The following is a 121,896-nucleotide window of genomic DNA, read 5'->3' on the forward strand; positions in this document are numbered from 1 at the left end:
TTTCGTGGCTAACACGGCCTCGGGGGGATCTGACCTCCCATTGTCCGTGCTCCAATGGCTGGGGATGGCTGACCGCTGCTCAGCCTGTTCTTAAGATGAAATGCTGCATTCCTCCTTTGTTAGCAGGGCGGATTGAGGCCGGGGCATGCTCTGACTCTGTTACCTATTGCTTTTGTAAGGGAAAAATAGGCTGTGTTTTCGAGCCAGAGTATTTTTTATGTTAGTACACTTAATTGCATTTGACTATGGTTATCTCCTTTGACACCTAGCTATTCCCAGACCTGGAGCACTCAAAACGTGGTTGCAGCATGCATACAGCCTCCTCCGTACACTCGGATTCCAACAGCTGAGGTAGTGGGAACACCAATGGGCAAAGAAAGTAAATGGATTAGGTAGTTAAACTCCACCTCGATGATTTAGTGATAATTACATATTGAAAAGCAAAACGAGCGGGTGTTTGCATAGCAACTGAAATATAACTACACCCTAATTACAGTCCTGTCACAGGAAGAGACAGCCATTTAAAAAGCTCGCGTCCTACTTCTCTGTCTTCCCCTCCGTGCTCCATTCCCAGATTGTGGACCAGGGGACGTGTGGCACCAGTGAACTGACAGGTGAGCCTACCTCAGGAGGACAGGAAGGTACAGGAGGAGGTGACTGGAAACCCATAAGAGATGGACAAGAGCATGCTCCAGAGTCACTAGGGAGTATGTACTGAAGCCTGAGAAAAGGTGGTACCTGGTGGTCTAGCAAAATCCATACAATAGATTACAACCTGCGGTGGATTTATAAAAACTAATTACCACAGAATTTTACATGCATGAGTTTGGACCTATGGCCCATTTAGAGCCAAGCACATTACTGATATTTTTCCTTCCACAAAATGATGCAACTTCCTCTCCCTTGAACTTTGCCAAATGATATGATTTGAATGTCAACCTGAAAGTGGCCAGGATATTGCAAAGCTTTTCCTGGGGTCCCAGCACAGAATGAAGCACCAAAGCATTTAAGCAAGAGCCTCACCTTGGCCTAAAGAGGATTAAGACCTAGTGGGGATAGGCAGGTAAATACCTCCCTCTATCAACTCTGAACATAATCTTGACCATCTTGGAGAACTCATGACCGAGATCAGGTGATAACCAAACCTCAGAGATTTTAGGGGTCACAACCTTAGTAGGGCCAAAACAAGAAGCCATGCAAGGTCCTTGTTTTTCAGGGCAGATTTACAGCCCTTTGGAAATTTGGTCTCCTTAGAGACAGATGGCCAAATCTGCAGTTATATGTGAAAGTTTAGGCTCTGAGAGTGAGGCTTGTCAGACTACAGATAGATGTAGACAGAGCAGACATCTAGTTTTCCGGGGTCTTTCACAGTCTCTAGAGATTTAGGAAGGGATTCAGCTGTGTGAGTCCCTCAGAGGTGTCCATCACCCTCTCAGACCACTCACATACCAGAGGTGTCCACGTAACAGGGTGATGCCAGATCTGGGGAGGATCCACACAGGAGCAGCAGCTGGAGGCAGGGGTACCTGAGACATTTCTGAGGACAGCAGACAGTATTTGGGGGCAACTGGACAGGGCCCTAGTTGTGCAGGTATTGGAGTCCTGGGTGCAGTTCATCACATCCCGGCACAGATGTCTAAAATAGGGCAGATAAGTCATGCCCTGAAAGTGGCTGTTTCTCTCTGCTGACTATAAAAGGAACCTGGGGCGACCAGCTCTGCTGGTAATGTCTGCATTGTGGATCTATGAAGCCAGGTGAGAGAAATCCCACATCTCCCACTGCTCTGTCTCTTTTTCTTACCTGGTAGAGTCACCTTTCAAGATAACAGGATGTCCCAGGCTCCAGGGCCACTTAATCCTGTATTCAGCTGCTCAAATAAATGCCAGCAGTCTGCTGGGTAGAAATTTCCACAGACTTCCTTGAAAAGTGAAAGTCAATTCTGAAGCGAGGCTATTTCACTTTAGTGCAGTGGACAAGAATTCAGCAGACATTTCAGAGCTAAATTAAAGGTTTTTAGTGCAGCCAACAGGAAAATGAGTGATGCAATCAACCCACTCTTCCTGGTCTTGCTTATTTTGAGATTAAATTAAAACTATTGTATTCCATCCCATCAGTTTGCACTTCCCACAAATTCTTGTGCTGACTACACAGAGTTCCCTTGTAAGAATTATTGCAGGGGGAATGGGAGGAATTTGGGCTCTTATCTCTCCCCCACCCCAATTAATCCACTTCTGTGCCTTCCAAGGAGCAAGTAACTCATCTGAAGGTCTTCCATTAAGTTGAAGCCCATGCAAATTGTTGATAAAAATGATGGGTTTAAATGTCATCATTAGATTTCATTGTTATCAGCCTGCTAAGATTAGCAGCATCACTCACATTAGGATTTGCAAATGGAAGAAGACATCACTGAATTGGTTTCCTAAGTTTTCTGTGCAACCGTAAGGGTCAGAATTTATACTGAGATAATTTAAATTAAAGGTGGATAGTGGAATTTTTTTTTTTTTCCTGGAGGAGGGAGGGGGTTGAAAGAGGAAGGAGAAGAAACTGCAGAAATAGCAGCAGCCAAGGCCTGTTTGACCACGCAGGCTTGACGGAACACGGGTTGTGATGTATACACTTGTGCAGTAGGAAATGGACTGGAGCCATAACGGAGCAGCTGTCAGATGATAACTTGCAGTCATTTGCAATCTGTGCTGGAGGCAGACCAAAGGCCCGAGCCAATGCTTCGAGTTATCCAGGCCTTCTCTCTGGGTCTTAACTCCATCTTCTTTACATCCCATAGAATAAGTCTTTTCTGCTGCTCTACTGTAGCACAGCAGTGACATCCAGGGGCCATTTCATTTGCTGTTGAGATCAGCCTACTGATACCTGTGCCAAAACCCCACTGAAGTCGCTTGGAAAGATCCCCATTGATGTCAACAAGCTTTCGATCCATCTGTTTTACTCTATGTTTTTTAACAGTTAGCAAAAAAAGAGCTTTTGTGCCCAATTACCTTGGTTGCTACCTTTTTGGCTGAGTAATCTAAGAAAAGCACCCCTCAGTCAGCCTTCTGTTCAATGCGCAAAACGACTGTGTGTGCTATGATTCACCCAGTCCCTCCATGTCTCCCAAGAACGATGACCTACGGCACTAACACTTGCATTTACCTGGGACGGTGGTGACAGACTGGTTCCTGCATCTCCTGATGATGCCAGTAGCACAGGCTCAGGCTTTGCACCAGACTCGCACCAAAACCCAGCTCCACTGACTCCTCTAAGTGAGTGGTCGGCAAGCTGCTGAGTTAAAGGCAGTCAGACGTGGTCTTAGTCACCTTGCTCCACGGTGAGCAGTTGATGCCCAACCCTGGCAAGCTTTAGTTGTGTTGGATGAGGGGTCATCTGGACTTGGTGGGGGAAACCTGACCTCTGTACGACAGGTTCTGTTGTGTGGCCTGACACTGAGCCCAGATCCTTCCCCACTCCTTGGAAGGGTCTTTGGATGGGTGCAAAGCACCAAATAGTGACTAAGGACTGGATGCAAGTTGTTTAACATGCTCTGTGTGGAATGCAAAAGTTTTTTATTGTAAATTAGTGCTTTGTCCAGCTCTCATCAAGAACCACCATTCTGGGAGTGACTAGCAGTGATCATTACAACCATTTATATGAATCCTGAGACCCTCCATTGCCATCTCTTAACCACTGCTTCAAGTCTGTAACTTCTGTTTGAATAGAGAAAACAGTTTTAAAAGACGTCCAGTCTTGTTTTAAAGGCTGCAGCCTGTCAGAGAATCTACCATCTCCCTCAATAAATTTGTTCAGTGATTAAATATTCTCACTGGCACAGATCTCTCACCTAGATTTAATCTGAGTTTCTCGTGACTGCATCTCATTACACCTTTCCTTGATGTAGTTTCCAGCATTTGTACCTGGGTAGATGTTGGTAACCTAGAATTAAGTCACTTCATTTTTTCTTGGAGGTATTTTTTCATTCTAAAGCAGGTTTTCAAAGCTTGAAATCATTCTGGCAGGATTTCTCCAGATCTCTTCTGTTTTTTTAACATCTTTTTTTGGACATGTGGACATCGGAACTAGACATAACTTTTCAGAAATGGTCTCACTACTGCTGTTTACAGAGATAATATCTCTTCAGCACTCCCATTTCATCTTTGCCGGTCAAGCAGCCAAGGATTACTCTAACCTTCTTGGCTAAGGCATCGCTGGGAGTTGATACTCGAGTGATTATCTACCAGGGCCATTCAATTCTGTTTTGAGTCACTGGTTTCCAGGATGTATCCCCCCATTTTGTGGTGTGACCTACATTCCTTGTTCCAAAATGTCTGACTTTTCATTTGGCTGCATTAAAATAAGTTATTCATACATATCCTCTTCAGCAATCAGCACCTGCCTGCACAGCTAGGCTGTGTCCATTGTTACTTATCATGAATCTTGTTTTTATACTGCTTGCAAATTTTACCAGCTCTCTGTTTTCTTGCCATTCATAAATAAGGGGCTGCTGCTTTGTGGTTATCTTAGCATTCGCTAGCTATTCGCTCTTCACATTTTTCTTACTCCCACTTTCTCTCAGCTTATATTTCAGCACCCTTGCTTTTTCTCCTTTTCACTAACCTCAGTTGGGTCTGCTGTTATTTTCTAAAGGCTACTCGTTTGGCTTGAATCACTGGACACAATGGTAAATGTTTCTGTTTTAAGGCAGGTGAAATGAAAGAGATTCGCACTGAGAACATGCCCTCTGTGCCTCTGTTGTGTGAAGGCCTGGAAATGGGCTATATGGTCCAATGCAATGATCATTCTGTATTCAAAATGAGGATCTGAAAATATTTCTCAAAAGAGAAGAAATGCATAAAGCTACTGGAGGTGGTTCTCCAGAATCTTTTATTCTCAGGAAAAAAAAAAAAAAAGTTTTATCATGGCCCAGCAACAGCTTTTTAAAACCATTTACCTGGTATACCAGAAGACTGATAAATAGGTAGCAAAGGAAATATGTGGCTACAGGCATAACTACAGTGTGGCAAGCCCTTGTTCCATGGCATCTCACCTTACAGATGTGTTTTGGTTTTCCCCAGGCTGGACTCAAAGGCAGGCTGAAGAAATTAAAGGACAAGGGGAGGTTTCTGCTTTTGTATCCTTAAACCATGGTTAGGATACTGGGCAATGAGAAGGAGGAACTAGGAAAAATAGATAAGAAAATCTCTCTATAAATAACAGGCAGGGTATTCCCAGCGTGAATGGAAAAGGGAAACAAGAAGCCTCTCACAAGAGCCTTGTTAAATGCACAAACAGAGCCCAGGGTATAGGAGTTTAGTTTTTGTCATGAAAAAGTTATCTGCATTCTTCTATTTCATCCATTTATAGAACTTCTTCCCCACGGTACTGGAGAAGCTCATCATCTTTTAGTGGTTTTAAAATCATAATGTCTGTGCAAATTGCTCTTTTTCCCATTTTGATGCTGGAGAATCAACACAGGTCAAATTAAGTACCTTGCCCGGCATCACACCGGCAGCCAATGGCAGGAGGATACATGATCAAAAGTTGCCGCTGCAGCTGCTGCTCCATCTAGTCCCTTTGCCTGATGGACCCTCGAGCTGTTCATAACAGGGGACTGGCTATCACGGGGGTGAGATGCCACAGATGCTGTCTGATGGCATCACCCAACCAAACCTTCAAAAAGAAATAGTCTTCTGTGTGAAACCAGCACTTGCTTGAATCTCCTATGCAAAGAATAAAAGCTTTTCAAAATAGCCAGCATGATTATTCATGACTACTCGTTTGCAGCAGTGCTTGTTTTCCATGACAGCACCGATGAGCTCACCTGAACGAAGATTTATGTGGGAGCATCAATGGCTGAAGGTTTTGCACTGGCAAAGACGTGGGCCAGCGCGGTCTGTCTGCCCCACAGGGGCACGGAGGGTGAGGGTTGGACCCGAAACCAACACCCATCCCAGCCCCATTTACTGGTAGAGACATAGGTGAAGGGTTGGGGGTCTCTGGTTCTCCTGAAGAAGCTCAGCCTGTTTTTTCATGAACAGTCACAGCTGATGCGTGGAAATGGTTGGTACCAACTTTCCTTGAGAAGAGATGCCCAAGGCTGTACGGGGAGTATGTGGCAGAGCTGGGGAGGGAGCCCAGATGATTTGCTGGAGCCAGAGGAGCGTTTCACAGGAAGGGCCCTGTCCTGTCCCCCTCCTTTCCCACCACTGCCTGCCTCCCTACCCGCCTCCCTCCATGTGCTCTAACTGCTGGGACTGGAATTTCCTGCCTGCTGAGACCTCGACTGTGCTGCCTTAACACCCACTGAAAGTCTCATTTTTTTTCCCCTCGATTTTGTTTGTCTGTGGTTTTGCGCAGGGAAAAACCAAAGCAGCCAGAGGTTTCCAGGAGACCATATTCTGCACCACCCATCAGAGAGCAGACAATAATATTTAGCCGCTTTGATCAGTTTATTGTTACAGTATATTTAGATGGCTAGCTGCAAATTCCCAAGCAGCAGCAGCAGCAGCTGTGAGCAATGTGGTGTGTGTGGCAGAGCCCAAAAATAAAGGCAGGATTTGTCAGTGCAGCGTAGTGCCGGTTGGGCTGTCTGCTGCTGCTCCGCCAAGCAGCGTGATGTAAACCCCTCCTTTAATTTGTTTTCCAGAAAATTCATTTTGAAAAGTGCTCTGCGAATTGCTTGGCAGCAGCTGGAGGAAATGGGCTTGTTAGGACATCAGCTGTCAGACTCGGCAGCCCCTGCTGCCAAGCTCCGGCCGGCAGGATGGCGTGGGGCAGCTTGGAGGGCTGTCTGTCCTGCTGGGGATGAGTCCGCAGGGAGTTATTCTCGGTCAGCCCATGCTGAAAGCTCAAGTGCCTGGACCATATTTGTTTGTATGCTTGCACAGCGCCCAGCATAGAGCAGTCTGCACCTGTAGATGCTACACTAAAGCAAACGATAAATAATAAGCCAAGAAGGAGTCAATGCACTTTAATCCATGCAAGTGAATGGCTTCAATTAACCGGGAAGGATGCTCCGGGTGGCTAAGCCCTGCTGCACTGGGTGCTTTCCCCACATTGTTACACACATTTGGGGAAAGTGGCCAGGCAAGACTGACAAAGAGAGGAAGAGGAAGTGCGAGGAGAGGGGGATGAGGCAGAAGTGGTTTCTCTGGGACTCGAGAGCTGGAAACAGGTGTCCTCACAAGTCTTGTCTTTCTGCCCACAGGAAGCTGGAAAGTGCTTCCTTTTTCTTTCCCAAGCAGTGCAGTGTCTCTTTTATTTATTTATTTATTTCATTACTACGGCAAACACAATCTTTTTCCTCCTTCTCTTGGAAGGCAGGGAAAGATAGGTTGCTTGTTCCCATAAAATCAGAGCTGTGAGGGACCTCAAAGGCCATCACATACACCCATGGCTTAAAACCAGACCAGATCGAAGAGATGTTGCTATGGAAGAAGCAACTTCTAATGCTTGCTCTAAAAGACCTCCACAACATCCTGGCAATATGTCATGGTAACTGGATACACTTTCCATTATAAAGTATTGCCTGATGTGTATTGCCCTAGTGCCCTCAACAGCTTTCAGAAGTGGACCTTGGCCTGTGTGTTGTGCCCTGATCAGGATGGTGAAGTCAGACTGCATTTCTAGATAGTGAATAAATGATGGAGGCGCCTTTCTTTCTGGAAAAAAGGTTCATCCTTCTTTTCTTTACTTCTGCCAACCCATACTTCTCACCAGGGCCCCTCAGGGTAGACCACTGCTGGGGATAAGGCCATTGGAAATCAGCTCCCTAACTTCATCCATGGCTTCTGACCATCAGGCCAGACTTGGTCTCTGTGCAGCAAAAATGGGTATGCATGATAATCTTACTGGCTTTATTGGAATTAACCAAGTGATTTACTTACACACATGCCTATAGGTGCTTTCCTGGAGAAGGTCTTAGGCATCTATAGTGGGTCACTGAGAGAAGTAGTCTCTTTTGTGAAGGTACCAGTACTATCGTTCACCACTTTCTTTCCAGATCTCATAGCGCTCCCCCACTCTGTAAGCACCATCTCCCAGGGGTGCAAGTCCACACTCAGTCAGCCACATTTGGAAACCCTGGGTTTTCTCTCCCTGTCTCTCCTTTAGCAGAGCGGGATGAGTAACACCTACATCCTGTAGAGGCTGTCACCTGTGCTCTCCCCAAAGCAGCGATAGAGGCTCCTCACCTTGACAGCCTTCAGCTGCCCTTCCTGGAGAAAGAGAACCAGCCAGAATTAGCCAGCCTGACTTTTTGTTCAGTCTGGTGGTTACTTCAAGTCCCAGTTTGAGGTGTTTAACATGCTCCTGAATATGAAGATACCTAATACAGGGTTTAGTCAAAGTTCCTGCTTTTTTCCAGCTACTTCAAATAGTCTACTTGGAGATAATCCCACTCCCTATTTCATTAAACCGTCCCTGCTCAGGGAGCTAAAGACAAAACTCAGGATCCCACTTACGGGACCAGGCAGCTAAAACATCTTCCACTAAACTCTGTCCAAAGTGCTGTGAGCTCTTCAGCTCTGAGCCAAGAGGAGGCCCCAGTCCAGAGAGCAGTGAATTTGATGAGAGAGCGCCTGATGACTTCTCTGGCCTTTGAAGCATGACAATTGCTGAGCATTATGGCTTAATGCTGTAGGTGAGTGGAAGGGCAGTGCAAACTCCCTTGCTACCTTGCTGCGAGTCACCTACTCCATAACTCACTCGAGTCATTTCTTCCCGCAAAGAAGGGCGAGCTGAAGAATTTTGCTGGCCAAATTAGGGGTTATTTTTGTCCTTTTGGAAAAACAACAGCAGAGAAATCCTTTCCCATTGCCCTCTCCTGTGCTGCACCAGTAGCTGCACTGAAGCTGATTGATTAGTTTAATAACAGGCAGTTGATATGCAGCCATAAAATTATGCACTTTTACTCATCAGCCTGATTGAACTCCTCTGCTGACTGTACAGGAGCAGAATGGCAGAGTTATAATAATGAGGGAAACAGCCAAGGGAAAAGCAAGCACTGTGGTGTTATTGTTGTTGTTTTAAAGCTGAGGAAGAAAATGACTCCAGGGAGGAGCCTTTCCAAAATAAATACCAAAATACAGAGGGAAAATGTTAAGATGCAGTTAGCGCTGGTGTAAGTGCCGTTAAATGTCCACTGGGGTTGGAGATATCAGTGGAGCTTCTTTTATACACACCTGGCCTCTGCTGTGGTTTCAGGATGTCGGGGCCCGAGTGGGATGGGCCCCATCGGATAGCCGCAGTCCCCAAATCTTCAGAAAGTGTGAGAGGGGCTGAGCCCTTTGAAGGACGAGCCAGCCTGATGAGAAGGTGGCAGGTATTCCCAGCTTCATTTCTTGCTGATTCCTGCCAAGGAGGGAAGGATAGGAGAGGACAGAGCTGGGAAGAACATGTCTAGGAAGCGTTGTCCTCTCCAACCCCATGCTAATGGCACATGTGGAGAGAAGATAGAGTGACAGAGACCTGGGAAGCTGCTCCATGGGTCTAATCACCCAGGGTCTTGCAGTCTGGCTCTCTTTGGGTTACACTGCGGGGCTGTTGGTTATGTTCCTACAGCTCTGAGCTCTGCTCTCTGCCCCCCTCCAGGTGGGCACTGGCGGACCTGAAATCAGACTCTGTCCTGGAGGATGTCAATCACACGCTCTGAGGCAGCCAAAGGGAATTGAAAGTTCCCATTCAGCCATGAATCAATATGCAGGAGCAGGCAGAGAGGAGGGCAAACAGGCAAGAGTTTTCTGATGAAAAGCCACACTGCCCCCATCCATGCATAGAGAATGGCATTTAAGACTTTATTTCCCCATAAAATATTTCCCAGTGCTGCTCAGCACTCAAGCATGGGTTGCCTGGTTGACAGGCTCGGTGTTTGTCCTGCACACATTCATTTTATTTATAAGACTAATTTGTCTGCGAATAGGTCAGCCTGTTTCTTGTGCCTCTGATCCCTGTTGGTCTCACTGCTGTGAAACATTTTAATTGAATCTAGCCACACGCTGCATCCCCAGCACAGACATCAAGCAGAGTGCTTGCTGCCTTGCAGCTAGGTCTGGTGTCCCTCCAGAAGGCCCAGTCCAAAGCTACCAGAGTTTTTCTTGGGAGCAGATTTCCCAGAGGGAGGGGATGGGAACAGGGTAGAGAACAAGCACTGCTTGGCGTTTACGTTCTCCCAGAGAAAGGTTTGGCAGATTTAGCACAACCTTTCTTGCCCTTCCCATTGATTGCACCCTATTCAGGTTGTTCTGGGAGCAACTCTCTCCCTATTTGCTCCAACAGGCTTTGGGTCAGGCCAAGCGTGGCTTGTACAATGCTGTTGGCTGCACTGACGTGTCTAAGGGTGCTGCTTCTCCAGTCACCCCCTTGCCTGGGGGTGCCTCGGGTGGGTTTGTATCCTGGGCTCCTCCTGTGCCACTTCCTGGTTCCTCATCTCCCTCTGGACAGTAGCAACTGGATTGCTGTCTGTGCGTATTATCTCGTCTAGGTTCTCTCTCCAAGAGCTATAGGTCAGGAAACTCCTGCACAGCTGCTGTCAGCTGAGTGATGACTGAAATATTCACCCTGTCTGGTTGAGATGAGTGACCCCTGAGGCCAGTGGGGTACAATTTAGTGTCATTATTAAATCAGACGCTTGAGCAGACTTGCTGAGCCTAAGAAGATTCAAATTTGGAGGCTGTTTGTAAGTTGGTAGAGTCCCATGGCTTCCAGAATTCCTGTAAATAGTCACTCCTTCCTCAGCTAGCATGGACTAAACACTCCAGTTAAGTTTAAGCAAGATTAAGACACCCAAATGTAGGTATCCACCTGGGAGCCAGGTGCCCCAGATCCTAGTGTAGTCTATGAGGATCTAGCTGCTACAATCAATGGGGTCTAGAGAGGTATTCAGCTGACCAGATATGGGTGAGATAAATAGCTCTGTAGGCTGTTTTAATAGGGAATCCATTCAGCTGTTCACAGGTAGGCATCTAGTACTTTTAGACAACATGAGGAGACATTTAGCAGACACAAGACCTGTGTCCTCAGGATCCCCGAGAGCAGCGGAGGATCAGCCCGCGATGCCTTTGCATGTGTCCTTGTGGTGACTCCAGTGCTTCACCACACTCATCCTCAGAGGTGGAGTTCTTCTGCTTGTCACAGATATCTGGTATCACTTTAGGCACAGTGGGATACCTTTCCTGTCCTCCAGCTGTTTCAATCCTGTTTTCTATGAGTGCATGAGATTTCTGTGAAACCACAGCCTAAGTAACCTCCCAGTGAGAGGAAAGTTAGGGTTTCAAAAGCTGGAGCCATTGTATAGCTATCTCCAACTCCTTTACGTTCAGGGAGTAATTTAATGAACTCCGCTTCCCTCAAGGCAATGGCCATAATCATCTGGTAGCTCCTGGAAGGTTTCCAGTGCCAGCTGCAGCACATTTCTCCCAGCCTGCTATTTCTTGTAGTTAGCTATAGAGCTGGTCCAGTGTCTGCTGAAACTAGTAGAAGTCTTTCTGTTTACAGCACAGAGATGGGTCAGATTTTGGGAAGAGCATCCTTCCACAAGCCCAAGAAGCAGAGGAGTGAGGTCCTAGGCTGCAGCCTTGGAAGACCTGGACCCTACTTTCTCTCTCTGCTGGTGTGTGGCTTCCAGAGAAAGGATGCAAGAAAGGCAAAGAGTGAACATCAGTGTGAAAGGTCATTACTAAGGCTATTTAGCAATTATTAATCAATATTTATATACCTCTATAGCTTTCTTTGATTTTTTACAGACATAAATACCGTCTTCCTTCCCAGCAGCCTGCAGTCTTCGTTAGACTTAGCAAAGGAAGATGTGGAGTATGGACCTGAATTCGGAGTAACACTGGTGCTAAAGCAATACCTTGTTCTATTGCTAAGAAACAGGCCTGTGCATGGCTTCTTGTCCTCTGAGCTGTCACAGCCTGTAACGGAAGCGATACACACACTGTGCTCTAGCAGAGGTTTTCTATTCTTCTTCATCTAAAGTGAAAACAGACCCTGAAGATCACATACAACCTCCCCTTCTGAAAGTGAAAAAGCTAGTAAAACATTGTTTCTTTATACAACAAAGCTGGAAAACAAAACTTCACTGCTTCTTCAGGCTTTCCTTCCTCTTCTTTTTTCTGAAAAAAAAGAAAAAGAGTTAATGGGATGGAAAGCTTCAGTATTGAGATTTGTCATTAAAGTTTTAAAGGGCAACAACAACTATAAACCTTTCCAAACACTTTGGAGGAAAAAAAAAGTATATCAAAAGGAGAAAGCATAAGAGAAGGCAAAGGAAGAGGAAGGTAACATGGACAGAGGCCGCAACAACAAAAGATATTCTGAATCAAAGGATTTTGCAAACAGATCATATATACTTGGAGGTATTTTAAAACTATTTTTAAATCAGGTAGCACAGAATAGAAGGAGGAAAATGCATAGTTTGAGTTAGGAGTTTAAGAGAAAGAATAAATATTAGCCTTGAGGAGGAAGCTTTAAGGCAGAGGTAGTGAGGTTGGGAAAGCTGACCCATTGAACAGGCTGGTATGTGACATGGAAAGTCACAAGCAGCCTGAAATGCCTCCTTCTAGGTAGTCCAGAGAGGCCTTGGTGGAGTTTCTGGCCCTGTTTCCCCCTCGTTGTCCTGACTGCGAACTGGACAGATTAGACAAGCAGCTGTGGATATCTCCTGCCTTTTTAATCTCCCAGTTCCTCATTCATCTCCTTGCTCACTTGTTACTTAGGGTGGAGCCCTAGGTAGCCTACGTCTATGTCTGTAGAGGTCTAGAGTCTCTTCTTTGTCAACAGTTGGGAAGATATGTCCATGGTCAGACGAACCCTGCCCTGGAAGTACTTCTTTCTCCCCAGTGACTCTGAAGGAGATTGAGGGTGGTGTTTTTAGTTGAAGATATCTCCACTCCAGATGTCTGAAGTTAGGTGATGTGGATGTCACGCCCACACTCTTAAGGGCTGACTTTCAGCAACAGCCACTCAGTAAAGGGCTCTGTTCCCCCCATATTTCTGGCTGAGGCATACACAGCGGGTTTTGATTCTCTTTGACTTAAAGGAGCTTATCCTTTCTGCTCGAACAGCAGGGATTGTTCTGGTTAGATGCAAGAATGACTCATGATATACCCTGTCTTGAAGTCACCCAGGTGTGCAACATGTGACAGTAGACTGCAAGGTGTCAGGACCAGGGTCTGTCTGTACAGGTCTAGGTACAGCAGCCTTGGGCTGAAACCACAGATACAATTGTTAATAGAAAGAACACCCATACGTTAGTTCTTGCCAGCTGAGAGGGGAAACCTACCCAACAACGAGTCCCTGGTGATGTCCTGCTTTGAGCAGAAGGCTGTACTAGATGGCCTCCTGAGGTCCTTTCCAATCTGATTTATCCTGTGATCCCACGAGTACAAGTAAATTCACCAAGGTGGTTGTACGCATTACATTAAGGATCATGAAAAGGGTGGAGCAAGCAAAGACCGGAATGATTTCAGTAGACAGTGAATATCTTTCTCCACACTTTTAATACAAGCCCAAGTGTCCTACAACAAGGTCTCAGTCCTCCTTACAGTGTTAGGTTTTTACAAACAGTTCCAGCAGAATTTGGTTTCTTTTTGCAATGTCCCAGATTGTCTCCATAGATTTTCCTCCCCTCCTCAGAGCATTACAATTCCCTTGGCTTGAGAAAAGGGGACTTTACAGCCAGCCAGGAGAGAAACAGATGCACAAGAGATTTCATCCCTGCTGCACCTCTCCGAACTGCTTTGCCATTCTGGTTTCCTTCACACATGCACCCCCACCCCCACCCCCAGCCCTTTCCCAGAAATGCCTCTTCCCCTCCTTGCTCTAACACAAGGATTGATGGAAAGAAGAGGAGAAGGGGGAAGGGAAGGGAAGGGAAGGGAAGGGAAGGGAAGGGAAGGGAAGGGAAGGGAAGGGAAGGGAAGGGAAGGGAAGGGAAGGGAAGGGAAGGGAAGGGAAGGGAAGGGAAGGGAAGGGAAGGGAAGGGAAGGGAAGGGAAGGGAAAGGAAGATTTGCCAGTGATTTTAAAAGATATTATACAGAAAGTAGAAGGAAAATATTCTGAAGCAAATTGTAGGTCTTAAATGTGCTGCCTGTGTTTTTCTCTCTGCAGAGAAGCTGTGTGGGCCGCTGCGTACTTTAGGATGGTCGTTGCCTTTGTTTTCTTCTGGCTGTGTGACCTCCCAGTCATTAAAAATATCATAACAGCAGCAGAGCCTCCAGCTCCCCCGAAGCAGCCCCTTCCGGCCGGGGATATGCTCCATCGGCTGAAGAGAAACTAAGCTTGAAACACCAGAGAGCAATCTGGTGTTAGAAACAACAGAGCAACTCGGGATAAGAGGGAGAGGAGGGCGCAAATTTGGGGACCTTGGGCTGACTGATCCTATTATGTCCCATTACATATATCCCACTACTTATTAGTATATCCAATACTAATGCTCCATGGACCGCAACAGCAGCCACAGTGGGCCAAAATGCCCCAAACTCCCCTCAAATATCAGCCTCTACCATGCTTTCTCTGATTCCCTTGGAAAGAGAGGGTTTCTTTGTGTCCCCCTCTCTGCGATACTGTCACTGTGGGACCATGAGGCTGACATAATGCAAAAACCTCCAACTACACAAGCAACATGTGTCAGAGAGCAGGGTCTTTCCCAGATGGTGTTGCTCTATTTTGTAGTTGACATTTAGCTGTCACTGAGACGGGCACATTAAAAACATGATAAGACAAATATTTGCCCAGCATCCAAAGTTGTAGATAAGTAAATTGCTCAGTGCTTCCAGCATTTCTCACACAACATGAGTAGAGATGCACAAAGCCCGGAGCCAGGAAAATCCCTAGCTAGTCTGATCATGCACAGGCTATTAAAGATATCCTGTCACCCATCTGGGAAGCCTATCTGCTGGCCTAAAGGTCTACTTCCCAGGTGGACAACCTTGTTTTGAAAGTAGGCATCTGTCCTTCAGAGTGTGTCCTAATCATTTGTCACCATCCCTGTTAAACTCTGCCTCATTTCTACGGCAAATTCATCTGGACCCTTCGCTCTTGTTAGTTTTTTCTCTGCTAGATTAGGCAGCCCTGTGTCCTCTCCCCTTACAAGCAATCCTATGCTGTAATCAAGTCCATTCCCAATTTTAGCTTGTGTTCGTTATGCCTCTCCCTGTGATGAGTTAGCTCCAGCTCTCAGATTATTTTTGTGACTCACCATTCCCAGCTTCCCAGCCTTAATTTTAACTGGAACTTTGCAGTACCTGTTTCACTAACACCCTGCATGGAATAACCTTACCTCTGCATCCTCTTATATTGACTCATCTCTCCATTTCCAACAAGAAAACAGTCCTTTCTGACCCTCCTCTTGGGTGAGTTCATGGCCTGCTGTTTGCCACTTTATTGTTTTTTTCAGAATCATTGCTCTCCCCATGACCAGATGGGACTGTCCTTTCTTTGAATGTCATTAGCTAGTAAACACCGATCCCGAGGCAACCATTAATTTTCAGTCCAGTGTTGAATTCATCCGCATCCACTATACTGAGGTCCTAAACTGAGTGATTTCATTTTCAATGCACAACATCGTGTTTTCAGAAATTACCAGCTGTGTATTTAGAAACGCTAATGTTATTCTACTACTAGAGTGCAGGTTTCAGACTGAAATCTCTGTTAACCGTCTTTTCACTTCTGCATATTAAAGATTGGAGCTCTTCTCCACTTGAATTCAATGGCTCATAACAGATCCCTACCACTACCCACTCTTGGGTAATGATAGCACAAAGATGCAAAGGCATGAAAGACGCTCTGGCTCTGAACTATCAATAAATCTTGAATGGAAAGTATTTTTTTTATTAATAGCTGTCCTCATTCCCTTTCCTCCCTTCCTTCTCCCTAAACATATAATGGTCCATTATTGTAACACCCCACTCATGTGAATTCCTCGTTTGTTATTCCAGACTCCCAGCAGTACTATATAAACTACTGAATAAGCTCATCTTATTCTTTGTCACATCAGTTCAATCTGATCAGGTCATATAAAATCTGGCTTTGTTTTGCATCTGCCTACTTTATTCCTGCCCATTTTGTTGTCAGTTTAACACACTTCTGCTTGCATTTTCTAGTATCCAGCCGAAAAAAGTGTTAGCTTTCCAGCCCTGGAGCTTTTGTCTTTCTTTGTCATCTGGCCATCTTTTTCTTCTCCCACAAAATGAAAACTTTCAGAGGAGGCAATTCACTTGAGTATTTTTAGCTTTCTTTCTCCATCTCAGAAAAATCTCCCAAAAGCCCTCATTGAACTTATTTCTTCCTCAGACTATCAGGGGCTCTGAAGTCTTCTCTGACCTGCATAACTCCATGTGATGCTCCATCTGTTGTTGGCTTCCATGTGTTTACTTAATAAGGGGAAATTTGAAAAAATGACTTCAAGATCTGGCCAATGTCACTGTCATTGCTCAAAACAAGGTCTGCTGTGGACTGAGCTCTGGCTCTGATTTGCTCAAGCCTGCTCTAGTTCAGTCCTAGGGATACTGACTGAGTGAGGGACCTGTGAAATGCTTCCTATGCAGCACTTCACCAAGCGTGGAGCTATCTTAGCTTGTGGCAGAATGAGGGATGTGAACCAGGAAGGGACAACGTTGGCCAACCGAGCTTCCAAAGATAGCAGCAGTGAAATTATGGCTATTAAGCTCAGAAGAGGTCTGCAGAGTATCTGTTCTGTACTTGCCTCTCCACCATGAGATGCAAAATCCCTCCCAGCACCTGGTAATAAAAGATGTGTTATTCAGAAGACTTCAAGTCATAAACTATTGTATGCCTCAGAAGAACAAGCGAAAGTGAAAGCATCACAAAGTCCTAGGTCCATGACATAGGAGTGAAAAAACTATCCCAAACAGTCCCTGTTTGTTTGCTCTGGGGAAATACTCTGTGACCTCCCTAAACCATGCCTACAAGCCCAAGAGCAGAATGACTGAAGAAATACGCTGAAGGCTGAACAGTGCCATTTGCTTGGTGACTGCAGGGCAGAGTGACGTGGCAAAGGACAGCACAGCGGATCCCCTCCTGAAGGACAGCCAGGCAGAAGCTGCTCTCCAGAAGAGCTGGCAACCCCACCAATTTGAGCTCTGGAGCCAGTGAAGCTGAAGCCACTACACACAAACCCGTTCTAATGAGAGGCAGTATCAGCATAACCCAGACTCTGAATTCAGATGTAGACTGGACAGAAGGTGTGTCGGGGTTTATATATACATAATTCCCTCTCTGTTTCTGTCTCTGTATGGGAAAACATGATGCCAACAGCTGGACCTGCAGGTCGAGTATATTTATACATACGTGTATATGTGTATGGCCAACGAGGGGTATTAAAAACAGTTTATTTCAGAAATAGCATCATTTTTCCTGGCGAAGGAGAACAGCTTCTCTTATTTTCTGTGCAACTTGTATTTTTGGGCTTAGCGAGGCAAAATGCCAAGGAACGACAGCGTATTTACCTAAGAGCAGCTAAAAGAGCTGTGTAGCAATCAAGGTATTGAGTGGGTAGGGCTGAAAATAGATCAGCCTGGAAAGACTTTGATCAAAAATTTTCAGCAGGGGCCTGGATGGCTGTGAGCACTGGCAACCAACTACAGAGACTTTCACTCTTTGGAAATATATCCTCATCTTGCATGAGCTAATTAGGTGCAATGCATTTGTGCAATGCATCCACGGTCTCCCTTGCTGACTCACTGGGCCATAGCTACCCCCAGCTGTGGGGGCTCAGTTTGTCCTCTTTCATCCTTTGAGGTTTATCTTTCTAGGTCAACATGAGCAAGGTGCACACTCCTTTAGTTACTCCTGATCCTGAACCTTATCATGAAATGATATCATCACTGGGAATACCATATTTGGGGAATGAGAAATTGTTGTCTGGGAAAACCTTTTTTGAAAATGTGTTTGTGGACTCATTGGGACATCAGTGAGGCCATCATCTCAATCTTTCTGGGACATTTATCTGAGTCCAATCCCTTGAAGCCCTCCTGAGCTCTCATTAAGAAGAGCTCCAACCCTTCTACAAGCTGATAAAGCTTTGCCCGTTCCTTTCTTGATGAGCAGACAGTCTCTGCTCTCTGCCAAGCCCAACCTGCCTGTGTGATTACTGAGCTATTTGCCTAAGGCTTCATATATCTCACTTCATATAAAACCTCGTGCCAGCTCTCCTTTCTGGGCATGTCTACATTGCTATTTTGGCTGAGGGTCTAGGTCTGGCATGTCTCTTGGCATCCTGACAGTCATGACAGATTATATGAGAAGAAAGTATTCAGATTTCTTCAGCAGGTCCAGGAAAGCTCTCACCGTGTGATAGGAGAGGCCTTCCAGGCCTCCTGGAAAATAGTCACACAGCCCAGGCTCTGGCTTTGAAGGTGTGGATATACAGCAGATCTAGTCATAGGCCCTGGGCTCAGGTCCAGGCAAAACGAACAATATCGTCATGTCTTTGTAGCGCTTTGTTTGGAACAGTTTCCGTTTCTTAATTGCCTTATTTTGTTGTAAAAGACTTAGGATGTTTCACTCTGAGGCTCTTTTTGCAATTGCCCAACTGCTGGGACTGTGATCAGGGAGAACAGATCACCACCTAGGGCTGTGAGAGGTTTATCCACCTGATACGGTATTGCAGAACCAGGGGCTCTCGTCAAAACATCAGCTGTGGAGCTCATTACGCACTGGGGCATTTACTGTTATCAAGGAAACCATGGTCAGTTCAGTCTGTACATTTTCAGGGCTGCCAGACCTGTAGCTCTGCAAACCATGAGGGGGAAGAAGTAAAAGTAACATCTCAGGCTTGTTTGAGCATGGCCCTGCAGCTCCCCACCAGCTGCAGAGCACACTGAGTCTGCTGCTGTTCTGGATGATGCAGCTGAGATCTGTCCCCTCCAGCCCCGTGGATGTTTACGACTGTACCAGACTCCATAGGAAATGGCTTGAACATGGTCCAAGTGATTACCTGAGGTTTTCCAGCTCCCTACATCACATCTGGCACAAGCAAGCCGAGAGTGGCAGAATTGCTGGCTCCAGGTCTCCTCCATGTCATAAATCCTAGGTCCTTTGATGACTCGGGTAGAATTTTAGCACCATATAGGAGGTTTAGATACCCAATTACTATTTGAACACGATGGTACTGGCCATGCAATTCTCCTCGCAGATATTGAAAAATCTCTGCCGTGTTATCCACATCAGTCCTCTCCTGGATTAATTAACAGCACAAACCCCATCGATTCCTGTACAAACTGCTGCATGCCTACTACTTTGAAAAACTCATGGAGGGAGGGGGAAAAAAAAAAAAAGCTGTCAGAGCTTTTGATTTTAGAAAGAGGAAATTAGAATAAAAAATTTAAAAAAGTCAGACCTTTTCAGTGCCACTATTTTTGTTCTGGGCTCAAGACACTGTGCTGGTTTCCTGCTCTCCAGTAAAGCTGAATAGATCTTCAAATGCACAAACTGTACAAGTGTCAGCAGCTTGCCAGATGACTTTTCTTCATCAGACAAACCTGCAGATGGCAGCGAGTTTGCAACATCTTCTAAGTGAGCCTAGAGGGGCTGGTTCAACAGCCTTGGAAAGCAAAGGGTTGCAGTTTTGCAGAAAGAAAGATAGCAATGAAATATATGACCTTCCAACTTCAATCTGAAGGTCCTTCCTGCCTTATAGAGAAGAGGGTAATGGGACTTTTCTGTTCAGCAGCAACCCTAGACAGGGATGTGTGCTCTCTCTTGCATGCTGCAGCTAGAAGTGAATGTGAAAGAAAACATCAAACTTGTTATGAAGACCAAACTTAGCTTTTTAGCTCATGCACAAATATTACAAGTTCCTGTGCAGTGATAATACCATCCTTCTCCCTCAGTGCTCCATCACCAGGAGAAGGAGTTTGGAGGAATCCATGTTGCCCTGTGGGACAACTATTTGCAATCTTGAAAAGATATCAAGCCCCATCTAAAAGGCAACAGAACTTGGTGATGTGATCTCTGTTATTATGGATGGCTTTTTATTTGGGGGCTGTCTGCTGCAGTTTGAGAGTTACTAGTTTAGGAGAAGTGATTTAGGAAACTAAGACAGAAATTTAGGAGAAACTGCATTACTCTGATTTTCTTGTGTGAACTTGGTCACTTACTATGGATCAGCTGACACATCTCAATTTGTTAAACCAGGGTAACCTGATCTTAAGTCTAAGCCCATAGACACAACCAGGGAAAGAGCATTTCCAGGTATAGGCTATTTATACCAAACAATAGCGTTTTTCAGTTTCCCGTGGATACTGTTTCTGAGGTCAACCTTTCACTCTGTGAAAGGAACACATAGCCAACAAAAGCTGTTGAAGGCCAAGGTCTTTCAACACATCTCCAGTTCAGGCCAACAATTGGGAAGGTGGTTAAAATAGATATTACGTGCTCCTTTTACCTTGGTGACAGGTGGGTCAGGATGCTTTGATGCTGATATCAATGCCATTCTGTTCTAGAGGGCTCTTCTGCTGTACTCAGCACTTTGCTACCTAAGATTTTCCAGGAATTCTTTAATGAACATCTGTCACTGTGTGGGTTCTCTCCCCAGAGGTAGAAGTGTATTCAGGGGAGTGTTTTATATATGCTGCTCTCTGTTTATCTTGGAGAGGGCAAGATCAAAGAAACATGCCGCGCAACTGGAGCAGAAGGTGGGGAAGTGTGTGGTGACCCTTTGTTTCTGGAGGAGCTAATACCACCACCGTCAGCAGGCCCTTGTGAAAGTTTTGTCACCCACACAGATGGACTCCCCCACGCCTGTAGGAAACTCCGCATGCTACAGGAAAGCAGGGAATAACTCAGTGGCTGCACCCTCCATTACACCAGCATGCCCAAGGCTGGGACCGAGGCTCCTCGAGAAGCCCCATGAGAAGACACTGGGTCTGGCATGTTCAGGATGGCGAGTTGCACTGCACTGTCTGTTCCCAGAGGGACTCTCCTAAAATCAAGAAGATAGGACACCACAATCTAAGAGCTGCCAGAAAAGTTATTGCTCTGCCATCCCTTTTGAGCACAGCAATAACTTTGAAGGACCAGGCAGTGTCGTGGGTTGCCTTTGGGGTGGCTGGCACCGAGCAGTAAAGATCAGTGGGCAGGGAGGCCTGCTTGCCTCCTTCGGCAGGGCTCAATGAGATGACTGTGGTGTGGCCCAGGTCCATGTGAGGCAGCAGTACCACCATCCTCAAGCACCCAGCTGTCATGAGCCAGATGTCTGAGAAGTAAAAATAAATTAATAACTCGAGGATGTGTTTTATTTACCTCTGTTTTTTGTGCGTTTTGGGTGCTCAAATGAAGGCTTTTTTTTTTTTTTTTTTAACGCTAACATTGGTGCTCCCCTACTTGCTGGACTCCAAGATCTTTGGCTTTAGAATGGAGAAAACTCATGAAACTGGAGATAAAGTAGTGCTGTTTCAGTCCTAAAGGTACCTGCCAGCTTCCTAGCCCCAGTTTGTTTATATCACCCAAATTTTAGTTCCTGTCTCAGCATGTGGACGGTGCAGACAGGCTGTTCATCAATATGGGTGAAGGCACAGTACGTAGCATTTTGAGTAGGAAAAACAGGTGACACTGTGGTACAGCCAACTGGCAGTCAGCACAACATGGTGGTTGTCAGTGGCTCTGAACGATGGACCCAGTTGCTCTTCCCTGAAGACCTGGAGAGTTTACATCGAATCCACCCAGTTGATTGCCTCTTCTGGCCCCCGGCAGTGTGCACCAGCACATGGACCACATTGCTAGGCCAAGACATCTGTCTAATAGGAAGTTCCCTGCTTGTGGAGGGAACTTTTGGGAGCTCATGACTCTGGACAGAAAAAATGCATTTGAACTGCTTGTGCATTGTGGGACCGAGTCAGCAAATTGAAGAGGACTTACATAACAATCTCCATCTTTCCCGCAGAGAAGATGAGAGATGGTTCATTTTAGCTTGTGATGGGAAAAAAGTAGCACTCTGTTGCATACCCGGAGTTCAGGGGCTTGATCCTGCTCACAGCAAAGATCCCCAAAGGTGTTTAGTATCTGGGAAGACTGCATTTATTCATAGTAATGTAGAGCCACAGAAAATCCCATGTGCCCAATAACCCGTGTAGAGGCAAGCACAGACATCAGGCAGCTCCATCCTTGTTTGTATTCAATGCACATTCAGAAGCATACAAAAAAATACCATGGCTGGATAACACTCTCTTGGAGACCACTTGTACTTCATATCACCTCAGCCTAGTGCCACAGCTAAAACTCATTTGCAAACCTAGGAAAATTATTTGCAGGGCTATCGAAGCTCAAAGAACAGCTCCAGTCAGGGGCCCTTCTACTCCTTGAGTTTTTCCGGTAGGGTTTATGTAATCAACATAAGGATCTGGGTATCTCTGAGGGAAGAATTTCAGGGAGGAAAATCAGTGAATACTGCAAGGAGCAGTTCTGTGTCCTGCCACTAGCACCTATGCATCATAGATGCGTTTTCCCCTGGGTCCTTGTGAATACCTGTCTGAAAACTACCAGGAGCCCGCTGAGCATATATGATTACAGACAAAGTCAGGGGTGAGGCTAGCATGGAAGCTGGTACAGATTACAAATAACATAACTTGGAGACTGCAGGCTTTTTACATGCACCCACTGTTCTGTACGTGAGGGCCTGGGGGACTGTTTGAGGACTAGAAAAAGCTGAGCTGCAGACTCACTCCAAAATCCCGCTGAAGAGAATGTCTCAATCAAGCTGGCTGTGTGTGTCTCTCCACTCTTAGGATCCTACCGAAGTGGCCTGATGCCAAGATGCTGTTTGAAGCTTCACTGGTCCGTCAGCAGGGAAGCTTGCAAAGTCAGACCGTCACAGTTGCATGTCCCCGGGGCTGTGGGTCGGCTGTGGTGCTGTGAGCGTTACAGATCAGGTCGTAATGGTAAAATGAGAGTCAATGCAGGAATATGCCTTGCATTGTGGCCAGCTGACTTGCTCACAGCTGACTGTCGGTTTAAGACTTCTGTCAGTTCCAGCTGTAAATTTGATGGTGGCTTCCACATTTCATGGCTGCTGGTGTGTTGAGGTCAGCAAATATTGTATGAGCAGGGTGAGTTATGATTTAATGTAAGAAGGGCCTGGAATCTGTGGGGGGATGAAAAGTAATCCTAGCGAAGGCTGTTTGTGTGGCTATAGTGTGTGCGTGGGCTTGGATGCCTTCTCCTACAGCAAGCCCTGTCACAGAGGCCAGGACTCCTCTCTCCTTCCTTCCAGCTCCCATAGTAGGTCTCTACCCCTGGGTTAGTCACCCCACACTCCCTTTACAGACAGTGGAGGCCCTTCCAGGGCACAACCCATCTCATCCTAAAGGAGTCAGCTGAAACAGGTCAAATGATTCCCATCAACCCATCTTGTAAGCTGCTCCCTCCTCCAAGAATATTAAACTTTCTTCTCTAGCCACATGTGAGACACCTGTCCCTGAGTCACAGGATAGAGGATGGGGTTCAAGGAGAGGAGCAGGACTTCTCTGCTTGGCCCTAGCTGGGCATTGACAATATGTTAGATTCCCTGCTAATGCCATACTTGCCTGTTCCCCTCTTCAGTTTTGCCCTAAGTGATTGGAAAACCCCAAGTGATTTCTTTCAGAACTACTAGTGAAATTTATTGCTCCCTGTAATTCCAGCAGAGAGACCAGGGGTGGAAGAAGGCATCTGCACAGCCCTTCTGTGCATTTACATCCATCAAACCTGCAAGTGCAATACTTGCAGCTCTCTCACACGTGGGTTTTTTTTCGTTTTTTTTCTTTTTCTTTTTCTTGGTGACAATGCCTTTTCTTCTGTAATAGGCATTTGGCTACATTCCAGGCTGCTCTTCTTGAGTGGCTCCAGCTGATGTAGGGGTGAATGTAAGACATAGCCCGGCTTTTCATTTCTTTTATGTGAAGCTAGAAGCAGGGATGTGAAGACCTAGAACAGTCTCCGGGGCCTTCTGTGATCTGTGAGGCTGCTTTGGGGTTGCTCTGTAGTTCAGCATCCCCCTCACTATGCCACTAGCAGCATCTCTCCTCTCTTCTTTATTCCCAGCCTCCAGGCAAGGGCTTATGTCAGTCTTACACTACCCTTACACCCGTGAAAACTTTCCTTAAGCTCCTCTATAGTCCATACATTGTCTATCAGACCAAGAGCAGGAAGAAATGTCCACCACCTACTTTTCCAATGTATATCTCTCCAGGTTAAGAGTCAACAATTAAAATCATGTCTTTTATTCATGTTCACTTTCTAGCTGCATCCACAGTTTCCATGTGGGTATAGAAGCATGGAAAATTGTGGGTCTGCCATAGGTTGTCATAGCTAATGTACCCCAGGTATTCATCACTGTAGGGGAGTGCTGGCTTTTTAAAATCTAACCCAGTAGTCCCTGGTATTTTTGGCAAGGAAACAGGCAGATATGATCATGCTATTTCTCTCCTGGCCTTCCCTCTACTGCTTGTGGGCCAGGAAATCAGTTCCAACCACTTCTGAGGTACCTTTGTAGTCCTGGGGACCTGAAGTCTACAAGGTTTGTGAAACTAGCCAGTCAGGTGTGTGTGTGTGGGGGGGAGAGAGAGAGAGAGAGAGAGAGAGGGAGAGAGAGAAAGGAGACCTTATAATTTTATTTGACGTGAGAGAACCTACCCAGGAGTTCAGCCTTGAGTCTTGCATCCAGGGAAGACCAGCTTACTTAGGGTCACTTGTTCCTTTAAACACCAGTCATGTGGATTCACAAGAAGCAAGAGGATCTGTTACCTACCCTAGTGTCTCCAGTCACTGCACCATGTCAGGCTGGTTTGAACTGGGGATAAAGCCTGGAGAAGAGCATCTCTGCTCCCCGTGGTACAGCAAAGCTACACTGCAATTCCTGGTGTGGTCCTGCCCTTGTTCATGCCTTCACGCATCTCCCTCTGGGCTTTTGCCATTTATCACGGAGGGCACCAAGGAGGCCTATTGTGATCCTGCTCATTTCCCTGCCTGAAACCTGGCATTCAGCTATGTAATCAGGAAAAGGTAGGTCCCCCCACGCCCATTTCCTGCACTTTGATGCCCACACTTTTGCTGCAAACAGGTCTGAGCATTGCTGCAGCTCCACAGTTCTCACTCTAGCCGACAGCAGTTTGAGCACTGGAGGAGCTGAGCTTGCTGTTCAGCATCATCAGTTGATGACATTAACTCCTTGATCTGCCCCGTCTCTGGCTGCTCTCCTTGCGACCCCTCTGGAGCTGCAGCTACTTGCTGGAAAGGTGTTTTATCTGCAGTCATCTCAGTATCTGCTGGAGGAAGCTCAGCCTTTACGACTAAGTCTGTCACTGACAGATAGTTTCCTTGGTCTCCCATATGTGTCCAAACCTCATCTGTCATCTCTTGGCAGCTCTGCATACATCACAGCAGGGACTTGGTCCTTGCTTTCCCCAACCCAGAGGGTGCTGGTTGACCATGGTGATTTCCAGGTGCTGATGCAACAGAAATGGCAACTAACAGTGCCGTTCTGCTGGCACGTGGGGCTGAACCGGGTGACCAGCAGCATCCCTGCAGGATAAACGTGAATAGCAGTCATGCTCCTGCATGGACAAGACAACTGAAACTTGAGGAGCCACAGGCAGGGACCTGAAGTCTGATGACTACAACTATCGGAAAATGTGTGTGCACATGCGTGTGTGTAGGTGTTGGTGGGCACATGAGCTGTTTCACAACCGAGCCCTGTCCACGACACGTCTGTCTTCAAGTTGTGTTTTGTTTTAATGTAGATCCACTCATCCATCCAGGCTAGAGCATGGTTAGGTGCAGAGCTAGGCTGCAAGTGCTGAGGGGCACAGGAAGGAGCAGCCATGGGTAAACAGTAAGTGTTTAACCTAGATCATCTGCTGCTGTTGGATTAATTTCTAACCTGTGCTTTCAGCTGGCCATCAGGAACTTGTTAGACTGAATTTATATCTCTAGTTTCAGTTTACAGTCTGACGCTTTAAAATAAACCTATACAGACTTTCAGTTACCTTAAAATGCTGGGCTGAAGATTAGAGACAGAGAAAAAAAGAAATTTTCTCTGATCACTAGTCGGAGTCCTGAGAAGGAGGCAGCCCTAAGCTACAGACAGCTAGAGTGCAGCAAGAGACCTCCTTGAGAGAAAAGGAAGGGATGGAGGGCCACAGGGCAAGGAACAGCTGAAAGAGGCTTGGACCTGTGAGCAAGGGAGCTCTCCTTCTGCTTGATCTGACTCTGGACCAACTTGCTGTGCAATCTTTGTGAAGAAACAAGTTTGAATCATTGTCTCTCTTGTTTTCTCTTGTATACCATCCTATAGCAGTCCTGAACACTTGGGAGCGTTGTGGAGGAAGGGGGGATTTTGAGAATTTTTTTAATCTGATTCTCTTGCAAACTGGGCTGGCAGTCTCAAAGAATAGCTTCAGGTAACATCTGACCGAGACTCCAAACTCATCTGCGTGTGGATTTGGGTCTGTTTAAACCAAGCTAAATCTGCCAGTCATTTAAAGTTTGCTTATATATACTTACACCAAAGAGAGCTCAGCTGGTTGGGCTGAGTGTTATAAAGCCTCTTTCTAGGAAAAAAGCTTTGCGCAACAGAAGGGAAAACAGGTCATTGTCAAGGTTTAGGGCATCTGCAAAAGAAAGTAAACAAGTGGTGTGGTGTTGCTGGGTGAAATGGAAGGGCAGCTCAGCGCAGGTCCCAGGCATGCTCTGCACTCTGCAGGATCTGCCCTGTGCAAGGCCATATGTGCAAGAAGACTCAGCTTTTCCTGGGAGGAAAGTCAGCCTCGTGTTTAAAGCAGTGGGGTTCAGGTTTTTACCCTGCCTGGATTATTTGTGTAATCTCAAGTAAATCATTTAATCCCAGTGCCCCATCTGGATAATGGGAGAAATCACGGCCCCTTAATGCCCAACACTTTGTAGAAGCTCTTTGGGGCAGAGATTGCCTCAAGGCACGATGCATCCAGAGCAAAGGGGCCCAGGTGTGCCCCACAGCCCACTGGCATCGCTGCAGAGCTGCTGAGAAGAGCAGGAAGAGGAGGCAGGGGCTGGAGTAGTTTGTTGGCATAGGCAGAAGGCTGCAAGACCAGGTCCTGCAGCCCCTGAGGTCAGTGGGTTTCACTGACTGGGATGCATTATGCTGGAGCAGTCCCTAGCCATTTCTGCCAGGGATCCGCAAGACCTACAGGCCTGGTAACCCACAGATTCAGCATGTTTGCAGGCAGTTTAAGGGTCTGCGTCAACTCCTGGAGACCCTTTCCAGAGCATCTCCTGCCGTCTTCACCCTCTGGATGGCTGCCTCACTGGACTGCATCAGCCACAGCCAAGACAGACCCAGGACTGAATCTGTCCCAGAGAGAGCAACGTGTAAAAGGAAACAAAAATAAAACAAAAAATAACAACCACCAACCAACTGAAAAAGCACCGGAGGTCATTAAAAATGCCCTCAGACATTTGCCAGCAAAATCCTTGGAGAAACTCAGCTTTCTCCCCGGATGATATTAAAATACCAGCATGTTACCATCCCGCCGCCCCCCCCCCACCCCGCTCCTCATCTCTCCTTTCTCCCCAGAGAGCCGGTGGGGAGAGGCACCAGCAGGAGGTGGGCGCAGCAGATGGCGAAGAGGGACCGCTCACGCCGGCGCGCGTACGCGGGGAGGACGGGGCGCGCGCCCGCGCGCTGGCTTGCTGGGGAAAAAGAGGAACGCGCTGTTCTCGCAGCGAGCGCTGTGGTTTCATCGTCCGCGGGAGGGGCCGGGCTGCGCCTGGAAGGAGCTGCAAAGCCTCGGGGGCTGCGCGCGGGCTACTCTTACTATAAAGCACATCTGCCAGCCGCCCGGCTCTGCCGTCAGCCAGCGAGTACATCTTGTTTGTGTTTTTCTGCGAGCACACTCCCAGCGGGTTATGTCAGAGGTGAGGAATGCGGGCCACCCTGTGTCATGAGATCAGACGCGCATTTTTAGGCCGAACGCTTTACCGTATTTTCTGGGAAGCAGCACGCACTCGGCACGTGGGGCCGCGCAGGGGTGGGAGATGCCCCTTCGCCTCGCTCCCTCTTTTCCACCCCGTGCTCCAGCGAACGGGGCTTGTAGGCTGGAACAAGCTCTCCTTCTGTTCCTCGCCAGGAGCATGGAAGGAAACGCAGTGAATTAAAGCAAATGAAGAGAGAGCAGTGAACGGTTCTCAGGCGCGATGCCAAATGCCTGGGAAACGCTTATGGAGAGAGCCGGCGGAGAGCTGCTCCCTGGCTCTGGGGAAGGCATCGGCACCCTGAAATGGCCCTTGGGGGAAACTCATTCAGGCTCTACTACCCACAAGATACCACCACCACAGGGGTGGAAAACATCAGGACGGACAGTGACCCGTCAAGAGCCATCAGGGAGGCTGGGAAAGCTGGGCTTGGAGCTCTTCACGTGAAGTCTCAGAGTCTGACCAAAAGCACTGCACCTGGTCAGTGACTTCCCCCCGGTTTTATCGCTGGGAAACAACCTCTATATCCAACCTTTCTAAAATTTCATGACTCTGCTCCGCAGGAGTCCTTCTGCTCAAGGAAAATTGGTGCAAAATAACACTGCTGGTCTCTTACAGGCTTGCTGCATTGGTCTTTTCCAGGTTTTGTTGCTTAAGACCTGATGCCTGATTCTCAGCTCTGTTTCCCACTTTGGGCAGAAGTGGAGCAGAGGGGAGCTGGTTTGATCTCAGCACTGTAGCACAGGAAACACCGAGGAGGAAAGGAGGACTCCAACAGTGCTCAAAATCTGTTTGGACTCTGGTGGAGTGAAAGGCTCTCATCTGTTCTGATGTGGATTTTGTTTCTTTTCTTTTTTTTTAACTGCAATAGTAGCAGTTATTCTGAGACTGAAAAGCCAAAAGCTTCTACCGATCATGCCCAGACTGAACACCACTCTTTTTTTGTTCTGTTTTGCCTTATGGTGGGGGTTGACATGGTTGTGTTTTGTTCTGTGTCAGAAGGAAAACAAACTCTGAAATACCAAATTCTTTCACACAATGGACTTTCCTTTCTCTAAACATCCCTGTGAGATGGGCCTCTTACAGCTCTCTCCTCTTCCCAGAAAAAGAGAACAAATACTAGGAAATCGGGAGAGATGAACTGCACTGAGTTTGGCTGCCGCGGCGGAGTACAGAGACCAGCCCCATGTTACTCACTGTCTCCACTTCTGGCTGATCCCCACCCAGAGAGGGTAGGTGAACCTTCAGCAAGCACTGATGGTCTCTGTGATGGTGGTAGTTTTCTGCTGTGCACCTCAGACTCCTTTTTGTGTCTCTGCAAGTCATGATAGGGGATAATTTCAGGTTCGCCTCTCTCATCCCAGTCCTTCCGTCACTTAATACCCTGTTTGTCGTGTCACATCCATGGGCAGGCCCTGGCGCTCTGCCCGGACTCCTCCTGTTACTCTACCCTGAAGCACTGCTGTCACAAGAGTCTCTCTGGGAAATTTCCCCTTTCGTGGCAAATCCTGCTTTTGGGTCCCCTCTATACTTGTGGTCCTACAGAGAAGTGGAAGGCACCAGGGGGTGTCCTGTGGGGATGAGAGATGTGGCTAGCAGGGCCAAGAGCAGACTGAGCAGAGAGGTGAACCAGATGCTTAGAGGAGTGGAGGAGCAGGCTGCAAGGTTCATCGAGCGGCTAGCAAACAGCACACGTGGCAAGTCAGAGGGACCTCTCAGGAGACCCTGGACCCTGCACTGGGCAAGGGGGTGGAGGTCCCACCACCACTTGAAGGTGGTGTGTTGATAGGAAGAGGGTGACGGCTGGCTCACAAAAATGAGGAGAGTTATGCTATTGCATGGGATCCCTGAGAACATGGGGCTTGTTTAGCTACCTTCTTTTTCTTACCACTCTGCCTTCCTTTCCTTTCAGAAAGTTGTGCTTTGATAAGATTCTCTGTTTTATCATTTGAGGCAGAAGAAGCCACTGGATTGTCTGAGACTGGGTTTCATTTTTCCTAGATTTGGGGAGGAAGGAAAAGGGTGCTTGAGACAGCATTTAGCAGCAGACCTAGACACTGAACCAGGGCCTTATAACTGCCAGACAATGCCTGAAGAAGAGGTTGATGGTCTATCTCTGCTGATCCAGAAGTCTTCCACTATAAACGACATGAAGGAAAGATCCTGGCTTTCATTATACCTTTCAGGTGCCCAGCACGTTTAGAGGAACAGGAATTATCATTAGTAATGATTAAGCATATTTGTGCTTGATATAAGTTCAGCTCAACTACTGTGAACTCATTCATTATGTTATGCTCTTTCAATTTAAGGGAAATACACTGACATTGCTTAGCAACCTTTAATCATTTTGACAGAGAAGAGTAATCCAGGAAGGCCGAAATTTATGTTACTCTGCCCCAGATGGATACTTGCTCTCCCAAATAATAAGTATCTGGCCTTGACCATTTGCTTCTAATGAGCATTATTTTCTGAATTGCAAATGAATGCCTTGAAATGCATATTTCTTGTCTTTAATGTTGCCATCTTGGATTATTATTCATTCTGTAGTGTGACAGTGCAAACTCGCACCATGATATCTCAGGCAGATCCAAGAATATAACGCACTAATATCTCTGTGTCTGACCCAGGCAGGCATTTTCTGGTTTCATTAGGCAGTGCTCAGCAGTGATATGTACTGTGCCTGCCAAAGCAGATACTGTAGGTTCTTTATTTCCTAATTGTCACTTTTTCTATGACTGCTTCAAACAGATACAAGGAGCGTAGAAAGAACAGTGCTTCCCCTGTCAGGGATAGGACTGAAAAGACAGGAAAAGACTATAAGAAGAATGCAGTGAAAGGCACCACCAAATCCCGGGGCCTAATTCTCACCTCTCTTAAAGCAGTGTAAATAAGCAGGTTACAAAAGCTATGAGATCTGACTTAGACCCTGGATCTCTAAAGCCAGTAGAACCAGAAATACATATTTTAGACCAATTACACTGTAGAATATACATGAGATATTCAAAACACCTAAGGCCATCATCAGACAGTGCATTAATTCAAATTTTAGGGCCAGATATAAATACTAGGGCCAAAGGAACCAGATCTTTAACCTAGTATAAAGTGACTCTGTTGGATCACTTTTGTTCAAAAGATTTTCCACCATAAAATCTCTGGGCTGCTCTGTTAACCTACCTGCTGGGATGTCCTGCAGCCAGCCCAGACACATTCCCACCAAGCCCTCTGGCTATCTTTCTGCTCTGTATACCCTGAGTCTTTAGATATCTCTGTCATTCCCTATCAGCTGGCTTGTGTTTTGCCTGTTCTGCTGGATACTCACTTACTGCCATTTTTTCCACGCTTTTCATAACCACCATATATGACTGGTCATTCTCTCTGCTCAGATTCACAGTAAGGTTGCCCTTGCCCATACTCTTTCCTACGAAACTCACTGGATGAGCATCCCACACACTTTAACTCTTAAGCAACTTGACGCACCCGCACAGAAAAACAATGAGGTAGAGCTGGAAAGTCTAAGCAAAGGCCTAGGCCAGCCCCTGCGGAGCAACAGGACAAGACTTGCAAGGAGATCTTGTTCCTTGATATCTGCAAGTTTCCCATTAGGAATCAGGCAGAGATACCTGGCTTGCTTGGATTCAGCTAGCTGTCCCTCCTGGCCACCTCTCCACTTGGTCACTAGTCAACCCTGTTGGCTAGGAATGGGGTTGCTGTTTCACCTCTACTCATATCCTCCAGGGTAGATCTAGAGATTTGGCAGAGCATGGGGCCATGATTAGTCTACCTGAAAGCCAAGGACATTAGTGGGTATTCTGGCACCACTGGGGTGTCTTGCCCCTACTACAGAGAGGTGTCTTGAGCACTATTCTAGGATAGATGCATCATTGCAGAGTATGGCCAGGGATTCCCTGAAACATCACTGTATTCAGGGGGATCAGGTATCCCACAGTTCTGTGAGCAAGCTGTTTGTCATGCCTCAAAGTTAATCATTCCTGGTTCCCACAGAGCAGTGAGAGAGCTCTCTCAGTGAGAGAGGTGGTTTTGGTTCTCCTCCATTGTGATTCATTCCTCCAGTTCTTGCTCTTACAAGCATCTTGCAGGGCAAAACAAAAAGAAAGATCCTGGTACAGAAAAGATGGTCATCATAATGCTTCATCTTCCTTTACGCTAACCAAGTGCACACACCATTGCTGTCCTGTAGCTGTTCGGGAGGAATCAGAAGACATCTGGGAGATGATGGTGCTGGTGAATCGTTGCATAAGCCAGTGCACAAAGGGGTATAGGAAAGGTTTCAGGCAGCAACTGTTGCATGGTGATCTAAACAACTTCAACAGGCTCTTTGCCAGGCATATCCTGTCCAGCTTGTGTTGGACTGACTGGCAATGAGATGAGTCTGTGGTTGCCAACTTCAAATGACCAAGACTAGCCTCGTTTCAGTGCTCAGTGGCTGATTCATGTTTTGGTCTTCTGCCTCGCCCAGTCTAGGGTTAGCTCAGCACACGTCTCCCTCAGCATCACCTTCCTGCCTTCAAGTCTCTCCCTCTTCCAGTGATCATTCCACATTTGCAGCCCAAACCTCTGCCACAAGTCCTCTTTGTTCTCTTGGACTGGACACCGAGCAAGGCAAGAGCCAGCAGTTTGTCAGCTTTGATTCATCATCATCTAGGAAAAGCTCTGGCCGGTTCTGCCAGTTATACTTCCTCTTGCGCTGCCATTCATGATAGCCATTCCCAATCCAAAGAATCAGCGTTTATCTCCATCACCCTGACTCCTGGGGAAAGGCCACTTCTGGGGTCATTGTTGCTATATGGCACTGCTGAAGATGGCATCCACGAAATGAAGCTGTGGAAATGGTGCTGCACCCTGACAGCACAATGGCTTCCTGGCAGTGGCTTGTTACTTTTTTTTGAGGCTTTTGCTGAGGCAATGGCTGACCTCAGAAACATCAGCCTATCCTCAAAGGAAATGCCCTCCACAGACTTTCCCACTGTGCAAGAGCACTCACGTGTCCTGGCACACCAGGAAACGCTGCAGTGCCAGATGTGATGGCTTGTAGCATGAGTAGACTGCTGGTCACCACGAACACGACAGCATGTGCTCTTGATTTGGCAGAAAAGCCTGGCCATGGAATTATGGGAACACATCAGATCTCTACCAGCTTTGTACCACCAAGTAATGCTCAAGTTTGGTCTCAATGACTTACCTGAGTATGGTGTGAGTTAAGAATCAAAACTCGGTTTCCTATGGGACTCAGACCCCCAAATGATGTAAGCACGTGTGGTCCCTTTCCTTAAACAACTATGGAGTGGAGACAAATGGGTTTTCTCTCCAACAGGTGGGCTTCAGACAGGTGCTGTTAGAGGCTGAGGGATAGAAAAATCAAAGAAAATGCCCTGATGTGGCCTGCCACTAGTTTGAAGAGAAAAAAGCAAGTGAGATCTGGCTTCTTTATTCTACCTGGCCATTCAGATGCACTAGCAGTGCCATAACAGAAGTATTTATTAACTTGTCCTCTCTACTCTGGTGGGTCAGAAAAGCATTTTTACCTTGTCTTAAAGACAGGAGACTGGGATATGCCTTAAAGATGGGAGACTGGGATAAGTCCTTTAGGACAACAAGGATCTGTTTACGTAGCACAGGTCCCAGAAGAAGCAGAGTTGTGTTAAAATGGCATTCTGTAAAATAACAGAAGACAAAAGCTGTTCTTTCTCCCTAAATAAATCAGTTCTGTGTTTCCTTTGTGGTTCACTTTTAAAGGCTTACTCGACTCACAGAATCACAGAATCACAGAATTGCTGAGGTTGGAAGGGACCTCTGGAGATCATCTAGTTCAACCCCCCTGCTCAAGCAGGGTCACCTAGAGCACTCTGCCAAGGACCCTGTCCAGACGGCTTTTGAATATCTCCAAGGAAGGAGACTCCACTACCTCTCTGGGCAACCTGTTCCAGTGCTCTGTCACCCTCACAGTGAAGAAGTTTTTCCTCATGTTCAGATGGAAGTGTCTGTGTTTCAGTTTGTGCCCGTTGCCTCGCGTCCTGTCGCTGGGCACCACTGAAAAGAGTCTGGTCCCATCCTCTTGACGCCCTCCCTTAAGATACTTGTACACATTGATAAGATCTCCCCTCAGCCTTCTCTTCTCCAGGCTGAACAGGCCCAGCTCTCTCAGCCTTTCGTCATAAGAGAGAGTCAAGGAGGATGTGGTCATACTCATTGGAAATTCCAGATGCTACAACAGATAAACACAAATCTGCATTAAATTCACATTTTTGATGAGTTATATCTCAATGTTTTCACTCCATTTTTCTCACAGAGTGATGGCAGGCTGCTACAGTTATCATGTCCCTTGGAGAACATTTGCCCAATACTTTTGATATCTCCTCCTTGATTTCTTCCACAGGATCCAAAGTCTTTTTATTTATTGATGTTGCTGTAGCCTAGGAGAGAAATCAACACGGTAATGAATTATAGACTGTGATGGTTGGACATTTCATTCTGATTGTTTGATTTTAGTGTGAACAATCTCCAGATCATTAAAGATGAGTTCAAGTTACAGCATTCACTTCTGGCTTCTGAATTGCCCTAAGCGGTGGGGAGTGTCTGGATTGAGTATTTTCTCTCGGGTCATTAGGATGGCGAGATTCTTTAGTAAAATGTGGTTTTGCGTGCAGGTTTGAGTTCTGAAGGAACCAACTTTATAACAATACAGCCTATCCACTCAGAAAACTTTCACTAGACATTAAAAAAATCTTAAAATCAATATGAGGAAAAGATCATTTTTTGTTGCATGCTGTTTGTCAGTGTTAGGCCCTGGCATTCTGCAGACTGGTCCAACCCTTCACCTGCAGGACATTTGCATCCAGCCCACCAGCTTTTCTGCTGTGGACTGAAAGAGCTGAGGGCTGCTCTTAAGACAGAAAGTGAAGCCAGTCAATCACTCCTTGGACTGGCAGTAACCAGCAAGCCACTGCTGCAAGATCTGCGAGGGAGACATTCTCAAACTGCCATCTAGTCACTACCAAAGAGAAGACCAGACTGTTGTGGTTCATACCACGACCTTTCCCTCAACATTTTCCTCCAACATTTCCATTAGTGGTAACAGCTAGGGGAACACAGTGAAGGACAGGAAGAGAGAATTACTCTGAGCAGAATTAAAACACCCCATCTGTTTGCACCATTGCTGGCCCCTGTGCTTCACCTCCCTCACCTCTGCAGTGAGAATAAAGCCACTTGCTTCCTTTGTGAGATAACTTGAGATCTATAGGTGGAAAGAGCTCTAGGAGGGCTAGGTGATTCAGCTGCCTGTAGCATGAGCTACGTTCTCTGCAACATAGAGGAGCTTGGGGAATTCTACTGGAAAAGCCCCATATCATCAGCAAATGAATGTACAGCTCCACTACCGCTAGCATAAAGAGACACTAAAAAAATGGCATCTCCTGGATGCCAAGGAAGAGCATCTTCTTTCTGTGTAGCTTACCTGTCACACCTAGCCTGGATTCCCCACTTCTCTAGAAAGCCCTTCTAAGCCTGTGATCAAGATGCTGGCAAGAGTTGCACAAGGTAGGTCCTACGGGAAATCCCGATGGGATATTGGGCTGACCTCACACCCATCTTTCCCACCATGTATGGACTAAAGCATCTGGACCCTGCTCAGGTTCAGCTGCTGGGTTGCATGGAAGTTTGCCTAGTGCCTGGTTTGTGCCACAGCTCTGAGAAGATACCAACACCTTCACTTCAAATATTAGCTGAATCCTTATATACCGGGAGCTTCCTTCCTAGAATGGCTGTGGGGGGCACGTGCCATGAGACATTACCCGCTCCTTCCCTTCTTGCTCTGAGATGCGCGTAAATGCCCCACAATTTTCCTAGTGTAGGGGGCAGGATCCACCAAGCCATTTGGGCAGTTTTGTGTGCTGCCCTGACTCCTGGCTATTGCAGGAGCGGGCAGAAACATTCAAACGGTGGCAGAGAGCTTTGGTTTTGATGCTGGGGACACATCCCTAACAGGAAGAGGGCATGCAGCACACTGGCCCGTGGGTGTGCATTTCTGAGAGGGGAGGTGATCAGAGCGCTGACCACTGGAGCGGCTACCCTGAAAGTGGTGAACAGCCCTTGCCCAGGGCTAGAGACAGCAGCTCTAACAAAGCCTCTCCTCCAGCCAAGCCAGGCTTAAAAGAGAAGCAGTACTAATGAGCTGACCGTCACGTCCCTCCCTCCCTAAGCATCCTGTTGAGCTGTAGAAGATTAAATGCATGACAGGTACATAACACACACTGTCTCTGCAAAGGTTAACACTAGCATCTTCAATTCCTGTGCAGAAGAGCAACTCCGAATGTCACCTAAAAAAAAAAAAAAAAAAAAAAAAAGCCAGAGTCTTGCTTTCTCCTTGAACAGGAAAACTCTTTGACTCACTTCAAGCAAAACCAAATGAAACCGCTAAACTTCAGTAGTGCTGTGAAGATGATGTATTGTGCTGTGGTAAAGTACTGAGTGGGAAGGTGTCCCCAGTCACACAGCCACCCTTGGACGCGATTAGAGGAGTAACTTAGACTTTTCCCTCCGAACGCTCCATTTATTATAAATAACCAACATCTTTAATCATAACTTATTGCCAGCGGAAAGCCTTGCAGTAATGCTGTTGTCATGTGTAAGCACTGGAGCCTGGGAAGGAGAGCAGGCTGGGATACGTTTAGTTATTCGATGGGCTCTTTCGTGAGGGCTGCATTCAGATCTACCTGCGTGCATGAAGCACAGCTATTTGGAAAGTCTGGGCAGTCTCCAGCAGTCTCCTCTTTGGGTATATCAGAACTATAGTACAGCACACTCTCCTGAAGATATTCAAAACACACATGAATACACTCTTGCCTAACCTTGGAGATTATAGCTCATACAGTTAGTTAAAAAGTCAAGAGAATTAGGCATATATGTGCACATCGGGCCTGGAAGATGCCTTGGATTGGGCTTTGAAGATTTAAGGTACACCCTGTTTTTGATTTTCAACTTCCATGGGCAAATATTCTCTCTTCTGTCTAAGGAAAACCATATTTTTCAGCCAAGCATGTGACCTGAAGAGTGAAGCCAATTATTGTGTGACTCACAAGGTAAAATCGACAAAAAAAGCCTTGGGAACACAGCCTGATTCAATTGCCCTGTAAAATGCCACTACGGCACAAGCAGGTATGGAGCAGTATTTTTACCATCTTGGAGGAAAAGAGGCATGGACCCTCCTGGGAAGTGAAATGAAACCAGTGCTTATTTCTAACAGCTTCAGATATGGCTCTGAAGATAAAATTGCAGTATATTTTCTCTTTAAATCCTTCTGTGGGGATAAAGTTACTCACTAGTTCTGTGGCTCCTGACAGGATCAGGACCTCCAATGTACTAAGCACTGCTGTATTGCACACACGATGGCCTGGACTTGTCAACTCCGTACCTGGGGAAGTGTAGGGTGACTCTGGTGGCACTGATGAAACCTACAGGAAAGCTACTTGGGGAGGAGAGAAACACTTTAGATCCCAGCTGGTTTAAGTTTTCAGTGCAGTTGTAAAAAATCAAATGGTCGCTTAGCATGCAATCAATGGATTTAGGAAAGCCTTTTTTAACCAAAATTGACTGTGGGCTTCTCTAACGCTCACAGTCAGAGGTGTCCCCTTCGATGCATGTGGTGGCTCTCTTCTGTTCTGCTAGAGTCACTGCAGTCCTTTGGGGTGGCTTGGAGGGAAAGCTCATTCTGTGCTGACTCAGCACAGCAGGGCGTCGTGCAAGAGCCTGGAAATCCCTATGGTCTTCAAGTCCCCTGTGCCTGACTCCATGCCCACTTGCAGTGGTGAAGGCACTGACTGACATACAATGGCCTGCACTGTCCTGGATGGAAAATATCGATTTGCTTTAAGTGCTCAGGAAAGGTGCCAGATTAGCAGATGCCATTGTCTCTTTGTTGGCAAAACAATGAGAGTGAAGACTGCCACGCTGCAAGGTTTCCACATGTACGTTGACCCTGGTGGGCTGAGCATTGGATCAGACATTGTACCACCCACCTGGGGTCTAGGGCTTATGACGGCCTGACCTTTCCTTGGAGACAAAGGGACTGCAAAGACAACCTTTGTTTGCCGTGCTGGAGGCTACGTTCCTGCAGCAGAAGGGTAGCAGTTAAACAAGTCTCCATAACCCGCAAGATCTTGTGCTTTTCCACCAAACTGCAGTGCAGATTTCAGTCTGCTGCACAGGCCACCGCAGAGCCAGAAAATATTAAATAAGCTGCAGTCTCAACCAAGCTGCGCCATGTTCACTCTGGTGGCCTCGAGGTACCATCTCCTGCTGCTAGCTCTCTAAAATGCTTTGTACTCTGTTTTCAAGCTGAGTTGCCCTTTCTGACCAGGTCTTCAAGGCTAGGAACAAGCCAGCTGGGATCAGATGTCGAGGCAGAAGAAAACACGACTAGGGAGGCATGAGGCGTACAACGCGGTAGACAACAATAATTGGCTCATACTATTTGGGTCATATATATGTATTGAAGCTGTCAGGTGTAGAAGTGGAGTGTAAGAATGTCACAGATGCAGATATGTCACCATTTTCTGAGTGCTGTGTGAGGGGTAAAGCTACCGCCCCACTGAGGGAGTCTATTAAACTTTTCCATGCGGTTGCCTTGAACTGTGTTAGGCTGGAGCAGCAAAACGTTCATTATGAGTCAAAAGAAATGGCTTCTCAGAGGAGAAGGTACGAGCACCCACTTGAAGGACAATGGCTCCTTTCCAGGCTCCAGCTGGAGTGCCACAGCTGCTTTGCCAATTTGGGAAGCTTGAGATCGAAAGGTGAAAGGTGATGGTGCAGACAAAGCAGGATGCATCCCAGGGTCTGCCCGTGAGCTTGTCGGTGGACTCCGATGGTGAAGGTGACCCAGAGGATCCCTCTGTGGAGTACTTCAGTGGGCTTAAATACCTCCCTGTGAGGTGTTTGAACACCTCATTGGTGCAATTGCACTTTCACTGAGACCTCTTTTTTCTAGGTGAGGATACATCCTGTTGGACAGCCAGGTGATATTGGCTTGGCCACCGCTGTCCAGGAAGGAAGAGAGAACCAGTTTCTTGTGGTTGTCACAGTGCTGCCGGGTGAGAGAGGACACTGCTCGGCTCCACAGTTTCACACGAGATGAGGCCAAAGCTGCAGTTGCCTGTGGGGTTGTAACAGCTGGCATGCGAGACTGCAAAGAGATTTCTACAGGGCATGATTTATCCCCATGCTTCAAACCTAAAGGAGCAACTGGGTAGGCCTTGCTTCAATTCCCACTCTTGCAATTACCCCTGGGCACCGTTCCTATGTGGTGCACACCTGAAAGGGCACTTCATCTTTTCTGGCTGAAGGAATTTGTCTTAACTGAAGCGTTTCAATTAAAAGTCAAATCTGAGTCGCTGGAAAGTGCCGGAGACAAGAGTCATTAATACTGGAATGCAAGTTTTAAATTATTTTTAATATGCTCTGCAAGGTATCCATAAAAGGCCCTTAATCAATATGCATTTGAATTCCCTGCATTAGGGCTTGCAGAATTTAAATTCATGACAGAGGAGGGCTCGGGAAACCAACAAGCATTTCTATCAGAAATTTCTATCTTGCACAGCCAAACCTGGGAGACTGCCTGGATCCAAGCTACAGACCCTATTGACTGTAGGTCGTGTGACTGAAGGACTCAGACTTCTTTGGTGCCAAAATGAGCTATTGGTCTCTTCCCAGTTCCTAGAAAATGGGTATTGGGGATAAATTGACACTGAGGCAAGTCTTTGAGTGCCCGATGGCGATGGAAACCAGCTTTTTTCTCAGCCATCTCAGCCAGTATAAAATATTCATTGGCACCCTCGGCAATTTAAGTATTGCCTGACCATCCTCTGGCAAGGAGAGCAGAGAGGCTGAAGCAGGACCGAGCCACTGCTGCTAGCTCACCCTGTGGGCAGCGAGGCAGGGGAGATCCATCAGCTCAAAGTGGGAGCGCAGAGGAGCACGAGTTTTCTGGAGGAGAGAGGGTACAAGGGCCCCAATGCAAGAAAGCAGTTATGTGAGTGCAGGGGGATACACGATTTGAAGTTAAGCATGCGCTTAAGAATGTGGCTGGATCAGGGCCAGGGGTGCAGAAAAGAAATTTCCGGCAAGGAGAAACCTCTAGGAAGAACCAAACCCTAGAGGAAGCTCAGGGTGAGGTTTTTGCTTCCTATTTAACTCTAAAAAAAGCCCTGTCCCAGGAGGGGGTGAGTTTCAATAACACCCAGCATGTCCTGTGTTAGTGACAGGATGGAAAGCCTGGCTATTGGGCAGTGTGAGGAGCCGCATCCTCCAGGACAGACCCACAACAGAGACACGTGGGTCATGACTTGTCTCCTGATGCAGGGAACAGCACCACTGTCTGTGCCTCGCTGGGAGACAACATCTTATGGGGCCAGAGAGGCCTCTGAGGAAGAAGCCCTGCGCAGGAGCACGCTTCTCTCCTTCTTTGTCACCCCAAAGCCTGGCCCTAGTCCCCCGGACCGGCCCAGTGGGGTATATCTAGGGCGGAGGATAACAAAGATGAAGTGCTTTGACGCTGTACACTGCATCTCTGTGGGCCTCAAAGCGTCCTTCTCCACTCTTCAGCTCACCAACCCTCCTGCGGTTCCCTTCTCAGGGGCGCCTGCTTCTCTGGACGTGACTCCTCCATGACTTGGAGGGGTCACCCCAGGGCTTGCTCCCCACGGGACCCTGGGGACCTCGGCCAGGTCCGGGCGAGCAGCCTTGAAGGACTCTCCATGGCCTGGCATGGCCAAGGGATGGACAAACATCACCCTTCGAATAGGTCCTAGGATGAGGAAAGCATTGAAAGGAGCAGAGACGGTTGCCACAGCGAAATTTAAGAAATGAAAGTAAGACCTGGGCACTGATTTGAGCTCTGTACCACGATCATTCGCAGACATTTACATGCTCTGTAGCATGGGTTTGGATGGGGCCAAATTTCTCCCTGGGAAAATGCCTAGGCATGGCTTGGGGGGCTGTTCCCTAGAAGCAGGTTGGATGCAGCCACCCATTTTTGGAGGCTAGAAAACTTCAGCTCTGCAGAGGAAAGTCAGGTCAGGCCATTTGTCCCACATGCGTCGTGCCCCGGGCCCTGCTTAATTCGCTGCCGGCCTAAAAATCCTCCAGTGCTGACCCCAGGAAATCTTCTTGAGCCTCGTGTGCACATCACTGGGGCTTTGCTTGTGTTCGGAGGGATGAATCTGTCCGACTTTGCTACCTCTGAGCCTTGAAATGAGAAGCGAGGGAAAAACAGGCAGCACCAGGACTTTCTGAGAGAGAGGGGGGGGGAGAGAAAAAAAAACACACACCCCAAAACGGAGGCGGGAGGGAAGGAAAAGGGAGGATTTTGTCTCGGGGAAAGGCAGCACGGGGGCGGCGAAGCCTCGGAGGAGCGTCGTCTCCGTTCGAGTTGCGAAAGGGCTCTCCGCTTCGGTTTCGGTGCCCCTCGGCTTTGCAAGGCATCCCGGCACGGAAACGCTGGCCCACGCTGCGCCTTCCAAAAAAACCAGCAGGAATGCTGGATAAACGAAGAGGCCCCGTTGCGGGGAAGGGCTGGAGGGAAGGGAAGAGCACAACGTCTGCGAGGGAGAAAAGCAGGCGGCAGGGAAGGAGGCCGCCTGCCACCTAGCGGCACCCGGGCGGCGGCCCGTCGTGGCCACCGTTACATAATCCGGGCCGATGGGAAAAAAATAAAAAATCGAAAAGCCAAGCCAAGCTCAAAGACAACAACACCCAGAAGCCCAACAGCCCCCTGCTTTCGGTGTCGCTCGCACCTGCCCGCGGGCACGCCGGGGGACCGGTTCCTATTTTGAGGCGTTTCGGAGGGTTTCTCGCGGTTGCCCGCCCCTCCGCGCTGAAGTGCGGGGCCCTCTCCGCTGGCTTCTCTCCCGAGATGAGGAGCACGTCCTGTACGACCGCCAGAAAAACGCGCTGAGCCGTAAGCGCAGCGGAGCAGAAATGTACTTGGCGACGTTTGCTAACCTACAATTCAGGCTGAACGGAGAGGCTGTGTATTCCTGAGTGTTTCTCCTTTTTTTTTTTCCCCCCCCCCTCCCACACTGACTCCTTTCCCGCTCCTTCCACCTCTGTTTCATTCCAGCTCGCTTGGCCACTAGAGGATTTTTCCTCCTTCTCCCTCCCTTAAAAGCAATTCCCTCCCCTGTCAGCACATGGCTTTCCCCTCCTCTCCATCCCTTCCCGTTGCCTGCAGTCCTGCTCGGTGCTGCCTCTCTCTTTCCCTTCCTGGATTTCTCCCATCTCTGTGGCCTCCTGCCAGCGTTCACCTTTAAATGGAGGGATAGGGATAGAGGGGTAAAAGAGCCCCATCCCGGCCTACCAGTATCAATGATAAAACTGCTGGTTGGGGGAAGCACAGCCTTGCTCCCGAATCTGCTGGCAGGAAAAACGGGCTGGCCAAACAGGGAGGCATTCAGGTAGAGGTGAGGACACCTTCATGGCGAAACCTTTCCTCCCGAACCATGGGACGTCACGGGGAGAAAGCAATGCCTTACCTTGAGGAGATGCTGCGTGAGTGCGTGGCAGGCTGGGTACGGCATTTCTGTCCCTAACCCCACTGCCAGCACTTGGGGGGACCTGGACCAGCATCCCTGGCAGGCCTGTGTCCTACAAGGATGGGACAAGAAGCGCATGGAGGATGGTATGGAGGCATGGAGGAAATCTGGACAGAGATTTCAACCTCTGTTGTGTACGGGAGCATTGAGACCCCGCGAGGTCCCATTGCCCCACAAGGTCCCTTTGCAGAGGGCTTCAGAGTGGAGACCCAACTCAGATGTTCTGTCTCCCTACTCGAAGGTACCCATTGAATGCAAAGAGGAATCCCATCTCCTTAGGGACACCTAAAGAGAGTCAAAGCTGGGTCTTGGGGGGAGTGAAGACAGATGTGCAAATGTGAGCTGTTACCTCATCCAGATGCCGGGGCAGATGATGTTCCTGGGAGTGCTGGTGCTGGTTGTTCACCTGACTGCTCCTGCAGCACGTGGCCACACTGCCACCCCATGGAGAGGCCAGGCCTGCTGCCTGGCGGCAGTCAGTGTCACCTCCCTGCTGCCCAGGGCGGCATCTGTCGGGATATAAAGCTTTTATTTTAGCTCAGGTATTATTCTTGATGTGTCTGGTCTAGATTCCAAATATTTAACATTTCCCACTGAAATCAGCTGGGAGCTGGGGTCCAGTTGACCCAGGTAACCTTGGTTCTGACCCAGTTCTGCCATCCCCGTTTGTTCAGAGTGCATTTTGCTTGCAGCCCTGGACTTGCTAAATATGCTGCCCAGTTCTCCTCCCTTCCTGCACCATCTAACGAGAATCCAGCAATTTGCCTTGGGACCGGTCACCCCTAAAGCGCACTCTTACTGTCTTTGGCAAGTCCATAGGAAAGTTCACCATCTTCTAACCTTGCACAGGAAATGTGTCCAGCCTCTTTTTCTTTCCTTTTTTCTTTCTTTTTTTTTTTTTGTTCCTTTATCTAAGAAAATAACATGACTGTAAAAGTTCAAGTTGACTCTACAGTTAAATCATCATGAAAACCTGGAGCACGGGCAGTCAAATGCGTCATCAAGGATTTATTTACAAGGCCAGGTCTTACTGCTCGATCGTGCTACGAGGGTGCTTTCAGCCAGCCACGTGACTTGTCAGATGCTTTTTAAAGTCCTTCAAGGACCACTTTTGCCAGGCTGCCTTGCAATAAGCTCAGAGGAGCAGGAAGCCACGTCGCCTGCGTTGTGTCCTCCTTCCCTCAACCTCGGCTAACGCGAAGCCTGCGCTGAGCAGTCACCTTGCAAAGGGGAGACCAGCTTTTGCTCCTCCTTAGCCTCAGGGGATGCAGCCCATCTTTTTTGCTTTGGGGGAAGTGCTACAGACATCAGCTGGATGGAGATTTGGGGAAAAGGCCTCTTTGGCCCTTGGGGCGCAGGCTGTCCCATGCCAGCTGGCGTCAGCACTAGGAACCAGTCCCGGGCACATTTAATTTACAAGAAGAGATGTTGCCACATGATCGTGGGCATGTCTCCCTGGCTGGGGTCAGCCCTGTGCATGCGGAAAGGTTTGATCAAGGGAAAGATTCAGGAAAGCAAAACCTGTTGCTCTTGGGGTGCATCTTTGTTGGAAAGGTCTTCTCGGGCTCTGGGAGGGTGATTGATAGGCGATCCCTCTAACCCAGGCTTTTTGGTGCTTCATCACGACTGTCGTGACCTGCCTTGTCCCAGTGAAGCCCAACTGCTCCAGCAGGTCACGAGGGGACATTTGATCTTTGCCATATGTGTTACTTGAGGCACCAGCAATGAGAGTCTGGCCCATCTCCACGCTCTGCTTCAGTTGCACAGTCCTGTCCCGGAGGCAGAAGACACTCGGCTTTTTGAGGTTTGATCTCTGTTGAGGGGGAAGGGAGGAAATCTTCTAGGACCCTGGAGGGGAAAAAAAGGCATTTTGGAAAACTGTTGCTGCCTGGTCCTCCAGATCCAGTCCATGAGGCAGGCTGGAGAAACCCAGCTCTCTGGAAAGCAGGGACCTCTTGGCCAGCTCTTGAAGTCCCTCGCTCATCCTCCACAGCCACGTCTTGCGGCTCGAGCCTGCCGCGGCTCATCCACAAGCGAATGAATACCCTTGCAGGTGTTTCCACACGGCAGCCAGGCACCAGCTGAGAAAGGCAAATCTTCCCCGTGGCCACCGTGAACAAGCTGTTCCCCGTCACTCCGGTTTACAGTCACCCCGGGGGCTACTCCAGAGCAGCTGGGAGTCCCTCCGGGGACTTTCTCAGCTGGGCGGGTGCTGCGGGAGAGCCGTCGCCGCAGGCTGCTGTCCCGTGCCTCCTGCACGGTGACGGCTTTCGGGCTGCTCCGCAGGTGCCGGGTGCACCCGATGGGTCACCCCCACGCGCCGGGACTCGCGGGATCCAGCGCCCCTCGTGCGGTTTCTCCCCTGCCCGCAGCAGACCCTCGCAGGCCTGCTGTCCTCCCGCTCCGCGAGCTTGGGCCACGGGGCGGTCCTGCCGCTGCGCTCAGCAAGCCGTGGTGGCTGCAGAACACCCGGCGCAACTACCGTTTTGGGCCGGAGGAGCTCCTGAGCCGGCCGGGACCTCGGCAAACCTCCCGGGCGCCGCCGACGGTGGCGGGAGCCAGCCGCGTCCGTCGGGGATGCCGCAGCGCTGCGCTCGCGCCAGGGACGGCTCTAAACCCGCTTCGCCGGGGAACGGCAGCCCGCCTTCGTTAGCGCGGCGGCCCGCCCGGGCTCGTTAGCCCGGCTGAGACGCGGAGGTGTCAGCTCCGGGCTTTGCAGGGGCAAACCTGAGCGCCGGAGGGGAGCCCGCGGCGTGGGGCTCCGGAGCCCGGGGGCATTCGGCGCGTTGCCGTCGGCGAGGAAGAGGAGCTCGGAGGAGGCCGAAGGCCATCCGCGTCCCACAGCATTAGCAGGGCTAATTCCACTATCTTCGTATTGCAGATCCCTGTGACGAGCTCGAAGGGGGCTGCGGAGTCCTGAAGCTCTTATCAGCACTCGATTAATTAAAGAAAAAGGAAAAAACAAAGAGGAAATGAACAGGCAGGAACCCAGCGTTAACCTTGCGCTAGAGCGGTTTCCAAGTAGGTATGCCAGGGAAATAAAAACAGCAATTTGCAGCAAAATAAAAATAACAATTAAGCATTTGAAATACAAATGCACCATTCAGAAGCAGCAGATAAATATTCAGATACGTTCATTACGAGGTTGAGGCTGTCTCTCAAACACACAGACAGGTACAAAGTCTGAGGCTGAATATTCCGATTAATGCCAAATCGCACCACGCTCTGGTCCTCCCAGGCTCGACCGGAGGGATGGAGGGAAGGTGAGATGCGGACAAGGACGGAAGGAATGGGAAACTGTGGGTGGGAAGCGTGTTTTTTTTTAAATTGGTATTTTATTTTATTTAACGGGTGTTTGGGGTGTCCTTAATAAGGGTTTTTTTTTCCAGGCGGCAGTGCCCGAAAGCTCAGCCCTGCAGTCCCGCACCGGTCTGGGCTCCCCTGGTGCAGTTCGGGCTGCGGCAGGAGCAGAGGGGCCGGGGATCAGGGGAAAGCAAAACACCGTCGAGTCCAAAAGTGGCAAAGCTATTGGAGCTCAAATACCGTGGCAGATCGAAAAGATAACAGGACCCCCGGCTCTGCGTGCGTCCTTTTTCCCCCGACGGCTTGGGGGGGCATGCAATGGGGATGCACCGGGGGATCTCGGGGTTTTAGCCCCTGTGGAAGCGGCTCGGCGCAGTGTTTAAGAGCAATGCCGGGATGAGGTTTCTCCGGTTAAACCGTGCGGTGCAAAGGCTCCCATTTGGGGCGAGGAGGCCCACGCGATGAGCCTGGCGCCGGGGCTGACAGGGGCTCGGGCCCGGCAATGGGGCGAAGGGGATGGGTGATGTGCACACCCCATGCACGCCCGCTGCCGGGGGCACTTGGGGCAGCAGGTATTGCCCTAGGGCCCCTGCGCCCCAGGGGGCAGCACGTATCACCCCAGGGCACATGCGTATCCCAGGGCCCCTGCACCCCTGGGGGCAGAGAGCATCACCCCAGGGGCAGCAGGCATTGCCCACGGCCCACGCACCTGGGGGCAGCAGTTACCACCCCAGGGGCAGCAGGCATTGCCCTGGGGGCAGTAAGCATTGCCCCAAGGGTGGTGAGTATCACACTGGGGGCAGTAGGCATTGCCCCGGGGGCAGCAGGCACTGCTCACAGTCTGTATACCTGGGGGCAGCAGGTATCACCCCGGGGCAGCAAGCATTGCCCAGCGCCTGGGCAGCCAGTGGCAGTAGGTCCCATCCCGGGTGCAATGGGCATCACTCAGGGATGTGCACCGGGGGCAGCAGGCCTCACTCAGGGCCTGTGCACCAGGGGCAGCACACATTGCCCCAGGGGCGGCAGGCATTGCCCAGGGCCCGTGCACTGGAGGCAGTGGGCATTGCCCCGGGGGCAGCATGCACTGCCCAGGGCCATGCACTGGAGGAAGCAGGTCCCACTCGGAGGCAGTGGACATTGCCCAGGGCCATGCACCGGCTGCAGCAGGTCCCACTTGGAGGCAGCGGGCATTGCCCAGGGCCATGCATTGGGTACACCAGGGGCAGCAGGTCCCACCCGGGGGCAGCAGGCATTGCCCAGGGCCGTGCATTGGGTGCCCCGGGGGCAGCAGGTCCCACGCGGGGGCAGCGGGCATTGCCCAGGGCCATGCATTGGGTACACCAGCAGCAGCAGGTCCCACGCGGGGGCAGCGGGCATTGCCCAGGGCCGTGCATTGGGTGCCCCGGGGGCAGCACGTCCCACGCGGGGGCAGCGCGCACCGCCCAAGCCCCTGCACCGGCTGCAGCAGCTCCCGCCGGGCCACGCGCACCCTGCGGCGGGGGCGGGTCTTGCGCCGCCGCACGCGCACGCGCAGCCCGGGCGCGCGCGCCGCGGACCCGGGACGGGAGGGGGTGGGGGGGGGCGTGAGCGCGTCATCGCGCGCCCCCTGGCGGCCGCGCCGCGCAGCACCGCGCCGCTCGCGCCGTGCCGAATCTGCGGCGGGGCGGGCGGCGCTGTTGCTGCTGCTGCCGCCGCCGCCGCCGCGCTGCTGCTGCTGCTGCTGCTGCTTCAGCCGCGGCGGCGGCGGCTCGTGCGGAAAGTGCGGCGGCGGGGCGCGGGCCGGCTTTACGCCGGGCGGGATTTCATCATGCGGGGGGGGGCAGGGCGGCGCGCCGCGCCTCTCCATGCCGCTGCCGCCCCGTAGCGCCCTGCCCGCCCTGCTGCGCCGCCTGCGCCGCCTCGCCCGCCCGCCCGCCGCCCCGCTCCGCTCCCGGCCCGCCGCGGCCGCCGCCGCCCCGGCACCCGCCGCCATGGACGGCCCGCAAGCCGAGGCGCTGCTCGCGCCCCTGCGGCAGGCGGTGCGGCACCAGGTAACCCGGCCCGGCCCGGCCGAGGGGGGGACTGGGCTGAGGGGGGGACCTGGCTGGGTGGGACCCGGCTGAGGGGAGTCCCGCTGGGGGGTGGGGGGACCCGGCTGAGGGGGGTCTCGGCTGGGGGGGGGTCGCTGAGGGGGACCCGGCTGAGGTGGGGGGACCTGGCTGAAGGGGGGTGTCCTTGCCGAAGGGGGACCCGGCTGGAGGAGGTGACCTGGCCGAGGGGGGTGCCCGGCTGGGGGAGGGGGTCCTGCTGAGGGGGGCCCGGCTGATGGGGGGAGACACGGCTGAGGGGGGTCCTGCTGAGGGGGGCCCGGCTGGGGGCGTGGGGTCCTTGCTGTGGGGGTCCTGGCTGAGGCGGGAGGGGGGGTGTCACGGCTGAGCCTTGTTGAGGAAGATGTGGCTGAAGGGGGGTGTCCAGGCTGAGGGGGTCCCGCTGAGGAGGACCTGACTGGGGGGGGGGCTTCTCCTGAGGAAGACCTGGTGGGGGGAGTGGGGGTTTCTCCTGAGGGGGGTGTCCCACTGAGAGGGACCCGGCTGGGGGGCTCTGGCTGTGCGGGAGCCCCCGCTGCTCCGGGCCATCTGCCTGGTGATGTGTCCCCTGTGGGCCCTGCACCAGTGCCCCTCCGCCCCCCAGGGCCCGGCTGTGACCCTGCAGCGCGCTGGTACCCCGGCTTGTGTCTCTGGGGACGTGTTCCCACAGGCAGCCTGCAGTGGTGCCCCCCTGCCCCACAGGACCTGACCTGCCTGCGTGGGAGGTGCTGTGTGGATCTGTCCCCCCGTAGACGAACTGAAGTGTTTCCTCTCTGCCTTGTAGGACCCTGCTTGTGACCCTGTAGCTCAAGCGTGCGGGGCACTGCCATGCCCTATGGGCTTGAGCTGTGGGTAGATGTGTGTCCCCCCTGCCCCAAACTGTCTGTAGTGGTGTCCTTCAGGCCCATAGTAAAGAGTCCCTGTGGGTTTGCCCTGCATTTCTTCCCTGGTGTAGGTTCCCTGGGGTGGTGGGTCTGTGTGTGTCTCCTCACTGGAGTGGGTTTTGCTCTGCCCGGAGAACTGGGTTGGCGTGGAGTACGTGGGCGGCTCCATGTGCGAGTTCCCCTGCAGGATTGTCCCTTCCCCTCCCCACAGTGGCGGCGTGTGGAGGTATCTTGCAGAACTGGATCTATGTGTCAGTGTATCTAGGCTCTCCTCTCTGCTTCTCAGCTGGGTTTAATGTGTCCTTCTTTCCGAGCTAAGACTGACTTGGTCATGCTTTTAGGGCTCCGGAGCTGGCTCTTCGTGTTTTCTTTATAAAACACTGTATGGGTTTCCTCATCCGATAGAGTCACATCATGGCTTCCCTTTAGAGCCGAGTTTGTGTTAGGTTTTGGAAGTAAAGAATAATCTTTTATAATTGCATATTTGCCTGGTACAGTAAAGAAGAGTCATTTCTTTGTGCATTTTCCATTTCATCATTCTTATATGTCTAAAATGTAGATGTCTCCTGTTAGCTGGGGCTATATAGCTTTCTCTTTTTGTCTCATTTACAGGTGAAGCTATTATCTTTAGTTTCTTTCTTACCTGGGAAGGATTTAATTCTCTTTCTATTTCATAGGTGAATCTAGAGCTTGGTACCCTTGCTGTGTATGTGTAAGGCTATGAAGCCTGCTTCCAGCACTTGGAATTTCCCCTTCCTCCCTGCTTTAACAGCAAGATCTATGTGTGTGGGTTCCCCACATGCCTCCCTTACGTAGCTGAATCCATAGTCTTAGGCTTAGCTGCACACATAGCTACGTGTGTCCCATGTGTTGGTAGATTTGTGCATGTGTTTTCCCATTAAATGAGTGGATTTATGGCCCTGTAATTATACTAGCACTTCAATGAGTTTTTATTATGAATCACTGTACAGCATAATGCCTTGACAGGGGAGTTCCTTGTAAATAAAATGATGATGTCTAGAACTAGCCAATTTATTTATTTTAAAATTCTGTAACATGGATCTTGTAATCTGGCTTTTAAATATAAATACACCTCTTCTCTCTAGCTGACTGTGGGATTGGAACAGAAGTGTGGGGTGTCAAGGAAAGGTTTGTGGGTGAATATGTATAGCTGGAACCACGAATGTTGTAATGTACAGCTTACAATAGTAATTCAGTGAGATGTTTTTGCAGAAGGAAAGGGAGGGTGTAAGGAAGTATGGGGTAGCTGGTATCTTTTAATACAGCGGACCTTGTCTGTCAGCCTTTGGAGAAGTGTGGAAGCAGTTTAATTAAACCTAAGGGATTCTTAATCTATGGAGAGGGAAGCGAGCAGTGTATCTTTCTGCAGCAGTGCCTGATGCAATAGGCTGCCGTGATCCAGGGGTGGATCCCTCTGCTTCACTGTTCTGTGGGACAAAGCTGCAGCAAAATTTGCCACATCGAGTGCTGCTGTGCACTCCTCCTCTGGGTTGGGCTCAAGCTTGTAGCTTTAATTAGATTGAGTCCTGTCAGCAAACATAATTGTTTGCTTCAATTCTGTTTTTTTTTTTTTCTTGTGTATGTCTGAATACTGTTTTACTTATAGGTCAGGACAAAGAGTTGCTGTATGCTGCTTTTAGATGCTCAGCAAAGAGCAGGGTGATAGCTCTGTTGAGTCAGCAGTAGTTGCTTTGCTGCTGCCTTGATGGTTTTTCCACTGCCGACCCCCTAGCTCAACAAAGGCAGTTTGGACTTATTACTTTAAAAGAGGGGGAAAAAAAAAAAAAACCAGTCAGATCCCTCCCTCTGCCACGTTTCCCAGGAATGGCAGTTCAAGACCTCAGCTCTAGAGTGAAACTTTGACGTTTTGATGGAACTAGTTAACAGGAAGGAAGCAGCAGATTTGTTCTCTTTTTGTAGCCGACAGGGTTAGGGCGTCTGACAGGATTCTTATTTTTTCTTCTTTTTTGTTTGTGAATGTTTGTTTTAATGCAGTCACTTTTGACTCTTCTTCCATGTATTAGTAAAATTAGCCTTTGTATCTCTGAGTCTCTGAAACACTTGAAACTAGCTTTTGTAATTGGATTGCTGAGTGGCAACCTGTGTATTCTCTGCTCTTTTGGGTGCCTGCTGCCTGTAATATTAACATAGGAAAAACCCAGAATTTCTGAAGAAGCTGGTGTTGTAGAAATGATCAGTGTTGTGGTTTGTTTCGGTTGGGGTATTTTTTCTTCTTGTTTTTTTGTTTAATGGGGAAATGCTAGATACAAGAACGATGCTGAATTTAGAGCATCTCATTCTTAAAATGTCCCACTTGGGAACGCATTAATATCTCTGTGCTTTTTCTTCCTGCGGCTACTCCTTTGTCCTCAGTAATTCAAGGCAGTCCTTGGTTTTGGCTGAAGAAGAGTGAATGGAAGGGGAGATTGTTAATTAATTTATTTCCAAGGCCAAGCAAGTCATAGCTGCTGAGAAACGTGTTCTGAAAACCATGCTGTTGGGTACTTAGGGATTAATCATATCACAGGCTTGTTTACCTGTCCCACTTCCCTGGGACAAAAGTCCTAACTGGACAAAGAGACCTTTGTGGTGCCTTAACAAGGTGATGGTGGATTGCCTGGAGTCAAGACCTTAGTGAAAGTTCTCCACAGGGTTTTGCTGCTCTGAAATATTTGGGCTTTTTTTTTTTTTTTTTTGCATTTTTTTTCAAAAGATGCTGGACAGGTCTTAATGACAATAATAGTATTTACAGGTAATGCTGTGTCTTCTTTGCTTAGACATTAGGCTAAAATGTTGAGCTTTTATGAGAGTTTCTTCTAAAAAGTTGTGTACTTGTTGATCAGTTTTGACCAAATTTGATAGAGAAATAGAGATCTAAAATGATCATGAATTGTGAAGAAAAGGAAAGGGGTAGATGAAAGAAGTCTTATTAATATGCCTGCTGAGAAAGAGAGCGCAAAGCCCTTATTAACCTTCTGAGAATCCACTTAAGAGTGCGTCCTCAAAAGAAAGTAGGATTTGTGGAAGTGCATTGTCATTGATTTCGCTGGTGGTGGTGCATACAGGGGTGTATTTGCATCCTGAGATTTAATAATAGGTCAGGGATTTAACAATTGGTTTTATGTGGGGGGAGTTTCTCCTTAACTTCTCTAAGGATGTCCAGTTCTGCTAACTCTCAAACACAAAAGTGTATCTCACTTTTACCAATTGAAACAACCTCTTGAGACCGGGGTTGGGTAGTGAGGGCGGAGGGGGCGTGGAGAGGCAGGACAAAACACTCCTTTTGGATGGCCAGGGGAGCTGAAAGGAGGATAATTCTTTTCTGTGACATTCAGAAAAAAGAATCTACATCATACATTTTGTCTCTTTCTTCCAGGGAGAACTGGTAAGGAAGCTGAAGGAAGACAAGGCCCCCCAAGTGGATATAGACAAAGCTGTAGCAGAGCTCAAAGCTCGGAAGAGGGTCCTAGAATCCAAGGTGAGTCTTGAAACTAAATCTGAGTTCCACAGTTTTGTCCAAAAAGCCTTGGAATCTCTAACTAGTGCTTTTTTACAGTGTTGATTCAGGCTAAACAATTTGAATCGGGGTACACTGTTCAATTCACTTTTGAGATGATTTACAAGGGTGATCTTTCCAACAAGACATTAGACAGCATTAAATCAGCAATAAATAAAGCAATAAACAGGAATTCAGGTTATTAAAAGTCAAAGTTGAAATTCAATGTAAGTAAGTGTCACCCATCTCTGTTTACTGTGTAGATCTTTTCTGTGCATAATGAGAAAAATGCAAAATGCTGTTTGCTGTAGTGAGTTTCATCTTCAGATTCTTCATACAGCATTTGGATTCCCAAACTTGCAGTGAACATGCTTGTTTAGAAACCAGTTCCAAAGCTACTGTTTAAACAATGTTTTGGAAACATTTCAGATGGCCTATAGTTTGTTTCAGCCTTTCGGAGAGGGATGTTTTTAAGTTCTGCCCCCCCTTTTTTTTTTAATAACAGCTGTGCCTGAAATATCATTCTACAAAGGAAAATGGGAAATTTCAAGTTTATTTTGTCTCTAGATCAATAAACAAGTAAAAATACACTTCCTTACCATGTAGACTTCCACCCCCTTCTCTTCACCCCCAGACCAAAACCAGAACAAGAAACTCCTGAAGCATAAAAACTGTCAGGTCTGCAGATTCACCTAGGAAAGTGCTGGGTTCTTTCTAGTTTATAGTTCATAGGGAAAGGATTATAATTGTGCTTTAGTGGTACTCTTCAGAAAAAAGTAAAATAAAGCGGATTTTACACCAGTACTTGGAACTTCCTTAACACTATGAGTACCTGAGTTGAAACCAGTTCACCCTTTTCGGCCTGCAGAGTCATCTGGGGTGAACAGTTAGCGTTCTCGCTCAGGACTAGCCTTGTGACTAGCTGCTTGTGTACATCTAGCCCAAATAAGAAGATGTCGTTTTTACTTGCTCACTATTTGGCACAGAACTGTGCTTTGAAACCTGTGGTTTATTCACGGCGAAGTCCTTCTGCAGTGAATTGTGTCTAAATTCTTTCCCAATTCTGTTTCCCATCCCTCAGAAATTTGACGTAGAGAGAAGCGGTGAGGCAGGTTAGGAGTCTTGGTGTTCCTTTGAGCCCCACCTTTCTGCTGGAAGAGTGCCTGAAGGATGCAGCGTAGAGGCATTGCTTGGCAGTTACACAATTTGTGTGGGCTGTATCCATGTTAGTGGAAGAATGACCTTGCAAAAGCAGCATCTCCGCTTGTGAGTGCGGCACTCCGATATAGTCGTTCCTTCCTGACAGTGTTTCCAGCAATGCATCACTGTTGCTTGCAACTTCTGCAGAATGCAGCAGTGCAAATGTTCATGAGCTTTAGCAGCAGATACACTTTTCAAGCCCTGTGATTCCTACTTAAACATAGCAGAGTGGCTCTGATCTTGAAGACTTGAACAGTGCGGAGTGGTTTTGTGTTTAAGGTTCCTTGTCTTTATGTCCTCAAACCGTATCTGAGCAGTCAGTAAAGTCAGTAGATAAGTCAGCTCCTGTACTGGGTCTTTCTCCCCTTGAAGGCTACCACAGGCTTTCCTGTCTTTTATTTATGAAAATAAATAGATGGAAGAGACTGTTCCTTTGACTTCTGCAACAGTCAATTTATTAACAGTTCTCTGTAGGTAGTAGAAGAGTTCTAGGAGTTTTCTTGCCCTTTCCAGTTCCTCCTGCACTACTGGCCATTTCTTCTTTCCAGTTCAAAATTGGACGGTGTCACTGTCACCCTCCTGTCTGTCTCTTGGCAATAGCTATCCTTTGTGTTAAGAAACCCTGATGACTGTGAAATGTGATCCTGCATCTTTGGGCAGTGTGTCAAACGGATTCCCTTTCCATGTTTTAAAGGTGCTGTTTTGGTTCTTGCTGTCATGCACGCTTGCTCTCTTTCTTTTGTTCTTTGTCTCTCATGCAGACTTGTTGGCATATCCTAGTGGAAGCTGAAGAGGTTCAGTGCTTCTAAAAAGCTGGCCATGTTTATTTGTACGCTGCTCTAGATGCTTAAAACAAATATGGGTCATGCAATACTTTTAGTTACCAAAGGCTGTTCAAAATGATGGTATTAGCCACTTCTGAGTTCACTTGTTGAACTTACTGGCTTAACCCTGTTTCAATTGTTAAAATGTCTTTGTTGAAGAAAATCTTCCTTCGAGTCTGTTAGCTTCGCTAATGAGGTTGGTTGCAGAAGTCCAAATCAAGTAAATAGTCCCTCAGTTATTGAATCTGGAGCCAGAAACAGTTGCTTTCTCTGCATTGCTTTTGTTGGATATGTACCGACAATTAACTGAAAAGTAATGGTAAAATAATGTTTCTGTTTAAAACCATTATTATCTGTGCCCTCCTGTGGTAAACCAGTAGATGCGTATCTGTAATTGCTCTGCCTAACAGGATTTCGGATAAAATAGCAGTGAGCCTTCTGTAAAACATTTTCTTAGAATTCAGTCAGTGCATTTAGGCACTCTGTCACTGTAACCTTTCTCAGACAGTAGGGGAGTCCCACATTTGTAAAAGACTGCGTTTTGTAAATAGGTATTCTTTGTGCAAGTAGCTAAATACGTACCTTCGGAACAGAGAACAAGAAAGATGCTAGTCATAATCTTGATAACCAAATTAAAACGTTTCTGAAATGAAGGATTGAAAAGATGCAAATATACCAAAATTTAGATGTCTGTAGTCTGACGTAGTCACTTTCAGCTCCCTTTACAGTCAGGAGACAGAAATACATCATAAGAATCGCTTTGGAAATTGCCATTTCTCCCCACTGATTGTAAAGGGAGCTGAGGATGACTAGCTCAGACTTAGGTGTCTGAAAGCTAGGGCAGATGAGATCACCTCCAGTGTCTAAAGTGCTGCATTCAGACGATCGCGTTCATAATTGAACACATGAATCTCAGTGTGACCATCCCTCTTTGGAAAATGAACATGTTGGCAGGATAACTTTGCTTCAAAATGGTCTTTACAGACTTTTGACTCATAATGGTGAATGGGAAGAATTTGTCCTGCTGCCAGAAACTGAAACTCTTGATTGTTTTTGGTTTGCTTGACTTACAGGAGCTAGCCTTACAGCCCAAAGATGACATTGTGGACAGAATTAAAATGGAAGACACCCTGAAAAGGAGGTTTTTCTATGATCAAGCCTTTTCAATTTATGGAGGTACAAATTTAAAGAAATTTAAATTTTAATCCCTTTAGTATGATGTTATGGTCTTCCTAGCTGTGTTTGAAATGCTGTATCCTCTGGATGTTGTATTAATGCAATGTGGAAAGACTTTTTAAAAGTTGGCTTTGAAATTGCTCCTGCTTGAGTCTGTAAGCCTCTCAAAAGTTTCCCCCTCCTTAAAAGGGGAAGGCGGCGGCGGCGGGTGGCTCAAATTTTGCCTTTTGCTTTCTGAATACAAATGAATAGCGTTAAGTTCTGAGCATTACATTGTACAAGATGGTTGCTTTGCAGGGGGGTAGAGTATTTTTTCATTAAGGAGAGATGATCGGCTTACTTATACCATCTCTATCTGAGCTTTATTCAACAAAATAACATTGCTCTAAACTGCTGCAAACTTCAGAACCTGTCACCTTAATGAACTTTCTCAATGAACTTTACTGAACAGGTGAACAACTGTGGCTGGTAAACCTCTTCAGACAGCATATTTGAGCCTCCTCAGGAGGTAGCACAGTGCCTGGATGGTTACTGCTTTTTCACCTATGATACTAAAATATTTTGGGTTGTTTTATTGGCTTCTTTTTTCTTTTTCATTTCATTTCATTTCATTCATTCACCTAAACTGGTGATTGGCAGACGCATTTTATTGATGACAATAAAATATCCCTCTGGAGTATGCATTATAACCTCTTCTGTATTCAGGTTCCTCCTTCAAACAGGATTCTGCAATGAAACTGGTCACAAAGTATAAGTTATACCGGAGAAGGGAGTGTGGCTTGTGCAGCTGTAGAATGCATGGTTTTATCACCTTCAGCTTTTACCACTACCCGACACTCCAGTGTACTCTGCAACAGAACTGTACTGAATAATGTAGGCTAGTGTCCATCTAGATGCTTCGTAATGTTTACTTTCAGCCTTTGTGGCATGAGTCTTTATATAAAAAACACTAGAGTGAGCCACACTCCTTATTTTGTTTAGCACAAAGCAGTTCGTGCTCAGAAAATGACCTCAGACTTGAACCAAGTGATGGGAAGATTGAGCTGGGAGGGTATTTCCTCCAAATGGTGCACGTTCGTACGATCTCTCGCCTACCATATTTTTGTTTCTTTTTTTCCCCGCAGGTGTCAGTGGTCTGTATGACTTTGGGCCTGTTGGATGTGCTTTGAAGAACAACATCATCCAGGCCTGGAGACAGCACTTTATACAGGAGGAGCAAATCCTGGAGATTGACTGTACCATGCTCACGCCAGAGCCAGTTCTGAAGTAAATATGGGTCTTTCTTTCTGCAATATGTCATTTCTGGTCATAGTTGTTTTTTACAGTCTTCTGTAAAGTTCCACCGGGAACTTGAGAGTAGGTCACCCAGTTTCATACCCTGTTGTAGTGCAAAATAATTAGATGTCAGTCCACAGGTCAGTGTGAGAAGCTGTTGTTCCCATAAGTCCACAACCATCAGAAGCTTTTATGGGTCACTGATGCAAAACTGTGAGAGTCTGTCCCCCTGAACTACTACGTACTCCTCACAAATGCATCCACGTCTTGCTTCAATCACAGTGCGGTGTCTGAAGGCAGTAAGTGTCATCTAACTGACACATTTTAAGACTGAGTGATGTTGATACCTGCTCACGGATTGCATTGTTTCTGTGGGATGGTACTGCTTAATGTGGATCTGTACCTGAAGCAAGAGTGCGCCTGCAGTTTGGGTGTGCGGTGTGAAGGGTGTCTCTTCAAAATTGGTCTGTGTGCTGGGCTCACACAGCGCTCTGGGCTGTCCAGTGGCGGCTTTCATGTTCCTTTTTTGTGTTTTCTTTTCTAGGACTTCTGGCCATGTAGACAAGTTTGCTGACTTCATGGTGAAAGATGTGAAAAATGGGGAATGTTTTCGTGCTGATCATCTCTTAAAAGGTGTGAGTTTTGTTTCAAGGCTGAGATGGGCTTGGAGATGTCCCATCAGTGGTGCAAGCATGGGAACAGAGTGTCTTTCTCAAGGAAGGAATAGGCCAGTTGGTGTAGCTTATCTATCGTGTTCATATTTGTAGTTCATTAATCATGACTTCTTTTCCATACCAAAGACTCCGTAAGTTCTCAGTCTCACCAAAATGTTGTGTTAGTGTCTTGAATGAGGTACAGGATCTCTAGTAATAACATAGTTGAATCCCTTTTTACAAAAGGTTCTGTGTCTTCAGGCCATAAAAGATTACTGTGTTGTATAAGCTGAAGATTCTCTGTAAAACAAGGTTGCCATTCTCTACTATGTTGCAGACTTATTTTTCTTGTATTTTGGTTGTTTTTTTGTTCAGAACAGAGAAATGATTTACTGTTTCAGTTGCTTTTTGTTTAGAACGGAAAAATGATTTACTGAAGCTATAAGGAGACAGACCACGTTTTCCCTATGCAAGGATCCAGTATAGGGCAGCTACTAACCTTGGTGTATACCCTGGAACTCATTTGGCTTTGGGAAATGCTGAATAGACTTTAGGCATTTCTTAGGTTTGCAAAGTCCACACTCTTCTTTCTGGTTCTAATTAAAATTTGATAAAAGAAGAAGGAGGATCACAGGAAGGAATCCTAGAAATAAGAAACCTGTTTGAGACCTTTTCCATGTTCGTCAGCTCCATTGTGAAAAGGAGGATTGTTCCAGTCATGCTGCCTAGATTTCTAGCCTTTTCCTTGGAAATAAAGTATGCAGAATGATCTGTGTTAGCATAAAACTGTTTTTGTAATATCCGATCTGAATTTTCCTTTTATTAAAAGACAAAAGAAACTCATTTAGCCTCCCCCGACTTTGCACACTGAACAGCATCATACCAAGCCTTTCTGTGCCCGCTCCTCTGCAGCCCCGTCACCACTGGACAGCCACCTGCTGTTACTGCCACTAAAAAGTTGAACTGCTTTGTTCAGATAGGAGCGGGAAGTCTTGGCCTCACTGTCCGTCTTTGTATCCCATGGAGGATGTTGTGCTTTAAAGTGAAAAGGCAGTTTAGCCCTACTGTACCAAGTCAATACATGTCTGTGAGTGCATTTGGATAAATTAGCCTTGCTGGTTTGGCATTAAAGCTTGTTTTTAATTTCCAGTCTGCTTAGAAAGAAAATAATGAGAAAGGGACTACAAAGCCATTGCTCGAGTTTGCTGGAATGAGTTGTGTCTCAGAAAGAAACTAGATAAGGATGTGTTGTTTTCCCTGTGGCAGAGTGGTACAGCAAACTGGTGCAGCTCCTCATTTGTAAATCATCATTTGCCCAGTAACATGAGTGGGATTACCCTGACAGACACCAGAAAATCAACTGACCTACTGAAAATGCTGTCTTTTGGGGGCATATGCTTATGTTCCTGCTGGATAATCCTCCTGGTTCATCTGCCTTTAGGTTGGGGTCATTGATGGGATCTCAGTATAAACTGACTGTGTACTTTTCTTGCTCACAGCTCACCTGCAAAAGCTTATGTCTGACAAGAAGTGCACAGCAGAGAAAAAGGCAGAAATGGAAAATGTTCTAACACAGGTATGTGCTTACTTGGGAACGTGACTTGAAGGATGTGTGTGCCACAGAAGTGTAATACACTGAGTCCAGTAGCAACATCTTCTCTGTGTCTCTAGGGATGGAGCACAGTAGTTCCGTACATGTGCACTTCCCATGTTTGTTGCTGACTTCCTAGATGGTAGGAGCTTGGAGAACCCATAATAATCCTAGAGGATTAGGTGTAAAAGCTCTGAACTGTCCTCTCTGTGTACCCTCCTGCTTAATCTAGTTATCAGGGTCCCGTTTTCCTGAAGGTCAATATCTGATGGGGATAAGAGATAAGAGGGATCAAGCCATTGTCAAAGCTGGTGGTATTGCTGGTCTTTGCTCAAATGTCTGTACCTCAGAGATGCACATAGGGCTGTATATGCTCCTAAATACTGGAAACTTACTGGTTAACCACATCTCCCTTCTGCTATTTGGAGGAATGTGAGTCTCTTGAATGTTGGATTGGTAGGGCTGAAGCTCTGTCCTTGGAGCTGATCTGCTCTGCTCCACTCCACACCCTGGCAAAAAGCCTGTTTCCTCTGAATCCCCTCTTTACCTTTCCAAAGCCTGATCGCATGAGTATGATGCAAAGGAACAGACAGGCGAGTCTTGGCTGGGTTTTTCTGAACCACCTTAGCATTGAATCGGTATGTTTTAAAATTGACTTGGCTTTGAAGCACTTGAGACATGTTCCTCTGTCTCTTAACACCCTGTACAGATTTTTTCTTTCTTTGCTGTGAGAATAGTCAGGGCTCCAGGCTAACATTCCTGAGCTGCTGTACAGGCATTTGCCTTTTGTTTGTTGTTTTCTTACTTTGTTTTTAATGTTCGTTCTCATGACTTCTAGGATAAATGCTTCCAGAGCAATGCATAAAGTAGATGGTTCCTTCCAGAAAGAGCAACATTTTTTTTTTTCCCCAGTGTATTGCATCACTGAGCAACTGTCATTAGCTTTTTCACACTGCAGTACTGAACTTTGACCATCTGTCAGGGGAATCCCTCTATTAATAGATTCTTTTAATCTCCTGTTTTGAGGCTTTTCTGATATCTGAAGGATCATGACAATTAGAGCTAGAAGCAGCTCATTTAATCATAAAATTGAGTGTTAAATCATGGTGGTACTGTCTAGTATAGCTGCTTTCTGGTACTTAAATTTAGAAATTGTACATTTAAATGTACATGTGCAAAATACTGGTATATAAATAAACAAAATAGTTCTATAAATTGCTGCTCTTGTGCAGCTAGTTTGCAGTTAGATTTCTAGATCTCCTACTGTTTGATTCTCATCTTCCAGAGAAAGGAGAAGGTAGTGTCCTGGAAGGGGCTGATGTCATCCCTCTTGTGAAAGTTGTTATCAAATTGTTTTCAGATAAAATGGAAATTCTTTCACCAAGAACCTCTCTGCTGCAGATCTGTTCTATTTGAGAAAAATGCAGAGCAGCTCTAAAGAGAGCATCTGACATGTAGCTTGGAGTATGCTATGCTTCGTGCAGCAGAAGGAAGAAGAACAAATGCAGACAAAGCACTGCAGAAAATTTAGCTTTCTTCTTTCTCAGTGTTGCAGTTTTTTCCTTCCCAACACACTGCACCCTATGTTTTAGTTGAAACTGTTCAAAATAAGCTATTTGTGGGTGGTGATGCAGTCCCAATGACTTTTCTTCTGCTTCACACCCACTTTCATGCTCAATGCTTGCATTTCTGTCAGATCTTCAGGCTTCAGAAGACTCTGCAATATGGCTGAGTCATAGACCCACATTGCTAAAAAGGGTTTTGCAGATTTCCAAAATGTATTCTTCCATTGTTGATTCAAATTTTAGCTCGCTTTAAAAATTAGGTTAACAGGAAATAGCATTTTTGGGGTAAAGCTACAGACTTCTGGACATTGCTCAGTGAAAGATGAAGAGGGCATAATTTGTTCCTGTTATCTTGTCTAGTAGTTAAACTAATCCTCCTGTGTTTTGATATTAGTTGGACAACTACGGCCAGCAAGAACTTGCAGATCTCTTTGTGAACTACAACGTGAAATCACCTATCACTGGGAATGACCTGTCCCCTCCTGTTTCTTTCAATCTGATGTTCAAGACCTCCATTGGACCTGGAGGAAACATGCCTGGGTGGGTACAAATCTCATTCTGCTCACACTCTCCCTTTTTCAGAGATAGCTCAGAATTAAAAATGAGGTCTCAATAGGACTGTAATATGCAGTTTCCTCTTGAGCAGCCTTATCCCTGCCTTTCAGTCCCTGTCTTTGGCAGTTTAGCGTTCCTTGTACTCTTGGTGAAAGGTAGGAGGAACAAGGAGCTGTGCAGAGTCACAGAGCCACCTGAAGCAGACAGATTATGTGGATCACAGCTAGAATCTTGCTGGTTGGAGTTGTGCTTTCTGTACAGTCAGTTAGCGTTGGGTCCCTAATTTTCAGTGATCTTATGGCTGTAGAGAATGGTACCTATTTCAGGATGAGGCTACTCAGGAGATGATCCAGTGGTAACATCATTTACAAGGTGTTTGTTGTTATTGTGTGAGAATGTCGAGGCTGTTGTCTTGAGCTGGGGTCTCCAGAGGTAAAACTGAACAGCACCCACCTCCGCTCCTGCTGAAGACGTGGGTGTGTGACGCTCAGTTATGCTCTGGAATGGCATGTATCTCTGATACCTTGTGCCCTCCAGTGCAGTACATGAAATAGTCTGTGTAGACAATATTTTCTGTGGGAGTCTCAAATCACTGTCAGGGCTGTAAGGGCCTTACACTAAAACCACTTCAAAGTCCCATCAAGTAATAGTAGTGGTGTAATCATGGTTTGCTTGTGAAGTCCATATCTGCCAGCAATCTGGCACAGCCCAGGCCAGAGCAGGAAAGGCAAAGAGGGTATATACTGTCTGACTTCCTTCATGTCACTGACCATTGCATTTCACTCAAATACTTTTTCCCATTCTCCAAACGCAGACGGGTTGTACAGTTTGCTTTTGGAAATATCCTGTGTTTGGGCTGCAGCTGATTCCCCCCACCCCCCTTTTTCCTAAGCACTGTTGATTTGGTGCTTTGTTTCTGGAGTTAAAAGACTCAAGACAAAAAGAGGTAGCTTTAAGTTTTGTAGCAACATTGTTTATTTTCCTCTCACTGCTTTCCCCACCCATTTGCCTTCCTGATTTTTTTTTTTTTTTTTCCCCCCTTCCCCCTTCCTCCTTTCAGCTATCTGAGGCCAGAAACTGCACAGGGAATATTCCTCAACTTCAAACGTCTTCTGGAATTCAACCAAGGCAAACTGCCTTTTGCTGCTGCCCAGATTGGGAATTCCTTCAGAAATGAGATCTCGCCCCGTTCTGGCCTCATCAGAGTCAGGTACTGCAAATTTCCTCTTTCAGCAGAACTTCTGGCAAGTGATTGGTTATACCGTGCAATGGGGAGCATCTCCCTTTTGTTTCAGTATTTGTATATGATTGTTTCTCTTCAGTGCAGTTCTCCCAGACATTTTCTGTGTGTTTTAAAGGGCTCCTGATAACATGCTTAGTGAGTCTCAGGCTTCACAGGCAAAGAACTCAGTTAAGATTTTCACTACAGAGTTCTGCCTAAACCTAACAGAGGAGACACAGGGTCTCTGAAATAGCTGTATTGTTAGAAATGCCTAGATTAAACACAATTTAGCTAACAAAACTTGGCTTCCACTATAAACTAAACAAATCAAATTGAGGGTAATGCTGTTTTCTCTACAGGGCATGCAGCTTTGCTTGTTTGATTACATTCACGCTACTTACTTTAAGACTGGAATCTGGAATCAAAACATGGTTGACCTTGCAGCTGTATTTCCTTGTTTCATTCCTGCAGATTCTGCAGTTCTGCAGCTTATTACAAAGAGGAAGCGAGGAGATAACTTGACTTGAGACATGTGTATTTGTGTCCCGATATCAGTTAAACGGGAAGGCTCAGGGTTATTACTGAGAAATATTTTTGAAGCTATCTCAGGGTAAAAGTGATTATTGCACTTCATTAAGGGTAATCTCTATATTTAAACTGAATCATTCTGAGCAGATGTCTCTCCCTGTCTAATTTGGAACAAGAGCTCCCCTGCACAGTTGGGGGGTTCTGTTGTACACGCAGGCAGTGTGTGTTGTAAACATGGTAACTGATTAATAGGGTGGCATAAATGTCACTGAGAGGCGCTGGCGTTGCTGGCACTAAGGGAGCTCTTTGGAATTTTCTCAGTCTTCCTGTTTTCTCTCTTGCACATCTGGAAATGAGCAAGTTTTGTCATTGAAATACATTTCCAGTCAAATATAAATTATATGCTTGTGGCACATTTATAGGAGAGTGTGCTATTATGCTATCATAGCAAATTACATCCTGATGCCTGTGACTTAGTTAATGATTATATAGAGCTTTTTTTTAAAGATTTTTGATAAAAGGCTAATTCAATGTAAAGTGGTTTCAAGCATGAAGGCGAAGACTCAATGTATGAGTATGGATTTATTAAAAACAAGTTCATAAAACAGAATGTACACCGTTTCTGGATATAGATGTATGATTATCTCTAAGAAATTATCACATCACCTGACCATTTTAGGTACCTCTGCTATGAGTTCAGGCTACTGAATTCATTCCTGTAGCTGACACTATAGGAAACCTTGCTTCAAATAAGGAGACCACAACAGACTGGAAGAAGACTTGAACATTTCCAAAGGTAGTATTCTCTGCTCTGACTCACAGCAGTGATATCCAAGGCCGGAGATCTCTAAATGAACTTCTAGGAAGTCTTATTAGGAGTCTGAAGATGATAATAAATCCATTAAGATTAGCTCATGTTCCGGTTCATGTTCCTGTTCATGTTACTCTGGATTTGCTTAAGTCTTTTTTAAACGGCTGGCTTGCTTGTGAGAGGCGAAAGCGCAATCATTTATTAATGGGGTTGTGGCTGACCCATAAATTATTTCATACGCATGGCTGTATGTGTTCCCCTTAGGGAATTCACCATGGCAGAAATCGAGCACTTTGTGGATCCTAGTGAGAAAAATCACCCAAAGTTTCAGAATGTGGCAGATCTCAACATCCTCCTGTACTCTTCCAAGGCACAAGTCAGCGGGCAGTCTGCCCATGTAATGCGGCTGGGAGATGCTGTCCAACAGGTAATGTTCCTCTTGCGAGCATGTGAAGTTTGATCTTTTGAATATTGTTCTCAAAAGAGAACTTGATCTGCCTACCCCCAACAGTATGTGGTTTGTGTGTTGGGGTTTCAGTTCCTGATTCTCCACGCATTCAAATGATGAAAGAAGTAGGTTTGCTGGGAGGGGAGGAGAAAGAAAAAAGATGCGTTGTATAGAGATTGCAAACTGTAGGGAAGAGCTGTTGTGGGGCTCTGAGCCATAACTGAAATTGTTTTTGCGCCATTTTGATACTAACGACAGCACTGTTGGGTATAGCAGGATATCTTTGAGTAGATCTTTAGGGACAGGTAGTGATGAGTCCTAGAGTTGTAATAACTTACTGTTTTGTTCAGATGGGGATGCTGACAGTAGCACTAGGTTGATTTGTAAAGATATAATAGTGGGTTTCATGGAAGGCCTAGTAATTTATCACAGACAGCTGCAAGAAGTTCTCTCTGTAATGTGCCAGGTTGTCTGCAGCGCTATGGCAAATCATGGCTTTGCTCCCATGGAAAGTAATGTCCGTGGGTTTTTTCTTCCCTCTTGTTCTCCTTCCAGGGTGTGATCAATAACTCCGTTCTCGGTTACTTCATTGGCAGAATCTACCTCTTCCTTACAAAGGTTGGTGTGTCCCCAGACAAGCTGCGCTTCCGACAGCACATGGAGAATGAGATGGCTCATTATGCCTGTGATTGCTGGGATGCGGAGTCCAAAACATCGTATGTAAGTGGCAAAACAGAGCAACAAATAGCACTTCCTGTCGGATCTGTTGATAGTGCAGGAAGGGCTCTGCTTTATTTCTTGTTTTTTTGTAACTGGTGTTAGCGATGCTGATATTTCTGTCCAGCCCCATGCTGGTACGAACACACTGTGATGGAAATATTCTGAATTAATGAGGGCTTTAAGGGAACAGTTCAGCTCCCCGCAATGGGCTTTTACAAAGCTTGTGAACTGTTTGTGCCTGTTCATAGACTTCATACTAGTTGAATTTAATCTGAAATTAGAAGAAGGCAAGTCCTAGTGCCTTCCAATGACTATAAGCCCTGTAACAGCAGGGGGAAGGATCTATTTTGCTGGAGAGTAGATTCATTTCTGCTAGAATGCTAGCTCTTCCTTTCCTGCTTCTAAACCATGAGAAATGAGGGTTCACTCCTGCCTGCTGAGTCATTAAGACCTTTCCAGTTCAGGCCTTGTTGGGTGCTCTTTTTTTTCTCTTCTCTTGTTGAATGAATTTTGAAGAATGTGTTTTTTCTTTCAGGTGAACCAACAGAAGGTAGTTAGGGGCAAGGCAGACTCTTAGACTAATTTTAGATTTTTCTGGAGAGCTTTCAGCCTCTTCAGTAAGTCTCAGCCAAATTTGTATCAGTTGGGATGATAGTTTCAAAAGAAATGTCTTAGGAGGCATGGTGACTAGCCTCACCAATCGTGAACAGAGGAAGTCATTCCACTCTACAAGGGTATGGGAGCTAATTTTTTGGCTAGAGTCAGAGTTTAAAAAAAAATATATATGGTGGAGAGGATTCGCTCATGTATTCACTCATAATTCATTCATGTAGAGTGAAGCACATGTTCTTCTGCTTGACTAGCCTTTTGAAGAGGTTTGGGATATGCACAGACTTCGGAAAATATCTAAAGAACTCCATACGATCTAATTCCAGTAAAGGATCGAAAGATTGAAGGGATTCTGCTGAGCTCTGTGGGGTTAGACAGTAACATTGCAGAGATCCTTGTGTGCGTAGATGCCATACGAGGTCCCTTTCAAAGTCAGGAAAGTCAAACTGGGAGTGTGCTCAACCCAAAGGTGTCCACACAGAGCACACGTCAAGGCTTCGGATGGTTCAGGCAGCCTTATTAATGGGCAGGAGGAACTTTCTGTGACTTAGGGGTAAGAAGGTTGTGTGTGGTTGAAACATCTGCTGTCTGTCTGGTTTCTTTTTTTTTTTCTCTTAAGGAGCTGAAACATGCTTAGCTCTCTAATGATGTTCCATTACAGCTAGTTAGAGGAATAGCAGTTGGTAAAGTTCTACCAAACTTAAGATTAAAAAAAAAAAAAAAATCTGCAGCTTGGATAGGTGATTTGTCTTCATACAGAAAAGCCCTTTAGAAATGAGTGAAGGAATGGCTTCCTCTGAAAATAGGTAGCTGACTTCCATATGCTCATAACTTCTTCTCCCAGCCAGCTGTTTGGGAGCCAGCCCAAAATAGGCGAGCCATGTGTGGGCTGCACCATGTAAATACGATTAATAAACTTCGCAAGCCTTGTCTTGGATCAGTACAGCACTTACAGAGCAATCTGTCTGACAACCTACACCAGAAGCAGAGACAGCAGTCCCAGGGGCCTGACAAAACTACCTTGTGAGCTAGGTTCAGTCTTTGGTTTGTCACTTAAATCTGATCAAAATTGTTTATACCAACTTGCAGCACTCAGCAGTAAGGAGCTATATACCATTCTTAACGGTTTTAAATCCATTCTATAAAGTTACTATATTCTCTTTTATTCTGTATTTTCTGAGAAATGACTCTACTACCCTATTAGTTAAAAATTCCTCAGGACATTCTGAAACAGCACAGTTTTTCAAGCATAGGAAACTTTTCTGTTTACATACCCTTCCTGATACCCTGTTATATCACCGCCATCTGGAATACCGTATAAACAGGTTCTGGCTGTCTGTTTATCTATGCTGCTGTGACAGAATGAGTAGAGAAAGCCTCTGATGTGCCTTTTTTTTCTGTGGGGTTGCATTTTAGAAAATCCAGCTGGTGGCTGCATTTGTAACACGTGTCGGAAGGCTTCGTAGGTGATTTGTGCACGAATGGTCTTTTGAGATTCTTCCTTGCCATCTATGCTGCCATGCTGAAAGAAGTGCTTCCCTTGCATTTTATCTGCATCTTGTCTATTAGCTTGTAAGCCAGGCTTTTGGCCATTCTGATGTGGCTGGTTGTCAGCTGTCTTTTCCATGCTTGTGGAGAGATGGAGCCCTGAAGGCATGATGTCTTCATGTGCCTACAGTATGTGAGTGATAGGACTCTGTGTTGTGGTCCCAGCCCCAAGCTATTGGCACAGCGCTACGTTCTACCAAGTCGTGGAAAACCTGCCCCTGAGCACAGGCACTGGTTAGATAACTGATCATTTCCTCTGGAAGCAAATGAAATCATTCAAATGAAGGAGCAACTAGTGAGTGAGGGCTGCTTATTGCAACAGAGCTAATTATGTAGAAAAAATAGTCATGGGAGCAGGGAGGGTGGAGGGCTTAGGGGCAGATAAACATATTTGATGGTTAAGTGGGCAAAAAAGAAGCGACTTGGTGAAGGCTTCCCCTTTTGTTTTTTCAGGGTTGGATTGAGATCGTTGGCTGTGCTGATCGTTCCTGCTATGACCTCTCCTGCCATGCCCGAGCCACCAAAGTTCCTCTTATAGCTGAAAAGCCTCTCAAAGAACCTATATCCTTTCAAAATAAACCAGATTCAGTGAGATGTGATTTGTTAGTGAGGTGTCCTGAAGGGCTGTGCAGCTCTATCTAAATTTAAGTCTATACATTTGAACAGGAAAACCTTGAGCTACAGATCAGCTTGACTTTGGGGGGGAACCTGCAAAGAGTGGGTGGGTAATTTTACTCAGGTGGGCAAAGTAAAGCATAAGGAGAAGTACTGTTCTGCTTGGTTTTCTGGCTTAATGCTGTGCTCTGTTTTGACTGCGAAGCATAGTTTAAATATGACTATGGAGTTACTACGCCAGGTTACTCCATGTCATTTTGTGATTCTGCTGCTAGCTGTACCTAAAAAGATATACGCTTTCAGAATTCGTGACCGTTTGTCCTTCAGTACTTTTTGTTTTCTTCCCTTCTCTTGGAGGGAAGTTCCTTAAGCCAGAAGTAGCAGAGGAGATGTTTTTTTATGTTGGGTAGCAGTTAGCTTTGACATAACAAAAGAAGCAGGCTGTGCATTCTGTGATCTGAAACTCCTTAACTTCCTCATACAAAACAGTCAACATTGTTCAGTTTGAGGCAAATAAGGGAGCCATTGGCAAAGCTTATAAGAAGGACGCAAAAGTGGTGATGGAATACCTTTCCATGTGTGATGAGTGTTACATCACTGAGATGGAGCAGCTGCTGAACGAGAAAGGGTGAGCTGGCTGCGTGTGCCTGGTGGCCTTCTCTGTCACTTCTGACAAGGTTCCCAAAGTGCTGCTTGATTAATCTGAGCCTCCTGAAACCACCGTCCTCGTGACAGTAGGCCGGATGGATCATCTGCAATGTTTTAATGCTGTCCCTTCCGCCAAGTCATTGCTGGTCATCCATCAACATACAGTTAGGTGCAAACATCAGATATGCGTCCATAGTATTCACATATATGTTTATTTGCATGTGAATGAAGTTCTGGCATTTCTTGGCAAGCTGGCTTTAGTGCAGTTAATCCGTAGAAGACATAGACTCAATGAAATGGTGTTTTCAATGAAGAAAGTGTTTACTAGTTTTCCAAAACTGGTTTGAGAGTTGGCCAGGGCTAGCAGATGGTTTTGAAGTTTATTTTAAAATAAAATGAATAGTTCTGTGAGTGATGGAATTTAAGAACAAGTTATATAGAAACCAGAGCTTGAGTGTGTATTCTCCAGTGTTTGGTGATATAATTTAGCACTTGATACAGTTTTTCCTTCATCAGGGCACCAGTTTGTGCATCTTTCCTCTGCCTGTCTGCCTGTATTCATGACACATGTAGGAACATCAAATGTTAAGAGATCTCAACAGTTGTCAAATTCAGCTGAAGAAGGCCATCAGCTTTATATGTTACAGGAAGAGCTGATGGGAAGTGCAATTATTTAAAAAGTAAACCCCATTTCCTTGAAAAGAAAACACCCAAAACCTTAACTGGAAATGACTCATGTCCAGTATTAGCTGGCTCACCAGTAGGTTGTGACTACTTCATATTTTAAAAGGTTAGTTTGTGCAGAAACTGAATTCAGGGCTATGAGAGCTGAACGGCACAACATGACTTGGAGATGATGGACAGAAAAGTATCTAATTAGCTGTGCAGGCTGAGGAACTAGGATTCCTTCCCAGCCTAATTAAGCAAAAGATCCCTAAGTTTAGCTAGGCTCTTTGCAAAGAAATAAATGAAAACAATTGCTACTGTGCTGCTTGAAATGGATTGCATATGATAACTATTATTTAAATTCAACATCTTGTTATAGCTGTGTTCACAATATCAGTGTGTCAGACCTACCTTTTGTGTGATAAAGTTTGTGTAAATCCATTATGCAAAGAACTTGGATTTATGCTACAGGAGCAATTTTCTATTAGGACTCCTGATAATAAAAACATTTGCTTCCCGTAAGCAGGATAGATCATTACAGCTTTAATTCTCCTGAGTAAGGAGAATGTGCCAGTTGTAAGTTAATAAAAGAGCAAGAGATAGAAGTTAGAGGATAATAAGTAATATCAAAAGCTCTAGAAATAGGCAAAAAAAAAGACTGCACCCCCACTCATTTAGAAAATATACTGATATGTTTATTTTCCCCTCTCTTTGGAACCTGTGAAAATATAGGGTACTTTCTGACAACTCAGTTTTCGTAAGAAGTTTGTGCGTTGGATGAGATGTACAGTCTGCAGCAAATGCCTGTTTCATGTGCTTTGATTTTTGTTTTTTCTTTTGGTGTATATACTTCATCCTGAGATATTTTCTTTTCCTAATTGAGTTTGCTTCAGGCTGTTAACCACATCTAAGTTCACTGGGATTATGAAAATTGTTACTTTTAATTTTTATGTAGTAATTTTATTATTAATGTAAACTTTCAGTGGTATGCCCCGTTTCTTCCTTTGATCTTTGAGATTTGCCCTGTCTTCTATCTTCCTACTCTTAAAGTCAACAACAGATGCAATTTATGAACTGTAACATGTTTGTTTATCGCTGTAGCTTTTAAATCACTTCTTTTTCCTTTGCAGGGAATTCACTGTTGAAACTGAAGGGAAAACTTTTAAATTAACAAAGGACATGGTTACTGTGAAGAGATTTCAGAAAACATTACATGGTAAATTTTTATTTTTTTTGCTGTTTGATCATCAAAGGTAAGAGGCAGATCAGGATACACTTTGAATGTGGACTCTATTAGTTGCACTGTACTGTTACTATTGTACTGTGGCACAGGAAAAATGCCAAATGTTATTTCCTTGAAATTCAGCAAATTTACCAAATTAGAAAGCTTTTGCACAGCAGTTGGATTTCAGTGACTATTGATGCAGGCCTGCCTGCCTGCTTTTTGCCTAGTCTGTTCAGTAACTGCTTTAACAGACTCTGGTCTCCGTAGTCTTCGTGCTGCTTCAGTTCATATTCTGGGATTTGTAAGGGTCCCGCATGGTGCTAAGAACCAGCTGCCGTGGTTGATGGAGAACCTGGGGAGGGTGCACCAGCTTTGGGAGCTTGATTTTTTCAATCCCACTGCAGTGCAGCAAATGGGCCGTGGCAGAGCCTGTTGCTGGGGCACATCTCTGTACTCACAGCTCCCATTTTGACCCTGCTGCGCGGAGCCAGGGCTTCCGGCATCAGCCAGCTCGCCGGGCTGCCGTGCTGAGCGGACTCTTTAAGCTGACAAGTCCAGTCAATTCCTCTGGTGTTCGATAATTGCATCAGTTTCAATCAGTGACTGCCGGAGCTCCCTGCCTCTCCGCAGAGCTTTTGCCCTGATTTGGGAAATGGGCTTGAAGGTGATTTTTTTTCAAAGTGCACAAACTGTAATTCCTCAAAGAAGCCTTGTCTTTCCAGTGAGCTCTGTAAGAGCCTCATCCCTGCTCATTTGGGAAATCTTTCACAGAGCTAGAGACTAAGGTAGATTTTCCCCCAGTTCATACTGTAACTAGTGGATCGTCCTGCTCTAGGCTGGGAACATGACAGGAAGGAACAGAGCAACTCGTAGCATATACAGACTGTATTTGTTCTTGCAGCTGTGTCTTTGAAATGTCCAGGTGTCTTTCAGCCAGCACGTGCTGAGGCTGTGTCAGGCTTTGCCTCATCACAGCTTCAGAGAAGGACTCAGAGTTGTAACTGCTACTGATTCTAGTATTGCAGGTAGACAGCAAGCAGAATCCCAGTTGCTGGTTTTACTTTAAATTGGTGCAGGTGAGCAGTTTGGCTGCTCGCTCCACCAGGAGGCAAACCTTATGAATTCCCTCTCTCTTGTCCTTTTGCGTTGAAGGATCTGCGGCCATGACTTAGCGGTGCAAAGTAAAAGTGGAACAGAGCTTATGGAAGAAACAGTTGTTTGTTGCTCTGAAAGGATTGTTATAGCTCACCCAGTTTACTGCTCTGTGTTCTCTGGTTTTCAGTGGACATTTATTTCAACTAGTGCTTGAAAACTGTCAGTGCACAAAAAAGGTTATTCCTTTGGAAACAAAGTTACACCCCAAATTAGGTGCTTAATTGAGAGGGCAATAGGCACATAGAATGGCAGACAAGTCAGGGTGCAGTGCTGGAGGATTGGATCCCCCCCCACCCTTGATTTTTCAAAAGCAGCTGATGCCTGTAATTGTTGCTCTTCCAGTTGTTTTTCTAAAAAGCTGCACTGTCTTCTGAGCAGGGCAGCTGTCAACTGTGCTCCTGTCATGCTAGGAGGGGGAGAAGGAGGAAAAAGCCTCTTTGACAGATTTGTGGCAAAGACTGTAGAGAGTGATGGGTGTATAATAATGTAGCACATTGCATCTTCTGAGAGATTTGCAAACTAACGATCCTCGTTCTTTCCCCCTCTCGTGGTATGTTGAGGGGGTGGAGAACGGGGAGGGGAACAGCGTTGCAGCAGGTAGCTGAATGACTCACTCGAGAATGCAGAGGAGTCTTGGGTGGAATTTGGGTTGGGTCTGAAGCTCCACGCTTCTCTGCTCACAGTGATGGACACAGAGGCTGCATCTGTCCATTAAACTGAAGAGGGCCAGGGCTTGAGCGTGACCCTGCGATCATCCAGGCTGTTTAGCTGTTAGCGTATGCCCTGGCACAGTTTCCATCCATGCCAAATAGCACTCTGCCAGACAACACCTGGGCATAGTTTGTGGCTTGGCATGGAGCAGGGACCATTCCCAGTAACCGCTGTGGATGAGGCCTCCCTGTTCTGATCTGGAGGAGGGTTTATCTGTGTGGACGCAAGCTGTACTGTGCTGTTTGCTCTCAGGGCCAGGGAAGGGGCCCTGACTTGTTATTTACAGCCTTGATATAGGCTGTACATGGATTAAGTCCAAAACTCTTCTTCAAATATTTGTATTTAGAGCAGAAATGTTTTAACCTTTTCTTTTTATGTGCTCAGCTTCATTAAATCCAGAATTCCTGCGCAGAAGAGCAACTTTTGTAAGCACTTTTTTTTTTTTTAATATAAATTCTTCTTTAACCGTGATGTGGGCTCTCTTGTGTTTCAGTGGAAGAAATCACCCCAAATGTAATTGAACCCTCATTCGGAATTGGGAGGATCATGTACACAGTGTTTGAACACACATTCCAAATCCGAGAAGGAGATGAGCAGAGAACGGTGAGCTTTCCTGTGGCTGGGTCTCAGCTTAAAACCAGCTGCAAACATTTGACTTTCCCTAACATCCAGAGGACAGGCTAAAATAAGACCGCACAATGCACAGTAGAGATGGGAAAACGCAGACGGGCTGTTGAACTGCTGTTCTTGCCAACGTGCGTGTCAGTTATACACGTGCACTGAGAGCGTTCTGGGGTTGTATGCACATGAGACTCTTACTGTATCGCTTGCAAGGGGCAGGAAATTCCTCCTTCTGATTTCTCACTTGGCAGTGTCCTGTCGCTTGGAGAAAGGCAAATCTTCAGTGTTTTATTTCCTCTTTGCTTCTTGTCCTGGAGCCATAGTTCTGTGCAGCCAAATGGGCTGTTTCCTCAGTGCCCTCCTCCTCCCCCATTCAACCTCTCATTCTGGACACCCCTAAAACCTTGGCCTAAAGCTCCACTGTAGCAGGGGTTGGAAGGAAATGCATGTTACGTATAGACCACCAGGCTGATCCACTCAGGACCCCTCTGAACCATTGCCGGTGGCCCATGGGAAGCTGGCTGTGAACTTCATGCTCGTTCCTGTTCGTTGCTTCTGGCTGCTGGACTGTGTTTACAGAAACTAAAAATAATATTGCTTCCTCGTATCTGTGGGTGCCACAGGGTGTGATACAGTTATGGGGTGACAGTATTCAGGAGCTCACAGTTAGGATACGTTTGACTTTTAGTCACAAACTGCTAGCGTATTGGACTGTGAGCTTTTTACTCTTTCTCTGTCTTCTAGTACCCATTTACTTTGTGCAGAGCCTGGGCTGCTCTATATTGTGGTACATCTAATTTGCATTACTTCTGTACCCTTATAAGTCTTGCTGATTGTAAGAGCCAGGAAGAAACGTTTTCCGCTTTTGGCACTTTTTTTGTTTCTGTGGGTGCGACTGGTGGGAGAGTTGTGAAGGCCTTTCTGAACTGCATAAACTCCCTGTGTGTGCTGGGTCCCTGCTGGAATCAAGCAGGGAACGGCAGTACAGTTGTAAGAACTCTTCCCTTTAAACTGTTTATAAAATCTCCTAGAAAATCCCATCTACCCTTCATTTTCCTGTTAGTCAAATGAAGCTCGCTTTTCCAGGGAGGGCTCTGGCAGACCTCTCTGTTGGTAGGAGGTAACGTTTGGCTGGCGGGAGTGAGGGGGGAGTGGAGTGCGGCTGGAGTAAATGAATCTTGCTCCAGCAGTGTGAGGTGTTACCGCTGGAGCCCTGCGTGCTAATGCTTTACAGATCAGCTACGCCACTGGTGCAGTCACCCTGCCTCCAACCTCAGTCAAAGCTTATTTTAGCCTAAGAATCTGGCCTAACTGTTAAACTTGAATTTATTTGTATTCTTTTTTTTTTTTTTTCCTTTAGTTCTTCAGCTTCCCAGCTGTTGTAGCACCGTTCAAGTGCTCTGTTCTTCCTCTGAGCCAGAATCAGGAATTCATGCCTTTTGTCAAGGAATTATGTAAGTGAGAAACAGTACAGCGGGTCTTGTGGGAATGTGCACTGGAAAGATAAGTTTCTTTCCCAGTGCTATAGGAAGAGACCAGCATTAGGATCACGTGACTCTCATGTGAAAAGGAGAGACACCAAACTAAAACAGCTGAGTTAGTTGAAATCCATGAGCTTTGCGTATGTATCAAACTCTTCAGCCTAGCCACAAGAAAAACCCAGCTCCCTGCTCTTCCCTGTGTTGGTTTGCAGTGTTAAAGCCATTTGCTTTTTTACTTCCATTTCAAAAAGAAACTTTCCCTTCAGCCTGAGAGAGGCTGTCAGAAGCAATGCTTCGTTTATTAATTTTTTGAAAATTCTAGTTCCCTCAGTTCTCTTAGCTGTTGCTGGTCACCTAATTTTTGAATCAGTCGCAGACCTGCTGAACCTCCAAGCACTCTATCAAAATTCCCGAGAATGACCATCTAAAAGTGAATACGTAAAGGATAGGAATGTTGACTGCATGTCAGGCAATGGCGTTTGCTGCCTACAACTGGTTCTGCTTGGGATCTTGTTTCCCTGTGACAAGTGTTCCCGAGTTAAAGCAGAGAGTTGTGGGACTATAATGACAGGTGTGATGATGACCTTGCAGCTAAAGGCTGGAGGAGCATCAAGCCTGTGTCTGGGGAGAGTTGTCCCAGTGCCATGAGGATGTGGGAGGCCTCTGTTGGGATCGTGCTGCCTCCGGAGTTTGTAATGAGTCCTGGTGATTCTCCCCTCTCCGCTTTTTGCAGCCGAAGCACTCACCAGGAACGGAATCTCTCACAAGGTGGATGATTCCTCTGGGTCCATCGGCCGGCGCTATGCCAGGACCGACGAGGTCGGCGTGGCCTTCGGGATCACGATTGACTTTGACACTGTTAACCGGACGCCTCACACCGCCACCCTGAGAGACCGCGACTCCATGCGCCAGATCCGAGCTGAGGTAAAGAACAGGCAGACGGGTCTTGCTGTTGACAGTGCCAAGCCTGTTCCCGAGGGGTTGGTGAGGGGAAAACTTCAGCTGCTCTGTCTGATCCAGCAACAGTTCTGGTCTCTGTGGGAGCTGCCCTTAGCTCTCATGGGCAATTCAGCTATTCCCAGAAATCCCCAAGGAAGAGATATTGGTCAAACAGAAGATGCTGGCCCTGCTGCTGAAGTGAGAAGAGACTTTAATTTCCCTAGGATGCAGAGGTGTTGAAAGCTATTCTTTGAGTTGATCGCACTGCTTTTAGAGTGCCACTTTCCCAGTGAAGGTTGCTGAGTAAATGCAGTTGCTTGGCTGTGTCTGGCTGGTGCCTGCAGATTCAGAACAACTGTGGCCGCTACAGTCTGGCTGACAGAGCACAGGACAAACGACTCCTCACAGCTTGCTTCTTGCCAGTGTTGCCCATGCACCTGTGAAGTTTGGGAACCATTGCCCTAGAGCAGTGCTTGTCCTAAGCACACCCTGCTAGGACAGCCATGATGCAGAGACTCGAATGGCAGGTTGCCCTGCGGAGGTCTCATTCCCTGTGAGCAAAAGCTGCGCAGAGCAGTGGATGTGCAGTCTTGGCACCTCTGTCGTGCCCTTCCCTGGCCCCCACCGGGAACCCATTTTGTTCCTGTAGAGGCAGGAGTTGGTGCTGATCTGCAAGGCCGGATTGTTCTAGCTCTTCTCTGTACAGAAGTACCTGTACTGTTTGGGGCTGCTGAGCTAGCCATGGGATCAGTTCAGTGTAACAAGCAGAATCAGTATCTGAGAGTCTTCTGTTTTCTGAGAGTGTCATAGTTTTTCTAGTTGATCCTTCCCACTGTGGCAGTGCACTATTAGTAGCAAAGAAAAAAACAATTGGCAGCTCCTTCTGTGCTAATCTTATGGTTAATAGGACCTGGCTAAATCCTGGCTTGCAGCATCTTTTGGATGTGTGTATTTTTTCCTTCCCTTGCAAACCTGTAACATAATATTATTAGGGACCAACCTGGTTGTGTTCCATCAGAGTGATAATTGCATTTTCATAGTGGGTCACCCCGAATAACTGAGCAGCCTTTGCTGAGATGGCACACTGTTTAAAGATTTCCTATTAGTTAATGCTTTTTCTTACCAAAAATGATCTTGCAGGAAGATATGATCTTGTCACCTGCTGTAAAAATTACCCATATTCCCTAAGTATCCACCAGAACAAATTGATTTTGATGACCTCTTGTTACATATGTCTTTGTGACTTTGTCTGCAGATCTCTGAACTTCCTGCCATCATTCGTGACCTGGCGAACGGTTACCTAACTTGGGCTGACGTTGAGGCAAAGTATCCACAGTTTGAGGGACAAGAGACTGGCAAAAAGGACACAATAGAGGAATAAAGAAAAGGACCTGAAGTAAAACCCCATCAAATGTCCACTTTTTACTGTTCATGTTAATATGAAATAAAATTATCATGTATTATTCAAAGCTGCATTGTTTGTGCACACAGGGACTATTTGGTTTTTTTTTCCTCAATTGCTGCCCAAATTGAACTTTAAAAACTGAAATAATTGCAGTCCAAGTTAAAGGTGTTATGAATAAAAACGCCATTATATATGCCTGCTTCTCTGTGTTCATGCAGCCTTGTACTTTCTCCAGAAACATCTTTTTTTCCTGCTGGCTGTGACTATGGGTGTTACTGGTTATTGCAGCCCCTCAAGAAGGCAGAGCCTATGACCTGGGTTCAGATTGCCTTGGACCCTTGTACATGATAGTATTAGTTGCTTGGCCTCATATTCATGAAGGGATGATCAGGGCGTCATTCCTCCTCTCGCCATTGCTTAGCGGCCCAATCACCCACTGTAAGACAAAGGTTTAGCACTTTCTTTTTCCTGCTGGTATTTAATTTCTGTTTCTGCAGTATTAGGAGTATTTGCATGCAGGAGGAGGGAGAGAGGGTTGAAAGTCCTGTCCCAGCTCTTGCTCGTTTGGCGTGGTTGGTTTGCTTGGCTGAGGGAGCAAGCAGCTGTGAGTATGGAGAGGAGGAGCCCTAGCAGGGTCATTTTTTTTTCCAGTAAATGTCTCCTGGCAGCAAGGACTGAACCTAGAGAAAGCCCTAATCAGGAAGGAAGGGAGCCAGGTATGCTTTGCCTTCCCTGTGCACTGGAGGAATTCAAACTTGTGTGCTGTCAGAGTGCCCTACTGCAGGGACAGTGGCTGGAGGTGGGAATGACACCTTTGTGTCATTTCTTCTCAGCCTGCTCAGAGGTCTTCAAGCCCTTGGCAAGGTCTCTGATCCTGGCATAGCAGGGTTTTCCATCCCTGGGGCGCGAAAGCTCTGTTTCAAGAGGCTAGGGAAGCACCTTGCTCTTGGAGTTGTTGACAGAAAGTAGTTGGGAGCATGGTTTAGCGCTGCTGGAGCAAGAGAGGTGCTTCTGAACTGCGGGGTTCCCTGCTGTCATCACTGCTAATTGTTGTATTTGAGCCAGTCACTTTGGGGAGCCTCTTGGTGTAGCTTGTAAGGGAACAGCAGCTCTTGCTAGGCAGCTAGGTGTCCTTAGCCATCCAGAGCACAGACAAACCTCACAAGACATGGGCTTTACAAAAAGATATAATTAGTGCAAAGATATCAGCTTTCCTTTAGGTTTAAGACAGTTGCTTGAAGATAGGCAAGAAAGCATGAACCCTAAGCAGCGTGCAGGCCAACAAAAAGGACAGGTATTTTTCTCAAAGCTCATGACATTCAGGCTGCCCTTGTGATTTGGTGGTTGAGTCAATGTTTGGTTGTTGAGATCTGATTCTTTGAACCTTGAGGGCTGGATGTCATGCTACAACCAGCACTGGGACCCCCATGCTAAGTGCTGTATGTACACCTAAACCCTGTTCTCTCCCCTGATACTTGAGCTTGTGCCTGATGTATTAGGAGCCCATTCACAGCCTTTGCCTTGCTCTGTGGCTCCTGTGCTGGATGTTGCTGACAAGGTCTCTTGCTGTCCATCATGTTGTGGGCTGGGACAGCAGGCATGGTGCTTCTTCAAGCAACCTTCTGCCATGACCTCTGCTTCCCATGTGCTTGCAGGCCAGCTCCCAGGAGCGATTCCTACAGGGCAGTAATTTACATTACTTTCTGCCTGAGCACAGAACTATTGCTGTGTGGTTGCAGGGGGAGCCAAGCTGAAAGTTGTTCCACTGGCTGAAGTCTTCAACACATTTGCAAGAGTTGTGTTCTTTAAAATGTGACTGGAGACAATGCTGTACCATGAAATCAGATGCTAACCCAGGAGCTTATGGCTAAAATACTACTAATAAAAAATTCCTCTGCATTGCAGGGTATTAGATATTAAGAAAATCCATGTTCTTGAGGTCTGATCAGATAGCCTCATAACATCCCCAAATTCACAGAGGGGAGAAGCAAAGCTGATGTTTGCATGGAAAGTGTTCAGCACAGCTAAATTCTGACCTGAGTAGCTTAGCTGCAGGTTGCAATTCACCTGTGTGAACTTGCTGGTTGTTCCCTGATAAGTAAATCTGATGGCTGATGTCGGCTTGGGCCCTGGTGTGGAAGAGACATCTGCCTCTCCTGGCACTGTTAGCTGCAGGTTCATAAGCCTCTTCAGAGCAGCTTTAGCTGTTAGACCCTTGCATAAGCTGGTCTTAGATTCAACAAGCAAAGGCTTTTAAAAAAGGAATACAAAAGAGGATGAGGGAAAACAGATTGATCTACGTGACAGGAAACTGCTTTCTCTGCACTAGCTGCTGCTACCTCCTCCAGACTGGCAGGCAAACAGTAACTAGTGAATGTTTCTGAGTAATTTCCTTTAGTTTCATTTAAACCTCTGCAGGAGTAGATGGTTCAGGGGCTTTGGAGAGGGAGGGGGGAGACAGGCACTCGGAGTGAGGGGGGTGATTCACCTAATGGATCCATCCCCGTAATTCAGTTTCCTTTGTTTTGTTTTGCTGGGCTTGTTTGCATGAATTCACGCTGGTGGTGATGGGAGACATTCAGACATGGCCAGGCAGAGCAGCAGAGGTGGAGGGCAGCCCTTCATCTTATTTAGCCGAGAAGCACTGCTTTATTTGGAACTGTCACTGCTTTCAAATGTCCTTTTCCTCCCTCCTTCCTTCCCCAAACTGCATCCTTGAGTTTGGCAGTTTTATGGTTCTGTTGAGCACTTAAAAGGGTCTAATGGAAAGAGGAGGTTGACCTCAAGCGGGGTGAATGTGCCAGGGTGTTTCTTTGGCTGTGGGCAGATCCTGTCCTCACCACACGTTTCCATGCTTGCTGGATCCTTGTGCTTTTGTGTCTCCCACCATGCTGTTGCCTCAGGTACCTTTGAAGTGATGGTGGAAGTCATCGACGTGGATCTGTGCTAGGAGGCTCTTTTAGCCTCAGTTTCCCCTGTGCTGGGGTTAAGGAGAGTTACCATCTTTGGCAAATGCTCTGAGATGCACAGAGCTAAATGTAATTAATGAAGCCTAGTTCTTACTTGGAGGAAAACATGGACTAGAAAACCCAAGCTCAGACCCAGTCACTCCCACACATTCCTGCTGTCCACCATTGCAATTCGAGCAGTGGTTGGAGACTGGGGGCAGTTCCTCTCTGTCCCCTGCTGCTTACCATCCTTCCAGCTTTCTTGAAAAAGGTAATTAACTCTCACACACACCCCTCTAGATTTTTGCATTGCTCCCGTTTCAGCGGGAGAGAGATGGGAAGTGCTGGGCAGACGGGGTTTCCTGGCTGGTGTGCTTTGCAGGCCACCAACCCTCACGCTTCATGAGCCACATCCTGCTCCATTCAAAGTCATGTCCAAACTTTAGCCCGTAGCCCACGGTGTCAGCATGGTGTATAGACTCACAGCCCTTCTCAAACACCGGAGGAAGAAATCCCCTACACCTACCAACAAATCGTTTTGCCATCAGACTTAAATCCCACTTTGTCTTTCCTATCTGCCAGCAGCCCCACGGCAATCGATGCCCTATCATAAGCATCAGAAGTTAATAACCACTGTCAGCAAATGTGGCAGTAAAATTTCCTTAATGCAAGAACAGATGCAAGTTTGGAGGCACGACTGGGAAACCATCACCAGAAACTAATTAGACAGCAAATTGCATCTTGACTTCTCTGCTTGTCTTCAAAGGGGAGTGTTTAACCACGCAGGTAAGCCCCATGTGTGGTTTGTAGTTATAGATCTTGTTGTTTAAGAAACAAATAAGTCCTGGAATCAGCCGCACTATTAAATTAGTTCAAGTGGAGACCTGACCAGCGCTGGCCACAAATTAGGTGTTCCTGCCACTTCAGAGAGCTGGGCAAAGGATGAGAACGTTTTTGGAGGAGATGAAATCTGGAGCTCTACCAGACAGATGTCGACTGTGCAGTACTGGAGACAAGGAGACAGCTGCCCGGGGCCCTGCACAGCACCATGAGGAAGCAGAGCTTCTCATTGCCTTTCCTTAGTTCATAGCCTGTGTCACTGTGAGATGTAGCCCACTAAACACGTGTGGTCTTGTCCTGACTAATGTGTACGTGATTTGCAAAAAAGATGCTCACTCACCTGTATCTCAAAAATTTAAGCAAACAAATAAAAAAGCTGGGACATGTCTGAGGACATGTTTAAGTAAGACTTTCACGGCTCTTTTCACCCTGATCGTCCTGGTGCTCTGGCAATGCAGAGTAGCTATCTGACAGGCTAAACTGGTATTTTGGCTGATTCCTGGTTGCTGGGAGCTGCACCTATCTGCCAGCAGGTGCCAAATAACCGGGTGCTGTAACTTTGACTGGCACTAGATCATCCAGCAATCCGCGGTCTGCTTTGACAGGGTTTACAAAAACCATAGCTCGAAAGAGACTGTCTATTGCCACTCTTAAACTCACCCTGCAAGGGCTCTGCCCTTTGCTCGCTCAGCGTGCGGGCCTGGCCAGCCAGTGCAAGGTCGAACGCTGCTGAACAGGGTGCACCCGTCAGCATGCAGCACCCGCTCCCAGAAGAGGGTGCTGTCAGGCAGAAAATAGCAAGTGCTGGGAAATTTAGACACTGAAACTGTGTGGTTTATTTTTAACTCTTGCTTTTTTAACTCTTGCTCTTAACTTTTTATCTCCAGCACGGCATTGCTCTAATGCTCTTTATTCATTCAATGGCTGAAAACACTATTGCCACCCAGATTTTAATTTAAATGAGACAGCTGTCCCAAGAACGTCTTAGAAATGTAATTCATTTTCAGAGTTGCACATAGGCTGGGGAGTAAGTCTGAAGTTTGGATTTCCCCAGTGAGCTCATGAACAGCCTGGAGTGGGGGGGAACCATCTGATTAAACGCAATGTTTACAGCAAGGATAGCTGTAGCCTCCTGAGCAGCCTCTAATCGGTGGAGTTTGGGACACGATTTCCCTCAGTCTTAAGTGGACATTGTAAACAGGTACCACCAAATAGCCTGTTTCTGCCCACTGGTGGAGGGTAACACCAGAGAGAGGAGTTCAGCCGTCTGCATTGACACGGCGGATGGAGGCGAACCTTGCCTAGCCTGTTTATTGCAAAAATCCCCAAACGCGACAGGCTAATAAAGAAGGCTGAGCACGAAGGGCTTGTCCTAACAAGGAGAGATCCAGTAGATGTACTTTGGAAATTCAGCTTAAACCTTTTTGATTCCTATCTTTGCTGTGACCCACAATTCACCCTCTGCGCCGGCTCGGGAGAGTTAAGTATTTATAAGCAGGGGCTGCTGAATCTCAATCTAACTCTGCGTCACTCTGCTGCACTCATTTCCATGTTCATATCCCAGCCGATCATGTAGCGCTCCGCTTTCTGCTGTAATCTGCAGATATCTCCCCTGCAAGTGGATGGGAGAACATTGCTCATTCATTTCACAAAGCCACGAAAAAATGAAAAGCACTGGCAAATCCAATTTGTCCTTTCTGAGTGAGTGTCTCGCGGGCTCTAGCTCTGGATTTATGTGCCACTAAAGGTCATTCCCACTTTTAGGAAGTACATGAAGGAGTTGAGTAGAAGATAACAGCTCATGTTCTCTGCTAATGCAAGAACTAGGGAACGTTAAATAAAACTGGCAGGTGACACGTTCAATATAACCTACAAATGGAAAGTATTCAGAGGAGAGATCACTGTATATTTGTGCTGTTCTTCTCTTTCTTATGCATCTCCTGACGGCCACTGTCTGATCTGTGAAGTACCCAGGGAGCGTTTGGGAGACAAAGGAAGAACCAAAGTCATGGCTGGTTTTCTGTTTTCTGTTTTCCCATCATTTAGCACAAAGATTGACTCACATAAGCTGAAGGCATCTCTGCCCACTTTTAATTGATGCAGTGGTAAGAGCAGCATTTAAGACAATTGATTTGTAATCAGGTTAAACAAAGGCTGCTTCTGTGTTCGCACCAGGCTTCTAAGCCTTCATTTATAAAAGGAGAAGAAAATGCAGCTGCTTTGGGGGGGGTAGTTTTACTGAATAACTGTTCATAAGAAGGTTGAGGAATCCTCAGAACCAGTTTCCAAAAAGCCAAAGAAAAGAAAGCTTATCATGTATTCTTCGTTTTGCTTTTCATCTCAGGAACAGAGCAAAGCTCTGCTCTTTCTTCAAGGGCCTCGTGTTAGTAAAAGGGATATTTACATGGTTCGGTGTTGCAGCACTGAACAGGAGCCAGAGAACAAGGATCCCTGAACCTTTCAGAGGTAAATAATTTTATAATTCTGAGCTGCAGTTTCCTCCAGTATCGGGTGTGTATAGCAATATTGTTGCCTTTATGGGTCCCTAAAACCAAGTGGTGAGGCTGAGTTCAGCGTCTGATGGATATATACCCTTCCACTAACCCAGCAGAGCCTGGCTGAGGCCTTGAGACTGTTTGCATTCGTCCTACAGGCAGTTCCTAACTGCACCATTTTCAGAAGACGGAGATGTAAGCAGCAGTCTGGTTTCCCCTTTGTCATCTCTCTCCCCTCTGATGAGAAGCCCGTCAGTAATTTTCCAAATCCTGCAAACCCATCTGCAAAAATATAACAATGAAAAGAAAAGCTCACCGATTGAATTTTCTGCCTCTTGTGGGAGATCAGATATGAAATAATAAATAATATATTATATCCTCCAGGCAAAACCCTGCTGGTCACTAATACCTACAGATTAGTTGTACTAATCCAGTGTGATCAAGAAGAGATGACTGTCTACTTGGCACTATTTTGGTCTCTCGTTTATGAAACTCCATCTCCATGTTTGAAAGAAAAGTCTTTACATAACCGTAATCACTCAGATAAGAAGAGGACTAAACTGTCCCAAAACATTTTATCTTCTGCACAGACGCTGCCTATGAATTTTGACTTGATTAAATGACATGGCAACGTAATATTTTGTTCTGAATAACAAATGTTCCTCTGTAGGAGGGAAGGAGCAAGCCTGCTCTCTTAACCGGCTATTTGGTGCAAAACAAAAATGGGGATTGATGGAGGTGGAGGTCAAACAATCCAGAAGTTCACCTGGCTGGTGAGGAGAGCTCCAAAAATGACTTAGAGACGTTGGACCGAAACATCCCATTGCATTACCAAGTGACCTGGATCTAGTTCAGAGAGGTCCTCAAACATCTAGCCCACGTGCCATCACGAAGCGCAGAGTATTTCTCAGCACCTCGTTAGCTAAATTAAGATCTGTGGCAAGCCGTAGGAAGGCAACAGGACAGCCTGGGGACCAGTGTCTTAGGTCATTGCATGAGAGAGAATTTGTTAAATAAACATTCAGCATCTTTTCCATCACATCCACCTCCTGCTTCTTAAAAAACTGTCACCTTGTAACATAGCCAGAACACAGTCATGTCCCAGGAAACACAACACTGGGCTGGCACAGAGAAGTGCAGTTTTAGGACGCTTATGATGCAACATGGGAGTTCAACCTGATCTAACATGTTCCTAGGAGTCCTTGCACTGTGCCAGTCCCTGGAGAGCTTATTACAGCTAACAAAAAAGGCCTTTCTCGTTTTCCTGTCCTGCTGTTCCTTCCCCATCGATGATCATCTGCTTGTAAAATCATGGTCATTTACAAAAGTAGCAATCTGAGGAGGAGAGAACCAGGATACACCAGACACTTGGAAACAGAGACAAAGTTTTCTCATCTGTCATAGCTCTCACTATTATAACTAATACTGAGTTTTTCAGGATGATTTACACCATAAGTAAGAACAGACTTGAATGCAAAGATGTTACTTCAAGCACTTGGTGCCCATGTGTAAACAACTGAGCTGAGCACTGGATTGCCACCGACTGTCACAGGAGCTCAGCCACTGAGCTCACAAGTGCACACCTAAAAGCCGGTGTTTTAATCTGCAAGCTGAATCCCAGATGCGGTGCTTCCCAGTGCTGCTGTGATAACCAGGCTTGATAACCTGTCACTCACAGAACACTTCCGCAGTGAGTGCATCCCATAGTTTCTTCTTTTTATTCTTTTTATTCAAAAAAATAGAGGAAAATCATCTGCAAAGCACAGGAAACAGAAAAAAAAAATCTAGAGGAAAGAGGTGGATCTCTTACAGGAGGATCCTATACAGGAAAAGTATGCTGGTATGTGATTTTAAAAAAGAAAAAAGAAGGACAAGGGAAAATTGCAAAATGTAATTTATTTTGCTTTGTAAAAAGGAACCTAGAGAAGAATAGCAAATACGAACATTGGATCATATGTTGAGATTTTAAAGTGGGTGTGCACACCTCTTGCTAGTTCCTCCATCTCCTGCACGGATACCTTCTGTCTGGCAATAAATACAAACAGAGTTTTAAAAAATATACATGGGAAATTAACATCTCCCTCTGTGTGGATTACCCTGGCCTTTCCACAAACATGCCGTATCTGAAACAGCTCATTCCCCCAGGAAGCCAATGGCTGGGGCCATTACTGGACAGATGGGACCTGTGTCATGGTGGGAGCCAATCCACCTTGAGGCACCTCTCTCCTTGTGTGGCTTTAGATAGATCAAGAAAAGCTGCCACTGTCAGCAGGGTTTGACATTGTCACCTTCTGGTGTCCCCACAGCTGCAGCTCTTTCCCTGTACAAATTGGCTTGTGTGGACTAACAATCACATGAACCGAAGGCAGGTGTCTCCTCTGAGCCTGTCTGCCCTGGCTCCCCTTTGCAGCCAGCGGAGATCAAGCCAGTACAGTCGGTACAGCCTAGGACTCTCATCCCAGAGTGAATGTCTCAACTAGGGCAGATAAATCACTCTCTTCAAGTCCCTGTTTCTCTTCTTTGATTTTAAACGGAGACTGAGGTGACTGGCTCAGATGTTTGTATCTAAGCTGTTAATGGATTTAGGTGAAACAAAGCCAGTCCCAGATGTCTGCAGAGCACTGTGGACCCACAGCCACTGATATACAAGTATACATATTCCTAAATTGTTATATATTCTTGATGTCAGGTAAGACTAAGAATTCATCTGCATTAATCCCACTGAAGTCAAACCTAGATAGTTAATGGAAAATTGCTTAATCAGAATTCATAAACATGGTTCTTCTCTTTCCCAAAGGATAGTTCAAATGGGCCATGTTCATGCCCTATTATATGTCTTCCTGGAGTCTTATTTGAAGGATGTATAGGCAAAGTCTTTACTTCTTGTGTCTGCGCTCTAGTAGCTTCATCTACTGCTCATCACTCATAATCCCCCGGTTGGAAAACCACTCACTTAATCAGGGGCATAAGTTTTGCCATGTGATATACGTACTCGATTTCAAGTCATCCACAAATCAAATTCATTTATACACAGTGGGATTATTAGTAAGGCATAATGCGAGTTAAAGAAATTGGGACCACTTAGGAAAGAAAAGGCTGGCTGGATAATTTATTCCTCGCTGCCATCTAATTCCAGAGGGAAAATCCCCAAGTAAGGGACAAGGAGGGGTAACTGGGTACCAGGGACTGAGCCTACACACTAGCTCAGTGTCTCTTCAGCTTGCAGAAACAGAGCAGAGCTGTGCAAAGATTACTGGAGCAAGAACATTTTACACAAAAAAAAGCAAGCCTGAAAGGATAGAAAGCTTTCAGGAAACAACAGTCTTCCACCACGGACTGCTTTTCAGTGAATTATGTGATTCTTTGCTTTTCATGTAACAGTTCAGTGTACCGTTATCATGGTCTGTTATCAGGCAACTTACTTAGGGCTGCTGAATTTACCATCAGTGAACCAATGCTGAAAAACACTGATTAAAAGCAAAAATATCTTGAAGGACATTTCTGAAATCAAAAGAGATTTACTGGGGATAAAAGACCAAAACCAAAAACGGCCTTTAATTTTGTTTAACTATCCATTTGGCTCATTGGGTTACCACATAGGGTTTGAAGACAGACTGGCCCGGTTTTTGCAAGCTAATAGTGGCATATTGAGACTTCTTTCAGCTCCTGTCATCACTTCATGGCAACAGAGCTCTTTGCCATGGGTAATGGAAGGATATTAATTTAAGGGATGGGGCCTGTAGTAGCAGGGGCTATGGTGGGGCAGGGAACACAGGGCTCTTAATGAATCCAGCACGAGCAATCACCCCAGAGGAATGGGGATTTAAAACCTGATCTTGCAAATTCTTGGGTGATTTTAAGGGTGTGAGGAGGCTTCCTGAGCTCCTGAGACATGTCCAAATCAGCAGCTACGTGCATGTGGGTACAGTGCTGCACCTCGCTGCCTTGGCATGGCCTCCAAGGACAAGCCTGGGTGATAAGGAGGGAGCATTTTGGAAGAGCACGGGAAACGGGAGGACGGGCGGCACTGCTCGCTGCATGGGCACAATGACCCCACGAGGGAGGCTGTGAGCTTGCTGGGAAAGAGCAATTAACACACCTTTTGCTGGTGCCACGCTATGGTCAAGGCTGTAAATGTGAGATGCAGAAGACAGCTGTATGTGGTCTCATTTTCACTCCCTGCCTCAGTGCACCAACTGGCGGATGCTGCAGCAGGACTGTGGGACGCCCAGAGCTGGTGGTGCCCCTGGGTGATGTTAGCCATGTCCTGCAGATGCTAAAGAGCTGAAATGGCTTGCATTGGATTTCCCTGGCATTTCACCAGGTTTAGGAGACACTTCATGTCATAGCAACCAAGAATATTTGACCAGTGTAAGAAACAGGTCTAGGACCTCATGAACACTGCTCTAAAGCTGTGGCTGTGCAACAGATGTCCTCAGTTTTGTTCAAATGTGCCTGGGGATTACCGCTTACAATCAAGCCACGCATGAGTTTATTTTAAAGCAGGTTCTTTGGGAACGACAACAGTTTGAAATAAACCCTGTGTCAGCTTTGAGCTGGTGCTTATTCTGAGGCTCTGGGTCTGCAAACTGGCCCACGTTGGGTGGGTATTTGCCCCCTACAAGGAGTGTTAAATGACTTCAGTGTGACTTCCCCAGGTGCCAGCAGGGTCCCCATCCCTGAGTCCACTGGTAATGATATCCTTCTGTATAGCTCGGTCCAATTCTCCCATGGTGGTCAACCTCCACACTGTCCTGCAGCGAGCTTGTGCCTATAGCATGGTTGGGTGACTGCTGTTTTGTGGTGCTGGTGTCTGCAGCCGGAGGCCTAGGTACAACACTGATCTGCTCCGATTCCTGCCAGGAAGTCGGAGACGGCAATTCTCTCAGTATTTGGTGTTACGTTTTTTTAAAGCTCCGGTTCTTGGAGTCAGGCAAATATATCCGAAATCACAGATTTCATTTTCTTGCTTTAAAAAATGAGCTTCTCAGCCCTCCTGTTAGCCAAACAATAAAAAAAATAAAAAAACCCCACCACCCTTGTAAAGGTGACTCTTAAATCAAAAATCAAAAATAAGCCAAAATACATATATATACCCCCCCATACCAAATTCTCACATTTTTAAGCCAGTTTTGATGGAGGCTTTATTCAGGGTTTCTCTAAATGCTGAAGTCCAGATCCTAGCAGGTGTTTTCACTCCTGATCTCCACCGAACACCGTGAGATGTCCTGGCTGCTCCCAGGGGAGCATGGGAACATGGGCTGAGGGGGGATGCAGCATCCCTGTCCCCAAAGGAGCAGGTGCAAACCTTGATTGCCTCCATCAGGGTACCTGCAGGACCTCATAGTCATCAGCATCAACCTCTGTCTTCACCACAATGACGAGGCCACTGTGGTCACCTGCAGGATCCGGTGGCACATGTCCAGTTGTCAGGTCCTCGAGGGGCTCTTCTCCCTTGCCAGGTGGGCTTTGCTTCTTGAGGTGGTTCCTCTGGTGCCTCTTGAAGTGGCCGATGGTGGTGTAGCTTTGCCCACACTCAGAGCAGATGAACGGGCCCCTGCGGGTGTGGGTGAGCTGGTGCTTCATGAGGTTGGCCTTCTGCGAGAAGCTTTTGCCACACTGAGGGCACTGGAAGGGTGCCTCTCCTGTGTGGACCCGTTGGTGGATGACCAAGATCTCCTTCCTCTTGAAGTCCTTCCCGCATGTGGTGCACTTGAAGGGCCGGTCCTCAGCATGAGAGGGCTGGTGGAGCCGGAGCTGGGCCCGGTTGGGGAAGACCTGGCCGCACTTGCCACAGCGGTTGGGCTCGTACTTGGTGTGGACCCGCTGGTGGGTGATGAGGGCGATCTCCTTGCGGAAGCCTCTCCCGCAGACGGCGCAGGGGAAGGGCCACTCCTCGCCCGGGGGTCCGGGTGCTGGCGGGGGCCGGTGCTCCCGCGTGTGCACCCGCTGGTGGGTGGTGAGGGCCACTTTCTGGGTGAAGGCCCGGCCGCAGGCAGCGCAGGGGAAGGGGCGCTCGCCGGTGTGGGTGCGGCGGTGGACCACCAGGCGGGACTTGTCGCTGAAGGCCTTGGGGCAGTCGGCGCAGGGGAAGGGGCGCTCGCCGGTGTGGACGCGGCGGTGCACGGCCAGCTGGGCCTTCTGGGCAAAGCCCTTGCCACACTCGCCGCAGGCGAAGGGCCGCTCGCTGCCGGGGCGCCGCCGCCGGGGTCCGGCCGGGTTCGGCCGCCCCTCGCCCTCACCGCCGGCCTCGTCCCGGCCCCGCTCGTGGACGCGGCGGTGCTTGGCCAGGGCGACCTTCTGGCGGAAACCCTTGCCGCAGGTGGCGCAGGGGAAGGGGCGCTCGCCGGTGTGGACGCGGCGGTGGACGGCGAGGCGGGACTTGTCGCCGAAGCGCTTGCCGCAGTCGCCGCAGGGGTAGGGCCGCTCGCCGGTGTGGACGCGCTGGTGGGCGACCAGCTGGGTGCGCTGGGCGAAGCGCTTGGCGCACTGCCCGCACCCGTAGGGCTTCTCGCCGGTGTGGACGCGCTGGTGCTTCGCCAGCTCTCCCCGCCGGGCAAAGCCCTTGCCGCAGGACCCGCAGCGGTGGTGGTGGCCCCGGCCCTCGGCGTGGGCCCGCTGGTGGTTGGCCAGGTTGCCTTTCTTGGCGAAGGTCTTGCCGCACTGCCCGCAGGCGTGGGCCGCCCCGAGGGGCTTGCCGCCCCCGCCGGCGGCTCCCGGCCCCCGCTCGTGCACGCGTCGGTGGGCCGTGAGCCCGACCTTCTGGCTGAAGCGCTTCCCGCAGGCGGCGCAGGTGTGGGGGGCCTGGCGGGGATGGCGGCCCTGGCGGTGCCGCAGCATCTCCCCCTTGCTGCCGAAGCGGTCCCCGCAGGCCCCGCAGACGTGGGCCGCGGGCCGCTCGTGGGTCCGCTGGTGGCGGGCGAGGTGGATCTTCTGGCGGAAGCGCCTGCCGCATGTGGCACAGGCGTAGGGCTCCTCCCCGGTGTGGATCCTCTGGTGGGTCACCAGCACCGACTTCTTCTTGAACTCCTTCCCGCAGGCACCGCAGCGGAAGATCTTCTCCCCTGCCGGCGTGGATTCGGCCACGACGACCCTGGCGGCATCCCGCCGGGCTCCCTCGGTGCTGTGGACCCGCTGGTGCTTGATGAGGGTGATCTTCTGCCGGAAGCCGCGGCTGCACACCCCGCACTTGAAGGGGCGGTCACCTGTGTGGATTCGGTGGTGGGCCACCAGCCGTGACTTGTCCACAAAGCTCTTCTGGCAGCTGCTGCACTGGTAGGGCTTCTCGCCCGTGTGGATCCGGCAGTGCACGATGAGCTGCGACTTCTGGGTGAAGCTCTTCCCACAGTCCAGACACTTGTACGGCCGCTCCCCCGTGTGGATCCTCTGGTGCTCCTTGAGCTGCGATTTGGTGATGAACCTCTTGCCACATTCGGTGCAGGGGAACGGCCTCTCACCCGTGTGAGTACGGAGGTGCTTGGTAAGGTCCACTTTCATCTTGAAGCTCTTTTTGCACTCACTGCAGGCGTGGGGCTTCTCCTTCCTCTCGGGATCCCTCTGAGCACTCTGATCTCTATGGCCTTCCCCCTTGGCCTCCTCTCTGGCTCCGATGGCCTCTAGGTCCTGCAGCTCCCCGACTGGGTCAGTGTTTCCCTCCTTCTCATACCCTTCAGCCTCCATCTCCTCCTTGTGGGACTTTTGGTGGTTTGCCAGGACAACCTTGTGATTAAAACTGTCCCCACAGATCGTACAAGCATACAGCTTCTCCTGGGGCTGGCCGAGATGATCGTCTACCTCCAAGAGCTCCAGAGTCATCGTGGCCGGCTGCTCCATCATGCCACTCCTCAGAGGCTGTGGCCCAGGTGGTGTTCGTTAGGAGACGACTCACTGAGGGTATTTCTGGCCATTGCTTCCAGCTTTCCCTGCCTGCCAGGGCTCCTTGGAGCTGGTGACTGTGGGGAAGCGCCAGTGCTAGTTTTCATTACTCTCCTTCAGATGAAAGTCCATGTTTCCTTTCAGGAGGCCTGAACCTGAAAAGAGAGCAAGGCAGAGGCTATTGTCAAGGCCAACAGGAAAAGAAAAATCAAACCACGCATGTGGTAAGGTGTCATGAAAAGAAGAAAATTATAAATAAAATTATAAATAAAAGCCTAGACAAACTTGGTTAATTATAGTAAAACTAAAGGACAAGAGACTGTAAAATCTAATAAGGAATAGAGGGAGATTGTTGGAATTGCCTGGCACAGGCTGGAGTTTCTCGGCATCTCCAAGTCCTCATTACAAGAAATTGGTGTTTTGGCAGCTGTTCCTGCCGCGCTGAGCTCTGAACAGGACATGACACCGCTTTAGCACTCCTCATTTTCTGCAAAGGGGTGGTAAAGGCTGAGGATCATATCCAGCAGTCACTGACACACGGTCATCAGCATTCCTAGAGGTAAATACAGCTCTGCTAGGGTCACCTCCAGACCCATCTCCAGAGCGGACGGGAGGCAGTGCCACACTGCTGTCTAACAGCCCGTGCCCAGGATACACCAGCATGTCCCTGGGAGTGTGCAGAGCCAAGCAGTGAGCCAGGACGACACCAGCAGCCCAGGGGTGAGATGGAGCCAGACATGTCCCTCGCTGAGACCAGCCGCTAAGATCAGCTACGCCTCCTTTGGTTGCAGGCAGAGAAGGGGCCTCCCACAGCTCCGTAAGGGGAAATTTTGGGGACAAGCAAATAGCTGCTTGTCTCTGGGACCCATGACGTCATGCTCCACGGCTCTCAGGCAGCAACGAAATCTCACAGCTGTGAAACCAAACGACCCAAGTATGATCTGAGGCTCATCTGGCTGTGCCTCTCTCTCGGGGTTTACATCCCTTCGTGTGTGTCTATGCATTTCTTGAGAGATTTTGTGCCCTGTCCAAACAGGCTGGACTCCACTCAGGTCTCTGCACTATGTTGCCATCTTGCTGATTAGCTCCTCTCTTGGCCCCTCTCAATCACTCTGCAGAGGGGGGTCTCGTCCTCTGCCCTTTGCACAGAGGCAAAGGGGAAATAAACCACTCGGCGGTGTCACATCTGCCTCAGCAAGGGGACAGTGACATCTGGGTCACAGCTGCAGCCAGACCAGCCAGAGGGAGAAGCGAAACTCACACCGACATCCTCACTTCCCAGTGCAACACAGGGGCAGACCCCAGAACGTGTGCAAGGCTGCTGGGACTGGAAACTGGGAGGATGCTTGAAGGGACAGAGACCTCCTATTGGCGTCTGGGAGGACAGCAAGGAGCCAACTCCTTCTCCCCCTTCTCCTCGCCATGTAGTGGCTTGCCAAAAGTCCAGTTTTGCCCTAGTGCAGGCTTCAATCTATCAGTGAGCTTTTGTGCCTGATCCACGAAGGACACAACAACGCCACCAGCATTAGTGACTCACCCTTGTGAAAAGCCCAGGGCACTAACACTTGAGCTGGAGAATGGCCTCGTTTGCCATAGGTTTTCCTCTTAGGTGAACCAAAGAGGGGAACATGGGGATCCCGGCACTTACGACCCCAGGAACTCACTTGGGGGCAGCTCTTGAGAAGGTGGTCCTTGCTGGTGGCCTGGACCAGCCGGTCTCTGGGCCAAAATCCTGGCCTCCCCCTACTCCTGAGCACCCTGAAGGGACAAGAGGTCCTGAGAAGCGCCTGCTCTGTCCCTCGGCTGGTCAAAGAGGGCCCTGATCTGGCTACCCTGCCTGGCTGCCAGGGCATTTGCAACACCTCTAGCAACTTGCCAGGCACCCCAGGGCTGCGCTCCCAGCGCTGCCTGGCTAAATAATGGCTGCAGTGCGCGTTGTTCCCTCAGGGACCTTCAGTTAGACTGAGAAATGGAAGCTGCTTTCCTTTCTGTGAAGACAGGAATCCCCAGATACTTTTCTGAGCCCAGAGATGGCCCCAGGCAAGCTTCTCTCCCAGCTGTTTTGCGCGCTTGACTGGTTTTCCTTTCTGCCCCAGAGGTGGCTGCATTTCAGGCAAGCAGCCTGAATGTCATTTGTGAAACACACTGATGTGAGCACCCGTTCTCAGCACCCCAGCTGTTGCTCCGCTGCCTTTCGCCAGGAATAACCCCCATACACATGCGCATGCACACACACACACACACACACATACATATGCATGCACACAAGTAATTAACTCATTCCTGCCTGTGCCTCCATCACTCCTGCAGACACTTGCCGGGCAGGACAGATGTCCCAGAAGCATTGTTTTTAGGGCAGTTTTTCAAGGATGAACACCCCTTTCTGTGCTTGCACTGCTGTTCCTATTCTCTGCATTTAGCAAAGCCTAATTTAGTGCCAGTGCTTTGTGCTCCTGTGCCAAGCAGAGTCAGCTATACCTCTAACTTCGCAGGTCACCTCCAGCCAGGGGAGTGAGCAAAATCTATCAGGCAGGATTCAGCCTGAGAAAGACAAGCAAGGAGATTTATCCAGCCAGGAAAGTTTGCTCCCCCAAAGCCAACTTTTGCAAACACTCCTGGTTTCACAACAGTGACCCAAACTTCCAGCCATTTCCTGCAGGACACATGCAAATGCCATGGAGAAGTTCAGCCCTGCGCCTCCCCATGCTGTCCACGGACATCCCAGCTCAGCCACGTACTGACCTGTCTCCCATCTCCCTCAGCAATCGCAGCTCTGAAACTGTCCAAGTGTCACTGGCCAAATTTTCTTATTTCTACCCACTTTGAGCTCATCTTCTTCCACTTACTTCTCTTATGTCCGCTTGGTGCTGACTCACAGGAAGTCTGTGTCAGTGATGTAAAAACAACCGGGGGAGGAGAGACAGAGAAAGAGAAGCTGGGTCAGGGAGGGAAGGGGCTTAGGAGTGGGAAAAAGCAGCCTGAAAAAACCTCCCGGGCATCGGTGCAAGGATCCCCCACCAACGTTACATCCCTGCAGTTACCTCTGCTCGGCTGCCCGGCTCCGGTCCTCACGCACGCTGCCTGGGCTGCAGGCTCCTGGGAGCTGTAGTCCTGCGTAGGGATGCTGCTCACCCTTTCGCTTCGGAGATCGCCTTATTCTGGTGGCCGCGTGCCGTTTTAGGGAAATGCGGTGCTCACGCTGCAGTGGGCTGGAAATAGCTTTTGATTTACATTAGTTCTCTTTTTTTATTACTATTTTTAGGTGGCTGCTTTGCATGAGAAGTCCCCACTGAAAGGGTATCTCTGAGCCCTCAGTGCGTGTCCTTTCACCCTCTGTTTGTGCCAACACCATTAGAGTTGTGTGAGCAGGGGAAACAATCATACCCACTTCTTCTACAGTCCTTTCTGTGCGTGGATTTCAAAGCACTTGCAAATGAGAAATGAAGTGAGACGACTTGAAAGGGGACATTTGGTGAGGTGGTGGCAGAGCCCATGTCTGCACCCTCTGCTAGACACACTGAAAGGGTCTCCAGGCAGTTAGTCCAAGGAAATTGTTTCCTCAAAGTGGCTGTGAATCGTATTGAGAGTGCCCAATTCTTGGAGGTTTGGACTGCTTGTTGTGGGACATTTTGTAGCAGTTAGCAGGCTGGTTAGATTGGGTCCTGGTTATGACCAGGAACACTGATGCCTGCAGAAGCCCACAATAAATGTTTGCCCCTGACAATCTGGGTCATGTAGCAGGTCCCAGAGCATTTGGTGGCTGCTGGGCATTTCTAATCTGGGGCAATGGAAAACCAAAGCATGTTCCTGGGCACAGGAGCACGAGCGCCTCAACTCTTGGTCATTACCTGACACATTTAGCCTGAGACGATGTCTGGACCTGGCTGGGTCTGAGGATGAGTCCCCATGTGCAGGCTGGATGAGGCCACCTGCACTGAGTTTAGCATATGGATGCAAGCCAGGCCAGTGCCCTCAGGGCCAGAGAACTGTCCTTGCTTTGTTTGATTTACTCATATGGACACAGCCAAGTGGCTTGGCTGTTTGTCACTAGAAAGTACCTCAGGGAGCAGAGTTAAAGTGTTTTGGGGGACGTACTTTCAGAATTAGGACTTCTTTTTAAAAATAAATATGTTTTTTAATGGAAAATTACTGTAAAAAAAGGAGTTCACCATGTATTGGTGGTTGCATGTTTTGTGTTCTTCGTGTTTTCTGATTTTGAGTATGCACTCTCAGAAGTCACTTAGAAACCAAACTGACATCTTCTGATGTTATTCGGATGAAATGAGTCCACAAATGTTTCAAAGCATGACATGGGGAATCAGAAGGGAAAGATGAGGGTGTGCGTCTGATACAGGTTGAATGTGGGATTTTATGTGATCCGAAGTTTTCCTCAGTTTCTCCATCTCTAAAATTGGCCTAAAATGCCATAAATTTCTTATTTCTGGCCTTTACAGTGACTTAATATCCTCAGAAAGAAAAAGTTATCATTGTCCCCTTTTTGAAAATGTGGAAAAAACAGCTCTAGTTTTTCTCAACTCTTTAGGTAGGAAATTGGGTCCTCTTGATCACCCTACATCATATTCCTGGCTCACAGCTGACTTTGTGAGTGACCATGAATATGAATAACATAGTCTCTTTGTTTCTATTCTTCCAGGTACAAAACAGAGAGGATAGACAAAAAGCAGGGCAAAGTAAATTTTTTTTTTTTTTTTTAGTTAAGGAAGTAAGGTGAAATGGGCCAATTAAACTACTTGGCTAGTCAAAAGGGAAGCCTCAGGCAAAGGAGAACCAGAAGTCTCTGATGTCTGTGGTCTAATGCCTTGGCCAGCAAATCACCTCTCTTGTCCACAGGAGTGTGATATCCAGTCACTTAGCTGACAAGTTTTCCTGGCAAGGACCAGTTTTGGAGACATCATCTCTTCATGCTGCTGTTGTGCTAGTTTAGCAGGTAGGTGCCTTCGAGAGGTGGGGTCCTGCTCCCTGCCAACTCCTGCCACCATCTGTGCACGCGCTCCCTTGAATGGGACTAAGAAACTGTGGTAGCAGGATGAGTCATTTAGCTGGATGACTTGGTGGAAAGCACCCTAAAAAAAAAAAAAATCCTTTAAGAGCTTTTCCATCTGAATCTTCTTTTCCATCTCTCCCACCTCAGACTCTTAAGATCTGCTCTCATTTCTTTTGCTGTATATGACACCAGACCATTTTTGCTTGCTGGCATGGTGGGGAGCAGAGGCAGAGAAAAGCAGTAATAACCCAAGCCAGAGCAAGATGCTTTTATAAGAACAGCAGCTTTGCCTGCCTTCATGCAGCTTTTCTGTAAGTCCAGATGTACAGGCCACTGACAGTCAAAACAGGGACAGATGTTTGAGTTAGTGGTGGGTATAAACTGCTCCCTGTATCAAAGCACAGATTTTTTTGCTTAATCAAGTCTAAATAACCAGGGGTGGATCAGAGCTTTTTATAGTCTTCTGGGCTCCCAGACTAGTGGCTTAAATCAGATCCAAGAAAACCCCAGGGTTTTCAGAGTTTTTTTTCTGGATACAGTCAAGTTTCTAATGCTTTTTACCAAGCAAATGTTACGGATGGTCTGGGCCAGGTAAAGACATCCTAGGATGGGATAGGATGGAAGAGCAAAGGAAGAGTTAAGGGCTACCTACCACACAACTGGGCAGCAAGGACACAGCTACATTGCTGGAGGGACACAAGGGCTGGGGACACTGCATCTGGCTTTGATCTGGGAACAGCTTTCTTCCAGACTGTCAACTTTGTCACTGGAAATAAGGTACAGATCAAGATGCCCTTGTTTTTTATTACAAGCGCAAGAAAAAAAATATAACAGTAAAAATACAGATGGGCCTGACTGATTCTGCTGGATCCTGGGCAAGGGTAGGAATTTTTTGTTACTCTTGGTCAGTGCAAATGGCTTCTATCTGTGCTCAATACTGTGCAGGACTTGGTGGCCAGTCTGGTCCCTGCTCTACATGGCAAGGGGTTACTCAGTCTGCCTGGTCACCTGGGATTTGCCCAAAAATGCAGAGAGAAAGGCATGTCTGGAGGGTCAGTCACTCTTTCATTTCAGAAGTGCCCCATGGTGGTGCTTGTCTCCACCCATGGACTAGAAGAGGCCCAGAGGTTATGATGCTCCAAGCTGGAGAGCCAAGGCTGAGCCTTTGGGTCCTCCTCTGGTCCATGGAGAGGGATGTGTTTCTCCAGAAGCTGATTCGGAGTTAAAACCTTAGTGAGATGCTCTGGATCACTTCTCAAAGAGCTTTTTCCTCTCTCTTTTGGCAGCAGATGGAAGAGGGGAATTTAGGAAATCTGGAAGCATGGTTCAAGATCTGAAGGGAGGCAGGGTAAACACCCACCATTGTACTGGTTTTTACCACTCTGAGTCTGTGGCTGCCAATGGGGACCTTGTGTGGCCTGTATGTCTGTGTTCACCATGGCCACCCACACAGTGACCATGGAGAGGAGAAGGCACGGTCTTTGGCAAAGATGAGCAGCCTGGGCCAATATTTAGGGCAGGTTTTTAGCCCACTCTTATAAAGTGACGTGCACCACCTGGTACACCACAACGAAGGCCTCATAAGGCCCATCCTTGGCATGGATCTCCCTGACCCAGGGACAGTGAGCCCTCAGCCTTGCTGTCATCTTCCTTGCAAGAGATGTCTTTGGCCTCCCCTCGGTCCTGTTGTGTCTCTCTGGGCGCTGAGGCCTCTGGTGGGCTGTGCTCCTCCAGTTGTGTCTCCTTCCACTCTTGTGGATGCCTCTGGACCTTCCTTGCTGGGCCATGAGGCTATTCTTCTTCAAGAAGCAGTTCCAACATGTATCACACTGGTGTGCTTGGGTGTCTTCAGAACTTGGTAGAGGGTAGCTTCTCACCACACTCAGGTTTTTCTCGTCTCCTTCATGCCTGCCCCACTGGCTTTGGTAGTGGAGTGTCCTTCATATGCTCTCCTCCTTCTTCTTTCCACATGGGGTGTACTGACATGGGTGGATGTCTGGAGGATTTGGAGGCTACATGGCCATGTTCTTGGCTTCTGGCTTTTCTCAGGAGAGCAGGCTGATATGTAGAGCTGGGTGATTTGTTGCCAAAGAATGAGTTGCTACCCATGTTTCCAGACAGCATTTATTTATTTTTGTCTTTATTCAGCTTCACAGAGATTTAATTAGTGGGGAGGCTGCTCTCACTTCCCCTTCCTCATTTCAATTCCTGGTGTGGTTTTCATTTTTAGCATTCTCTTCATGATGCTTCTACTTTTTTCAAACCACCACACTGTAACTTGCTGGTCAAGGCTTGAAATAGAATTGGACCTCAGTGCCAAAGCTGGAGAAAAAGCATATTCAGAGCTGTCTTTTTTGGAGGAAGTTCTGGAACTGACCTAGCTAGAATGAAGAGTAGGAACTGGACCTTGCTGTGGAAAGTGTCAAACAGCTAGGCATCAGGACTCTTGGGTTCAGCTCTGAACTCTGGCATCAAGTTATCATGTGGCTTCCAGAGGGTCATATATCCTCTCTGTCCCTGTCTCTGCTTCATTTTGCTTAAAAGTCACAATACTTTTGACAATTTAAAAGCTTTTTTTTGGGAGGGGGGGCACTGAGGGGTGAGAGGGAGAGAGTGCTTGTGTTACTGCCTCCTTCAGTTCTGACCTCTCCTCTGGTCACAGCCAACCATGGGAATGCAGCATTCCTGGTCGTATCCACTATCCTTTCTCTTGCTGTTGCACTCTCAGGAACATGCACATTAGTATTTCCATTCAAAACACTTATCAACCTTATTAATTCATCTGTTTAAATTCAGCACTTAGGAAATCTCAAGAGTCCTTTATTTCAAGTAGACCTGTATGAATATGTGGTCGTGTTTGATCTACTGTCCAAACCAAGAGTTTTTTCCAGGTAAACTTTAAAAAACATTTTTTTCTACTTCTTTCCCTGGAAAACAAACAAAAAGCCTAAAAAACTCTTTTCAAAATCTTTTACTTTCACCTCAGAATGAAGCATTTTGTTTTAGGATAGGTTTGACTCCTTCTAATGCAAAGATTAACCAAAAAAATCTCCTCCAAACCTAGAAAATTTGATGCTTGCATTCATTTTTAAAGTAAAAAGATTTAAAAACTTTAGAAAGAATTTTGCTGGCTTTACAATTATTTGTCCTCTTTTCCCCCTTTCCTGTTAGCTGGAAGAATTCATGAATTTGTAATGACGTGAAACAGAACTTTCAGAGCACCATTGGCTTAGAAAGCAATGGATGAGCCTCTGTGGGTCTCTCATGGAATAGGAGTTCCCCCTCTCCTGTTCCGCTGGGCTTTAATAGAGTCAAGTTACAGGGAACATTTATAGATGGGAGTGATTTGTACCATAAACCACTTTATGGACGGGAGGGAAGTCCCAGAGAGATCATCTGTGCCCCAGTTGTGCCTCTAAGATATTGCTCCCCGCAGTTACGGACACTGATCTATGACCTGTTTTCCCATCTTTCGCATTATACCCAAAAGGTTGTTTTGTGTGTATGGGGAGCGACTTGATTTTGGGTGGTCCATCCAAGGAAATTCATCACAAGCTCTTTGACTTCTGATGACACTTCAGTACTTAGTGGAGAACAGAAGCAGGCATACAAGTGGCTGTTTAGAGGGTTTTGCAGTTTAAGATCAGCTTCACTTAAATGAATTGAAGTATAAAATGAATTAAATTTTAGAAGAAAAAGCAACAAAACCAAACAGTGCTGATTCACTGCTCAGATCCCCTGAGCTGGAGAGAAGGGGGAGTGCTTACTGCTTACTGGGACTGATCACAGCCCCAGACACGGCAAGTGATGAAGCAGGTCCAGAGTCCAACCAGGGACCAGTTGCAAGCAAAACCAGTTGCAAGCAAAAGAAGTCATGGTCAATGACAGGGCTGGAAACAAGACTGCAACGTATGTACAAGGAGTTCATCCAGGAAACAAGCTACCTAGAGCATAGATCCAAGATCCATCCAGGAGGCAGAGGCTGGAGACCAGCACATCTACAGCATAGCTCAGGCCAGGGTTGAACTGAAATGGGGCCCCAGGGTCCATGGACAGTGTGTGTGGGGGGGGGCCCAAGTGAGGCTGGTCAGGGCCATTAAGGCCTCTGAATGGCCTCAGGGCTGTGACAGTCAGCCCAGAAAAACAGCAGCTGCATGAGACCAGCCCTCAGCCTCTCCTTTACACTGGAGATGGAGATGCTTCAACAAGAGGAGCAAGAACCCAGGAAGAAGCAACATTTCCTCATGCACAAGTTCATACCTTTCTCACTTCCCCTCCCCACCGCTCCATGCTTAGAGCTTGTCTTGAAACATGAGAGTTCATACCCTTTCCAATGATTATTTTTAAGTCTCCAGACCATAAATGAACACTCTTGTCTGCAGTTTTCCAGTCTTCCTCACTCTCTTTGAACCTCCTGGCTTGCGTGTAGCTGGCTGGAGACTCTTCCTGACTGTCCCAGTTCTAGAGGGAGCGTTCACGGGCTTCCCTAGCCACCCCAAGGCAGCTCACCTGGGACGCAAGCACTGTGGTGGGACAGTCCAAGCTGTCACTTTGCTGATCAAAGCCAGCAGGAGAAGAACACAGCTTGCATCTGGTCTTGTCCTCTTCAGCCTCTCTGCAGGCAGCAGCTGCAACACATACAAAGGAGATGTCTGAAGCTCCAGCTCCACAGTTATTAGATACTACTGCTGTACACCAGCTGAAATGAACTGTCACTCATGGATCAGGTCTACTGATGGAGGGGATACTTTAAGACCAGTCACTAGTTGGGCCTTAAAGGAGGAAACCCCTAGAGTGCGTGTGAATAGCAGTGACGGCTTACCACGACTCTGCAGAGAGCAAATAGTTACCAGCTACATTACCCAGCATAGGACTTCATTATCAGTAACTTCAGGCTACATTAAATTAATTTATTACAAATAGGCTAAGCTGTGAGTAAATGAGATTTAATCCAGATCTAACACATTCTAACAGGGGAGGTCAGGTTCTCATGCTGTTTCTTGAGTTCAGTGTCATTCCTGCATGTTGTTAGAGCTGATGCTCAATGAATTTCTGCTATTCAGTCAGAGGCTTTACGGTCACCCCTTACTTCACATTTCCTCCTCCTCTCTGCAGTCTTCAATCTATCTCAGGCTAGTTAATGTTATAATTAAATTATACTAAATGTAACTAACACATTCTTGTTACACATACTTTTTCACTTCTTTGGCTGACCACTCTGATGGAGCAGTTTTGGGGCCTGCAACACTAACTAAATAACAGTGTGTTCCATTGACCATTCAAAGTGGACTGCAATTCATTTGTGCAGCAAAAGACTCTTAGCAAAAGACTCTGTCTGCAGTCCTAAGCCAACACATTGAGAAGTGATTAGGAAAACTGTCATTCAAGGCTGCTTAGCGTGTAGCTTACAAAGATCAACATTTGGCTTCTTCTCTTAAGTCAAAGTCCATTTCCCCCTAAACCAAGCTCAGATCAATGCTGTTTCCAGCTTTACTGCATGGACTGGTCTTCTGCTTTGCAGACATGTCCAAAGGAGAGCGCATTTCAGCACAGGTACAATGGTGGTTATTCTTGCATGACTTCAAAACACTGTTACTCCCCAGCAGAAGATGCCCTCTGTGCTCAGATCCCCTGGGTTCACTCTTTTGTTACTCAGAGGACAACAGATATGCAGAAATGGGAACAGTTTGTATCTTATAAGAGAAAAACTCCACTTGCAAAACATCTTATCTTTTTTCTTCAGATGACGGAAATGAGAAAACCTGTGACTTGACAGGGAAGGAACTCCAGATCTCTGCTTCCTACTTCTGCCTTCAGTTTGCTGACTCCAGCCTGCTCTGCTGACTTGGAGGAAGTTGTTGTCTTTGAAACAGCAGCTCCCCAGGGAAGAGGCCAGACAGAAGCGAAAGAGACAGAAATCAGCTTGGGGCAGAAAAAGGAGCAAGCAGCAGGTCTCTGCATTGCCCCCCTTGGAGTGGTAGTCCTTTTACAGAGGGTAGCAATGGGTTGAAATTGTCTCCTGTTTGATTAGTGTAGAAAAACAGGACGTCACTTTCCACATCACCCAGCCCCATCTCAGGGGCCACTATTCTTTGCTATTTCCAGGCTAACACTGGAAAGATCATAAATCTTTCTAGGACCTGTTTCAGAAAACACATAGGTGGAACTAGTCAGGAGCATATTGTACATGTTCCTTCAATGAAGATCTCTCACATTTGCTTTGTTCCAGCACGTGAAACCCCTTTTGAGGCAGGGGACTGTGGTCAGGAGGTGGAAGCAGTGGCTAGGCCTTGCCTACGTGGCAGTTCAGCTTGATCACCCATCTCTCACCTGGACCCTTGTTGGTGGTACCCGTAGCACCACACCGCTCCTGAGTGGAATGAGAGGTGGCTAAGGTGGTGGCAGGAGGTAAATACTCATTCCCCATGGAAGCTGCTAGCTGAAAGTGAGCAAACAAAGGGGCTGTGGGAGTATGTGATGCTGTGTGTCCTGTTGCTGGCTCTTACCTCACCCAGTTTTCACCCTGGTCTTTTCCTGTGCTTCATTCCCCATCTGTGGGGACACCAAGCTCCCTGCAGCCTGGGATTCTCCAATAAGTTCTCACGGGAACCGTCATGTTCTCAAAGGGCAAGTAAACATCCCAGGGCACTTATGTCCAAGTAGATGTTTGCTCTGGCCCCAAGCTCCCTGTCATTCCCACCATACCATAACATGCTGAGCACCAATCAGCTCCATCCTTCCCATCACCAGCACAAAATACAGACTCTTGCACAAGAGCTCCATAACACAGGCTGTCTCCATCTCGCCTTCAGACAGGCCATCCTGAATCCTTGAACCAGAAATGATGTTAAGATGACATACAGAGATAGTCAATGACTCAAAGATGATCCAAAAAGTCCCACAGCCAAATTCCTCCTGAAATCCACAGAAACAATATGCATGGCTAGAAGTAGGACAGCAATAGGATAACAAGGCCTACCTGACCCACTGTGCAACACTGGAAAGCTTCTTTTTAAAAGTCATCAGAGCTTGAAACTCTCTCCATTAACACCACTTTTTCTTTGATTTAACTCTACTGGCTTCAGCCTGACCACACTACATTTGCTGTAGAGATCTGAAGGCAAAATCAGACCTTTTGGGCATCATTTTCACTTGCTGACCGAAGCTTCTCAGAGAATGCTTACAGATGTGGTGTTCTGTATATCCATGCAGTGGAGAATAAGGCAATGATTTAGATTATCATCGGGGAGCCATTTTAATGGGTTTAGAGAGAAGAGGATGAAGGTTATTTTGCTACAAGGGAGTGTGAGGATTTGGCATTGTTCAATTCCCATAAAATACATCTTGCCTCAGGGAGCCGAGTCATGACCATCATGAGCAGACACTGGCTTTGGCAGCCTGATCTGCCTGCGAGTCATGTCTTTGGAGGGGGTCCTTGAGGAAGCCACAGTGTGACATCCCACTGCCTGGATGATCGTGGCAGTACCCAAGGGATGATGTTAATAGAAAGACCCTCTTTCCACTTCCAGCACTGTGCTCCCATGGGTGGGACACTGAGGGTGGAATTCAGCTTGCAGAGGGACACCTCCATTTAAGGTCTCAGTTCAATTTCCTACACCATGGCGTCAAGTGTCATTTGAGATACCCTAAGGTGTCCGGCCTGGCCTCCAGTTGCTCATCCAGGAAGGTCAAGGTCTCCCATAAGGCCTGTGTCGATATCTGCCAGCCTTGTGCAGATGCCTTAGGGCACTTTGCGTGGTACCTATGTGTGGGCCACTGAATGGATCCCCACGGTCTATATGTGGGAGTCAGCTCCTAGCAAAGTCAGTGGAGAGCTGGTCAATACAGTCAGCAAAGCTGGGAGGGCTCTTCACCAACCACGTGCATCTGGTTGGTGCATCTGGTATGCATCTCATTCTGACATTTTTCATCATCTGTTGCATTCTGGGTAGAAATTAGTGAGGTTCTCTCAGTGATAACTGATGAAAGGAAAAAAAAATAGAAAAGAGACTTTGCTTTTGTTCTTCCTTTATTGAGGACATATTACTATCAGCCCTGATTTTCTCCAGAAGCTGGGATACCCACACAGACCATAGTCAATGGTGCAACATCCAATGACGTCCAGGAAAGCTACTGACATCAACTCACTGTCCTGTCTATGTGAAAGGAAACAATAATACAACTGGCAAACCTCCTATACCATTGCCTCTTGCTGGTAAAAATCCCAATGACACTAAACTAGGCTAATGCAAAGGAAACAAATCCCTTCCATCTAGTGATTACATTCCCCCCACTGAAGAGCTCTGTTGTACCTCTGCCCCTCAGCAAGCCCAACAGAGGTTGTTTTGCTCTGTTGGCTGGGCTCAGCCATATTTTTCCAGAGGAACACAGTTTACCAACCTTGCAGTGAAGCACCTAACCACCATACTGCCTAGACCCATTCTTCTAATCCCTTGGAGTTCCCCTACCACATCCTAAAGATGTTGTTTTCCCTTGTATGTCTGCCTTCTCCTCCCCAGAAATGAGTCTCTGCCTGGCCAGAGGGATTTGACAGAGGGTTTGATATCAGTCAATTTGGCTAAGGTTCATAGGTAAGGGTTTGGATATACAATGGACAGAGGTAGGCTCCTTCAGAGGCTGAGTCAGAGCGTGCTTTGACATTTGAAATCACCTCCTGGGGCTGCCTGCTACATACTGACTATTTTGAAAGCCAAGGGAGCCTAAACACCAAAATTACTGTGCTTTTTGGCTTTGGCAGTTGTACTCAGTTTTAGGCTTGAGTCATTACAACAAAACAGCTCAACACAATTGTGCCCAAGCTGGTGGTAAAGGCAAAGCTCAAGTATGATTTGTCCTGTTCCCTCCCTTCTCTTCGTGCTTCAGTTTCCCCATCTGGAGAGGAAACTGGCTTGCTCCAGAGAAGGCAGTGCAAAAAACCAGCAGTTTGGGTCTGAAGTGTCACAGCAGGTAGCTGCCCAAAGTCATGCTGCATGACTTTCAGATGCCTCCAAGAAGATGCCGTTTGCAACGTGCCCTGGGAGAAGTAGGTAGTTTGTGCCTTGGGGGATAGGGATGGGGTTTCCTTTCCTGTCAAGAACCAGAGTGACTCTACCAGAGAGGTAAAGCCGCTGTTTCACCATGGAATGTTTCACCCCTTGCATCTGGGACCCTACCTATTACAGAAACATGCTGAACCCTAATATGCGTCTTTGCTCTGCCAGTGTCCTGATGGTTACGTAGCAATGGTGCAGAGAAATCTTTGGGAGTGACTCAGGGGATCCTGGACTCCCTCCATAGCTCTACATCCCCAGGGACTTTCAAGATATAAAGATCCCTCTTACCAGGGAACACTCAAACAAAATCATTAGCAACGAGCAATAAAGACCACTGAACTGTCCATGCTTTTAAGAAGCTGCACGGTCCCCTTCACACCAGGAAGAGAATGGGAAAACATCCCAGCAGGGAAACAGTTTCCAGTCTTCATAAAGTCTAAAGCCCTTTTCATCTATTTCTGTTGGTTGCTTTGAATTCCATAAATAATGCCCAATAAAGTCCAAATCCTACTAAGAGCTTCACAGTAAAAGGCAATTAAAGCAGGTTGTTAAGAATCAGCACCAATGTTAACTTGTTACGCCAAGCTGGTGAGGTGAATGATGACTCTGGGACTTGTGGTGGCAAAGGCAGTCCCTGAAACATCAGAGATGTAAAAACACTTGATACTAAGAAAAGTAATTCTCATTTGCACCCAGGCAGTAGGGCTGTGTGGGTACAAGGCAGAACACAATCTGCTGGCTTCTTGGCTAGCTTTGGAAAACAGTCACTCATTTTGCATAACTCACTTTTAGGGACTTGACTTAAGCCAGTCTGCGAGCCTGGTCTGGGGCATCCAAGGCTTAGAACCCTGGTTGCACTGGCTGGCAGCTATATCTCCCAAATCTGTATCACCAGGATGGCTAGCAATTCAGGTCCATCAGCCTAGTGGGATCAAGGTGTGAATCAAAGTTACAGGAGGGGGAAGAAGAGAACAGACTCTTACTCTAAACCCTTGCCTAGATGGGATAGGTTCTCTTCAACTTTCTCAGAAACACTGTGATATAATCAAAATAAATACTTCCCAGGCCTCTTGGCTACATTTTGCCCACACAAGACAATTTTGGTAACCACACCTTCTGAATGCTTTAGAGAGACAGACATCCTGTTACCCGGTTCCCTCCATCTTCAAGTGCTTTGCTGTGAACCAGAGATACCCTGAGGCTGGTCCTCAGAAAACAGCGGCAGAGTACTGGTTTCCAGCAGTGCTCTGCCCCCTCTACCTTGCTCAGGTTAAATCCCACCAGAGGTTCTGCACACATAAGGCCAGCAGAGTTTGTTCCCATCCCCCTTTTCAAAAGGACTTTCCCCCAGGTGCGGGGACTAGGACGGATCAACTCTTGTCTTCGCTCTTCACAGGGACCAGCACTCTTTGCTCATTGTGGTGGGGACTGCTACTGCTCCTTGTGGCCTCTCCCCATTTCATGTGTGGGACAGTTCCTTCCCGTATATGGATTTTCTGATGCCTTCTCAGGTACTTCTTCAGCCGATAGCGTTTCCCACACACCCCGCACTTGTAGGCCCCACCTCGGGAGTGGAGCAGCTGGTGTTTAATAAGGTGCCGTTTCTGGGGGAAGCATTTCCCACACTTGGTGCATTTGCAAGGTCCCATACGAATGTGGATTGTTTGGTGCCGGAAGAGATTGGCCTTCTGGTTGAAGGTCTTCTCGCACTCAGGGCACTGGTAGGGCTCCTCCTTGGTATGGATCCTCTGATGCCGAACCAGATTCGATCGCTGGGTGAAGCTCTTCCCGCACTCAGTGCATTTAAACGGCTCACTCATGTGGACTCTCTGGTGCCGGATCAGTTTCCGGTTCATGCGGAAGCTCTCCCCGCACTCACTGCACTTGTACGGCCCCTCACTTGTGTGGATCTTCCGATGTCTGGTCAGGTTTGATTTCTGATTGAAACTCTTCCCGCACTCAGGACAGGGGAATATCCGTTCACTTTTGGGAACTCCCTTTGCTGAGGGATCTTTTTTGGACTTGGATTTCTCTTGGTTCTCCAGCAGCTGTTCTTTGGTGGGCTGATGGCATTTCTTCTGCTTCCTCTTTGGGCTCTGGCTTTCCTGGTGCTTGGCCTTCACATCAGCTTCCTCTTTAATTTGGATCTTCTGAATGGCACTGAGGTTTGTCTTCTGCCCATAATGGATCCCATACTCAGTGCTTTCCTGTGGTTCTTCCTTCACCTGGAGCACTCGGTTGCCAACTGTGGGGACTTCCCCTTCATGCTGCACATCAGCATCTCCGTCCTTTTTAACCTGGCTTCCACATAAAGTCATCAATGAGATCTTTGGATCAAAGAGCTTTCCATAGCCCAGGTTTTCTGGTGGCTCTTCTTTGATACAAAGTTTTTGGCAGGCTATTGCAGTAATGTTTACTTCACCTTCAATGGCTGGTTCTGGTTCTTCCTTCATCCGGATTTTCCAAGGAGGGCTCTTTGGATCAGATAGGCTTCTAGGTATACTACACCCCTGAGCTCCATCTCCATCACAGGACATGTTTTCCAACACATTCTCCTCCAACGTGAAGGCCAAGCCAGGCTCTTCTTTAATCTGGATGATCCGGAGAGGCATGCCATTGATGTGTCCCTCAAGCAGCTTTTGCTTAGCATGGTTCCTCTGGTGGACATTGAAATACCGCTTGGTGCTCAAACTCTTCCCACACTCATTACAAATGAAGGGTCCTCCACGGAGGTGTATCTTCTGGTGGGCCAGCAGCGTGGCACTTTGCCCAAAGCACCTGCTGCAATCAGGGCATTTGAAGGGCTTCTCTCGCTTATGGATCTCCTTGTGTGCAGTGAGTGTCCCCTTCTTCACAAAGCTCTTCCCACACTCGGTGCAGGCGAATGGTCTCTTCTCTGTGTGGGTCCGCATGTGGATGTTGAAGTATATCTTCGTGCTCAGACTCTTCCCACAGTGGGCACAAAGGTAGGGCCCACCCTTGGTGTGTGTCTTCTGGTGGGCAGCCAGGCATATCTCCAGGCGGAAGCAGCGCCCACATTCCCCACAGCAGAAGGGCCTCTCTCCTGTGTGGATGCTCTGGTGGGTCATGAGGTGGCCCCGGGTCGTGAAACGCCTCCCACACTCCCTGCAAGTGAAGAGCTCCTCCGCTGTGTGGATCTTCTGGTGTCTCTTCAGGTTTCCCTTCTTGCTGAAGGATTTACCACATTCCAGACATGAGTGTGTCTTCAACACCATGCGCTTAACCAAGTCCTTCATGACAGCAGTGCCCTGGGCCTAGCAGTGTGTAATAGCGCTGCCAAACAGCTGGCAGGTATGAAAAAGCCACAGTGTTATGGGGATGGACTGTCTGGGAAGATATAAAACCCATCAGCACTCACGCATCAAAGTGTACTTTAATGGATGCACTTTGCTCCCCATAGGGAAAGGGTGGTGCTGCTGTACTCCACGAGTGTCTGGTCTTCCTCATTTCTCAGTCACCTTTTATCTCAGCTGCAGGCATGTTTATAACTCCATCTCCTGCTTTCTCTAACCTCCCGGAGAGGTTTCCCAGGCATTCGTTGGAAACTTGAATTGCTGGACTGCAAAAAACAAAGAGCAAATTAAGGCACTATTTCTCCTCCACCAACATCATGCACTGTGTGAACACAATAAGTGGCACCCTGGCTGCTACGTGGGAGACTGAACCTGAGACTTTTGAAGCCACAGGCTAAGCTGGACTCCAACAGAGAGAGCTGGAACAAACTAATTTCCCCTGGCTACGGGGAGAATCTGTAATGTACTCAGACCTGCAATGACCCTGAGGTTTTGGCTGTACTATTGCTCCTCTAGTAACTTACCTTCAGCATAACTCTGTGCTTTTACAGACCTTCTACTGAGAAGATTTATAAATTAACAAGCTAATTAGTTAATGCACTTTGCAGTAACTGTTGCAACCAGTCCCATTTCTGAAAAGTGACTGTGGAACAGACAGAATTCTCCAAACCTAGAAGAAAAACAAACTTGGCACCCCTTGCAAAACTGGGGTGTGCTGCTTTGTGCTGTCAGACCTCCTTGCACAGGGAAGGGCATGTCAGTGCTGTCCTCATTTTGCAGCTGGAGAACTGAGGCATGGGAAGCTTAAGTGACTTTATCCTGGTCACAGGAGGTTGAATCATAGTCTGGGACCCATATTTTCCATTAGAAAAGCATTGTGTCACATTAAACGTGAGCTGCACAAACACCATCTCCTATCAAGACTGTGAATTCTGCTAAGGAAGGAGCCTGAAAGACTGAGAGGAGAAAGATCTGGATGTCCAAGGTGCCTATCAACACAGGATATACGCAGCTGGGGAGGCTGTCATGGCTGAAGAGGCTGCTGCCAAAATCACCAGTTATGGGACAAGCTGTCAGCAAGGGCAGGGGTTGCTAGTGAGATCTGTCACTGGGGGTCTGGGCTGTGGGGGACACTGTGGCTGAGAAGCTGAGTCCCTGGGAAGCCTGTTGCCAAGGTATAGAGGGCTGGGAAGAGGGGGATGTGCCTGGCTCAGGGCAGAGAGACGTGGTTCTTTATGGGATAGGTGATTTGGAAACCTGTAAAGAAGAAGCTGTATAACTATCTAAATAATGCTGTGAGTCTGCAGCAATACACTCCTCAGATAACAAGGGTCAGAGTGGAAAAAGAAGATACAGACAGGGAACGATATTTTGGACTCGGTCCTACCACTTGCGTTCTCCCTTCAGCTAACCCGTCTCGATTCCCACAGAAGTCAGTAAGAGCCATAATCGAAGTACAGTGATGCTTCTGTCCCAGCTGAATTCACCACATTGTTACAGAAAAAAACACAGAGAAAAAAAATCTACCTGCAAAGCTTTACTGAGTCAGGAAAGATGAAGCACACGTTCTTGGAGCGGGATCTGGGTCTAGTGCTTGCTAGCAGAGGGGAGACCCTGTGGAGCATCGAGACCACCTCCCAAGGGGCAGATAGCTGGCACCAGCAATGGGTTTTAATCCAACAGACAAAGCCTCAACATCAGCCAGGCTCGAAAGAAAAGTTCAAAAGAGTATTTTCACTGAGGAAGGTAATTAACCCTCTGAGCAGGCTGCAGAGGTAGCCTCCCTACCACCAAGGATCCTTCTGCCAAGTCTGGCTGCTTTTCCGAGCAGCGCACTCGGACGCAGTCGCAGGTGGGCAGGCTGGTGACAGGCTCGCTGCGAATGTGTCATGGCCTGTCCCTGCACGCTGGATGCTCTGACCCACCCCTTAAATGAAACAGTTGCTGACCAGCAAATTCACAGCAGCACTTCAATTGCCTCTGAGTTTTGGCAAAAGGAGCAAATTTCTGAATTCAGATCATTGCGAAAGAAGAAATTCCTGCCTACTTTCTTCCTTTATTTTTTAGCATCCAGATCCTACAGATTCAAATCCTGCCTTTACTTCCAACTCTGCAGTCCCCCAGACTCAGGGTTTGAATCAAGGGCAGAGTCAGACCTCAGGGAGTTGCTTCTTCTTTATTTCAGCTACCTGGACAAACAGACAAGAGGTTGGCTGAAAGCATCTTACCTGAGCGAGCCATTAATCTCTGGCAGGCATTTCTCTCCTCCTGGGGAGTCAGCGGCACTACAGCGTTTGCGACTTGGCTGCAAGTTGTGTTGTAGCGGCAGCTGAGCTGACCTAAAGGAAGTCTGTGGCCAGTGCAGTGAGAGCTACCGGAGGAAGGGTGAAGCTAAGCAAAGACAAAGAGCAAAGGCTGAACGAGCAGGGGGAGGATAGAGAAGATGCTCTTGATTCGCACCACCGAGACGGATTTTCACGCGGCCGCGATGGTGTCAGCGGGCTCGCAGGGAGGGTGAGGAAGAGAAATTCTCCCCGATGTGTCTTTCTTCTGCACCGCTACATTTGTGGGAAGCTGGAAGGGTCCCAGGTTCGCACTGCCTTCTGGGAATTGTAGTTCTCCTGAGAAGTCTTGGTCCCTGATCCTGCCCTTGCTGCTCCGGATGCCAGTGGGACAGGATCAGGTCATTTCTGTCTGGTCCCTACTGAGAGCATTGGCTTTTTGCTGCAGGAAGGAAAAAAGCCTGCAGTGCTGCAATCACCCTTCTTTCCTCCTGGGCTGTGCGTGTCTGGGACTCACTTTGGGAAGCATCACCAATGGGAAGGTGCATGTCAGGGAATATAGGAGTATTTCTGTGTCCATAACAGCCTGAAATCCCCCTGGGGGGAGGTGGCAGCCAAGACTGCTGCTTAGGTAGTGAAAAAGAAGCTCTTTTAATGATCAGTGAAAGTACAAAGGGATTGTGCAGATTTTACAAGGGTGGACACTGAGGCATGTGGTCTGAATTTGGTGAAGTGATGAGCACCACCTGGGAGAGGCTGAACCTCAGCAGGACTTCACAGAAAGTGGTCAGACTTTCCTGAATCTGAATCTGCAGAATGATGCATAGAAATCCACCAGGAAGGTCTGCTCCAGGCTATTTCTCTAGTAGGGTTTTAGGAACATGTACATGAGGGAAAGCTGCTCCAGCATGATGGTTCCCTGGGGCACAGGCTGTCCCACATCTCTGGGATTGGACTTACTGTCCAGTCACTCAGTCAGTCCCGCATCAGCCACCACCTCCAAGCCTGTCATAAATGTGGCCCAAGGATAAACACATGCTATTTTCCCTCTCCTTCATTCAAGGAAACTGAGACAGGAGGTGGTGAGGAGCCTGGACAGGGAAGTTCAAGGTTACAAGGCCCCTGGAGTTCAGAACTGGTCTGCACACTGCATGTACCTTGTTTAAAGTCTGCCTGATATATTTTCTGTCCCAGTAGTATGGTACAGTGGCACCACTATAAAGGTGCTCCTGCGTGCCAGCTTGTATCCCATTCCAGTGGAGGAAGAAGCCATATGAATCTAATCAACATACCAGTAACTACGCAGCAGGCACCACACAAACCTCACCAAGTTTGCCTTACTGAAGGTCTTCTGTTCTGATGCACGAAACAGTGCCACAACAGGTCCTGTGACAAAGGAGAGACCATGGTGGTAGGCCAGCTGTTTCTCTCCACTGACCATGAAGGAGCTGTGTATGCTGGAGGTCTGCATTTACCCAGGTGAGTCCCCCCACAGTTTACACTCTCCTTTGAACAGGCCAGATCTGCCTGCTGCCTCTGAAGCTCATGCAAAGGCCTGAAGTTCAGAACTTGTTGGAAAAGAGGAGACCAAACATGCTATGGTGTGAGACCCAGATTCTGCTCAAACTGTCAAAAACGGACTCAGGAAGCCTCACACTCATTCTCAAAAGAGTTTCATAGCCAGGGTTGTTGGGACAGGGTTAGAATAACTGCCATGTCCAAAACTGTTTCCTCCTAAGCCCAGTTTGGAAATGGTGGGTACCCAAGAAAGGGACTCTTCAGTGTCCACAAGAGTTCAGGAAAGGGAGGTGAAATGCTTCTCACTTTTGTCGGACCAGCCAGAAGCAACTGATGGTCTCCACACACGTCAGCAGCAGGGAAGTACACCCCAAGAGACAGCTCCACATGGACCAAGAGCAGACCAGACCAGAGGGCTGTCCTCTCTGACCTCTGCTAAGAGGGTCCTTCCAAGTGAGGTCCGAGGTTGGCAGTAGGACTGGAAGGGACCATAGGGAGTTATGCCCCAAGGGCAGGATCAGCTGGACTTAACCCATGGCTCACAGCTGTTAGCAGGGCTGGCTGCAAACCCTCACTCTCTAACCCTGAATCCAGTGTGCAGGGCAATGCAAAAATGAGATGTCCATCTAGGGAAGGGGAGATATTTGGGCATTTCCCTCTGCCTTTGCTAGCTCATTTTTCAAGTTGACTTGGCAATGAAGTTCCGGTTCCTGAGGTAATTAGGCAGCAGTCTCAGATGAAACTGCTCTGCTGCCATTACTCACTGCCTATCCTGGGTTCCCAGTGGTTCCCTGGCCGCAAAGTCTTGACAGCCCATTTGATTAACAAGCAACCTGAAAAAACAGGGCCAGACTCTCAGCACTACATAACACCTTTACTTCTTTGGGGCAACCAAACTGTGAGTTGCCTGTAGTAACTTAGGCATTGGCTTGTAGTCTGGCAGGGAGGTGACATAATGAAACATTGGCCCAGCATCCAACGGTTTGCAGCCCAGGGACTTTTTGGCCCTGGTATTAACTATCCATGAATCGTCTTCCATAAAACTGTCGAGTCTGTCTTTGAACCCATAAAATCTTTAATATCCACAGTGAGGCATTCCATAGCTTAATTAAACATCAATAAAGCACTCCTTTTTGCATCTGTTTTGAAGTTGATAACTGCTATCTTTACTTGATGCCCCATGATTTTTGTAGCTGAGTGTAAAGGCGTGAACCAGAATCTCCATTTTCCTTAGCCAGAAGCTCATTTAAAATTGGCAGCAACAAGCTGAGCCTCCAGGCCAATTCCACATACCCCTGCACAGTGCTGTCCACGAGCCAGGCCACCTATTCCTCTGGCCCTTACGAGTGTCCTGTGACACTGCCTCCCAGTCTGAAAGGAGTCTGTGCACATTTGGAAAGTGAAGCTGGCTTGGTGATGGCTGTTCAGTCAGCCGCAGTGACTCCGACACTGTAACGTACCACTAGATGCCAGTGAAAGCTCTTAACTGCCTGCTCTCACTTAGAAAACCAGACAGTTTTGACAATTTGTTGTGTTTTATTATATTTCTTAGAAGTTAATTCTTCACTTTTGATCTAACAAAAAGCCTGCTTGCATCTGGGAATTTGGGTAGTATGTATAAATATACGTGTGAACGTGTTGGTGTGCATCATTTCTTTCTGTTTCTCTATGTATATATGCTTTTTTGCCCTTTTCTGTATTCTTCAGAGGAGAACTTTTTCCCAGAGCTTCTTCTGAAACCAGAAACCCAGCCCTACGTTCCTTTCTTCGTTCCTCTTCCATCAAGCACACCAGCTGCCTGAATCCTTCTCTTGCCAAGTCCTCTGGCCACCACATCAGGTACTGCTGCCCTGACCTGGACAGTCGGTCCAAGAAACCTACTGGTGGTGGCATGGCAGCTCCAAGCCCTGTCCTGCTCTGGCAGGTGTTACTCATGCCAGCAGCTGCAAACAAACTCCAGAGCTCAGCCTCTGCCCCCTTCACACATGCCACAGGGGCAGAAAGCTGCAGGTTGGACATTGGCTATTTAGGCCTGGGACAGAGCACTGTAGGAGGCTGCAGGTGATCAAAAGGCGGGTTGTGGGCCCTCAGTTATCTAGCTGCAGAAGGAAGATCATTATTTCTTGTGGGGTAGAGCTTTCTCTTCAGTGGTAGGTGAAGACGCTGAACTGAGTTGCCTGATGGGGCGAAGCTGCCACAACTCCATGTCCCCAGGTCCAGCCCATAGCAAGGCTGAGGATGTATTCCCAGTAGGCACCACACAAACACACATATACAACATATGGACATACATACACAGCTCATCACACCGATCAGCACAAACACACTCACACAAACACAAGTAACAACAACCGCCTCATCCCGTTCTCCTCTCTGGCTGATCAGGAGCAAGGTCTGTTAGTGGGACACAGAAACACATACGTACAAGGTGGACCTTCCAGAAGCTGAGCTGAGATGCTCAGTCCACCCTGCAGCCGCCCCTGGATCCCAGGTCTCCCCAGCTGCTGGCACCTGGACATACGAACCCTGAAGCCCATAGTCCCACTCCAGTGGCTGGTACAGACCCCCTTGCACCCACACCCACACACGCACACACACTCGTGCACCCGCACTCGTCCCAGCTGCTGGCAGCAGACACACAGGCCCTCTCGCCTGTGGTCCCACTCCGGTTGCTGGCACTTGGCTTCACTCACTCCTCTCTCCCCAGTTGCTGGGGCACACAGTCCCCTACGGCCCCCAGTCTGACTCCAGTTGCTGGGACTCAGATTCTGCACACACATGCATGTATGCAAAATAGAATCCCTCACCCAGCAAAATAATTAGAAAGGAGTTGAATAAGAAGACAGGACGGACTGCGCTGATCAGCCACAGGGCATGGCCAGACAAGTGTGCTGACCAGCCCTGTTTACACGTGACCGGCCCCTTTTTATTCTGTTAATCTCTCTAGTTTCTCACATTGGTTTCTTCCCAAATCACCTAGATCCTTCCCTTTTCCTGCCTTTGGCTCCTCACCTAAACATCCCCAAATAAACCTTGTGCAACCCCCAAATGCTCTTCCCTTGCATCCCACACTGTGTCCCATTCCCCCAGGCAGCGACCCCCTCAGTCCAAAAGGTGCTCCAGAGAGCTGCCCCTGTTGGCTCACCTTGCCGGGTCTCACACCTGGACTGTGGTGCTGATGCTGCCCTGGGACAGCCCTGGAGGCGCCGGACAGGGTGTCTGTTCCTCTGAGCGGGCGATTTGGGTGCCTCCCCCCGCCCGCACCGTTGTGCCTCTGCACTCTTCTGTGCTTGTGGCAATGAGCCCTGGAAGGGCTGATGGTTCTCCTGCGATGGGCCGGGGAGTAGCCAGGCAGGGTGTTATTCAGGTTCCCCCACCTGCCACTGTTCCTCTGCGCTCCTTCGTGCTTGTGGAGACGAGCTTTTTATCGCGTAACCTGACATTCAGGATGGGATAGTGAGACATGAAATACAACAGGGAGCCACCCCAGCTGGTGGGCAAGTCTCTAGGGAAGATGCCGTTGTTTAGATAAATCACAAAGGAGGGATCCTGGCAGAACAAAATTTACGCTGCTGGACTAAGAGCAGGGGGGTGATCACAGGGCAAAAGTGAGTTTGTGCAGATAACCAGCTTGTTTATGCTCGGCATTTAGTGGGAAGGTGAAATGAATGAAACTTGTAGACACTGGTGCAGGAAAAAAGCCCTACCGGGGCTCTGAAACCCTATCAGGGCACTGAAACCCTATCAGGGCACTGAAACAATACTGGGTACTAAAATTTGGGGGAAAGAGTAGGAAATGAATAAAACCCATATGTCTGTATGCCAAGAGGCCTGTCGCTCTCTGCTGCACTTTCCTGTTGTAGAAAATGGCATAGGACTGAAATGACCTCACATGTTAGTTTTTAGTGCCTTGAGTTCTGCAGGTACTTTGCAGACCCTACGCTGTCCCATGTTACCTACTGCTGTTTGCACAAGGTCTAAGCCTTCAAGCAGCCCCCATGCTCTTACACAAGCCCTTTCTTTGACCCAGTGAGTCAAAGTCCAGTGGATCGGACTATCCCATGGATGCTCGGAGTGAATGCAAAACTCGGCACCTATCCAGGGTGCAGGCGGTGCGTGTGTGTGTGTGTGTGCACGTCTTGTGTGTTGGGGCACAACCATCCTCCCGCTGCAGGATCACCAGGGCTAGGGACATTTTCCCCTTTGGCCAAGTTATGTTTTGGTGTTATATTCTACCCCCGTGCATGGTGCACCTCTTTCTCTCTGAAACGTCTGGTGCCGGTTGCCGTTGGAGACAAGATACTGGAGTCGGCAGAGTAAAGGTCTGATCCAGTTTGGCAATCACTGTGCTGTTTTTTCAGACAAATCCAACGCTGTGTTTGACTGGCCAACTGTATCTGACGAGGCTGCACAGGAGAAGTGAGAACTAAATTTAAGCCAAGCTGTCATGTGCTCCAGTGATTGATTAATTACACAATGAAATAAAAGCGGAATTTAGGCAAAATAAAGGAAGGAAAAAAATGAAACCTTCTCTCCATTTTACAAAGGAAATATTGCCACAGGTTTTATTAAAGATGCCACAGTTAATTACATCAGGAGGCTTCAGGACACTGTGTTGCTTGTTGTTCGGAGTGCGCACAATACGGGAGAGCTTGACGATGCGACGTGGAGAGATAAGGGAACAGGGAGCCCAAACAGTTATTTGTTCAGGTGAGTTCGTGATTGTTCTTGAGATCTGCAAACACTGTAGGTGTCAGCTGAATCTGAGCGAGATCTGTGCTGCCTCGCCACACTGTAGATTATTTTCATTAATTAGGAAACAACACTCATAGTAAGGCAAATGTGATAAAGCAGAATTAAGTGTTTAAATGACAAGTGATTTTCCATGCTATTCCCCCCCCCCCCAGCGCCTTTTTCCTCTAATTGCTTTCGAGCATCTGATGAGGAAGGAAAGCTTTTTCCTTGTCAGCCCCCATCTCCTAGTGCTCATTGTGCAGCCCAAGCCCTCGTCTTCCCGTCCTGCTGCCTTGAAATAATTGCCGTGTCTGTGGCCGCTTCCACATCTGTGACATTCAGCTAATAAGGGCTCGAAATGAGAAAATGGCTGAAGCACAAATGGGCCAGGCATTGATTTCTAGCCCTGCTAGATCACAGTGACCTGACCTCCTGTCTGTCATACAATGCGCAAACGAGGTTGGGGGTGGCTGTAAGTGGCATCTCTGCCAGAAATGTGGAATATCTTGGTCGAGCTGCCTGATGTCTGACAGTGTGGTGGTATCTGCTCGAAAGAGATGGATTTCCTCATAGCGGAGACTGAGTTGCCTTTTTTCCCCTCCTTGTGCTGTGGGAGGGATACAACACCTCCAGGTCTTCCTACCGTGGGGGGCTACAAGGGGCGCTACAAGAACCTTGGGATCTAGCCCGCACTGGTCTCCCCCACTCACCCTCCAAGTCTCACTCCCTTCACCCTGATTGTAACTTCCCATCACAAAATTACAACCTCTGCCTAAGGTGACTTAGAACGGGTTAGGTGACATGCCCAAGGTCTCACAGCACATCGGTGGCGGAGGAGAAAAGCATCCTGGTGGCTGGTTTAAGTCAACGCAGCTCTGCTGACTTTAGTGATGCTTTAGTGCTGCTTTGCACTGGCTGAAGTCTGTCTTGGAAGCTGCAGGGGGGCTATTTCCCACCCTTTGACTTGCACATCTATACCCGGCCTGTCTTCTGAGAAAGCCTTGTTTCCCAGACCTGCCCTGGTCAATGCAGATGTTTATTTTTCATCCCATAACTACAGCACAAAATAGAAGGATGTCCCAACTACTCCAGTCCCTCAGCCACAGGAGCAGGACAGGCAACCTTTCCCTGCAGCTGGCCCAAATAACTGGCTGACCAGATGATGTTACTGCCATGAGTGACCTCTGCTCTTCCCAGCAAGGCGGTCCTGAGATCCCAGCACCAACCCAGCAACTGCTTCACAGCCTCCTTCTTCCATTTGATGTGCCCTGCAGTCCACTGGCCCGTGCCACAGCAGCAGCAGACCTGCCTTTCACAGGCTCAGCTGATGCTGGGAGAGTTTTGGAGGCCTTCCCCAGGGAATCCACCCCAATGCTCTGCTGGCCTCTAGGTGGAAAGGAGCTCCTCATCTCTAGAGTGAAACTTCTTTGTTCTTATTTATGCCTCTTTTTAGTCAGCTACGTCCTAATCCATCCCTGTGTTTTGGAGGCTCAATGGTCTTAGACTACAAGAGCAGCTTGTAATGTGCTTCCTTTTGATGACTTGCAGACCTTCCCTGTACCCTCTACTGCTTAATGGAGCAGCTTCTCCTCTGCCTTTATAACACACCAGCTGTGATGCAACACTTACTCTCCTGGCCTCATCCTTCCTCCAGAACCAACCCCTAAGGTCCTCCCTGTCCCAGAAACACATGCAATAAAGTTGCAGCAATGTGATTGCTACTTGCCCTCTAATGTCTTTCAATCCCATCGTACCACTGAGGGGGAGCCATACATTTATCCCCAAGGCTGATGTGCAAGGACTCCCTCATTGCTGGCCTTTGGTCAGTATCTTCCAAGTGCAGCCCATAAAAGCAGAGCCTGGGCATGAGCCTGGCATTTGCTGGTGCCTCAGTTTCCCTTTTTGGAGGGCAGAGTGGGGCAACTCACCTGTGAGCTCGAGGCACTGTGAGACTGTAGGCAGAGCAGGGAAGGGGAAACCTTTACTTTAAAAACACCTGCAGTGGAGCTAGGCTCCCTGGTGATGAGAGGAGCTTATATTCAGTGGAGGGATTTCGAGGGCGTGATTCATCTGCCCTAAGGCTGCCTTAGGCTGAGATGAATCATGCCCTGGACTCCACTGACCCTGTTTCTACTTGCTACCTAGGAAGACCAGCTCAGACACAGGTGTGCACACGTTGTCATGTAAATCCTGCTCTCAGCCAGCTGCCTGAGGGACTGAACCTTGATGTACCAGCTCCCCTCTTCTCCTGACTCCTGCCCACCCTATTCCTCACTGTGATTCATCAGTGGAGACTAAAGGAAAGAGGCAGGTGAGAATTACCCGCCGGGAGGTCAAGGAAGTGTTATCCCTCCTCCAATGCTGCCCATGTCACAAGATGCAGGGCTTGGAGCACCCCCAGTGCACCCTGCTGCACACAGCCCTGAGAGCTGCAGACAGCTCTGGGAGAGACGCTAATAAATGCATAATCAAATTCCTTCGGCTGTCTGGAAGGAGAGCTTGTTGCACCAATCTTTCTCTTTCCTTGCCTTATGCTATAAGAATATTTCTCCCTTCCTTGCACTGTTTTCCTCCAGGTAGTAATAATACAGCCTGAGAGGGAACATCACCCTTTCCCCCATACCATGGAAAAACGTAACCCAGTACTGAATTATTTAGCCCAGTCCATGCTTAGACGATGGGGCCCCTTGGCATAGGGCAGTTATTTCTTCTTCGTTTGGTTGCAATTCCCTTTCATCTCTCTGACCCACTTTGTCACTTCTCCCCAAACTCTTTCACTCCCTCTCACTCGAACAGCCAGGATTTCTATACATAAATTCTGCAAGACTTAATAAGAGTGATAAAGACAATTTTAGAGGGCGTATGTTTTGTGCGTGAAATATTCGCAAGTTCAAAGTGCTTTTTTTAAGCTACAGAGTAGAGGACTAATGAGCTGGTGAAGGGGAGTATCCAAGAAAAACCTTTCATGAGCTTTTGTGATGTCTTTAAAAGCCGAGACCAGTTCACAAATTTGCTTTTTTAAGGATATGAAAGGTGAGTGGAATGAAAAGTCTTTGGCTCTTGCATTCTCCTTCTAATCTAATCACTCTAATGCTTAGGATGTGCTTTTAGATAGTACAGCAGAAAAGCTTTTGGACTCAAGCTAAGCATTCTTAAAAAACAAACTTACAGAGGAAGAAAAGGGGTCTTGCAGGCTTACAGCAAGACGTGGAAGCTAGTGTCTCAATAAAAGTGTTTGGGAGCCCTTCAGGTCAAGGATGTTTAGGACCAGTAATTCATATGCTCCTAGTGACTCAGCTGTCACCCTGTAAGGAGATACCCAGAGTGCACATTTGTACTTACGAATCTCCAAGGCTCCGCATCCCTGCTGGTTAGCCAGAAGGATGGCATTATTAGACAGCTAGCAAGGAAGACTCTTAACATTTGTTTATAAGTATTTAGCATCCTGCCCGGGTTAGAAGTCATGGTAAAGCTCCTATGTTTTTAGAGTGCAGCATGAGCGTTACAGTATTCACAAGGATTTGTTGGGTGCCTGCTCAGGGGAGAAGAGATTTTTGGACATTTCAGGGTTTGTTGTCACATTCTTCCGGAGGTGGAGGAAACAAGTGACATCCCAGTTCTTGTATTTTATACATGCCTTCAAAGGAAAGGATGCTTTAAAGGTCAAAAAGGAAGGCTGGGAATGAAAGAACCGTGTTTCCTTGATAGCCACACAATCAGTGTGGGCTATGATATGCTGTCAGGCAGTCTTAGCGCTACACAGCAGACAGCACTAGAAATCTCTTCACACACTCTCCCTCATGGTCTCTCCATTTTCTTTGGAGCAAGCCAAATCCTTGATTTGAAAGAAAACCTCCAGCAAGCTCTGGCTTTCAAAATTGTCAAAATGCAGACATTCAGCATGCAGTCTTTGCAGGCACGGAATGGATGTAAAAACAACCCGATGACTCAGATAGCAGCATTGCTCTTTGGACGTGTGATTTCATTCTCTGGACAATTAATTTGGAGCTCCTGGAATCAACTTGTTTACGCGCATCAGAGGGACCTGTTATCGTCTACCAACAACAAGAGAAAGAAATGTTCTTTAGTAATAACATGAAGTGTGAGGCCTTACATCGTTAGCCAAGGGTAGAAATCAATGGTTCAGTGTCCAGCTGGCAGCTGGCGATGAGTGGAGTCCCCCAAGGGTTGCTAGTAGGGCCCATATTGTCCAGCATGTTCATGATCTTCAGTCAAGTGGTGGTACAGGCTGCCCAGAGGGGTTGTGAAGTCTCCATCCCCAGAGGTTTTAAAGACTGGACTGGATAGAACCATAAACAAATTGGTTAGAAAAATCTGTGAAGGTGAGAACAGATGTTCTTTGGTCACTCTTTTCTGCTTTCTGTGGAGGACTTCTCCTTCTCCCTAACTGATACTAATTGTGTGATAATAAGTCTCACTTAGCATGAACCCAGGCACTCATTTAGTGCTCTGTGGACTAGTCTGAGTTATCAATTTGTGTTGCAGAAGTGAAAACATGAGGACTTTCAACACAAGCATAACACCTTTACCAGAAGCTGAATTCCCCTGTTGCTTCTCAAGGGCTCCTTCTGCACAGTGGGAAGCTGTTAGTCTCCTCTCAGCCTGTGTAGGCAAACTGCCACGATTATATAAACATGGGCTATGTCCCTGGAGAGCAAAGTGCTGTTAGCAAATCGGTGGATGGCTCTCCTGTTGAAAGGAATAGATGGTGCTTATTAGTGGGATAAGTACCATAAAAGAAACCTTTGAAGTGACAGAGCTTTGTTGTTCTGCTATTGAAATCAATGGGGACTTTAATACCAACTTCACCTGGAGTGGAACTATGTTATCTGCATTGCTCTTGGAGCATATGCTTAGGGAGAAGATAGACTCTGATCCTCCAGTCCCCCAAATCTGCGCAGGCCAGAGCTGCTCTGTCATGGTGATTTGTTTGGGTATCTGCACTATGCTGCAGGTAACCTCCATTTGCACAAGTGTCCACCCCACAAAGCCATCCCCAGTCCTACATCCAGCCTGGTACTGGAGGCTAAAGAGGATTATAGGGCATCCTCCCTGGGAAGGTGACTGCTCAGCCTCCAGACCCGGCAGCAGAGGCATTTCTCCTCCTGTATGCATCAGCCTGACCCAACGATCAGTCCCTGGAGTCAGCACGGGATAAGCTGTACCTACTTGTGGTTGTGTCACCACTGCAATGGGAGTTGTTGCAGCACCCCTGTCTGTCCTACTTGTGCAGGACAGTGGCCCAGGATGGTGAGATCCTACAGTCATATGGCCAAGGCACATGTGCTCCAGATCCGCTGCATATGGAGAGGCCC

General features: G+C 47.6%; 3 protein-coding genes across 4 annotated transcripts; 1 reads left to right on the forward strand and 2 right to left on the reverse strand.

Moving 5' to 3' along the window:
• Positions 1-47,667: 47,667 nt before the first annotated feature.
• On the forward strand, positions 47,668-76,689 carry GARS1 (glycyl-tRNA synthetase 1). Its single transcript, XM_067291994.1, has 17 exons — positions 47,668-47,868; positions 52,186-52,287; positions 55,403-55,505; positions 56,630-56,771; positions 57,325-57,413; positions 58,933-59,009; positions 60,984-61,129; positions 62,205-62,354; positions 63,970-64,132; positions 64,709-64,873; positions 67,484-67,591; positions 68,128-68,273; positions 70,090-70,175; positions 72,544-72,653; positions 74,032-74,125; positions 74,886-75,076; positions 76,347-76,689. Exons 1-17 carry the CDS (start codon positions 47,683-47,685, stop codon positions 76,470-76,472), a joined length of 2,184 nt encoding a protein of 727 aa, XP_067148095.1. The 5' UTR covers positions 47,668-47,682; the 3' UTR covers positions 76,473-76,689.
• Positions 76,690-84,658: 7,969 nt separating this feature from the next.
• LOC106493061 (zinc finger protein 271-like) lies at positions 84,659-93,706 on the reverse strand. 2 transcript variants are annotated; one of them, XM_067291996.1, is made up of 3 exons: positions 93,696-93,706; positions 86,879-90,809; positions 84,659-84,804 (listed from the first exon to the last, which is right to left on the reverse strand). In XM_067291996.1, the coding sequence occupies exon 2, from the start codon at positions 90,613-90,615 to the stop codon at positions 88,102-88,104; it is 2,514 nt and encodes an 837-aa protein (XP_067148097.1). In that variant the 5' UTR covers positions 90,616-90,809; positions 93,696-93,706; the 3' UTR covers positions 84,659-84,804; positions 86,879-88,101. The 2 variants fall into 2 exon arrangements, with proteins under 2 accessions (XP_067148097.1, XP_067148096.1); XM_067291995.1 differs by lacking the exon at positions 93,696-93,706 and adding an exon at positions 93,397-93,449.
• Positions 93,707-106,082: 12,376 nt separating this feature from the next.
• On the reverse strand, positions 106,083-108,105 carry LOC106493065 (zinc finger protein 252-like). The gene has a single exon (XM_067292205.1). The coding sequence runs from the start codon at positions 107,967-107,969 to the stop codon at positions 106,083-106,085; it is 1,887 nt and encodes a 628-aa protein (XP_067148306.1). The 5' UTR covers positions 107,970-108,105.
• Positions 108,106-121,896: the final 13,791 nt, after the last annotated feature.

The sequence above is a fragment of the Apteryx mantelli genome, chromosome 2, assembly GCF_036417845.1.
Source record: "Apteryx mantelli isolate bAptMan1 chromosome 2, bAptMan1.hap1, whole genome shotgun sequence".
Taxonomy (NCBI): Eukaryota; Metazoa; Chordata; class Aves; order Apterygiformes; family Apterygidae; genus Apteryx; species Apteryx mantelli.

Coding starts and splice junctions, on each gene's coding strand:
- GARS1 (XM_067291994.1), top strand. CDS start 47,683: ATGCCGCTGCCGCCCCGTAGCGCCCTGCCCGCCCTGCTGCGCCGCCTG. Junction 74,126..74,885: donor GCCTTTTGTCAAGGAATTAT/GTAAGTGAGAAA, acceptor CGCTTTTTGCAG/CCGAAGCACTCACCAGGAAC. Junction 75,077..76,346: donor TGCGCCAGATCCGAGCTGAG/GTAAAGAACAGG, acceptor CTTTGTCTGCAG/ATCTCTGAACTTCCTGCCAT.
- LOC106493061 (XM_067291996.1), bottom strand. CDS start 90,615: ATGATGGAGCAGCCGGCCACGATGACTCTGGAGCTCTTGGAGGTAGAC.
- LOC106493065 (XM_067292205.1), bottom strand. CDS start 107,969: ATGAAGGACTTGGTTAAGCGCATGGTGTTGAAGACACACTCATGTCTG.